At 40.4% G+C, this 121,896-nt stretch overlaps 1 protein-coding gene across 6 annotated transcripts; it reads left to right on the top strand.

Annotated features, from left to right (window-relative positions):
* Positions 1-1,268: 1,268 nt before the first annotated feature.
* Positions 1,269-42,511, top strand: spg21 (SPG21 abhydrolase domain containing, maspardin). Of its 6 annotated transcripts, none has more exons than XM_054770626.1 (10): positions 1,269-1,389; positions 16,486-16,548; positions 26,805-26,966; positions 27,224-27,304; positions 35,256-35,401; positions 35,489-35,597; positions 37,689-37,796; positions 37,883-38,023; positions 41,002-41,134; positions 42,040-42,511. In XM_054770626.1, exons 2-9 carry the CDS (start codon positions 16,486-16,488, stop codon positions 41,122-41,124), a joined length of 933 nt encoding a protein of 310 aa, XP_054626601.1. In that variant the 5' UTR covers positions 1,269-1,389; the 3' UTR covers positions 41,125-41,134; positions 42,040-42,511. The 6 variants fall into 6 exon arrangements, with proteins under 6 accessions (XP_054626601.1, XP_054626600.1, XP_054626605.1 ...); XM_054770627.1 differs by adding an exon at positions 6,368-6,421 and having other exon boundaries at positions 1,326-1,389; positions 41,002-42,510; XM_054770629.1 differs by adding an exon at positions 6,686-6,765 and having other exon boundaries at positions 1,331-1,389; positions 41,002-42,510.
* The last annotated feature ends 79,385 nt before the right edge of the window (positions 42,512-121,896 follow it).

Here is a 121,896-nt window from a genome sequence, read left to right as displayed (position 1 = left end):
TTGGAAATGTGAATATACCCGTAAACTGTGGCAAGATGCTTGTAGGTTTATTTTAGATCATATCTGCTGTGATTTTGAGCTCCTTCTGCAAAATGTCCTTTTTGGCTTTGTAAAGAATGATGTTCCAGCTGACAAAGAATATTTTTAAATTAATCTCATTTTAATTCTTGCAAAATTCTACATCCATAAATGTAAATTTGCCAAATTGAAACCCCTCTTTTATGTCTTCATGAAAGAACTGAAGCTGTACCTCAAATCAATATCCTCTGTTAATAACAAGAAAGCTTTCAAGACTATAAATCTGTGCTCCCACTTCAATATCCTTAATTCAATTTAATTTTCATTGCTCATGTCCCCTGGTGTATCTTTAATTACTATTATCTTTTTTTTCTTCTAAATTTATCACTTTTCTGTTTTTAATTTCCTTAATCGCTATATGACTTATTGTATGTTGTTGTTATCCAATTATTTGTTAATGCCCATGGTTTGACACTGTTATTGTAAATTGTAAGGCATTAATAAAGTTGAATGGAAAAAAAAGTAGGCTGCAGACCACTGATCTGTATAATATATCTGGATAGCTCATACATCGCACCCGCCCGTGCAAGCCGCTGAAGCCAAAGAGACATCTTACCACTCACATCTCGACTACATTCGCATAGTGTACACAGCAGATGAAGAGGCTCAGAGAACATCTATATTTTAAATTAAAAAGCGGGGAGATTTTCCCCATTCCTTCAAGTAACGCAACCTTCGTCAATTAAAAAATACATATATCCTGATATAACAAAAAAGTACGTAAATTTCCTCTTAGCTATTATAAAGCTATATAAACGTATCGACTCTGGACATACATTTAATCAGAGGAATTTTACACGATCGAAAATATCTGAGAGATCGACAGTGCAAAACCCTTAAATTATCAATCATAAATCTACATTTCAATCCTACTTCCAGGTGAAATGTTCGTCCACAGCCTGTGAACTGGCGATTTGTGCAGTTAATAGCTGCACATGCAGGCATCTTAAGGCAAAATTTGTGTCCAATCCGAATTAATAAAAGAAGTTCACCACGAATGCAAAAGCTTTTCCGAGAAGTGTTTCTTTCGAGTAGCAATATGGCGGCCGTATGGCACAAGTCATCGCCAATGAGCTATCCAGATATATAATACAGATCAGTGCTGCAGAACCCGGATTTAGACACAGCCTCAGTAAATGGTACAGTAGATGGCAGTATGCACCAAAGACGTTGGATGCCACCCGTCATTAGACGACGACGAAGAAGAAGAATCTCCCCTCTCCTCATTGCGAATACGGAACTTAGCAAATCGATCATGTGACAAGGGAGCGAGAAAGTCTGTAAAAACAGAGACGACAAAGCATACCAACGGTAAATATTCATATTCAATATGCTATATGTCACAGTTTGTCTTGCGTTCTACTGTACTGCTAAATACACAAGTCGTAGCATCAAATAGCTCACATTGGGCATGTTTATTTTCAGCCACCAATACTGTATGCTAGCAAATAAGGCGGCCTAGAAGATATTTTGTCGGTTTTCTGTGTGGTTTACTACTAAGCAAAAAATAGTGGCTGCGAAGCAGCAATAGTATTGCTTATTCTATCTTTATTTTAAACATATCAGAAATATTTTTATTTTCGTGTGAACCATTTATACAAATAACCTTTCTGAGCTTTCGTAATTTTTTGTACAATTTATTTATCGTTCTCTAGCATCGTCATTTCTAAAAAAAAATAAAATAAAAATAACTAACGTTTGGTGCGGAACCAGTGTTTTGTAAATTACTTGCCAAACTTAATATGTATTACTACTTTAATTTGAAAGCAATTAGGTTATATGGCTTTTAACACAATGTTGTAGTTATCTTCCAAAATGGTGAGATGTGTAATATCATGCCAGTAATCAGATAAAGCATCAAAAGACCTTTAATTTGGTACCTTGCTCACTTCCCTAACTTCAGTATTTAGGAGGTTTAAGTATTAGTATTAAGTCCAAGCAGAAACTGTAGTAAACATTTGATTAGTTACTTGGACACAATCCTTTCTTGTCTGGCAGCACCTTGCCTTCCTGGAACATGCATGGGTGTCCAAAGTGTGGCGGAGGGGCCATCATTGGAATGTGGCTCATTACATAAATAACATGAAAAAAACCCAGCAAAAGTGGATAAATAGAGCATAAAGCCATAATGTAACTAGAAAAAGCTAAAATGTTGATACTAATCACTAGGAGTATAACGATTGATTCACTACATCCATGCATTGATTTATATTCCTACGATTCAGCTAATTCGATCTGGGTTCTCAAGTTTCCATTCAGGGCAACATATATATCGATCTAACATCGTTTAAAAGGTAATCAATCAATTGAATCAACACTAGGAATTGTAGCATTGGATTTTAACACGGCAGGTTTTATATGGATGTGCTTTTTTTTTTAAACACTTCACGATAAAGACGTTAAATTTTACAGTCTGCCTGTCAGTGACATCATTGTCTTCCGGTATGTGGTGGTCATGGGAGTTGTAGTGGACCTGTGAAATACAGTTGATTTGCTTTTTCTTCTTCTGGTCAGGTCAGTTGATTCACTTCATTCAGTATTTATATTTAACTCATCTGTCCTTATTTGAAACTCATTTTAAGTGACATTTATGGGGACAGTATGCAAAGTAAGGACGTTTTGTATGCCTGTAGTCGGTAGTTTACGGTAGTTTACGAAGGTCATCATCCAGCGCGGTCTGTCCGTGTCAAAACGTATGCTTACGTACGCGGAAGCAATAAATGGCGCACACTTGCTTGTACCGGGAGGAAGGAGGAGAGAGGAAAGGCTGGGAAGCCGTAATTTTTGTTGACCGTTTATTCCCTTTAGGGCTGGGCGATATGACCTCAAACACGATAAATTGGGCAGCTTTACCATGATAACAGTAAATGCACGGTAAATCCCCGACCACTACTGTATATATCTTTGCCATCTGATAATAATTGAAATGATGAAATGCAAATTAACTGCTTTTCGTTGAATTTATTGACCAACTGGCACACATTGCTTTTAATTAAATATAATGCACATAATGGTACACACCTATTCCGCCTATAAAGCCTTCTGAAAAAAACTCCAAAAAGCGCCAAAAACGCTCTATTTACATAATGTTTTTTGGGTGGTTACGACAGTTTTCATACTCTCTTTGCATTTTGTGTTCTTTTGCTCAACATCATCTTTGGAACCCCAAAAAAATCTACCTGGGACGGCGGTCCCCAAATATAAATGTATCATACATACCCTGGCATACGACATCCTGTACTAATATATGTGTGCCATGTTGGCTTTAGAAACCGGATAGGTATCATCAAAATTATCATCTACACAATGAAAAGATAATTTCACATGTTCTTGTAGCCATGTGACCATCTATTCGTGACATCAGCTAAAGCATGGAATCCTTAACTGGTACCAACAGCAAAGTAATCATGGTTTCCTATAGAGACGCTTTTACAATGTTTTTATTTTCTTGTTCTTAATTTGTGAATAATTTTTGCATAATTGGCCATGGTGTACATGTTTATTGTTTTTTTTAAAGGCTTTAAAAAAAGGCTTTTATTTCAGGAGCAAAATGCGAATGAAAAGGTTGAAAAACGCAATCGCACGTGTGCTCCCTTTTTATGTTTTTCTACTCACACCGTCTATTTCTAGGCGCATATGCGAGTGAAATGCTGGCACTGTACAGCCGCATCTTCATTTGAACCATCAGCCGTTCCCTCATCGTCTGTTTCCCTTCTTGTTCAGGCTGGATGGGTGGAGTCACGTGACTACACACGCTGTACCTCATCTGAAAGGGGAATGAACATAGCATACCAGCACACACATTCAAAACACTTTACTTTCTTGTTTAGTAAAACACCGAAGTTACTGAGTTGGGCAAAATGATGTTGGTTATCGTGGTAAATTTCAGTAATGTTTAATTTTTGGTTTACCGCACAGGCCTAATTCAATTTGACACACATTTACACTCGAATTTCTTATATATTCTTCTTTTGCATTACCACTTTTCCTTAGACTGCTGCACGCCACCTGCCATTACTTCACATGCAAAAAGTATCTGTTTGGTTTCATCATTATCAAATGTTATTATCGTAAACCCACCACACCACGGTATCCTGCTCAATGTCTCTTAGGGCGAGTCATCATGACGGAGGACCCATCCCGATCCTCTTAGCGGCAAAAGGTACAAGGAGGCCATATTACTTGCTAGTTGCGGCACCGTTCTTTCAAATGGCTGCTCCGATCAGGAGGATTATCAGCACAAAAAAAAACCCTGCTTCCATTGGCCCATATAGGTGAGAAAGTTTTGACACTTAATGAAAGATACCATACCACATTTATTTACTGAGAAATAATGTACTTCACCTTAGGGTGCCAAGTGCAGGTTGGATTGCACTATTTAAAGTAAATAATTAATCATGGCAAGCTATACCTACCTCTGTTCATCCTGATTTTGTATTGCATGTTTAACTCATTTTTTGTACTCATTGATAATGTATTTTTAAGTATGTCAGCATTATTAATCATTTATACCTGATTCCCTTACAAAAAACAACGGGAATCTTGGAAACTTCACCTGTCCATTATACAGGTATTTATTTCACACTGGTTGAATTTTTGGCTAAAAACTTACTGAATCGATTTAAATTTACTGAATCGTTTAGGATCATATAGTTCTAAATCAACCACTATTGTACTTGAATCACATGAATGGTGATACGAATCAAATCGTTATTAAAACGAATCGTTACACCCCTGCTAATCACTAATAAAACACAAGGATTTGTCTTTAAATATACAGTATATACAGTATAATGTTAAATATCAAAGCATAGCTGGGCAGTTCTGACGTAAATAGACAAAGACAAGTAGACAAGACAAAAACAGTGAGCTGGCATTGTTCAACTACAAGCTTAATGGTGACACCCCTATTGAAAAGCCAGCCTTTCCAGAATGTTTGACAGGCAGTACAAATTGCCTTTGAGGAAATACAAGTGACAAATGCAAATTCTGGAACTTTACAGAGTAAAAAATGACATATTAGAGGAAATATTGCATTAATATTATGTATTTATTATTATTGTTGCTATTATTATTATTATTATTACATATTCTAACAAGGGTTTATTTGGTCTCAAAAATGTTGACAATAATATAGTTAAGCGTCAATTTGTGGGACAATAAATGTTTCAAAACCATCTGCATTGTTTTGTGACTTGGTTAAATAAAATGTTTGTTAGTCCAGTCATATTTTTTCATTGTACTTTTCTTAAAATTGATGTTAAAATATCGTGCATCATCTCTAAATTATAAGTCATGCTGTTTTGTGGTTGAATACGGCCTATTAGTACGTAGTCAAAACATGTACACATTTAAGTAAATGTTTTGTGTTTTATGCTTAAATTAAGGATTAAGAATAAAAATGGCTAAATGAACTAACTATAAGGCTTTCAAAAGACCCATTCAAAGATGTTGACGTAGTATTCTACTAGGGGTGTAACGATTAGTTTTAATAACTGTTTGATTCGTGTCACGATTTGTGGGTTCCGATACGATTCAAGGACGAAACAAGTCGGTAACTTTAAATCGATTCAGTAACTTTTTAGCCAAAAATTCAACCAGTGTGATTGAAATAAATACCTCGATACTGGACAGTACAGGTGAAGTTTCCTAGCTTCCTGTTGTTTTTTTTGTTGTAAAGGAATCAGGTATAAATGATTAATAATGCTAACATACTTAAGAGTAAATTATCAGTGAGTACAAAAAATTTGTGAAAAATGCAATACAAAATCTGGATAAACAGAGGGTGGTAGAGCTCGCCATGACTATTTACTTTATAAATAGTGCAATCCAAACTTGCACTTTGCACCCAAAGGTGAGAGACATTATGCAAAATCCTCAGCAAATGAATGTGGTATGGTATCTTTTTAGGTGTTGAAACATTCTCACCTGTATGGGCCGATGGAAGCAGGGGCTTTTTCTTTTGTGCTGATAATCCTCCTGATCAGAGCAGCCATTTTAAAGAACAGTGCATAACTAGCAAGAATGCACAAATGACAGAAGTTTTGCAGCGCACATATGTTGTTTTGACCTGGACACACTGCGCTGGATGATGATGTCACTAAGCGTCACTGCTACTGGACCGTAAACAACCGTCAATAGGTGTACAAAACATCCTCACTTTGCATATAGTCCCCAAAATGTCACTTAAAAGGAGTTTCAAATAAAGATAGATGAGTTAAATATGAATACTGAATGAAGTGAATTAACTGACCAAAAGAAGACGATGCAAATCAACTGTATTTCACAGGTTCACTACAACTCCCATGACCACCACATACCCGGAAGAGGACGCAGACTGAAGGTCTTTATTGTCTTCATCATTATAAGTGCTAACACACACACACACCATTCATATCAAGCCTGCTGTGCTTAAATCCAATGCTTTATTTCCTAGTATCGATACAATCTTTCAAACGATTATCTTTTAATGTTAGATCAACAAATGCCGTCCGGAATGGAAAACTAGCTAAACACAGATTGATGTAGTTGAATCATAGGAATATAAATCGATGCATCGATGTTGTGAATGAATCTTTACACCACTATATTCTACACTGGTCACTAGGTTTCAGTAATGTTACTGGAATTTCTGTGAGACACACAAGCAACTGACCTAATCACCGGAAAAGCAGACATCTATTGCAGGTTTGTATTATCTGACAACAGGCACAATAATAATAAAAAAATCCCTCAAAATAAGAGCTACTGACATGTAGGGATGTAAATCTCTTTGTGATGGATGATTCGATACGCATTGAGATACACGATATGTCTATATATGATTCAAAAGCGATATACTGTATTTTGAAAACATAACGATTTGATAGTGTATAAACGATACAATTCGATTTGATATGATTCAACGGTTACATTTGTTGGTGTAGACAATAATCTTCCGTTATAAAATAAAGACATGGTTTCCCCTAGGACTTTTTGAAGGTGTGGTGGTGGGCTGCATGGGAGGCGGACTACTGCCACTGTGTCGTGCCGTTGCTGCGTCGCTGTGGAATGATTTTTTTTCTTTTATATCTAAATGTACTGTCTGTAATAATGTCAACATTTGGGTCATTTCCACAGGCTTGAACAACAAATGCAATAACTTTAAATTCCTTTCTCTCTGCCTTTTGTTACACTCCTTATCTGTCAAGTGCCAACAGGGCAGACAGGTGATTCCGGTGCATGTTTTTCAAAATAAAGTGTAGTGAAATGTTTTTATGATATTTGATAGATTTTTTTGTTTGTTTGGTTTAATTATATTTTAACATACAGCAGGTTACAATGGAATACAGCTCATGTATTCCATTGTATTTTTTTGTATTTGTGAATCATTTCCACATGTCCAAAAGGAGTAGGAAGAAGCAAAGCTTATTTATTGAACAGTTTTTGTCCCAATATTGACCCCTGAGGTACTCCGCACGTGATATTTAAACTCGCAGATGTGTATTCTCCTAGCTTTACAAATTGCTTCCTGTTTGCTAGGTAGATTTTAATCCAATTCAAAACTAATCGTCTGATTCCGTACCTTTCTAATTTTGTTGTTAAAATATTGTGGTTAATTGTATTGAAGGCTTTTGTAAGATCCATGTAATTTCCTCTGTGATTTCAATCAGTGCCATAGAAGTTGAAATGTTAGCTCTGTAGCCGTATTGACTACTGCTAGTAATTCATTGTTCTTAATAAATTTGTCCAACCTGTTATTAAATAGCTTCTCGATAATTTTAGAAAATTAGGGTAATAAGGAGACTGGTCGGTAATTTGTAAATTGATGTTTATCTCCATTTTTGAACCACTTCAGCTATTTTCACTTTGTTAGGACATTTTCCATTTTATTTAAAATTAATTGTGGTCATCATGTAAGTAATACTCTATGCATGTATCTGTGTAGCACAGGGGTGCTCACACTTTTTCAGCCTGTGGACCTTCTACGTCCTGCTATAAACATAGAGATTATATTTATTTATTTAGTTATTGTATTTATAAATATGAGTATTTATTTACATTGTACATGTATATCAGCGGTTCACACAATCAAAACGATCTATCTCTTACAATAAAACATACAGCAGATATAAAATCTAACCGGTGAACTTTGCAACAGCTATAGTAAATACTAACACTAATACTAATAGTATTTCTCATTCACAATTTCAAAGTTTACAGGTCATCAAAATAATTGATATCGTTCAGTAATTCACAATTCAAACCAATATCGCAATAAAGATAATTACACATAATTCATCAATAGTTTTTTGTATATAAAATGAGTAATATGTCAGTGAAAATAGCTGTGTGTAACGTTCATCATGTATTACGTCCAGTTAGCATTTGCTATACATCCTTACAGATACTTCTTCTTCTTCTCCTTTTGGCTTTTCCCTTCAGGGGTCGCCACAGCGAATCATTTGCCTCCATCTAACCCTGTCTTCTGCATCCTCTTCTCTCACACCATCTACCTTCATGTCCTCTTTCACTACATCCATAAACCTCCTCTTTGGTCTTCCTCTAGGCCTCCTGCCCGGCAGTTCCAAACTCAGAATCCTTCTACCTATATATTCCCTATCTCTCCTCTGGACATGTCCAAACCATCTCAGTCTGGCCTCTCTGACTTTATCTTCAAAACCTCTAACATGTGCTGTCCCTCTGATGTACTCATTCCGAATCTTATCCTTCCTGGTCACTCCCAGAGAGAACCTCAGCATCTTCATCTCTGCTACCTCCAGCTCTGTCTCCTGTCTTTTCCTCATTGACACTTTGTCTCTAGACCAAACAACATCGCTGGTCTCACCACAGTTTTGTACACCTTTTCTATTACACATCACACCTGACACTTTTCTCCACCCGTACCATCCTGCCTGTACACGCTTCTTCACCTCTTTTCCACACTCTCCATTGCTCTGGACTGTTGACCCTAAGTACTTAAAATCCTCCACCTTCTTGATCTCTTCTCCCTGTAACCTCACTCTTCCACTTGGGTCCCTCTCATTCACACACATGTACTCTGTCTTACTGCAGCTAACCTTCATTCCTCTCCTTTCCAGGGCAAACCTCCACCTCTCTAGCTTCTCCTCCACCTGTTCCCTGCTCTCACTGCAGATCATAATGTCATCTGCAAACATCATAGTCCTTGGAGATTCCTGTCTAACCTCGTCTGTCAGTCTGTCCATCACCATAGCGAACAAGAAGGGGCTCAGAGCTGATCCCTGATGGAGTCCCACCTCCACCTTGAACTCCTCTGTCACACCTACAGCACACTTCATCACTGTCTTACAGTCCTCATACATGTCCTGCACCGCTCTAACATACTTCTCCGCCACTCCAGACTTCCTCATACAATACCACAGTTCCTCTCTGGGCACCCTGTCATGAGCTTTCTCCAGAACTACAAAACCACAATGCAGCTCCGTCTGGCCTTCTCTGTACTTCTCTATCAACATCCTCAAAGCAAATACTGCTTCTGTAGTATACAGATACTGTATACGCAAAATTAAAAGGATATGCAAAAGACAATGCAGCTGTAGTCAAGGCAACATGTTAAAAAGCTTTCAGCATTGTGTACATTTTACAATTCATCGTGAAATAGTAGTTTAACAAACTAACTTGGAGAAAACACATTTCTATACTAGTCGAGTCCATGACGCGAAGCCATGAAACGGTACTTTTTTTTTTTCTACATAAGTAGCCCCTACAAGTGAACAGATAACTTCTGTAATTGATATAGGCATCTTAATGCTGAGTTAGTTTCTAACTTGGCTTGGCTTCTAGTTAATCGGAATAATAAAGAGGAAAGTTGCATTATCGATGTGTGCCTGCCGACATCTGTTCTCCACTTTTTTTTTATGCCGCTCGCGCGGGACAGGAGCGAATCAGGAGGAGGCTTAATGTCAGCTGACTGATGTCACATGACATCTATGAACCGATAGTAATGATGCAGGTGACAAGCGACCAACACTACCTGTGTGATCGCCATAATGGACACCCCTGATATAGCATATACACTATGTCCATCCATAGACTGTATTACTTAACATTGTAACACCTAATTTCCAAGGTGTGGCGAAATTCACTGAGCCATGGCGCCCTGGCACGATCCATTATATGTAGTGGAAACCCTGAAAGAAGACTATCCTATGAAAGTGGGATTGATACTGTACTTTCAAATGCATAAAAGAGCACATGCTGTAAGCAGGGGTCCACAGCCACGGGGCCATGGGAAACGTTCAGGTGCAATGATAAAAATAAAAATAAATTTAAAAAAAGAAAATAATTAGTAAATTACTACATCAAATTTTATGAAATGGATATATCAATTTTTGAAATATGGACTCTGATTTTTATTTTTTTTTTAAATTTGTTCGACGGTCCTTGAACGCACCATATAACTTTCTCCCACGCTGCACAGATAGATAACTACAGTAGACGCCCCTACAACGTAAATAATCCGTTCCAAGAACCTTTATGTTATAGGGATTTTATGTTATACGAAGCATAAAATACATGTAAATAGCCTAATCCGTTCCAAGATCTTCCCAAACTCTCACCTTTGGGCCTTCAAAATATTTAAAGTCCAACAAATATGGTGGGAAATATAACAAAACAGAATAAACATAGTAGAGTAACATTCCAATATAAAATAAGGTAAATAAGGTATAATGGTCGATGGGGAACGGCCGTATAGTCTAACAACATCACTTAATTTCATACCACCGTCATGCTTCTGGATCATTTCCTGCTTTGTTTCGATCAACAACTTTTCCCTTTTTTTCTTCTCACTTACACTTGGTTTAGGGCCCATGACTCTGGTGGATTAGTCAGCCAATGAGATGAGAGCGTAGGCGGTGCTCCGATAATCAGCCAATGAGAGCATGAAGCGTCAGCATTTCTGCATAACTTCCTGTTTCGTTTCGATCGACAACTTTTCCCTTTTTTCTTACCACTTACACTTGGTTTAGGGCCCATGACTACGGTAATTTTAACACAAATAAAAGTAAACAAATTAAGAAGAGATTTCAATGCGTGCAAACTAGTTTAAGGGCGACTAAGACGAGGAAGGGAGCGCTCACAAACATGGACGCACTGGATAAGTCAGCCAATGAGATAAGAGCGTAGACGGTGCCCCGATCATCAGCCAGTAAGATGAGAGCGTAGACGGTGCCCCGATAATCAGCCAATGAGAGCAAGAAGCGTCAGAATTTGTGGATAACTTCCTGCTTCCTTTCGATCGACAACTTTTCCCTATTTTCTTATCCCTTACACTTCGTTTAGGGCCCATGATTGCGGTAATTTTAACACAAAGAAAAGTAATTAAATTAAGAAGAGATTTCAATGCGTGCAAACTAGTTTAAGGGCGACTATGATGCCCCGATAATCAGCTAATGAGAGCGTGAAGCCAGAAGGCATCACCAAGTATACTCTGTTACTCTCTCTGTCGCTTTACTTGACGCTTTACGTTATGTGGAATTCACGAAAAATTTACATAAATTCTTTACGTTCAGTGGAATTTACGTAAAAGGAGGTTTACGTTATGCAAGGTACTACTGTATATTGTATTTTTGCCATTTTTCTTTCACCTTATATTTAGTTCCAAATGCTGATTCTATGTGGGAATGCATAAAGGTAAGATTTGATTATGTTATTGAGAACTAATGTGCATATATGTTCGGTGCCCGACTCTGAAAAGGCTTGTACTGGTGAATGGTGGGTCTGTATTCCTTTAGTGCGTTTAATTTGATGTTCTTCCTGTCTTAGTTTTACACTATACATAATAAATAAGATAAAATAGATCGCTATAATGTACGTATATTTTGCCATTTGTTGAAAATCTTTCCTGGTGACTAGCTAGCGTGCTGCTTATGCTAGCGCTGCCAATGCTATTTACTATAGATCTATTCTCATATTCAGGAATGCTAAGCTACTCCGTTAGTGTTTAAGAGACGGACTGACGTTGCTATTTTAGCGATACCCGGTGCATGACGATTAATCTAAGGATTTATGACTGCTATCGATCCAGGAGGCTGCTACCGATGCAGCCTAATCTCTCGCTTGTCAAACTGGATATCCAGTCGCATCGGTTTATCGTTCACCACCCTACTGCCATAGCCCACGGCAAGCTGAAATTGAACCCCGACATCACTTCCTGACTGCCACCTGCGCTGTTCTCCTATAGGGAATACATTTTATACATTTTTTAAATGGCTAAAGTGTCCTTCCCAGGTTAAACGGACTGGAGACATGTGTGAGTTGGAGTTGCATACAGTACACTAAGTCCCCAACCAACGAACACAATTGGTTCCAGATGACCGTTCTTAAGTTGAATTGTTCTTATGTCGAAAAAAAATTTAATATTACCAATTACAGTCAAACTTGTCTATAGCGGCCACTAGAGGGAGTCTGCAAAAGTGGCCACTATAGACAGGTGGCCTCTATAAACAGGTTGGTGTCCAGTTTGAATGTTGACCAGTAGAGAAAAAAAAAGGGAAAAAAAAAAATAATAATAATAATGTTGACCAGTAGAGAGCACTGCGGATAAAAGTTGTACAGCACTACTAGGCTTGTTATTATCATGGTTCATGGTTTTAATTCATCCTGAACATGCATGAGTCAAACAGTAGCACATCACATAGTACAATTCACAATTTTGCATGTCCAAAAAGGAGTAGGAAGAAGCAAAGCTTATTTAATCCTACCCTTCATCAGTTTCACATCAGCGGCAATACATTTATTCACCTCTTGTTCTTCCAAGTGTACTTTGTAGGTCTACATGACAATGTAGTGCAATCATAGCCAAGGTTTTTACTTACTAAAAGGAAGCTAGAGGCTTAATAATAACTGATAGAATATATCCACGGCCCACAGAACAAAGCTGTGCTAGTAATGTCTTACACTTGTTTTTAATATTTTACTTTTTATACGGCAGAGTGTCATTAGTTCATCAGGAAGTGACGGGAAGTGATGGTGGGCGTCCCGAGCAGGAGAGCTAGGCTCAGTTCTAGCTGTGAGTTTCGAGAGAGTTGGGAAGTGTGTTTATGTTGGCGTGGATGTAAAGTCCTGCAGTGTTCTCCGCTGTTAATAAAGCCATTAAAGTGCATCGGCGACGTGAGTCTCTCCTTCCCCACAACAAGTGGCATTACAGTATTGACCAGTGCACACCAGGAAATAAACGGTGCCACTTGTTACAGGCATTGGCTGGACAGCTATGTAGTGGGGCTTGTTTAACCTTTGCTTTGTGGGCAAGCAGGAAGGAGAGACGAGGCTGAGAGATGTGTGTGTGTTCTGAGCTGCTGTCTGGTGGCCGCGTTCAATAAATAAAGTTGGCAGAAGCAACAGGAGAAGTTTCCTTCTTTGCTTCGGAGCTGAATAACACTGGCAAGTTAACAGACTAGTAGCGAACGGAAAAGAAGACGGCTTTGTTTGTGTCGAATACAGAAGATGAGGACTTTGATGGATTTGTGGATGAGGATTGATGAAAAAAAAAAACGTGAGTACATTCTAAAATACTTCAATTAAGTACAACCGAACTCAGTTTTGCTCCCGCTGCCGCATGCATTATTTGTCAAAAAACAGTTAGGAGGTGTGGCAACACAACAAACCTCGTTAAACACCTCAGGTTGAACCACAGCACTGAATATGGCATTTGAGGGGTGAACAGAAGAGGAGAGCAGTCAAAGCACAGTGCCAAGTGCTGCTACAGCAAGACAGACATTCTGGCGTCCTTCGCTGCTGCCATCTGGCACGATCCAGGTACACAGCAGGGTTTCCGCTACATGTAATTGATCGTAGCACACCGCCACGCCAAAATAAAAGCCGCTACACCTTAAAAATTTGGATTTTTTTAAGACTTGAAAACAATGTTAAGTAATATATTGTGTGAATTGATATACACTCCTGATCAAAATCTTAAGACCAGTTGAAAAATTGCTAGAATTAGCATTTTGCACATTTGGACCTTAATGAGGTTTTAAGTAGAGCTGCAATATGCAAAAGCGAGAAGGGGGAGTGAGACAAAAAACATTTGGAACTTGTAATTTAAACAACAACAAAAAAAACCTGAAAGGTTGTTTATCACCTCATCAAAAGTTTAAGACCACAGGCTATAAAAGCCTAAATCTGATCCAAATGTTCGTTTTCTGTCAGTTCACAATGCTCACTTGACCAAGGACTTTTTCAGGGAGAATAACATCACTCTTGGACCATCCTGCATGTTCCCCTCATTTAAATCCCATAGAGAACATTTGGGGATGGATGCCAGGGGAAGTTTATAAAAATGGCCATCAGTTTCAGACAATTGATGCCCTTCGTGAAGCCATCTTCACCACTTGGAGCAATGTTCCCACTAGCCTCCTGGAAACGCTCGCATCAAGCATGCCAAAACCAATTTTTTAAGTGATTAACAAGAACGGTGGAGCTACTCATTACTGAGTCCTGAGAACATTTTTGTTCTGGTTTGGAGAGTTTTTTGTTATTTTTTGAGCGATGGTCTTAAACTTTTGATCAGCTGATAAACAGCCTATTTCAGTTTAATTGTTGTTTTCAATAAATTACTTTTTCAAAGTGCTTTTTGTCTCACTCCCCCTTCTCGCTTTTGCATATTGTAGCTTTACTTAAAACCTCATTAAGATCCAAATGTGCAAAATGCAGATTCTAGCAATTTGGCGGGGTCCGGGACTTAGAGCAGCCCAAAAATAGTGTGTGAAATAGGGCTAAAATGGCGAGTTGACAACATCACCCTGGAAGCCCAGGCACCTGGCTATGGAGCTCACACTTTGCCAAACAGCGCAGCGAACGAAAAGGACACATACGTGAATGTATTCATTAAGTCATTGTTGATATAGTCCACTGCTGATGGGGATGTCATACAACTTAATGTACAAAAATCTGAACTATACCTTTATATCCTGTACAGCACAATTATCATCATAGTTGATTGCAAAAATGCAAAATTCTATCAGATAGCATTAACATTAACAGTACTGTATCCAGAGCTGATCAATCATTAATTCACTGTATTCACATTCATTTCTATGGTAATGGTAATGGTTAAATTTATTTGAACATACAAGTTACATTGAAATACATCACATATTACAATTCACAGTTCCACATGTCCAAAAGGAGTAGGAAGAAGCAAGGCTTATTTAATCCTACCGTTTTACATCAATTGCAATACATTTGTTCACATCCTGTATTCCATATGCACTCTCTTCTATTTGAATACATTGAAAATTAATGAGATAATGTGATAAATAGTAGAAAAAATAATAATGTTTCAAACTTAGTCAGATTTCTTGTCACGGTAACTACTTGATATGACAATCCTCATAAATAGTATGAAACAGACATAAGAAAAACATACTTTGATAATAGGTGAGTAATGACAATGAACTCAAAAAGGAAGAGTAAGTAATAAGTGTGGTAGTGATTAGCATTGACAAATTGACAGATAGCATTAACATTAACGGTACTGTATGCAGAGCTGAAATTGACAAATAGCATTGACAAATGAAATAGAACAGAATATAGCTGGATAATGGGCAAAAGAATAAAGAGTAATAAGTGACAAGAAGGAAGAGTTAGTAGTGAATGTAGTAGTGTTTAGACATAGCCTTGTATGTACACACTGTTTCAAGACTCTTCTTCCTTGAACTTTGCAAGCATCAAATGCTTGTATTGTTTCTTGAAATTGCTCAGCTTAGTGCATTGTTTGAGTGGCTTGCTCAATCCATTCCATAATTTGATTCCACATACTGAGATGCTGAAGGTTTTTACTGTTTTTCTCGCATATAAATGTTTTAAGTTACATTTTTCGCTGAGGTCATATTTCTCCTATCGTCGAGAAGAATTGTATGACATTTTTAGGGAGAAGATTACTGTTTGCTTTATACATAATTTTAGTTTGAAAATCAACTCGATCATAAAATTTTAATAATTGTGATTTTAGAGAGGATTTGTATGGCCTCTAAACGTGGCATTATCTTTAGCAAGTGAAGTGTACTTTTATAGTTATTTCCCCATATCGCCACATAGCAAGTTGGATATGGTAATACCAGGGAGCAATAGAGAGTATGGAGTGCTTTTTGATCAAGGATGAATTTTGCTTTATTCAATATTGATGTTGTATATTTTTGATGTAAGATTTCCAGCTCATCTTTTCATCTAATAACCTCCAGAAATTTGTTTTCATTCACCCTTTCGATGTCCACTCCCATCAATTTGTATTTGCGTATAAGTATCCTTTCTACTATTACCAAATAGCATTATCTTAGTTTTACTTAGGTTCAGGGATAGTCTGTTTTTATGAAACCATCTTTTTTAGTATAAATGAGTTAGTTTTTAAGTTTTCTATTTTGCTCTTCTGAATGTGGTTTACAGATGGAGATGATCAGAGATTCACCAGACTATAACTGGTTTCGAAGCACAGTGCCCCTGAAAAGAGTAAGTACATATTTCCATTTAAAAGGGGTTGGGGTTGCAGACACAACATGTGAGCCAGAGAGAGAAAGAATGAGAAAGAAGAGATATATAGAGATATTTCTCGCCACCTTTTGTTGTATATATTTAATATGAGATTTCCAACTAATTTTTTCATCTATTACAACCCCAAGGAATTTATATTCTTCCACTTTTTCAATATCCACTCCATTAATTTGTATTTGGTCGTACGTGTCCTTTCTGCTATTACCGAATAGCATTATTTTAGTTTTACTTAAATTCAGGGATAATCTGTTCCTGTCAAACCATGATTTTAATATGACCATTTCATCCTTGACCTTTTTACTGAGTTCTTGTGTGCTTTCACCAGAACAGAAAGCGGTGGTATCATCCGCGAATAAGACCAATTTTAAGTCGTTTGTTACTTTACAAATGTCGTTAATGTACAAATTAAACAGCTTTGGTCCTAGTATGGACCCCTGGGGTACTCCACACGTGGTGTATAAACTCCCAGATGTATATTCTCCTAGCTTTACAAATTGTTTCCTCTTTGCTAGTTAGCTTTTTGCTAGGTAGCTTTTAACCCAATTCAAAACTAATCCTCTAATTCCGCACCTTTCTAATTTTGAAATTAAGATAGTGTGATTAATTGTATCGAAGGCTTTTGTCAGATCCATGAATACTGCTGCTGCGCATCCTCTATTGTCTATAGCAGTAGTGATTTCCTCCGTGATTTCGATCCGTGCCATAGAAGTTGAAATGTTGGCTCTGTAACCATATTGACTGCTAGCAAATAATTCATTCTTATTAATAAATTTGTCCAACCTATTATTAAATAGCTTCTCCACAATTTTAGAGAATTGTGGTAACAAGGAAACTGGCCGATAATTTGTAAATTGGTGTTTGTCTCCTTTTTTGAAAATTGGAACCACCTTGGCTGTTCTCATTTTGCCTGAAAATATTCCAGTCTGAAATGATAAGTTACTAATATATGTTAACGGGTCTGCGATCTCATTGATGACCCTTTTAACTGTTTCAATTTCGATTCCATGACAATCAGTTGGTGTTTTTGCCTTAAAATGTTTAACAATGTCAGTGATCTCCTTTTTGGTTACAGCAGTGAGAAACATAGAATTAAGATTCCTATCAATGATATCATTCCCTTCATCAATTGTGTCTTGTTTTGGAATTTCTTCTTCCAGTTTTTGTCCAATATTTACAAAATAATCATTAAACATTTCAACTACCTCCTTCATGTCATTCCTGTAAGTGTTTCACCTGTCTTTTCTGATAATGTTCATTGTAAATTGTGAACACTGGAAGATGATCCTTGATGTCACTAATTAGCAGGCCACTGATGGTGTTGTTATCAAAGTCAGTGGTGAATATATTATCGATAAGGGTGGCACAGTGGTCTGTTATTCTGCTTGGTCTAATGATTTTAGGATATAAACTCAAACTATACATTGTATCTGTGAAGTCGTCTATTTCCTTGCACTTGTGTGAGTTCAAAAGGTCAATATTGAAGTCTCCACATATGAAAATAGTTTTTTGACCTATGTCTGTAAACGTTGTTTTAATCCAATCCTCAAACATTCCTCAAACATTGGAGTTCTATACACACAACTTATTAACACATTTTTGCTTTTTTATTTACAGATTTCAATTGTTATACATTCTAAAATGTTATCAGTGACAAATGACATATTCTTTAATATAAATAAAATCGAGGGTTTATGTAGAACTGATCCCAGAGGAAAATCTTACTGCTCAAAGCTTGCTGTTCTACAGCTCTGGAGACAAATTTGAGATTCTCAACTCAGCCTTATTTTAGTTTCGAGTTTTTCTAAAATGTGTCTCGTATGTTTTCGCAAAAATTTGCCAGGAGAAATATGTGAGACGTCCCATAGGAAAATTTTACTGCGAAAAACTTGCTCTTCCACAGCTCGGGAGATTCTCATCTCAGCCTCATTTTAGTTTCTATTTTGTCTAAAAATGTTTCTCCTAAAATTTACTAGGAGAAATTGTTGAGACAGAATAATTAGAGGAAGTCATACTTGAGACATATGGGCTATACCGTGCTAATCTCAATTCACTGTTTTTAATGGCTCCATTCTTTCCCCTTTGGAAAAGAAAATGAGCAGTATGTGACACACACACACACACACACACACACACACACCTTATGTTACAGTCCACTTGGCAGTTGACTAGTGAAAGAGGTACACGTAACATAAAAGGACGGACGTGATGGATGATTTCTTTAGAATTTAGTAGCACACCGGGTGATCAACGCCATCTGCATCGTGTTGCAGCCACCACAACAGGACCAGATGCCAGGCCCGACTCAAGCTCGATACTGTGCATGGCCAGATTGACATATTTTGGTCAAAACCACACACAGGGTCTTTATATTTTAAGGAGGTTTTGTTTGAAAGCAACAACACATCGCAACGAATAATTGACCTTGACGCAGCGGTTTTGCGCAACACTGTTAGTGGGTCCCTTATCCCTCTGTCAGGCAATCATACGGCACCCTTCATTATGAAAGCGGAATAAATGCTCAGGTCTGCATTTTCCTTCTCAAACACGCGTGGCTTTGCAGGTGTTTTCACCAGTTCAACTGGCTTCAACTTGTTTTGACAGTTGCTAATTTGGTGGCCAAGATTTTGACAGTAGGCACACATCGAATGCTCTTTAGTTGTGCCAAGCATAGGAGAAGCCACCTGTTGATGCAGTCAACAGGTGTGCACCCCCTATCTGTGAGCATGCTCGACCGGATTGCGCTACGACGACGAGGGCCTGTCAAAGCTCCCCTTGTGAATCCAAACGTATTCATCTGCTAACACGGAAGCAGTAGCAACATTAGTAGCTTTTTGCTCATTTATATATGTCGTTATTTTGTCTTGTAGACAATTTTTTAAGTCTTTAGTAATATTAAATTGCATAATTGGTCAAAGTCGCTCACATCCTGTGCATAGCACTAGCGATTAAAGAGTGCAATTTTTTCACGACCACCCTCTAACGTAGCTCTGGCTGTCAGGCTTTCGAACTCGACAACATTTTTGTCTGTATGCCGCTGGGACAAGTTCATATGACCATAAGACTGCAGTTTTCATCTCGTCATAGTTTAGACTTAAGTAGAGTGAGAGGGAAGCATGTGCTTCCTGGGCTTTACCCGTAAAGATACACTGCAGTGGCCAAATTTCTTTAGTCCACTTTAAGGTCGTCACCACCCGCTCAAATAATATAAAGTATTTGTCCACAGCACTCTCCGAAAAAGGCGGGATAAGGCGTATGCACTTATTTACATAAAAATCCGTCTCAGACTCGCTACTTGGCCGTCTTATGCTATGACAAGCAGATTGGCGTCTAATAGCTTCCTCCATTTTAAACCGACGTAACACATACTCATGCTTCTTTTAACTCCAACCACTGCATTTCAGTTTACGCAGCTCAGGTCCAGATCTACAGTAGCACAATGAGAGAGCTACGGGAGGGAGAATATTTTTTTCTCTAGTGCATTGAGAACAGATTAGCTTTAGTGCATTTATAAAATTTTTCTAGGTTTGGATCAGCCATAAAGTACTTCATTTTAAATTGATAGGGATTTGGGTGCAATTGACAATGAAGATGAACATGGACTATGATAGCGCGAGGCCAGCAGCTCAACAGGTAAGAGGATTACCAAGCTCTAAACGTTTTCAATTTTTTGGATAAGGGAAGACAAAATCCGTTCCCGGACAAGCCCCCAATTACATCACGGTCCCCGTGGCAGTTGTCTAGGGAGAGAGGGACACGCAACATAAAATGACGGACATGATGGATGATTTAGCGTGATTTTTTTTTTTACAAACTAAATATGAGGTTTAGCGCCAGTCCGTAATTGTTCAGAAATTCAACAGGCCAACTTAGCCCGAGTCCACAAATGAAAGAAGGGCACTTGGAAATGGTTCAGCTGGTGCTGTGTGGCGAGGATGCAGTGGTCGGAGCTGTGGTGAGCGGCATGTGTCATGTGAGAGAGAGCGACGTCACCTCCTCTGCTTTATCTTCTTGACTGGCCAGTCCGGACCTGCACACAATTAAAGGATGCAAACAAGAGAGCGGTGCACACAGCTCGTAACACCTTACAAATGCTGCAGCTAATAAGAAGTTCCATGTGAAGTTCTCCATGAAATCGTTGCCAGGATAAGTACTAAATAATAATACTTAAAGATTTTTTAAAAACATCAAATTATCATTTATTAGCATCTTACTTTAGCTCATACAACTTAAATAAAACATTTTAGTTATTTTTTATTTAGAATGCGTTTGCAAATTATTGACATTTTTTCAAGTAATCCCTAGTGGCTTATTAAACACTTCATATAAAAATGTCTTCATACATACTTGTATATTGCCTTACCTCACACAAGTTTGCTCTTAGCTTGAGATATTTAAAAAAAAATTATATTATTATTACTATTCTATTTGTACTTGCTTTTCTTATACATTACATTATATACAATAAATACCTATTTGTTAATGTCAATTTGTATTTTCTTCTACTGGTACTGGTCATAAGTATTGTGATATGCACTTTAAAATACAAGAATTTAATTTAAAATACGAATGTTAAAAACACAAAACAGCTAATGCTTTTGATACAGCATCTTTATTCTGTCATTTCAAAAAACACTGACCATATTCGATGTACAGTGGTGTGAAAAAGTGTTTCACACCACTGATTTGTTACTTTTTTGTATGTTTGTCACACATAAATGTTTCAAAAATCATCAAACAAATTTTAAGTGTTAGTCCATGACAACACAACTGAATACAAAATGCACTTTTTAAATGAAATTTGAACTTCTAAATGAAAAAATTAAAAAAAAAAAAATCCCTGTGTGAAAAAGTGAGTTCAAGTGGAAAAGGGTAGAAATCCATTTCTAAAGCTTTGGAACTCCAGCAGTGAGAGCCATTATCCACAAACGGCGAAAACATGGAACAGTGGTGAAACTTCCCAGGAGTGGCCGGCCAACCAAAATTACCCCAACAGCATAGCGACGACTCATCCAAGAGGTCACAAAAGGCTGTTTTGCTGCTTCAGACTTACTGTGATAAATGGAACCATGAATTCTGCTGTCTAACAAAAAATCCTGAAGGAAAATGTCCGGCCTTCTGTTTGTGACCTCAAGCTCAGACAAACTCGGGTTCTGCAGCAGGACAATGATCCAGAACACACCAGTAAGTCCACCTCTGAATGAAAGGCTGAAGAAAAACAAAATGAAGACTTAGGAGTGGCCTAGTCAAAGTCCTGATCTGAATCCTTTTGAGATCTTGTGGCATGACCTTAAAAAGGCGGTTCATGCTGGAAACCCCTCCAATGTGGCTAAATGACAACAATTCTGCAAAGATGAGTAGGCCAAAATTCCTCCACAGCGCTGTAAGAGACTCACTGCAAGTTATCGCAAACGCTTGATTGCAGTTGCTGCTACGGGTGGCCCAACTAGTTATTAGGTTTAGGGGAGAAACACAGGACTATGTGGGTTTGGATTTTTTTCTCTCTTAATAATAAAAAAAAACACTTAAAAATTGCATTTTGTGTTCAGTTGTGTTGTCATTGACCAATATTATTAGTCAATTAATAATTATCTGAAACATTGAAGTGTGACACACATGCAAAAAAAACCAACACATTTTCAGACCACTGTACATTTGAAAACAAAGCATTACTACTGATGGTAAATACTACAGTAGAACCTTGGTTAGCATCATTAATCTGTTCCAGGTGGTCTGACTCTAATCGAAACAGACTCTAAACCAAATAAAATTTTCCCATAAGTAATAATGTGAATACAATTACTCTGTTCCAAAAAGCCAAATGTTTTTATAGTTTTGACATGCAGAAACAATTGGAAATACAAATAAGTACATATAAATGATGAATGAAAGGGATAAAGGATAATTTAAGGTTGCTTTTACCATCAATGAAGACATGATTGTTTCCAAAGACACACAATGTGGTCTTGAGATCAACATGGACACCACCTTTGTGTTGTGCTGTGAGTTTAAGTGTTCCTCACCTCAAGTCTCTGCCTTCCTTTGCTTTTCACTGCAATATAAATAAGCCAAAATGAAGCCAAAGAAAGTTGCAAGTGCCAGAATTTTCCCAGTATCAGAACCAACATGAACACTTGCCATCTACATTTTACAAAGTTTTACCCAAATTAGGTTTGACAAAGATAGCTTACCTTAAGTAGCTTACCTTCTTTTTCATCGTGTGACGGTTCCGTCTTCCTCTATCCTTCATGTCCACAACTCCATACGTTAACTCAGGGGTCTCAAACTCAATTTCATTGGGGGCCACTGGAGGTAGAGTCTAGGTGAGGCTGGGCCGCATGAAGTATTGGGTACTCCCAATACTGTGGCATGTGCACACGTTACACTGGTGTCAGAAGTGAAAGTGCCGGAGAGTCAAGTAGGAGTTTTGAGTTGAGTTTTGTAATGCCTCATTTTGGTTTTCATTTTGATTTCAGTTGACTGAAATAATTTTTTACACATTGATTATTTTGATATTGGACCAGACACAACAAGGTAATGCTCACTATACATTATAATTGAGATTAAGTCAGGTAAATAACGTACTCTGATGATGGCTCTGTGTAAAGGCTGGTTCAGAACGTAACTATCCTATCAATGCGGTGACTAGATATTATGTTTTCCCAATTCAGCTAAGTTTGCTTAAGAAAACAAAAGTGCTGCCTGAAAAGCCTGAATTGAATTCATGCCATTATGTTTGTCCCACACACATGTGCTTTCCGCATCCATGCTTTTCCAGACAGTGAGTAGTGTCAGCAGGTTTAGGGCATCCTTTCATAGATTGAAAGGATCTGCATTAGGTAGTTATTATCCTATTATCTAAGTATATTATTTGCGCAAAAATCTCTGACGACATGCACCCTCTAATGGAGGATCAGGGCTGACAGAAGATGTAAAATAAAAATGCAGCATGCATAATATATCTCATTAGATTATTAGCAATAATCGATAGAATACTCAATACTAAAAGAATCGATAGCTGCGACCCTAATTATGATTATGATTATGATTTAGTCATCTTTATTTTGTTTGTTGTTTTGATACTTATTTTCCTAACTATATTCACCAATGTGTCTGCTATTCAAGATTCAAGACTTTTATTGTCATGTGCATAGTAAAACAGACAGTTATACTAAGCAATGAAATTCTTATTGTGTTCATTCTCCCAAGAAAAGAAAGAAAAACACAAGAAAAAGAATAAGAACATAAGAAACATATGTACCAATAAATTAAGCAACAACAGAAGAGACATTAATACAGATAAATAATACAAATAAATAAATAAAGTGCTATGAGTGTGTGCGTGTGTTGCGTGCGGCGTGTGTGAGTGCTTCGTTGAGAAGTCTGATGGCCTGTGGGTAAAAGCTGTTCGCCAGCCTTGTGGTCCTGGACTTCAAACTCCTGTAGCGTCTGCCTGACGGTAGGAGTGTGAATAATGAGTGTTGTGGATGTGTGCTGTCCTTGATGAGGTTGTGTGTTCTGCGTAGGACTCTAGATTTCTAAATGTCTTGCAGTGAGGGGAGGGCTGCCCCAACAATGTTCTGTGAGGTCCTGATCACCCGCTGGAGTGCCTTCCTATCACGTGTTGTACAGTTACCGTACCAAACAGTGATGGCGGCTGTAATGACACTTTCGATAGTGCATCTGTAGAAGCAACTAAGGATTTTGGTGGACATGCCAAATTTCCTCAGTCTTCTCAGGAAGTACAGTCTCCTTTGGGACTTCTTCAGAATTTGTTGGGTGTTGTGAGACCAGGTGAGGTCCTCGCTGATGTGTGCCAAGGAACTTGAAGGTTTTCACCCTCTCCACCTCAGTCTCATCAATAAACAGGGGTCTATGCGGCTCCTTTTCCCTTGTTCTTGGGTCGATGATCATCTCTTTAGTCTTATCTGTATTGAGAAGGAGACTGTTATCACGACACCAAGCTATGAGGTCCGCCACCTCTCTTCTGTATGATGTTTCAACACCACCAGTGATCAGGCCGATGACTGTAGTGTCATCGGCAAATTTAATGATGCTGGTGTTGTTCTGGGAGGCCACGCAATCGTAGGTGAAGAGCGTGTAGAGGAGCTGACTCAGCACACACACCTGTGGGGTCCCAGTGCTCACAATTCTTGAGCCGGATGTGCGATTGTGGACTCTAACTTTCTAACAGGCAGGCCCCAATCTGCCTGTTAGAAAGTTAAACACCCAGTTACATAGTGTGGGTGACAGGCCAAGTGTGAGGAGTTTATCTGAGAGTTTGTGGGGGCTGACTGTATTAAAAGCAGAGCTATAGTCTATAAATAGCATTCTGACGTATGTGTCCTGGCCTTTGGATGGCAGTGTTGACTGCATCATCCGTGGACCGGTTCTGGCGATATGCAAACTGTAGAGGGTCCACAGTGGCCGGGATGCTCTTTTTGATGTGCGTCATGACTATTCTTTCAAAGCACTTCATTACAATAGGAGTGAGTGCTATAGGGCGATAGTCATTCAAGCAGGTCACGTTGCTCTTCTTGGGTACGGGCACTATGGTGGTGGACTTAAAGCAGGTTGGTACAGATGCTTGTGCAAGCGACAGGTTACTAACTAACTAACTAATACTGTAATGCTGCTTGTTGTGGGGAAGGAGAGACTCACGTCGCCGATGCACTTTAATGGCTTTATTAACAGCGAAGAACACTGCAGGACTTTACATCCACGCCAACATAAACACACTTTCCAACTCTCTCGAAACTCACAGCTAGCACTGAGCCTAGCTCTCCTGCTCGGGACGCCCACCATCACTTCCTGATGAACTAAAGCTGTAATGACAACTCTGCCGTATAAAAAGTAAAATATTAAAAACAAGCGTAAGACATTACTAGCACAGCTTTGTTCTGTGGGTCGTGGATATATTCAGTTCATATGATGTTTTCATAATTCATATCAGTTATTATTAAGCCTCTAGCTTCCTTTTAGTAAGTAAAAACCTTGGCTATGATTGCACTACATTGTCTTGTAGACCTACAAAGTACACTTGAAAGAACAAGAGGTGAATAAATGTATTGCAACTGATGTGAAACTGATGAGGGGTAGGATTAAATAAGCTTTGCTTCTTCCTACTCCTTTTTGGACATGCAAAATTGTGAATTCTACTATGTGATGTGCTACTGTTTGACTCATATGCATGTTCAGGATGAATTAAAACCATGAACCATGAACCATGATAATAACAAGCCTAGTAGTGCTGTACAACTTTTATCCGCAGTCCGCAGTGCCCTCTACTGGTCAACATTATTATTATTTTTTCCCCTTTTTTTTTCTTTTTTTTTCCTCTACCGGTCAACATTCAAACTGGACGCCAACCTGTCTATAGAGGCCACCTGTCTATAGCGGCCACTTTCGCAGACTCCCTCTAGTGGCCGCTATAGACAAGTTTGACTGTATTTTTAAGTCACAAATTATTCTTATTAATTATTTATTCTGATATTGCACTTTGTTGAAATTGTAACTTTATTGCTCTCAAGTTACCAATAAATTGCTGTTATTGTTTTTTTTACAATGTGTTTTATGTGGTTCATAAAAAAAAGAGAATTACGTGTAGTGAAATGCTTGAAATTATTAATAGAATATGTAATTAATATAGAAGCAGGAGGTCTTTGCAGCCTACAAGCATAACATTTTCAATCAGTTCATTCTGTGTACGGTAATGCAGTACATCATTTTTTTAAAAATCACGTGGATTACAAGTAAAGTCAACATGAGAGATGATTAAATACAACCAAAACGTTGATCTAAGTCTAAGAATTCAGTGAGTGATTGTGGAGAGTTCTTCATTTGTTCTGTCTGAGCTTAGTATGAGATACATGAAATGAAACTGGGATTAGAAAAGATTGAGTTCATAGACAGAGGGCTCTGACTTCTCTGCCTCATAAAGAGACACAAAAGTTGAGAAACTCAGAGAATTATATTAGAGCGAGCTGAGATCTTTTCTGAAACTTTAAAGGAGACTGCTCTGGAGAAAAAATGAGACAGAGGAGAAATAAACCTTAGTCTAAGTTTGTTGTCACACAGATCTCAAAGTTGTCTAGGAGAAGTAAATGAAACATTTGTTTGCTCGCTTTTCAAATTTTCTTTTCTGGGACTTCAACTGCACTTTCAGAATGTTTTTTATTTATTCAAATTTAATATACTCTTCTCATTTTCCCCTCTAGATTATTGTTGATGATGATGACAGCAAAGTGTGGTCCTTGTATGATGCAGGCCCAAAGAGCATCAGGTGCCCCATCATTTTTTTTCCCCCCGTCAGTGGAACTGCTGAGGTGTTCTTCCAACAAATGTTGACTCTGACAGGCTGGGGCTACAGAGTCATATCTGTGAGTTGAACTGAAAGTGGTGTATAAGAAAAGTGTGCAGTTTCTCTCTGGCTTCACTCTGAAAGTAATTGGCATGCATATAACGCAGTGGGATGCAATAAGTATTAAATACATGCACTTTTACAGGATTAACAGTTCCTGCTCAGCAATGTAAATAAGTGTGATACTGTGTTTGATTGCTCAGTTATCTATTCACTTAATTTACTGTTTCCTTTTGAGTTGTTACAAAGATACAATTAATATTTTGTTGCTTTCAGCTTCAGTATCCCGTGTACTGGGGTCTCATGGAGTTCTGTGATGGATTCAGGAAGCTTCTTGATCACCTGCAGTTGGATAAAGTGAGTTTTCTAACAACTTGTTATTGGGTACTCACTGTAAAGTACAGTGGGACCTTGGTTAATGTCAGAAATATGTTCCAGAACATACTCTAACCCAATCAGTTTTTCCAATAAGAAATCATGTAAATTCAATCCATTCCAGAAAGCCAAAAATGTTAACACAAAACATGCAAATGAATACATATAGAAGATTAATGAAAGGGATATAAGTGAACAATTAAGATTACTTTTACCTTCATTGAAGACATGATTGTTGCCAAAGACACAATGTGGCAGCAAGATTAACATGGATACCACCTTGGTGTTTTTGGAGTTATTTCATATATTTCAGTTATATAATGAGTTATTTTATATTCAGTCAAACTTGTCTATGGCGGCCACTAGAGGGAGTCTGCAAAAGTGGCCGCTATAGACAGGTGGCCTTTATAGACAGGTTGGCGTCCAGTTTGAATGTTGACCAGTAGAGGGAAAAAACCCAACAAAAAGGGAGGGGGGAGAAATAATAATAATAATGTTGACCAGTAGAGGGCACTGTGGGACTGCGGATAAAAGTTGTACAGCACTACTAGGCTTGTTATTATCCACGACCCACAGAACAAAGCTGTGCTAGTAATGTCTTACGCTTGTTTTTAATATTTTACTTTTTATACGGCAGAGTGTCATTACAGCTTTACAACGTTGGAGCAGTGTTTTTGTAGTTCTGGAGAAAGCTCATGACAGGGTGCCCAGAGAGGAACTGTGGTATTTTATGAGGAAGTCTGGAGTGGCAGAGAAGTATGTTAGAGCGGTGCAGGACATGTATGAGGACTGTAAGACAGTGGTGAGGTGTGCTGTAGGTGTGACAGAGGAGTTCAAGGTGGAGGTGGGACTGCATCAGGGATCAGCTCTGAGCCCCTTCTTGTTCGCTATAGTGATGGACAGACTGACAGACGAGGTTAGACAGGAATCTCCATGGACTATGATGTTTGCAGATGACATTGTGATCTGCAGTGAGAGCAGGGAACAGGTGGAGGAGAAGCTAGAGAGGTGGAGGTTTGCCCTGGAAAGGAGAGGAATGAAGGTTAGCTGCAGTAAGACAGAGTACATGTGTGTGAATGAGAGGGACCCAAGTGGAAGAGTGAGGTTACAGGGAGAAGAGATCAAGAAGGTGGAGGATTTTAAGTACTTAGGGTCAACAGTCCAGAGCAATGGAGAGTGTGGAAAAGAGGTGAAGAAGTGTGTACAGGCAGGATGGTACGGGTGGAGAAAAGTGTCAGGTGTGATGTGTGATAGAAGAGTTTCAGCTAAAATGAAAGGAAAGGTGTACAAAACTGTGGTGAGACCAGCGATGTTGTTTGGTCTAGAGACAGTGTCAATGAGGAAAAGACAGGAGAAAGAGCTGGAGTTAGCAGAGATGAAGATGCTGAGGTTCTCTCTGGGAGTGACCAGGAAGGATAGGATCAGGAATGAGTATATCAGAGGGACAGCACATGTTAGAGGTTTTGGAGATAAAGTCAGAGAGGCCAGACTGAGATGGTTTGGACATGTCCAGAGGAGAGATAGGGAATATATAGGTAGAAGGATGCTGAGTTTTGAACTGCCAGGCAGGGGGCCTATAGGAAGACCAAAGAGGAGGTTTATGGGTGTAGTGAAAGAGGACATGAAAGTAGATGGTGTGAGAGAAGAGGATGCAGAAGACAGGGTTAGATGGAGGCAATTGATTCGCTGTGGCGACCCTTGAAGGAAAAAGCCGAAAGGAAAAGAAGAAGATTTACATGTGGACAACTTAGAAGAACTTTTGTTTGAATCCACCCATTTTTCATGTGAGCAACAGTGGAACATGTGACTTGACAGGTGTGTTTTGTTACGCACGTTTGTCCACTTACATTACTTATTCAATCAATAAATAGCACTGAATTTCTATGCTCAGTTTCAGATTGGGTAGGATATGCTTTGCATGTAGACCGCATGTAGAGGTGAAACATGAAAGACAGAGAGCTGACTATGGGTTGTTGTGGAAAAAAGTATTTCTTTCGAAAAGAGAATGCCTGAAATAAAGACAGGGAGTTTGTGCAGTTTATCTCTTTTGCAAAAGAAGGTCAGACATACAGAAACATACATGTATGGCAGTCTGCAGATGTCTGATGTCTGCCAAGAGTTGCCTCTTGGCTAAATCTCTTATACCCCATAGAATGCAAAGATTTACATTGTAAAAGAAAAGAGACATTCTTGTCACTCCCCTGATGCCACCCTTGTATTAGCTTACGTCGGGTTAGCTTAAATCGCATTCCAATGGCACGGTTTGTACACCCATGCTAGATAACCTCCTGACTGAGAGGTCAACTGTGTTTGAAGGGACTTCCTGATGGCGCCTGGTCCTGGGGGAACTAGTAATCAAGAGTGACTTTCTCTGGCACTGTTTGTTACCCCCAGGCTACAGATAACCAACCTCCTGCTGGGCCGACTGCAGCATGCACTCAGATACAAGAATTGAAGTGCTACAAAAGGCTATAAAAAGTAGTTAGTAGTAGATAATGTGTTACTGAAGTTATGCCTGTAAACTATACATTTTCCCATCACAGGGTGAAAAACAAGCAATTGTACATCTGAGGGAAGATGGAAAATCAATCAGAACCCACTCATCAAGTCCCAGTTTACCATGTTCTTATTCCTAAAAAGTGCCCGCTTAAGCAGGCATTGAAGTACGTGGTCGACCGCTTTTGTCGACATAAAATGTGGGCCCAAAAAGGATAATTTCTTAAAAAAAATAGATCCGTTTATGTAGACTACTGTCAACGACGGTCTAGTCAAAATGTTAAAACGTGCACACAGTGACTTCCTATTCAGTGAAAAGTAAGCTTCATAATAAAAGCATGTAACAACATATACATACATATACCGTATTTTCACGACCATAAAGCACACCGTATTAAAAGGCGCAGTCTCGGCTACAGGTGGTATTTTTGTATTTAACACATACACAAGGCGCACCGTGCTATTGGGCGGAGGTATGCACGGTAACACCTACCGACTTAACAAGCCCACTTGAAATCAGGATGGTCATCACTCAACACAACAGTCTAAGTCATGGTGCACAACTAAAAACATCACACAGCAACGCAAACACAGACAAGACATTACCTCTATTTCTGCAGAACAATAACTAACAACTATGTAGCTCAAACATGTAACTTTAAGAGCATTTGCACCAAAACACTACCGCAAAGCACGCTGGGGAACTACAATTGATTGTACTTTATTGAAGTATTTAACAATGCACTCATGTTATTTTTGATCAATCCTCATGCACAAATCCATCGAAGTCCTCATCTTTTATATCCCAAATGAAGAGCGGGGCAAGTTCTCCATCAAACACGCCAGGTTCCCTGTCATCGTTGTCAGTCAGTCTCGTTGCCGTGCGGCGCCTCAGAAATGATGCTGGCTTTTGTGAAAGCTCAAACTGTGCATCAGACACATTAGCCCAAGCATCCACAATCCATTAGTGAAGCTGTGTTCGCAAGCTGTCATCCATCGCTCCCACGCCGCTCGCAACTTAACTTTAAACGCCGTGTTTACATCCATTCACAAATTGTAGCAAAACAACACGGCGATGCCTTCCAGTGTTAGTGAAGCTGTGTTCGCTAGCTGTCATCTATCGCTCCCACGGCGCTCGCAACGTAACTTGAAACGCTGTGTTTACACTGATGTCCAGCGGTTGGAATTCCCTCGTCAAGCCTCCCGGAATGATGTTAAGCTCCAAGTTCATTTGCTTAATTTGTGGTGACGTGTGTGGGGAAAAAAAACATCCGGTCTCTTTCCGTACACATCACTCAGCCATTTTCTCGTCGTCCTTCCAGCCCCTTTGGTCCGGCTGGAAACTTTTCTTTAGTCAGCGTCAGCGTCTACCACAGGTAGCAGTTTCTGTCCATTACCATGGCAACCAAGCACAACAGTAAAAGTCGACTTCTTGTGTCCCGTTGTGTGTATCGCTACCGTGCTGGCCTTCTCTACAGTGTGGTTTACCAGGATGTGGAAAGTGAGCGGCACGTCGTCCATGTTGGTGATGTAGTTGGATGGATGGATGGCGCCATTTCATAAAATATACTTATATAACTACTGGGGCGTGCCTTTAGCGTCCTCAGTCACGTCCACCTTTCCTTTCCTCTATACAAGCAGCATGTCCCAGTCAGTCGAGCGGAGCGCTCATAAAAGTCACCCAGCAACACTTACAGATTTTGGAACTCGGTACACACATACGGCGCTCCGCATTAAAAGGCGCCCCGCCCATTTTGGACAAAATTTAAGACTTTTAAGTCCGCCTTATGGTCGTGAAAATACAGTATATAATATATGGCAATATTAACTGCAGTAAATAACAAAATATACCGTTTTTATTTTAGATTGTTAGCCACCAGAAGATTTGCCCATGTACAAAAGTCAAGAGATAAAGCTGCAGCAGCTATATTACTGTACATAAGAGTATAAAATATATGAAACAAAAGAATCAAAATAAAAATGTGCACTCTTGAAGGAACACAATGTTAAGACACTGGCCTAGGTTAAAAAAATACTTTATCATCCCCTTTTTCTTATGTCTCTGGTGAAAGTCACAAGTATGCAAGCAATGGCTAGTTTCAGTTTTGTCAACAACCGCTTATCGACGTTCCACATTCCACTGTACATGTGAATGTTTTGCCCATTTCCAAAACTATTTGTGAACTTTGTCATTTTCTATTTTTATTAAAGCATCTGTACATAGTTTTGTTTTTGCTCCCACTTGTTGAGAAATGAAGTACAGTGCAACAATACGTACGTGCAAACAACTGACCTAACTCTCTCAATTGGTGTGTTTATTAATTTATGAAAATATATATTGCTGAGCACTTCACATATGCAAGTCAACGTTCCAAGTAGGAGTGTCACGTTTTGATCTCTGAGATTTGGTGAAAAGCTGTATCGCGAGAACAGGGCAGCAAGAAGCCAACCAAGGCTGTGAACTATGGCGTGGCTACTATGAATGATAATACAGTCCTATGGAAGTGGCAGTGTACAAGTCATTGTTGGACGTGTACTGTACATTAAGTGCATTAGGCATTTCCATTAAGTGCTTTTAGGCACCTTGCAATCCAACCTGCCTCGGTGTTCATAGTGTCAGCGTCAACCAATGGATGTGTGGCTGTTTTTTTCAATCGGAGTTAAACAGCTGTTGCTACTTGTTGTCCAAGCAGAAGTTGTAGTAATTCTACATTTGATCAACTTTACTTAAAAAAAAAATCAACTTAACGAAAAATCAACCCATGTAGATGTTTGGACTTGTCTGCACCCTTAATCACTGAGCAGTTCTGTTAACACTTATTGCATTTGGCTCAGTGCCAACTTTGGGTTCCTTTTCATAACACACCTCATACGTACAAGAGATCCGTGTTGACAATTTAGCGGCACGCTATGTTTAGCAAGTAAAGGTGCGCATATAAGTGTTTCTTGCATCATACATTTATTCGTTAATGAAATACAAGCAATCAACAAAGGTGAAGAATCCACCGAGCGCGCGAGTGGGAGTGAGCTCTATCTCCATAATGCCATGTAATGCACGTCTGAAACCTGTAAAAAAAAAAAAAACTCCACAATGTAACTCAGCCCCTGACCAACAGAGCCAAGAAAGTAGAGTTTGGACACAGTCCTTGGTCACCTTGCTGCGTCACGCCTTCCTGGCAAAACATGCATAGGTGTCCAAAGTGTGGCGCAGGGGCCATCTGTGGAACTTGGCTCATTGCAGAAAAAAAATAAACAAAAACCCAGCAAAAGTGGAAAAATAGAGAAAAAAGGCTTAATGTAACTAGAAAAAGCTAAAATGTTGATACTAATTAACAAAAACACAAGGATTTGTCTTTAGATGCATATACTGTATGTATGTGTGTATATGTACAGTTTGTATATGTACAGTATACTTGTATGTTTTTTTTATATATTTTTTAATTACAAATATCAAAGGACAGCTGGACAGCCTTGATGTAAATAGACAAAGACAAGTAGATAAGAGAAAAACATTGAGCTGTATTATAATTATTTATTACTATTATAATAATTATCATTATTATTATTATTATCCATCCATCCATCCATTTATTATTATTATACATGATGATCATAACAGTGGTTTATTTGGTCTCAAAACATGTTGACTAATAATATCTTGAGCGTCAATTTGTGGGACAATAAACATTTCAAAACAACAGCATTGTTTTGTGACTCGGTTAAATAAAAAAGTCTGTTTGTCCAGTCATTTTTTCATTGTACTTTTGTTAAAATCAATATCAAAATCTTGTCTTGTTTTGTTCTTGTGGACCCAATCTCGTGCCTTGTCTTGTGAGTTGGGTGTCTCGTGACAACCCTAGTTCAGAGTATAAAATTTAACCCCTTTAAATCTCTCAGCTATTTACAACTTAAAAACTGGGGTTTTACAGAATACAATTACAACTGCAGGCTCCGTGAACTAAATTTTAGACTAGTCGCAAACCGTCATTGATGACACTCACCTTCAAAGCCTCACTAACAGCAGATAAAAGTCTGACAATTAACCTGTAAATGTACTGTAGTAAAAGAGACACCACGCCTTACCTCCATAAAGACACAATGACGGATGCTGCACACTTTTTGTCACATGTGCACATTTTACACATATTATTGATCATAAATTTTGTTAGCATGGATGCATTAGCCATACTGTGCTACATAAACAGCTCTGAACATTTGGAGGATTGAGCACAGTATTTAAACAATTCGTAGTAGTTCTGAAGTAAAAGGAGATGTGACAAGATTAGAATATAGCCACAGATTAGCTGCACCGCCGTATAAGACGTAGGATTCAAAGTTTAAGAAAAAAAGTAGCCGCTTATACACCAGAATTTACGGTACTGTAGGGTTTTTTTTGTTGTTTTTTTTACAGCAAATGCATTCAAGATATTTTTATGCTCTGCTGAATGAATGAATGAATATGACTGCCAAAACACAATTATTGTCTTAAAGAGTCAGTGCCTCACCAGCCATGAACCTCACCGCATGTCACTGCTGTTAGGATACCATTGCTCACAACCTCAGTCTGATTGGCTTCATAGGCTATCCACAACTTAAGTTCAATGCACTTCACAACCCAGACACAACAAACACCTTCCTCAAGTAGACACCTTCCTACAATACACGCCTGATACCCCCAGCAATAAGTAAACAGTGGATATAATGGATTTGGGTCCCAGTGACTTTGGCAGCACCCTCTACCGATTTTGAGGTGCTGGTGAGCTTTCATTTTTATTTTCTTCTGTTCATGTTTTGTGCTCATAGGTTTGTAATTTAAAATAAAAAAGAAACATGACTTAAAGGAAAACTATGCTTTTTTTTCCCAAAATACTGCCCATCATCCACAATCCTTATGTGAAACATCTAGCTGTGTATAAACAAAACATGGAATGTTGGCCAATACTTCAAAGATAATTTGCTTTTCTATTGGTAGTTGTTCTTGTTTCCTTGTCAGTACAGAATTAGTGTCCTGTCACATTGTTTTGGAGTGGACCCGTTACTTCTCGATAGGGGCGTGAGACGCTGCGTCACTACGGCAGAAAAGCTGCTACAATAACAATGTCGCTGTAGCTTGAGTTATATACAGGTCATTTATCCAAATGAACATTGTTGCAGTTTTTTTTTTTTAGGGCTTTATTGTCAAAATAGGTGTCCTGTTACATTGTTAGCTCCCACAATTTTTGCTGTTTTTCTCTCTTTAGAACGTGCAGAACAGAGAAAGACATTGGTCATGTTTCACATAAGGATTGTGGATGATGGGCAAAATTCCTAAAAAGTGCAGTTTTCAAACTTGTTCACAAATAGAAAGTGACGAAAAATGCTATTTTGTGGATGCCGTTTCTATTTTTTTACCCAGTTTGTGCCTGTCTTATTGATGATTTTCTTTGACTTTTTCAAGGTACATGTTTTCGGTGCATCCTTGGGTGGCTTCCTGGCCCAGAAGTTTGCAGAGTTCACATGCAAGTCCCCCAGGGTGCACTCTTTGATACTGTGTAATTCGTTCAGTGATACCGCCATCTTTAACCAGACGTGGACAGCAAACAGGTTGTTTTTTTTTGTTTTTTTTAAATCTTGTTGCAACTGTAATATTAGTTCAAATAATTAAGATTTATTTTTCCTATGTTTGTGTAGTTTTTGGTTGATGCCAGCTTTCATGTTGAAGAAGATTGTTCTGGGGAACTTCGCTAAAGGACCTGTGGACCCAAAAATGGCCAGTGCAATTGATTTCATGGTTGATAGGGTAAGGCCTTTTGTGTTCATTTTATTACTCAATGAAACTCTGTGTAAAGGGATTTGCTTGATACTGTACTCAACTGGGTTTATAGTCTCTCTGATTCCCTGGCTCCTCAATGGTGTGAGGGCATACAATTTTTGTAAATGTTATATCCATATATTTTGTTGTATATGTGATTTGTTTTAAATAACAAATCACTTTGCTGGATTGCACGTGACGTCATACATGGTTGCATTTGTCACTGGCTCAAACACTTTAGATTAAGCAAGCGTATTTGTAGCTAGATGTCAAGTGAAATCAAGGTGAAAATGCCACATATATGCGGTGTTTGAAATCGTTCAAAAAGGGGTTTCAGAAAAAAAAGAGACAGTTCAGCATAAACGGAAAAAAGTTCAAGAAACCAACAAAACACGCCAAGATACATGGCTGCTGAACCTGTCTTGTGTCATCGAGTGGCGCAGAGTATGAACACGCTTGACTTTGCAGTGACCAACAGCAAGCAAAATGAACACTAAAATTAAAGTTCAAAGATTACTGGAACTCGAAAATGTGAAATGCAGAAAGAATTGTCACAGAAAACTATAGATTTATCATTTCTTCATACTGCTTAATCTAAATGCACCAACTGTGCCCAATTATTCAAAACATACAATAAATATTCTGGCAAGATTACAAAGCCTGGTCTGTTGCAAGAAAAACAAATGGAAAAATAACATATAAAACAGGAAAAAAGTCTGCACCCTCCGTATCCGTGATGCGACCACTTTCGTTTACACCAAATTAATGTTCATATGTCCCCCGTGGAAAAACAGTGCTCAATGATCTGATGTCTGTGAATGCACTCACGTTCTTGTCTGTGTTATTTGCTTGCTATGCCATCATGGGGTGCATGCCATATTTATGGGTAACTTTTTCAAGCTTGAGTGGGAAGCGAAAAACATGGAGTGGGTCCGTCCGACACACAGCTGCATATATCTGCTGGAAAGGAGGGCACCATAAAGAGAGGACAGCATCTCACCACTGCATCTCATATGGGGTTGCAAGAAGTCCCTATAGTTGAGAAGTTTGAGTTGAAAAAATGCCGCAATTTGGGTCGCCGCTTGCCATTGAGTGGTGATGGTAGGTCCCGCCGCTATACCAGTTGAGAACCATTGAACAAGATGATGTCTACATACAATGGATCTAGTTCAGTTCTAGAGCGACAAGATTGCTAACAATTCAGCAGGATGACACAAAAACTTACCTCAAAAACTGTATAGTCTGCCCACTTCCTGCTGCCAACGCTGCAAGGCATGCTTATGTAACACACACGCACATGCATTAGTTATTGTTAACTAATGATAGCAATGTGGCAAAGTTTAGCTACTAACATTAGGTATCATTGAATGTGTAGCCTGTCAGAGCCACATGACTTCAAATTGTCACTAGCTTCTCTGTATGTGTATATGTGTATGTGTACATGCAATGGACATGCAAGTGAATACCAGACAGCGACGAGTAAAAGCCATGAATGCCAATCCTATTATTCAGATGGAACAACATTTGTGACAAATATAGGCATGGCATATGTTAAGTTTGTTCTTTTAAACCACTACTGGTAACATATGCGAGCCGGTGGTGGACAGCAGTCTAAAGCCACCTTGATACGTTCACGAATGTTGTCCCCACAGTGGTATGCAATATTTGCGTGCCAATGAGTACATTTGTCGTAAACTGCCGTGAAGTATGTGTAAACTGTGCGCGGCTACGTGCCGGTGTGCAAGAAAATTAGGAAAGGTTCATTTCTGGCATGCGTAATCTTTGTGCCACTTGAGTGACCAACTCTTAAACATAGTGCTAAAAACAGTTTTATATCAATATAACAATTTATTTACAAATATAACACCATGAACTATTCATAATTTTCACATTTGGAACTGAACTGTGTTTGCACGTGCGTGCGTACGCGTGTGTGTGCATGTACATGCGTTAAAATGTCCCCACAATGCGTAACCTTCTCCACGTTGTCTCACTTCATCCTCAGTTTTGAAATTGTGTTACTATGGTATAAGATTTACAAAATTGCTTCTTTCACTCTTAATATTTTATGTGCTGTAGCTGGAGAGCCTCAGCCAGAGTGAGCTAGCATCAAGACTAACACTGAACTGTCAGAACTCGTATGTGGAACCACACAGGATACACGATGTTGCTGTGACTATTATAGATGTAAGTCATCATGCATGAAAATGTTCATCATTATACGTACTGTAACTGATAAGCAAACTGAAGTGTTTGTCTTTTACACTCTGCAGGTTTTTGATCAAAGCGCACTGTCTTTAGAAGCAAAGGAGGAGATGTATAAATTGTTTCCAAATGCCAGACGAGCTCATCTGAAAACTGGGGGAAACTTCCCTTATCTTTGCAGAAGTGCAGATGTCAATCTTTACATCCAGGTATGGTCTTGTGAATCATTTTCATTTCTATCAAATTATGTGGCATCATTTTGTTACTAAAACATCACCCACTTATTATCAGGAAAGATATTCAAGATCATTTTCCCCCCAGTTTAGATCTGAGGTGTTTTCGAAGTGTTCCTTTAATTTTTTTTAATATATATATATATATATATATATATATATATATATATATATATATATATATATATATATATATATATATATTATACAGTCATGGAAAAAATTATTAGACCACCCTTGTTGTAGGAGCCATTTATGCTGCTTTTGGGTTTAGTTGACTTGGTTTGTTGTGGGATAATTGTGGAATGCTGTGATTGGTTGACCACTGGTGGCGATATGGAGGTGTTGGTGTTGCATATAGAGGTGCGGAAGTAATAGTGCATGGAATTAAGGTGACGGGAGGTCACACGGTTTTTACCGCTCACACTTATGCACACCATTGCACCCACACCCTCAATTTATTCAACATGCCATAACATTTGCCATCTTGGACATAGAATTCATTTTTTTGCATTCGTATACAATAATCACAATATTAATTCCATTGTCATCCTCTGTCTGGACATTGCATTATTAGAGCGCATTATTACCTGGATTGCCTGCACCCACAAGCAACTAAAACGAGACGTAACTGTCGCTACACTTGTTTCTTTGTTTGTTTCTTTGTTTGTTCTTGTTTGTTTGGACAAATATAACAATTACAACAAAAATAGCTCATAAGAGTTAAATGTTTTGTCTATAGCTATTCATGTAAGAACTTAAGTGATTTTGGTTATTATAAAGAAAACCATGGAAGTTTCTAGATATCAGCTCTTAAATGAAACTCTTTTGAGCTATATTTGTTATCATTATTATCCATCCATCCATCAATTTTCTTTATATTTATCCATGCACCTTTAGTTCTACCAGGCATTAAAATGGATCAATAAACTGAAGAAACAAGGGTGGTCTAACCATTTTTTCCATGACATGTATCCAGTCATCCCTCGCCACATTGCGGTTGGAATTTTGCGGCTTCATTCTATCACGCTTTTTACACATTAATTATTAAAAACCATGCTGTTTTGTGGCTGAATATGGCCCATTATTAGTATAAAAAAGTGCATATTTAAGCATATTTGATGTATTTTGCTGCCATTTTCAAGCATAAAAATTGTTAAATGAAGTAAAATACAAATATATGTCATTCAGAAGGCACATTCAAACACACAGTGAATGATATGTAATATTCTACTGGTCATTTGGTGTCAGTAATGTTACTATAATGTTCGGTGAGACACACAAGCACCAGACTTGATTGCCGGAACAACAGGCGTTTATTGCGAGTTTGAATGATGGCATAACAGGCGCAATAATTCCTAATAAAAATCTTTAATAAAAATTGGGCTACTGTTGCGGCCATAACCCCGCCCGCAAAAATTCAACTGTCAAGCTCAGACATCACTGCCTGTCAGCCTGTTTTACTGGCATTACTGTACTGTCCTTTCTTTCTTTAAAATATGTAATCACTGACCACAATAGTTCATGCAATACGCAGGGCAACTTGTTGTATTTTACTACTGATACTCGCCACACGAGATCTCGCAAGATTAAAACATGACGAGAACAGGGCAGCCAGAAGCCAATCAGACTGTGAACTATGGCGTTGCTACTATGAATGATAATACAGGAATATAGAAGTGGCAGTGTGCAAGGCATTATTGGAAGCTTATATTAAGTGCTTTATGCAATCTAACCTACCTCGGTGTTCACGGCATCAGCAAGTGACGTGTGGCTGTTTTTTTTCCATTGTGGGTGAACAGCCACTTGCTATTTGTTGATGTCCAAGCATAAGCTGTAGTAATTATACATTTGGTCATTTTTACTTAAGATTTGTCAAATCAAGCCAGGTAGATGGTCAGACTTGTCTGCACCCTTAATCACCAAGTGGTTTTATTGACACTCATTGCATTTGGCTCAGCACCAACTTTCAAGTACCGGCGTTCACCGTTTCCGTTTCAAAACACACCTCATACATAGAAGAGAGCCGTGTTAAACAATGTAGCGACATTGTTGCTATATTTAGAGAGTAAAGGTGCGCATATAAGTGTTTCTTGCGTCGGTAATACAAGCGATCAACAAAGGTGAAGAATCCACCGAGCAAGCGTGCGGGAGTGAGCTTCACCTCTCTAATGGGGGGCAAAGCACGTCTGAAAGCTGTAAAAATCCTTCCACACTGCAACTCAGCCCCTGAACAACAAAGCCAAGAAGGTAGAGTTTGGACACAATCCTCCGTCACCTTGCTGTACCACGCATTCCTGGCAAAACATGCATGGGCATCCAAAGTGTGGATAATTACAGAAATAAAATAAAACAAAAACACAGCAGAAATGGAAAATAAAGCAAGTAGGCATAATGTAAGTAGAAAAAGCTAAAATGTTGATACTTATAACTAATAAAAACACACAGAATTGTCTTTAAATATGTATACTGTATGTGTATGTTGTTTTTATTATATATATATATATTGTTTATGATTTTTTTATTTAATAATTAAAATTTAAAATAATTTAAATGTTTTTTTTGTATCAAAAGACAGCTGGCCAATGCTGATGTAAATAGACAAACACAGGTAGATGCCAAAAATAGTGAGTTGTATTATTATTTTATATATTTTATTATTATTATTATTAATGTCACTGTGGTTTACTTGGTCTCAAAATGTTTGAGCATCTTTGAGCATCAATTTGTGGGACAAACATTTCAAAACACACCTGCATTGTTTTGTCACTCGGTTAAATTTAAAAAAGGGTTTGTCCAGTTATATTTTTTCATTGTACTTTTCTTAAAATTAATGTTAAAATCTCATCTCGTCCCGTACTCGTGAGTTGACACCCCTAATTGATAACTATCTGGAAGGTTGTTTTTGTTCTGAATGCATTTTCACAGGCATCCACATATTCTTTGATCGATAGGTTCATTTGCGTCAGTTCCATGGGACACGTTATGCTGCCATCAACCCAGCGATGGTGATTGCTGAGGAACTGAAGGTCCAGGAATGCCACCTAAAAACTTGCCAAGAATCTGATGAGCAATGACCAACATTTGGTAGCGCTGCACACATTTCACTTTTTGATGGAAAAAATGAAATCGAGGACATTTGCTACAATGTGGTTTTATTTTGGGAGCAGGTAAAGTTAATTCTGGAGTGGCTTTGTATGTGTACACACACACACACACACATATACACTACCGGTCAAAAGTTTTAGAACACTCCAACTGTTCCAATTATTTATTGAAGTTCAAATCATTCAAGTCCAATGACTAGCTTGAAATGGTACAAAGGTAAGTGATGAAGTGCCAGAGGTTTAAAAAAAAGATTACACAAAACTGCAAAATAATGTGTATTTCAGAATTACTGTACACTATACAAAAAGGCATGTTTCACAGACCGTAAAATTGGTCAACAATTTAAAGCTGTTCTTCAGAAATGGAGGTGATCAACCCTTGGCAACTAATTCCTACAGGTGTTCCAAGTACTAGAGTTCTTACTACCTCCTCTGTCTGCATAGAAACAGTGTTCGGAACACACTGTGGTACTTACCCTCTTGAACATCAGTTAAACAGCATTGGACTGGAGAAAGTAATTTGTCGCTACAAAAATGGCAAGAAAAATGGGAATTAACAATGGAAGAGAGAGAGACCATCTTAACACTTAAAAATTGTAGGTTTTTCCTCCAGAGAAATTGGAGTGTTATAAAACTTTGGACCTGTGTGTGTGTGTGTGTGTGTGTGTGTGTGTGTGTGTGTGTGTATGCGTATTTATGTGTGTATATGTACTGTATATACTGTCTATATATTCAGGGTGTCCCAAAAAAATGTATACGCTCTTGAAATAATTGTGAACTAAGTCTTTGTTATAATTTGTTCAATTTTCAAAGTGTAATAGAATTTACAAACATAATTTTGTTTTGTCACCTCCTATTCTCCAACTGACATCCGTTTTGTTCCAGACAATGCTGACAACGCAAAGCAATGGAATTGCACACATCACAAAGCAATTTCCTTGGTATTTTCTTGCATTCACGTTCAGTGGCTATTCTCAATTCAGCGACTGTTGCAGCTCTCATAGCGTGGACTTTGTCTTTTAGGTGTCCCAATAAAGAAAAGGTCTGGTGGTGTGAGATCTGGTGAACGCGGGGAGTATTCAACGAAACCCCTCCTTCCAATCCACGTGTTTGGCAAGATCTCACATCTCTCAAGATCTCAGATCTCACATGTAACAATGTGATGGCAGCCCCATTTTGCTGAAAATAAAAGTCCTCATCTTCAAAGTCTTCTCTAATACAGTATTTGGCATGACACACTGTTGCAGCAGGTGCATACATTTTTTGGGACACCCTGTCTATATACACTTCTGATCAAAATCTTAAGACCAGTTGAAAAATTGCTAGAATTTGCATTTTGCACATTTGGATCTTAATGAGGTTTTAAGTAGAGCTACAATATGCAAAAACAAGAAGGGGGAGTGAGACAAAAAGCATTTTGAAAAAGTAATTAATTGAAAACAACAATTAAACTGAAATAGGCTGTTTATCAGCTGATCAGAAGTTTAAGACCACAGGATATAAAAGCCAAAAGCTGCTCAAAATTGTCATTTTCTGTCAGGCATTCACACTGTCATGCCCTCCTGATGGCTAAAGATAAGCGTTCTCTGTTTGAATGTGGTCGGATTGTCGAGCTGCATAAGCAAGGCCTCTCGCAGCGTGCCATTGCTGCTGAGGTTGGGTGCAGTAAATCAGGCATTCTAATTTTTATAAATAAAAATCACACCACAAAACTGCTCGTTTAGACTTTGCCAGGGAGCATCAAACATGGGACATTGAAGGGTGGAAAAAAGTTTTATTCTCTGATGAGAAAAATTTTTACCTCACGGTCCAGATGGCTTCCAACGTTACTGGCTTGACAAGAAGATTCCACCTGAGATGTTTTCTACCCGGCACAGTGGAGGGGGGTCCATCATGGTCTTGGGTGCTTTTTCATTCAGTGGAACACTGGAGCTTCAGGTGGTGCAGGGTCATCAAACGGCGGTTGCTTACGTGCAGATGTTGCAGCGGGCATCCCTCATGACTGAGGGCCCTCGTCTGTGTTTTTCAACAGGACAACGCTGCAGTTCACAATGCTCTTGACCAAGAACTTCTTCAGGGAGAATAACATCACTCTTTTGGACCATCCTGCATGTTCCACTCATTTAAATCCCATAGAGAACATTTGGGGATGGATGGCAAGGGAAGTTTATAAAAATGGCCATCAGTTCCAGACAGTTGATGCCCTTCATGAAGCCATCTTCACCACTTGGAGCAATGTTCCCACTAGCCTCCTGGAAACACTCACATCAAGCATGCCCAAGCAAATTTTTTAAGTGATTAACAAGAACGGTGGAGCTACTCATTAATGAGTCCTACTGAGAACATTTGTTGTTCTGGTTTGGAGAGTTTTTTTGTCATTTTTTTGAGCGAAGGTCTTCAACTTTTGATCAGCTGACAACAGCCTATTTCAGTTTAATTGTTGTTTTCAATAAATTACTTTTTCAAAGTGCTTTTTGTCTCACTCCCCCTTCTTGTTTTTGCATATTGTAGCTCTACTTAAAACCTCATTAAGATCCAAATGTGCAAAATGCAAATCCTAGCAATTTTTCAACTGGTCTTAAGATTTTGATTAGGAGTGTGTGTGTGTGTGTGTGCGTGTGTGTGCGCGTAGATATACAGTAGATATACTTTTTGATACATGTACATTGATTTACTAAATAATTTTTATGAAATCAAGTAAATCAGTAAAATCAATAAATTTAATCCCAATTAACCAACAAATGTGGGTTAGTTTATTCGCAGGATCTCAGCCCAACAGTGAAACATAATGAAATTAAAGTTCATTTGATGTTCTGTTTCGAATAATGCTGCATTGTATATATCCATCCATCCATTTTCTATACCGCTTCATCCTCATTAGGGTCGCGGGGGCATGCTGGAGCCTATCCCAGCTGACTTCGGGCGACAGGCGGGGTACACCCTGGACTGGTCGCCAGCCAATTGCAGGGCACATATAGACAAACAACCATTCACACTCACATTCATACCTACGGACAATTTAGAGTCGCCAATTAACCTCACCTGCATGTTTTTGGGAATATGGGAGGAGTGCCCGGAGAAAACCCACGCGCACACGGAGAGAACGTGCAAACTCCACACAGAAATGCCCAGGGGAGAATCGTCTTCCCGATCTCCAGGCTGTTCCTGTATTGGCCAACGTGCTAACCACTAGACTACCGTTACCCATTGTGTGTATGTGTATGTGTGTATATAGATATATATAGATATATATATAGATCGATAGATAGATAGATATAGATATAGATAATCAGATCCAGAAGTACTGCAAATATATGGAAATAAAAGCTGGGTTATAAATGTCTTGTCTCATCCTTTGATGTCAAACCGAAAAAATTTTAGTCTACAGCAGTGATCAAAGAATTGGCTTCGCCGTTCCAATACTTTTGGAGGGGAGTATAAATGTCAACAAAAAATAAGGGCATTTACTTTTAAAATATTTTTCTCAATTAAGTGACAATATAAACAATGGTTAACTTTTTTTTTACACTAGAATGACAGTTAAACATGCTAAAATGTGACTTAAAACACTGCCTGTAATAAAACTTTTAGAATGGCCACAGTTTGACCCTGAAACCGATTATTTCCATTTAGTTATTTTTACACTTGTATGACAGGTAAGAATGTTGAAATGTGACTTAAAACCTGTACACTTAATAAAGCTTTTATGATTCCCACAGATTGACCCTGAAACTGATTATTTCCATTTCGATTATTATTAACTGTTGGTTAACTTCTTTTTACACTTGTGTGGTAGTTAATGTTAAACTGTCATTTAAAATAATGCCTGTACATTTAATAAAGTATTGAGAATGGCCACAGTTTGACCCATTCATCCGTCCATTTTCTTCCGCTTACCTGGATCGTGGGGGAAGCATAGTCTCAGTAGGGAAGTCCAGACCTCCCAGTCTCTGGCCACCTCTTCCAGTAACTCAACAGACTCCATGGTAACTTATGACAGCACTTATCCCACTTTTGTGCAACCGGATCACTGATAAATTGAGTCAGGATAAAGGCCCTGTCACACCTTGACGATTTAACCAGCTTACACCAACGTATGAAAAAATTGGCCAATACGCTGGCGTACGTCCAATAAGTTATGGGTAAGTTTTGTATAAGTTAAGAGCACGCTGAGAGCTTGCTTCTGTAGCCGAGGATCAGACCGCCAAGGTCCCCGACTTCGGCTGCCACGCAGCTCACTCTGCACCCGACCCCTTTGGTCCCTCCCATGAGTGGTGAGCTCTTTTTATGGGGAGGGTCGTCCTGGTTGTGGAACTGTGGACCAGCTGTACACTGGTCCACTCGGTCAATCCACCGGGAGGAGCTGAACGAAGTGACCGGGGAGAAGGAAATGTGGGCATCCCTGCTTAGGCTGCTGTCCCCGCGACCCAACCTCAGATAAGTGGTAGAAGATGGATAGATGGATGGATGGTGTTTTTTGGACTAACCCAAATTCAGAGTTAATTTATACAGTGCCCAAGTTGTTCCGAGCAAGTTTTAATTTCAAGTGGCTTTTTTGTTATTACATTTTATGGCATCTACTTCTTGTCTTTCTTTTTTTTTTTAAATACTGCTTTTTGTGTCCACTCAGGCTTATAGTTTTATGCCAGGCATTCGTTAGAAGTTGTACAATGCGTTCCAGAGGGATAAAGTACAAGTATAAACCACAGCTGCTTTGTTGTTAAATTATTTGTTTATCGCTTACATTATAGGTTTTTCCCTCCAAAAACCTTTGAGATGATTTTTGCATTTGTAACTTTGATGTACAAGTTTTTTTTGTTGTTCTGGACGAAATTCAGCCACATGTCAGGACTGATTGTTGTAACTGGTATTTGTAACTGGTTCAAATACAAAAGGTTTGCTATTACAAGTTGTGAAATCAGTTAAGTTCTTGCACATTGTTCTTAAATATTTAATCCTTGTTAAATTCTAAATACTGCATTTGATATATGCAATGTTCCATACAGCTGATTTTATAGAAGGAACTGTTTTATGCAATTTGCTAAGTGTACAAGTGTAGTACACTAAAACTGCAAAGCGAGTTGAGTGGGTTAGTGAGCTGTTTTGATTGGAAGTTTTGATTCGAGTGTTCAGCAAAGTTAGCGCACTTTTAAAGCAGCTGTATCGCCATGGTAACTTAGGCTACTTAGCTACTTAGCCTGGTCGGGACCAAGTTATCTCAAGGCTTTCAGCTTAAAATCAGCTAAGAATGTGCTACTGTTTTATTCTACATTTATTTAGAACCTACAAGGTTCCTGATGAGACATGGAAAAAAATAAAGAGCATTCTTTGATGATATTATCCATCTATAAGTGAGATAGATTTTCAGCTGAGGCAATCCAGCAATCAAGCACCAGAAATAAAATGCAATATGAAATATTAATAAATGTAGCAGATACAGACCTGATCAAAATCTTAAGACCAGTTGAAAAACTGCTAGAATTTGCATTTTGCACATTGAGGTTTTAAGTAGAGCTATAATATGCAAAAACAAGAAGGGGGAGTGAGACAAAAAGCCAAATTAATTGAATGAAAACAATTAAACTGAAATTGTCTGTTTATCAGCAAAGGTTTAAGACCATCGCTCAAAAAATTAAAAATTCTTCAAACCAGAACAAAACATTTTCTCAGTAGGACTCAGTAATGAGTAGCTCCACCATTCTTGTTCATCACTTCAAAAATTGGTCTGGGCATGCTTGATGCGAGTGTTTCCATAGTGGGACCATTGCTCCAAGTAGTGAAGATGGCTTCACGAAGAGCATCAACTGTCTGGAACTGGTGGCCATTTTTATAAACTTCCCCTTGCCATCCATCCCCAAATGTTCTCTATGAGATTTAAATGAGGGGAACATGCAGGATGGTCCAAAAGAGTGATGTAATTCTCCCTGACAAAGTCCTTGGTCAAGTGAGCATTGTGAACTGCAGCGTTGTCCTGTTGAAAAACCCAGCTGTTACCACACAGACGAGGGCCCTCAGTCATGAGGGATGCCCACTGTAACATCTGCATTCATTTGACCACCCTGCTCCAGTGTTCCACTGAATGAAAAAGCACACCAGATCATGATGGACCCCCCTCCACTGTGCCGGGTAGAAAAAAAATCTCAGGTGGGATCTCCTACATTTTTTCTCATCAGAGAATAAAACCTTTTTTATTCTCTGGGACATATTATTCAAAGTCCCATGTTTGATGCTCCCTGGCAAAGTCTAAACGGGCAGTTTTGTGGCGTTGAAGGAGACGAGGTCTTTGAATTACTTTTTTGTTTTTTAAACCCTTTTCCCGCAGATGCCATCTGAAGGTTATGGCACTACAGGCCGACTGCGTATAGCACCTTCTGCTGGCTTGCACTGACTAAAGCTAACAGTTATTGCTTAAAAACATGTATGAGACCGAATACAGTGCATTTATGAACATAGGCCAAAACTGCCCAAAAATGAAACACATATGCACCAAACCACCTAAAAAGTGTTAACTTGCTCAGGCCGAATGAGTTACTTTTTCTCATTTTGCCTGTAACTGCCTAACAATACATTCTAGGTGCACCAAACCACATTCCCCATGCAGCTACACAAGATACATGAGATTTGTGGTTATAGCACCTACTGCTAGCTTGCAGTGACTAAATCTAACACTTATTGCTTATAAACTCGTTTCAGACCGAACAGAGTGCATTTATTAACAAAGGCCAAAACTGCCCAACAATGAACCACATATGCATCAAACCAAGCTATACTTCACACAGAAGATTTGAGGTTATAGCATCTTCATCTTGCTTTCAGTGACTAAATCTAACACGTATTGCTTAAAAAGTCATTTCAGACCGAATACAGTGCATTTATGAACATATACCAAAACTGCCCAACAATGAACCACATATGCCCCAAACCACCTAAAAGGTGCTTGAAACACCTGCTGAGGCCAAATGAATTACTTTTTTCATTTTGCCTGTAACTGCCCAACAATACATCTCAGCAGCACCAAACCACATTCTCCATGCAGGGGGTAAGAAACTACACCACATATGTGAGATTTGAGGGTATAGCACCTTCTGCTTGCTTGCAGTGACTAAACCTAACACGTATTGCTTTAAAAACTCATTTCAGACCGAATACAGTGCATTTATGAACATATGCCAAAACTGCCCAACAATGAACCACATATGCACCAAACCAGCTAAAAAGTGCTTGAAACACCTACTGAGGCCGACTGAATTACTTTTTAAATTTTGCTTGTAACTGCCCAACAATACATTATAGGTGCGCCAAATCACATTCCCCATGCAGGGGGTAAGAAGCTACACCACATACATGAGATTTGATGGTATAGCACCTTCTGCTTGCTTGCAGTGACTCAACGTATTGCTTAAAAACTCATTTCAGACCGAATACAGTGCATTTATGAACAAATGCCAAAACTGCCCAACAATGAACCACATATGCACCAAACCAGCTAAAAAGTGCTTGAAACACCTACTGAGGCCGACTGAATTACTTTAAATTTTGCTTGTAACTGCCCAACAATACATTATAGGTGCACCAAATCACATTCCCCATGCAGGGGGTAAGAAGCTATACTTCACACAGGAGATTTGCGGTTATAGCACCTTTTGCTGGCTTGCAGTGACTAAATCTAACACGTATTACTTAAAAACTCGTTTCAGACCGAATACAGTGCATTTATGAACATATGCCAAAACTGCCAAACAATGAACCACATATGCACCAAACCAAGCTATACTTCACACAGAAGATTTGAGGTTATAGCATCTTCTGCTTGCTTTCAGTGACTAAATCTAACACGTATTGCTTAAAAACTCATTTCAGACCGAATACAGTGCATTTATGAACATATGCCAAAACTGCCAAACAATGAACCACATATGCACCAAACCAAGCAATACTTCACACAGAAGATTTGAGGTTATAGCATCTTCTGCTTGCTTTCAGTGACTAAATCTAACACGTATTGCTTAAAAACTCATTTCAGACCGAATACAGTGCATTTATGAACAAATGCCAAAACTGCCCAACAATGAACCACATATGCACCAAACCAGCTAAAAAGTGCTTGAAACACCTACTGAGGCCGACTGAATTACTTTTTAAATTTTGCTTGTAACTGCCCAACAATACATTATAGGTGCACCAAATCACATTCCCCATGCAGGGGGTAAGAAGCTATACTTCACACAGGAGATTTGCGGTTATAGCACCTTTTGCTGGCTTGCAGTGACTAAATCTAACAGTGATTGCTTAAAAACTCCTTTCAGACACAATAGAGTGCATTTATGAACATAGGCCAGAACTGCCCAACAATGAACCACATATGCACCAACCCACCTAAAAAGTGCTTTAAACACCCGCTGAGGCCGAATGAATTACTTTTTTCATTTTGCCTGTAACTACCCAACAATACATCTCAGCAGCACCAAACCACATTGCCCATGCAGGGGGTAAGAAGCTACACCACATACATGAGATTTGAGGGTATAGCCCTTTCTGCTGGCTTGCAGTGACTAAATCTAACAGTGATTGCTTAAAAACTCCTTTCAGACACAATAGAGTACATTTATGAACATAGGCCAGAACTGCCCAACAGTGAACGATATATGCACCAACCCACCTAAAAAGTGCTTTAAACACCCGCTGAGGCCGAATGAATTACTTTTTTCATTTTGCCTGTAACTACCCAACAATACATCCCAGCAGCACCAAACAGCATTGCCCATGCAGGGGTTAAGAAGCTACACCACATACATTAGATTTGAGGGTATAGCACTTTCTGCTGGCTTGCAGTGACTAAATCTAACAGTGATTGCTTAAAAACTCCTTTCAGACACAATAGAGTGCATTTATGAACATAGGCCAGAACTGCCCAACAATGAACCATATATGCACCAACCCACCTAAAAAGTGCTTTAAACACCCGCTGAGGCCGAATGAATTACTTTTTTCATTTTGCCTGTAACTACCCAACAATACATCCCAGCAGCACCAAACAGCATTGCCCATGCAGGGGTTAAGAAGCTACACCACATACATTAGATTTGAGGGTATAGCACTTTCTGCTGGCTTGCAGTGACTAAATCTAACAGTGATTGCTTAAAAACTCCTTTCAGACACAATAGAGTGCATTTATGAACATAGGCCAGAACTGCCCAACAAAGAACCACATATGCACCAACCCACCTAAAAAGTGTTTTTACGCCTGCTGAGGCCGAATGAATTACTTTTTTCATTTTGCCTGTAACTACCCAACAATACATCCCAGCAGCACCAAACAACATTGCCCATGCAGGGGGTAAGAAGCTACACCACATACATGAGATGTGAGGGTATAGCACTTTCTGCTGGCTTGCAGTGACTAAATCTAACAGTGATTGCTTAAAAACTCCTTTCAGAAACAATAGAGTGCATTTATGAACATAGGCCAGAACTGCCCAACAATGAACGATATAAGCACCAAACCACCTAAAAAGTGCTTAAACACCTGCTGAGGCCGAATGAATTACTTTTTTCATTTTGCTTGTAACTGCCCCAGCAGCACCAAACCACATTGCCCATGCAGGGGGTAAGAAGCTACACCACATACATGAGATTTGAGGGTATAGCCCTTTCTGCTGGCTTGCAGTGACTAAATCTAACAGTGATTGCTTAAAAACTCCTTTCAGACACAATAGAGTACATTTATGAACATAGGCCAGAACTGCCCAACAATGAACCACATATGCACCAACCCACCTAAAAAGTGCTTTAAACACCTGCTGAGGCCGAATGAATTATTTTTTCATTTTGCCTGTAACTGCCCAACAATACATCTCAGCAGCACCAAACCACATTCCCCATGCAGGGGGTAAGAAACTACACCACATATGTGATATTTGAGGTTATAGCACCTTCTGTTGGCTTGCAGTGACTAAATCTAACAGTTGTTGCTTAAAAACGCATTTCAGACCGAATAGAGTGTATTTATGAACATAGGCCAATACTGCCCAACAATGAACCACATATGCACCAAACCACCTAAAAAGTGCTTGAAACACCTGCTGAGGCCAAATGAATTACTTTTTTCATTTTGCCTGTAACTGCCCAACAATACATCTCAGCAGCACCAAACCACATTCCCCATGCAGGGGGTAAGACGCTACACCACATACATGAGATTTGAGGTTATAGCACCTTCTGTTGGCTTGCAGTGACTAAATCTAACAGTTGTTGCTTAAAAACGCGTTTCAGACCGAATAGAGTGTATTTATGAACATAGGCCAATACTGCCCAACAATGAACCACATATGCACCAAACCACCTAAAAAGTGCTTGAAACACCTGCTGAGGCCAAATGAATTACTTTTTTCATTTTGCCTGTAACTGCCCAACAATACATCTCAGAAGCACCAAACCACATTCCCCATGCAGGGGGTAAGAAACTACACCACATATGTGATATTTGAGGTTATAGCACCTTCTGTTGGCTTGCAGTGACTAAATCTAACAGTTGTTGCTTAAAAACGCATTTCAGACCGAATAGAGTGTATTTATGAACATAGGCCAATACTGCCCAACAATGAACCACATATGCACCAAACCACCTAAAAAGTGCTTGAAACACCTGCTGAGGCCAAATGAATTACTTTTTTCATTTTGCCTGTAACTGCCCAACAATACATCTCAGCAGCACCAAACCACATTCTCCATGCAGGGGGTAAGAAACTACACCACATATGTGAGATTTGAGGTTATAGCACCTTCTGTTGGCTTGCAGTGACTAAATCTAACAGTTGTTGCGTAAAAACTCATTTCAGACCGAATAGAGTGTATTTATGAACATAGTCCAATACTGCCCAACAATGAACCACATATGCACCAAACCACCTAAAAAGTGCTTGAAACACCTGCTGAGGCCAAATGAATTACTTTTTTCATTTTGCCTGTAACTGCCCAACAATACATCTCAGCAGCACCAAACCACATTCTCCATGCAGGGGGTAAGAAACTACACCACATATGTGAGATTTGAGGTTATAGCACCTTCTGTTGGCTTGCAGTGACTAAATCTAACAGTTGTTGCTTAAAAACGCGTTTCAGACCGAATAGAGTGTATTTATGAACATAGGCCAATACTGCCCAACAATGAACCACATATGCATCAAACCACCTAAAAAGTGCTTGAAACACCTGCTGAGGCCAAATGAATTACTTTTTTCATTTTGCCTGTAACTGCCCAACAATACATCTCAGCAGCACCAAACCACATTCCCCATGTAGGGGGTAAGAAACTACACCACATATGTGAGATTTGAGGTTATAGCACCTTCTGTTGGCTTGCAGTGACTAAATCTAACAGTTGTTGCTTAAAAACGCATTTCAGACCGAATAGAGTGTATTTATGAACATAGGCCAATACTGCCCAACAATGAACCACATATGCACCAAACCACCTAAAAAGTGCTTGAAACACCTGCTGAGGCCAAATGAATTACTTTTTTCATTTTGCCTGTAACTGCCCAACAATACATCTCAGCAGCACCAAACCACATTCCCCATGCAGGGGGTAAGAAACTACACCACATATGTGAGATTTGAGGTTATAGCACCTTCTGTTGGCTTGCAGTGACTAAATCTAACAGTTGTTGCTTAAAAACGCGTTTCAGACCGAATAGAGTGCATTTATGAACATAGGCCAAAACTGCCCAACAATGAACCACATATGCACCAAACCACCTAAAAAGTGCTTGAAACACCTGCTGAGGCCAAATGAATTACTTTTTTCATTTTGCCTGTAACTGCCCAACAATACATCTCAGCAGCACCAAACCACATTGCCCATGCAGGGGGTAAGAAGCTACACCACATACATGAGATTTGAGGGTATAGCACTTTCTGCTGGCTTGCAGTGACTAAATCTAACAGTGATTGCTTAAAAACTCCTTTCAGAAACAATAGAGTGCATTTATGAACATAGGCCAGAACTGCCCAACAGTGAACGATATAAGCACCAAACCACCTAAAAAGTGCTTAAACACCTGCTGAGGCCGAATGAATTACTTTTTTCATTTTGCTTGTAACTGCCCCAGCAGCACCAAACCACATTGCCCATGCAGGGGGTAAGAAGCTACACCACATACATGAGATTTGAGGGTATAGCCCTTTCTGCTGGCTTGCAGTGACTAAATCTAACAGTGATTGCTTAAAAACTCCTTTCAGACACAATAGAGTACATTTATGAACATAGGCCAGAACTGCCCAACAATGAACCACATATGCACCAACCCACCTAAAAAGTGCTTTAAACACCTGCTGAGGCCGAATGAATTATTTTTTCATTTTGCCTGTAACTGCCCAACAATACATCTCAGCAGCACCAAACCACATTCCCCATGCAGGGGGTAAGAAACTACACCACATATGTGAGATTTGAGGTTATAGCACCTTCTGTTGGCTTGCAGTGACTAAATCTAACAGTTGTTGCTTAAAAACGTGTTTCAGACCGAATAGAGTGCATTTATGAACATAGGCCAATACTGCCCAACAATGAACCACATATGCACCAAACCACCTAAAAAGTGCTTGAAACACCTGCTGAGGCCAAATGAATTACTTTTTTCATTTTGCCTGTAACTGCCCAACAATACATCACAGCAGCACCAAACCACATTCTCCATGCAGGGGGAAGAAACTACACCACATATGTGAGATTTGAGGTTATAGCAGCTTCTGTTGGCTTGCAGTGACTAAATCTAACAGTTGTTGCTTAAAAACGCGTTTCAGACCGAATAGAGTGTATTTATGAACATAGGCCAATACTGCCCAAAAATGAACCACATATGCACCAAACCACCTAAAAAGTGCTTGAAACACCTGCTGAGGCCAAATGAATTACTTTTTTCATTTTGCCTGTAACTGCCCAACAATACATCTCAGAAGCACCAAACCACATTCCCCATGCAGGGGGTAAGAAACTACACCACATATGTGATATTTGAGGTTATAGCACCTTCTGTTGGCTTGCAGTGACTAAATCTAACAGTTGTTGCTTAAAAACGCATTTCAGACCGAATAGAGTGTATTTATGAACATAGGCCAATACTGCCCAACAATGAACCACATATGCACCAAACCACCTAAAAAGTGCTTGAAACACCTGCTGAGGCCAAATGAATTACTTTTTTCATTTTGCCTGTAACTGCCCAACAATACATCTCAGCAGCACCAAACCACATTCTCCATGCAGGGGGTAAGAAACTACACCACATATGTGAGATTTGAGGTTATAGCACCTTCTGTTGGCTTGCAGTGACTAAATCTAACAGTTGTTGCGTAAAAACTCATTTCAGACCGAATAGAGTGTATTTATGAACATAGTCCAATACTGCCCAACAATGAACCACATATGCACCAAACCACCTAAAAAGTGCTTGAAACACCTGCTGAGGCCAAATGAATTACTTTTTTCATTTTGCCTGTAACTGCCCAACAATACATCTCAGCAGCACCAAACCACATTCTCCATGCAGGGGGTAAGAAACTACACCACATATGTGAGATTTGAGGTTATAGCACCTTCTGTTGGCTTGCAGTGACTAAATCTAACAGTTGTTGCTTAAAAACGCGTTTCAGACCGAATAGAGTGTATTTATGAACATAGGCCAATACTGCCCAACAATGAACCACATATGCATCAAACCACCTAAAAAGTGCTTGAAACACCTGCTGAGGCCAAATGAATTACTTTTTTCATTTTGCCTGTAACTGCCCAACAATACATCTCAGCAGCACCAAACCACATTCTCCATGCAGGGGGTAAGAAACTACACCACATATGTGAGATTTGAGGTTATAGCACCTTCTGTTGGCTTGCAGTGACTAAATCTAACAGTTGTTGCTTAAAAACGTGTTTCAGACCGAATAGAGTGCATTTATGAACATAGGCCAATACTGCCCAACAATGAACCACATATGCACCAAACCACCTAAAAAGTGCTTGAAACACCTGCTGAGGCCAAATGAATTACTTTTTTCATTTTGCCTGTAACTGCCCAACAATACATCTCAGCAGCACCAAACCACATTCTCCATGCAGGGGGTAAGAAACTACACCACATATGTGAGATTTGAGGTTATAGCACCTTCTGTTGGCTTGCAGTGACTAAATCTAACAGTTGTTGCTTAAAAACGCGTTTCAGACCGAATAGAGTGTATTTATGAACATAGGCCAATACTGCCCAACAATGAACCACATATGCACCAAACCACCTAAAAAGTGCTTGAAAGACCTGCTGAGGCCAAATGAATTACTTTTTTCATTTTGCCTGTAACTGCCCAACAATACATCTCAGCAGCACCAAACCACATTCTCCATGCAGGGGGTAAGAAACTACACCACATATGTGAGATTTGAGGTTATAGCACCTTCTGTTGGCTTGCAGTGACTAAATCTAACAGTTGTTGCTTAAAAACGCGTTTCAGACCGAATAGAGTGCATTTATGAACATAGGCCAATACTGCCCAACAATGAACCACATATGCACCAAACCACCTAAAAAGTGCTTGAAACACCTGCTGAGGCCAAATGAATTACTTTTTTCATTTTGCCTGTAACTGCCCAACAATACATCTTAGCAGCACCAAACCACATTCCCCATGCAGGGGGTAAGAAACTACACCACATATGTGAGATTTGAGGTTATAGCACCTTCTGTTGGCTTGCAGTGACTAAATCTAACAGTTGTTGCTTAAAAACGCGTTTCAGACCGAATAGAGTGCATTTATGAACATAGGCCAATACTGCCCAACAATGAACCACATATGCACCAAACCACCTAAAAAGTGCTTGAAACACCTGCTGAGGCCAAATGAATTACTTTTTTCATTTTGCCTGTAACTGCCCAACAATACATCTCAGCAGTACCAAACCACATTCCCCATGCAGGGGGTAAGAATCTACACCACATATGTGAGATTTGAGGTTATAGCACCTTCTGTTGGCTTGCAGTGACTAAATCTAACAGTTGTTGCTTAAAAACGTGTTTCAGACCGAATAGAGTGCATTTATGAACATAGGCCAATACTGCCCAACAATGAACCACATATGCACCAAACCACCTAAAAAGTGCTTGAAAGACCTGCTGAGGCCAAATGAATTACTTTTTTCATTTTGCCTGTAACTGCCCAACAATACATCTCAGCAGCACCAAACCACATTCCCCATGCAGGGGGTAAGAAACTACACCACATATGTGAGATTTGAGGTTATAGCACCTTCTGTTGGCTTGCAGTGACTAAATCTAACAGTTGTTGCTTAAAAACGTGTTTCAGACCGAATAGAGTGCATTTATGAACATAGGCCAATACTGCCCAACAATGAACCACATATGCACCAAACCACCTAAAAAGTGCTTGAAAGACCTGCTGATGCCAAATGAATTACTTTTTTCATTTTGCCTGTAACTGCCCAACAATACATCTCAGCAGCACCAAACCACATTCCCCATGCAGGGGGTAAGAAACTACACCACATATGTGAGATTTGAGGTTATAGCACCTTCTGTTGGCTTGCAGTGACTAAATCTAACAGTTGTTGCTTAAAAACGTGTTTCAGACCGAATAGAGTGCATTTATGAACATAGGCCAATACTGCCCAACAATGAACCACATATGCACCAAACCACCTAAAAAGTGCTTGAAAGACCTGCTGAGGCCAAATGAATTACTTTTTTCATTTTGCCTGTAACTGCCCAACAATACATCTCAGCAGCACCAAACCACATTCTCCATGCAGGGGGTAAGAAACTACACCACATATGTGAGATTTGAGGTTATAGCACCTTCTGTTGGCTTGCAGTGACTAAATCTAACAGTTGTTGCTTAAAAACGTGTTTCAGACCGAATAGAGTGCATTTATGAACATAGGCCAATACTGCCCAACAATGAACCACATATGCACCAAACCACCTAAAAAGTGCTTGAAACACTTGCTGAGGCCAAATGAATTACTTTTTTCATTTTGCCTGTAACTGCCCAACAATACATCTCAGCAGCACCAAACCACATTCTCCATGCAGGGGGTAAGAAACTACACCACATATGTGAGATTTGAGGTTATAGCACCTTCTGTTGGCTTGCAGTGACTAAATCTAACAGTTGTTGCTTAAAAACGCGTTTCAGACCGAATAGAGTGTATTTATGAACATAGGCCAATACTGCCCAACAATGAACCACATATGCACCAAACCACCTAAAAAGTGCTTGAAACACCTGCTGAGGCCAAATGAATTACTTTTTTCATTTTGCCTGTAACTGCCCAACAATACATTTTAGCAGCACCAAACCACATTCTCCATGCAGGGGGTAAGAAACTACACCACATATGTGAGATTTGAGGTTATAGCACCTTCTGTTGGCTTGCAGTGACTAAATCTAACAGTTGTTGCTTAAAAACGCGTTTCAGACCGAATAGAGTGTATTTAAGAACATAGGCCAATACTGCCCAACAATGAACCACATATGCACCAAACCACCTAAAAAGTGCTTGAAACACTTGCTGAGGCCAAATGAATTACTTTTTTCATTTTGCCTGTAACTGCCCAACAATACATCTCAGCAGCACCAAACCACATTCCCCATGCAGGGGGTAAGAAACTACACCACATATGTGAGATTTGAGGTTATAGCACCTTCTGTTGGCTTGCAGTGACTAAATCTAACAGTTGTTGCTTAAAAACGTGTTTCAGACCGAATAGAGTGCATTTATGAACATAGGCCAATACTGCCCAACAATGAACCACATATGCACCAAACCACCTAAAAAGTGCTTGAAAGACCTGCTGAGGCCAAATGAATTACTTTTTTCATTTTGCCTGTAACTGCCCAACAATACATCTCAGCAGCACCAAACCACATTCTCCATGCAGGGGGTAAGAAACTACACCACATATGTGAGATTTGAGGTTATAGCACCTTCTGTTGGCTTGCAGTGACTAAATCTAACAGTTGTTGCTTAAAAACGCGTTTCAGACCGAATAGAGTGCATTTATGAACATAGGCCAATACTGCCCAACAATGAACCACATATGCACCAAACCACCTAAAAAGTGCTTGAAACACCTGCTGAGGCCAAATGAATTACTTTTTTCATTTTGCCTGTAACTGCCCAACAATACATCTTAGCAGCACCAAACCGCATTCCCCATGCAGGGGGTAAGAAACTACACCACATATGTGAGATTTGAGGTTATAGCACCTTCTGTTGGCTTGCAGTGACTAAATCTAACAGTTGTTGCTTAAAAACGCGTTTCAGACCGAATAGAGTGCATTTATGAACATAGGCCAATACTGCCCAACAATGAACCACATATGCACCAAACCACCTAAAAAGTGCTTGAAACACCTGCTGAGGCCAAATGAATTACTTTTTTCATTTTGCCTGTAACTGCCCAACAATACATCTCAGCAGCACCAAACCACTTTCTCCATGCAGGGGGTAAGAAACTACACCACATATGTGAGATTTGAGGTTATAGCACCTTCTGTTGGCTTGCAGTGACTAAATCTAACAGTTGTTGCTTAAAAACGCGTTTCAGACCGAATAGAGTGTATTTATGAACATAGGCCAATACTGCCCAACAATGAACCACATATGCACCAAACCACCTAAAAAGTGCTTGAAAGACCTGCTGAGGCCAAATGAATTACTTTTTTCATTTTGCCTATAACTGCCCAACAATACATCTCAGCAGTACCAAACCACATTCCCCATGCAGGGGGTAAGAAACTACACCACATATGTGAGATTTGAGGTTATAGCACCTTCTGTTGGCTTGCAGTGACTAAATCTAACAGTTGTTGCTTAAAAACGTGTTTCAGACCGAATAGAGTGCATTTATGAACATAGGCCAATACTGCCCAACAATGAACCACATATGCACCAAACCACCTAAAAAGTGCTTGAAAGACCTGCTGAGGCCAAATGAATTACTTTTTTCATTTTGCCTGTAACTGCCCAACAATACATCTCAGCAGCACCAAACCACATTCTCCATGCAGGGGGTAAGAAACTACACCACATATGTGAGATTTGAGGTTATAGCACCTTCTGTTGGCTTGCAGTGACTAAAGCTAACAGTTGTTGCTTAAAAACGCGTTTCAGACCGAATAGAGTGCATTTATGAACATAGGCCAATACTGCCCAACAATGAACCACAAATGCACCAAACCACCTAAAAAGTGCTTGAAACACCTGCTGAGGCCAAATGAATTACTTTTTTCATTTTGCCTGTAACTGCCCAACAATACATCTTAGCAGCACCAAACCACATTCCCCATGCAGGGGGTAAGAAACTACACCACATATGTGAGATTTGAGGTTATAGCACCTTCTGTTGGCTTGCAGTGACTAAATCTAACAGTTGTTGCTTAAAAACGCGTTTCAGACCGAATAGAGTGCATTTATGAACATAGGCCAATACTGCCCAACAATGAACCACATATGCACCAAACCACCTAAAAAGTGCTTGAAACACCTGCTGAGGCCAAATGAATTACTTTTTTCATTTTGCCTGTAACTGCCCAACAATACATCTCAGCAGCACCAAACCACATTCTCCATGCAGGGGGTAAGAAACTACACCACATATGTGAGATTTGAGGTTATAGCACCTTCTGTTGGCTTGCAGTGACTAAATCTAACAGTTGTTGCTTAAAAACGCGTTTCAGACCGAATAGAGTGTATTTATGAACATAGGCCAATACTGCCCAACAATGAACCACATATGCACCAAACCACCTAAAAAGTGCTTGAAACACTTGCTGAGGCCAAATGAATTACTTTTTTCATTTTGCCTGTAACTGCCCAACAATACATCTCAGCAGCACCAAACCACATTCCCCATGCAGGGGGTAAGAAACTACACCACATATGTGAGATTTGAGGTTATAGCACCTTCTGTTGGCTTGCAGTGACTAAATCTAACAGTTGTTGCTTAAAAACGTGTTTCAGACCGAATAGAGTGCATTTATGAACATAGGCCAATACTGCCCAACAATGAACCACATATGCACCAAACCACCTAAAAAGTGCTTGAAAGACCTGCTGAGGCCAAATGAATTACTTTTTTCATTTTGCCTGTAACTGCCCAACAATACATCTCAGCAGCACCAAACCACATTCTCCATGCAGGGGGTAAGAAACTACACCACATATGTGAGATTTGAGGTTATAGCACCTTCTGTTGGCTTGCAGTGACTAAATCTAACAGTTGTTGCTTAAAAACGCGTTTCAGACCGAATAGAGTGCATTTATGAACATAGGCCAATACTGCCCAACAATGAACCACATATGCACCAAACCACCTAAAAAGTGCTTGAAACACCTGCTGAGGCCAAATGAATTACTTTTTTCATTTTGCCTGTAACTGCCCAACAATACATCTTAGCAGCACCAAACCGCATTCCCCATGCAGGGGGTAAGAAACTACACCACATATGTGAGATTTGAGGTTATAGCACCTTCTGTTGGCTTGCAGTGACTAAATCTAACAGTTGTTGCTTAAAAACGCGTTTCAGACCGAATAGAGTGCATTTATGAACATAGGCCAATACTGCCCAACAATGAACCACATATGCACCAAACCACCTAAAAAGTGCTTGAAACACCTGCTGAGGCCAAATGAATTACTTTTTTCATTTTGCCTGTAACTGCCCAACAATACATCTTAGCAGCACCAAACCGCATTCCCCATGCAGGGGGTAAGAAACTACACCACATATGTGAGATTTGAGGTTATAGCACCTTCTGTTGGCTTGCAGTGACTAAATCTAACAGTTGTTGCTTAAAAACGCGTTTCAGACCGAATAGAGTGCATTTATGAACATAGGCCAATACTGCCCAACAATGAACCACATATGCACCAAACCACCTAAAAAGTGCTTGAAACACCTGCTGAGGCCAAATGAATTACTTTTTTCATTTTGCCTGTAACTGCCCAACAATACATCTCAGCAGCACCAAACCACATTCTCCATGCAGGGGGTAAGAAACTACACCACATATGTGAGATTTGAGGTTATAGCACCTTCTGTTGGCTTGCAGTGACTAAATCTAACAGTTGTTGCTTAAAAACGCGTTTCAGACCGAATGAGTGTATTTATGAACATAGGCCAATACTGCCCAACAATGAACCACATATGCACCAAACCACCTAAAAAGTGCTTGAAAGACCTGCTGAGGCCAAATGAATTACTTTTTTCATTTTGCCTGTAACTGCCCAACAATACATCTCAGCAGCACCAAACCACATTCTCCATGCAGGGGGTAAGAAACTACACCACATATGTGAGATTTGAGGTTATAGCACCTTCTGTTGGCTTGCAGTGACTAAATCTAACAGTTGTTGCTTAAAAACGCGTTTCAGACCGAATAGAGTGCATTTATGAACATAGGCCAATACTGCCCAACAATGAACCACATATGCACCAAACCACCTAAAAAGTGCTTGAAACACCTGCTGAGGCCAAATGAATTACTTTTTTCATTTTGCCTGTAACTGCCCAACAATACATCTTAGCAGCACCAAACCGCATTCCCCATGCAGGGGGTAAGAAACTACACCACATATGTGAGATTTGAGGTTATAGCACCTTCTGTTGGCTTGCAGTGACTAAATCTAACAGTTGTTGCTTAAAAACGCGTTTCAGACCGAATAGAGTGCATTTATGAACATAGGCCAATACTGCCCAACAATGAACCACATATGCACCAAACCACCTAAAAAGTGCTTGAAACACCTGCTGAGGCCAAATGAATTACTTTTTTCATTTTGCCTGTAACTGCCCAACAATACATCTCAGCAGCACCAAACCACATTCTCCATGCAGGGGGTAAGAAACTACACCACATATGTGAGATTTGAGGTTATAGCACCTTCTGTTGGCTTGCAGTGACTAAATCTAACAGTTGTTGCTTAAAAACGCGTTTCAGACCGAATAGAGTGTATTTATGAACATAGGCCAATACTGCCCAACAATGAACCACATATGCACCAAACCACCTAAAAAGTGCTTGAAAGACCTGCTGAGGCCAAATGAATTACTTTTTTCATTTTGCCTGTAACTGCCCAACAATACATCTCAGCAGCACCAAACCACATTCTCCATGCAGGGGGTAAGAAACTACACCACATATGTGAGATTTGAGGTTATAGCACCTTCTGTTGGCTTGCAGTGACTAAATCTAACAGTTGTTGCTTAAAAACGCGTTTCAGACCGAATAGAGTGCATTTATGAACATAGGCCAATACTGCCCAACAATGAACCACATATGCACCAAACCACCTAAAAAGTGCTTGAAACACCTGCTGAGGCCAAATGAATTACTTTTTTCATTTTGCCTGTAACTGCCCAACAATACATCTTAGCAGCACCAAACCACATTCCCCATGCAGGGGGTAAGAAACTACACCACATATGTGAGATTTGAGGTTATAGCACCTTCTGTTGGCTTGCAGTGACTAAATCTAACAGTTGTTGCTTAAAAACGCGTTTCAGACCGAATAGAGTGCATTTATGAACATAGGCCAATACTGCCCAACAATGAACCACATATGCACCAAACCACCTAAAAAGTGCTTGAAACACCTGCTGAGGCCAAATGAATTACTTTTTTCATTTTGCCTGTAACTGCCCAACAATACATCTCAGCAGTACCAAACCACATTCCCCATGCAGGGGGTAAGAATCTACACCACATATGTGAGATTTGAGGTTATAGCACCTTCTGTTGGCTTGCAGTGACTAAATCTAACAGTTGTTGCTTAAAAACGTGTTTCAGACCGAATAGAGTGCATTTATGAACATAGGCCAATACTGCCCAACAATGAACCACATATGCACCAAACCACCTAAAAAGTGCTTGAAAGACCTGCTGAGGCCAAATGAATTACTTTTTTCATTTTGCCTGTAACTGCCCAACAATACATCTCAGCAGCACCAAACCACATTCCCCATGCAGGGGGTAAGAAACTACACCACATATGTGAGATTTGAGGTTATAGCACCTTCTGTTGGCTTGCAGTGACTAAATCTAACAGTTGTTGCTTAAAAACGTGTTTCAGACCGAATAGAGTGCATTTATGAACATAGGCCAATACTGCCCAACAATGAACCACATATGCACCAAACCACCTAAAAAGTGCTTGAAAGACCTGCTGATGCCAAATGAATTACTTTTTTCATTTTGCCTGTAACTGCCCAACAATACATCTCAGCAGCACCAAACCACATTCCCCATGCAGGGGGTAAGAAACTACACCACATATGTGAGATTTGAGGTTATAGCACCTTCTGTTGGCTTGCAGTGACTAAATCTAACAGTTGTTGCTTAAAAACGTGTTTCAGACCGAATAGAGTGCATTTATGAACATAGGCCAATACTGCCCAACAATGAACCACATATGCACCAAACCACCTAAAAAGTGCTTGAAAGACCTGCTGAGGCCAAATGAATTACTTTTTTCATTTTGCCTGTAACTGCCCAACAATACATCTCAGCAGCACCAAACCACATTCTCCATGCAGGGGGTAAGAAACTACACCACATATGTGAGATTTGAGGTTATAGCACCTTCTGTTGGCTTGCAGTGACTAAAGCTAACAGTTGTTGCTTAAAAACGCGTTTCAGACCGAATAGAGTGCATTTATGAACATAGGCCAATACTGCCCAACAATGAACCACATATGCACCAAACCACCTAAAAAGTGCTTGAAAGACCTGCTGAGGCCAAATGAATTACTTTTTTCATTTTGCCTGTAACTGCCCAACAATACATCTCAGCAGCACCAAACCACATTCCCCATGCAGGGGGTAAGAAACTACACCACATATGTGAGATTTGAGGTTATAGCACCTTCTGTTGGCTTGCAGTGACTAAATCTAACAGTTGTTGCTTAAAAACGCGTTTCAGACCGAATAGAGTGCATTTATGAACATAGGCCAATACTGCCCAACAATGAACCACATATGCACCAAACCACCTAAAAAGTGCTTGAAACACCTGCTGAGGCCAAATGAATTACTTTTTTCATTTTGCCTGTAACTGCCCAACAATACATCTCAGCAGTACCAAACCACATTCCCCATGCAGGGGGTAAGAATCTACACCACATATGTGAGATTTGAGGTTATAGCACCTTCTGTTGGCTTGCAGTGACTAAATCTAACAGTTGTTGCTTAAAAACGTGTTTCAGACCGAATAGAGTGCATTTATGAACATAGGCCAATACTGCCCAACAATGAACCACATATGCACCAAACCACCTAAAAAGTGCTTGAAAGACCTGCTGAGGCCAAATGAATTACTTTTTTCATTTTGCCTGTAACTGCCCAACAATACATCTCAGCAGCACCAAACCACATTCCCCATGCAGGGGGTAAGAAACTACACCACATATGTGAGATTTGAGGTTATAGCACCTTCTGTTGGCTTGCAGTGACTAAATCTAACAGTTGTTGCTTAAAAACGTGTTTCAGACCGAATAGAGTGCATTTATGAACATAGGCCAATACTGCCCAACAATGAACCACATATGCACCAAACCACCTAAAAAGTGCTTGAAAGACCTGCTGATGCCAAATGAATTACTTTTTTCATTTTGCCTGTAACTGCCCAACAATACATCTCAGCAGCACCAAACCACATTCCCCATGCAGGGGGTAAGAAACTACACCACATATGTGAGATTTGAGGTTATAGCACCTTCTGTTGGCTTGCAGTGACTAAATCTAACAGTTGTTGCTTAAAAACGTGTTTCAGACCGAATAGAGTGCATTTATGAACATAGGCCAATACTGCCCAACAATGAACCACATATGCACCAAACCACCTAAAAAGTGCTTGAAAGACCTGCTGAGGCCAAATGAATTACTTTTTTCATTTTGCCTGTAACTGCCCAACAATACATCTCAGCAGCACCAAACCACATTCCCCATGCAGGGGGTAAGAAACTACACCACATATGTGAGATTTGAGGTTATAGCACCTTCTGTTGGCTTGCAGTGACTAAATCTAACAGTTGTTGCTTAAAAACGCGTTTCAGACCGAATAGAGTGCATTTATGAACATAGGCCAATACTGCCCAACAATGAACCACATATGCACCAAACCACCTAAAAAGTGCTTGAAAGACCTGCTGAGGCCAAATGAATTACTTTTTTCATTTTGCCTGTAACTGCCCAACAATACATCTCAGCAGCACCAAACCACATTCTCCATGCAGGGGGTAAGAAACTACACCACATATGTGAGATTTGAGGTTATAGCACCTTTTGTTGGCTTGCAGTGACTAAATCTAACAGTTGTTGCTTAAAAACGCGTTTCAGACCGAATAGAGTGCATTTATGAACATAGGCCAATACTGCCCAACAATGAACCACATATGCACCAAACCACCTAAAAAGTGCTTGAAACACCTGCTGAGGCCAAATGAATTACTTTTTTCATTTTGCCTGTAACTGCCCAACAATACATCTTAGCAGCACCAAACCACATTCCCCATGCAGGGGGTAAGAAACTACACCACATATGTGAGATTTGAGGTTATAGCACCTTCTGTTGGCTTGCAGTGACTAAATCTAACAGTTGTTGCTTAAAAACGCGTTTCAGACCGAATAGAGTGCATTTATGAACATAGGCCAATACTGCCCAACAATGAACCACATATGCACCAAACCACCTAAAAAGTGCTTGAAACACCTGCTGAGGCCAAATGAATTACTTTTTTCATTTTGCCTGTAACTGCCCAACAATACATCTCAGCAGCACCAAACCACATTCTCCATGCAGGGGGTAAGAAACTACACCACATATGTGAGATTTGAGGTTATAGCACCTTCTGTTGGCTTGCAGTGACTAAATCTAACAGTTGTTGCTTAAAAACGCGTTTCAGACCGAATAGAGTGCATTTATGAACATAGGCCAATACTGCCCAACAATGAACCACATATGCACCAAACCACCTAAAAAGTGCTTGAAACACCTGCTGAGGCCAAATGAATTACTTTTTTCATTTTGCCTGTAACTGCCCAACAATACATCTTAGCAGCACCAAACCGCATTCCCCATGCAGGGGGTAAGAAACTACACCACATATGTGAGATTTGAGGTTATAGCACCTTCTGTTGGCTTGCAGTGACTAAATCTAACAGTTGTTGCTTAAAAACGCGTTTCAGACCGAATAGAGTGCATTTATGAACATAGGCCAATACTGCCCAACAATGAACCACATATGCACCAAACCACCTAAAAAGTGCTTGAAACACCTGCTGAGGCCAAATGAATTACTTTTTTCATTTTGCCTGTAACTGCCCAACAATACATCTCAGCAGCACCAAACCACATTCTCCATGCAGGGGGTAAGAAACTACACCACATATGTGAGATTTGAGGTTATAGCACCTTCTGTTGGCTTGCAGTGACTAAATCTAACAGTTGTTGCTTAAAAACGCGTTTCAGACCGAATAGAGTGTATTTATGAACATAGGCCAATACTGCCCAACAATGAACCACATATGCACCAAACCACCTAAAAAGTGCTTGAAAGACCTGCTGAGGCCAAATGAATTACTTTTTTCATTTTGCCTGTAACTGCCCAACAATACATCTCAGCAGCACCAAACCACATTCTCCATGCAGGGGGTAAGAAACTACACCACATATGTGAGATTTGAGGTTATAGCACCTTCTGTTGGCTTGCAGTGACTAAATCTCACAGTTGTTGCTTAAAAACGCGTTTCAGACCGAATAGAGTGCATTTATGAACATAGGCCAATACTGCCCAACAATGAACCACATATGCACCAAACCACCTAAAAAGTGCTTGAAACACCTGCTGAGGCCAAATGAATTACTTTTTTCATTTTGCCTGTAACTGCCCAACAATACATCTTAGCAGCACCAAACCACATTCCCCATGCAGGGGGTAAGAAACTACACCACATATGTGAGATTTGAGGTTATAGCACCTTCTGTTGGCTTGCAGTGACTAAATCTAACAGTTGTTGCTTAAAAACGTGTTTCAGACCGAATAGAGTGCATTTATGAACATAGGCCAATACTGCCCAACAATGAACCACATATGCACCAAACCACCTAAAAAGTGCTTGAAAGACCTGCTGAGGCCAAATGAATTACTTTTTTCATTTTGCCTGTAACTGCCCAACAATACATCTCAGCAGCACCAAACCACATTCCCCATGCAGGGGGTAAGAAACTACACCACATATGTGAGATTTGAGGTTATAGCACCTTCTGTTGGCTTGCAGTGACTAAATCTAACAGTTGTTGCTTAAAAACGTGTTTCAGACCGAATAGAGTGCATTTATGAACATAGGCCAATACTGCCCAACAATGAACCACATATGCACCAAACCACCTAAAAAGTGCTTGAAAGACCTGCTGATGCCAAATGAATTACTTTTTTCATTTTGCCTGTAACTGCCCAACAATACATCTCAGCAGCACCAAACCACATTCCCCATGCAGGGGGTAAGAAACTACACCACATATGTGAGATTTGAGGTTATAGCACCTTCTGTTGGCTTGCAGTGACTAAATCTAACAGTTGTTGCTTAAAAACGTGTTTCAGACCGAATAGAGTGCATTTATGAACATAGGCCAATACTGCCCAACAATGAACCACATATGCACCAAACCACCTAAAAAGTGCTTGAAAGACCTGCTGAGGCCAAATGAATTACTTTTTTCATTTTGCCTGTAACTGCCCAACAATACATCTCAGCAGCACCAAACCACATTCTCCATGCAGGGGGTAAGAAACTACACCACATATGTGAGATTTGAGGTTATAGCACCTTCTGTTGGCTTGCAGTGACTAAAGCTAACAGTTGTTGCTTAAAAACGCGTTTCAGACCGAATAGAGTGCATTTATGAACATAGGCCAATACTGCCCAACAATGAACCACATATGCACCAAACCACCTAAAAAGTGCTTGAAACACCTGCTGAGGCCAAATGAATTACTTTTTTCATTTTGCCTGTAACTGCCCAACAATACATCTCAGCAGCACCAAACCACATTCCCCATGCAGGGGGTAAGAAACTACACCACATATGTGAGATTTGAGGTTATAGCACCTTCTGTTGGCTTGCAGTGACTAAATCTAACAGTTGTTGCTTAAAAACGCGTTTCAGACCGAATAGAGTGCATTTATGAACATAGGCCAATACTGCCCAACAATGAACCACATATGCACCAAACCACCTAAAAAGTGCTTGAAACACCTGCTGAGGCCAAATGAATTACTTTTTTCATTTTGCCTGTAACTGCCCAACAATACATCTTAGCAGCACCAAACCGCATTCCCCATGCAGGGGGTAAGAAACTACACCACATATGTGAGATTTGAGGTTATAGCACCTTCTGTTGGCTTGCAGTGACTAAATCTAACAGTTGTTGCTTAAAAACGCGTTTCAGACCGAATAGAGTGCATTTATGAACATAGGCCAATACTGCCCAACAATGAACCACATATGCACCAAACCACCTAAAAAGTGCTTGAAACACCTGCTGAGGCCAAATGAATTACTTTTTTCATTTTGCCTGTAACTGCCCAACAATACATCTTAGCAGCACCAAACCACATTCCCCATGCAGGGGGTAAGAAACTACACCACATATGTGAGATTTGAGGTTATAGCACCTTCTGTTGGCTTGCAGTGACTAAATCTAACAGTTGTTGCTTAAAAACGCGTTTCAGACCGAATAGAGTGCATTTATGAACATAGGCCAATACTGCCCAACAATGAACCACATATGCACCAAACCACCTAAAAAGTGCTTGAAACACCTGCTGAGGCCAAATGAATTACTTTTTTCATTTTGCCTGTAACTGCCCAACAATACATCTCAGCAGCACCAAACCACATTCTCCATGCAGGGGGTAAGAAACTACACCACATATGTGAGATTTGAGGTTATAGCACCTTCTGTTGGCTTGCAGTGACTAAATCTAACAGTTGTTGCTTAAAAACGCGTTTCAGACCGAATAGAGTGCATTTATGAACATAGGCCAATACTGCCCAACAATGAACCACATATGCACCAAACCACCTAAAAAGTGCTTGAAACACCTGCTGAGGCCAAATGAATTACTTTTTTCATTTTGCCTGTAACTGCCCAACAATACATCTCAGCAGCACCAAACCACATTCTCCATGCAGGGGGTAAGAAACTACACCACATATGTGAGATTTGAGGTTATAGCACCTTCTGTTGGCTTGCAGTGACTAAATCTAACAGTTGTTGCTTAAAAACGCGTTTCAGACCGAATAGAGTGCATTTATGAACATAGGCCAATACTGCCCAACAATGAACCACATATGCACCAAACCACCTAAAAAGTGCTTGAAACACCTGCTGAGGCCAAATGAATTACTTTTTTCATTTTGCCTGTAACTGCCCAACAATACATCTCAGCAGCACCAAACCACATTCTCCATGCAGGGGGTAAGAAACTACACCACATATGTGAGATTTGAGGTTATAGCACCTTCTGTTGGCTTGCAGTGACTAAATCTAACAGTTGTTGCTTAAAAACGCGTTTCAGACCGAATAGAGTGCATTTATGAACATAGGCCAATACTGCCCAACAATGAACCACATATGCACCAAACCACCTAAAAAGTGCTTGAAACACCTGCTGAGGCCAAATGAATTACTTTTTTCATTTTGCCTGTAACTGCCCAACAATACATCTTAGCAGCACCAAACCACATTCCCCATGCAGGGGGTAAGAAACTACACCACATATGTGAGATTTGAGGTTATAGCACCTTCTGTTGGCTTGCAGTGACTAAATCTAACAGTTGTTGCTTAAAAACGCGTTTCAGACCGAATAGAGTGCATTTATGAACATAGGCCAATACTGCCCAACAATGAACCACATATGCACCAAACCACCTAAAAAGTGCTTGAAACACCTGCTGAGGCCAAATGAATTACTTTTTTCATTTTGCCTGTAACTGCCCAACAATACATCTCAGCAGCACCAAACCACATTCTCCATGCAGGGGGTAAGAAACTACACCACATATGTGAGATTTGAGGTTATAGCACCTTCTGTTGGCTTGCAGTGACTAAATCTAACAGTTGTTGCTTAAAAACGCGTTTCAGACCGAATAGAGTGCATTTATGAACATAGGCCAATACTGCCCAACAATGAACCACATATGCACCAAACCACCTAAAAAGTGCTTGAAACACCTGCTGAGGCCAAATGAATTACTTTTTTCATTTTGCCTGTAACTGCCCAACAATACATCTTAGCAGCACCAAACCACATTCCCCATGCAGGGGGTAAGAAACTACACCACATATGTGAGATTTGAGGTTATAGCACCTTCTGTTGGCTTGCAGTGACTAAATCTAACAGTTGTTGCTTAAAAACGCGTTTCAGACCGAATAGAGTGCATTTATGAACATAGGCCAATACTGCCCAACAATGAACCACATATGCACCAAACCACCTAAAAAGTGCTTGAAACACCTGCTGAGGCCAAATGAATTACTTTTTTCATTTTGCCTGTAACTGCCCAACAATACATCTCAGCAGCACCAAACCACATTCTCCATGCAGGGGGTAAGAAACTACACCACATATGTGAGATTTGAGGTTATAGCACCTTCTGTTGGCTTGCAGTGACTAAATCTAACAGTTGTTGCTTAAAAACGCGTTTCAGACCGAATAGAGTGTATTTATGAACATAGGCCAATACTGCCCAACAATGAACCACATATGCACCAAACCACCTAAAAAGTGCTTGAAACACTTGCTGAGGCCAAATGAATTACTTTTTTCATTTTGCCTGTAACTGCCCAACAATACATCTCAGCAGCACCAAACCACATTCCCCATGCAGGGGGTAAGAAACTACACCACATATGTGAGATTTGAGGTTATAGCACCTTCTGTTGGCTTGCAGTGACTAAATCTAACAGTTGTTGCTTAAAAACGTGTTTCAGACCGAATAGAGTGCATTTATGAACATAGGCCAATACTGCCCAACAATGAACCACATATGCACCAAACCACCTAAAAAGTGCTTGAAAGACCTGCTGAGGCCAAATGAATTACTTTTTTCATTTTGCCTGTAACTGCCCAACAATACATCTCAGCAGCACCAAACCACATTCTCCATGCAGGGGGTAAGAAACTACACCACATATGTGAGATTTGAGGTTATAGCACCTTCTGTTGGCTTGCAGTGACTAAATCTAACAGTTGTTGCTTAAAAACGCGTTTCAGACCGAATAGAGTGCATTTATGAACATAGGCCAATACTGCCCAACAATGAACCACATATGCACCAAACCACCTAAAAAGTGCTTGAAACACCTGCTGAGGCCAAATGAATTACTTTTTTCATTTTGCCTGTAACTGCCCAACAATACATCTTAGCAGCACCAAACCGCATTCCCCATGCAGGGGGTAAGAAACTACACCACATATGTGAGATTTGAGGTTATAGCACCTTCTGTTGGCTTGCAGTGACTAAATCTAACAGTTGTTGCTTAAAAACGCGTTTCAGACCGAATAGAGTGCATTTATGAACATAGGCCAATACTGCCCAACAATGAACCACATATGCACCAAACCACCTAAAAAGTGCTTGAAACACCTGCTGAGGCCAAATGAATTACTTTTTTCATTTTGCCTGTAACTGCCCAACAATACATCTCAGCAGCACCAAACCACATTCTCCATGCAGGGGGTAAGAAACTACACCACATATGTGAGATTTGAGGTTATAGCACCTTCTGTTGGCTTGCAGTGACTAAATCTAACAGTTGTTGCTTAAAAACGCGTTTCAGACCGAATAGAGTGTATTTATGAACATAGGCCAATACTGCCCAACAATGAACCACATATGCACCAAACCACCTAAAAAGTGCTTGAAAGACCTGCTGAGGCCAAATGAATTACTTTTTTCATTTTGCCTGTAACTGCCCAACAATACATCTCAGCAGCACCAAACCACATTCTCCATGCAGGGGGTAAGAAACTACACCACATATGTGAGATTTGAGGTTATAGCACCTTCTGTTGGCTTGCAGTGACTAAATCTCACAGTTGTTGCTTAAAAACGCGTTTCAGACCGAATAGAGTGCATTTATGAACATAGGCCAATACTGCCCAACAATGAACCACATATGCACCAAACCACCTAAAAAGTGCTTGAAACACCTGCTGAGGCCAAATGAATTACTTTTTTCATTTTGCCTGTAACTGCCCAACAATACATCTTAGCAGCACCAAACCACATTCCCCATGCAGGGGGTAAGAAACTACACCACATATGTGAGATTTGAGGTTATAGCACCTTCTGTTGGCTTGCAGTGACTAAATCTAACAGTTGTTGCTTAAAAACGCGTTTCAGACCGAATAGAGTGCATTTATGAACAAAGGCCAATACTGCCCAACAATGAACCACATATGCACCAAACCACCTAAAAAGTGCTTGAAACACCTGCTGAGGCCAAATGAATTACTTTTTTCATTTTGCCTGTAACTGCCCAACAATACATCTCAGCAGTACCAAACCACATTCCCCATGCAGGGGGTAAGAATCTACACCACATATGTGAGATTTGAGGTTATAGCACCTTCTGTTGGCTTGCAGTGACTAAATCTAACAGTTGTTGCTTAAAAACGCGTTTCAGACCGAATAGAGTGCATTTATGAACAAAGGCCAATACTGCCCAACAATGAACCACATATGCACCAAACCACCTAAAAAGTGCTTGAAACACCTGCTGAGGCCAAATGAATTACTTTTTTCATTTTGCCTGTAACTGCCCAACAATACATCTCAGCAGTACCAAACCACATTCCCCATGCAGGGGGTAAGAATCTACACCACATATGTGAGATTTGAGGTTATAGCACCTTCTGTTGGCTTGCAGTGACTAAATCTAACAGTTGTTGCTTAAAAACGTGTTTCAGACCGAATAGAGTGCATTTATGAACATAGGCCAATACTGCCCAACAATGAACCACATATGCACCAAACCACCTAAAAAGTGCTTGAAAGACCTGCTGATGCCAAATGAATTACTTTTTTCATTTTGCCTGTAACTGCCCAACAATACATCTCAGCAGCACCAAACCACATTCCCCATGCAGGGGGTAAGAAACTACACCACATATGTGAGATTTGAGGTTATAGCACCTTCTGTTGGCTTGCAGTGACTAAATCTAACAGTTGTTGCTTAAAAACGTGTTTCAGACCGAATAGAGTGCATTTATGAACATAGGCCAATACTGCCCAACAATGAACCACATATGCACCAAACCACCTAAAAAGTGCTTGAAAGACCTGCTGAGGCCAAATGAATTACTTTATTCATTTTGCCTGTAACTGCCCAACAATACATCTCAGCAGCACCAAACCACATTCTCCATGCAGGGGGTAAGAAACTACACCACATATGTGAGATTTGAGGTTATAGCACCTTCTGTTGGCTTGCAGTGACTAAAGCTAACAGTTGTTGCTTAAAAACGCGTTTCAGACCGAATAGAGTGCATTTATGAACATAGGCCAATACTGCCCAACAATGAACCACATATGCACCAAACCACCTAAAAAGTGCTTGAAACACCTGCTGAGGCCAAATGAATTACTTTTTTCATTTTGCCTGTAACTGCCCAACAATACATCTCAGCAGCACCAAACCACATTCCCCATGCAGGGGGTAAGAAACTACACCACATATGTGAGATTTGAGGTTATAGCACCTTCTGTTGGCTTGCAGTGACTAAATCTAACAGTTGTTGCTTAAAAACGCGTTTCAGACCGAATAGAGTGCATTTATGAACATAGGCCAATACTGCCCAACAATGAACCACATATGCACCAAACCACCTAAAAAGTGCTTGAAACACCTGCTGAGGCCAAATGAATTACTTTTTTCATTTTGCCTGTAACTGCCCAACAATACATCTTAGCAGCACCAAACCGCATTCCCCATGCAGGGGGTAAGAAACTACACCACATATGTGAGATTTGAGGTTATAGCACCTTCTGTTGGCTTGCAGTGACTAAATCTAACAGTTGTTGCTTAAAAACGCGTTTCAGACCGAATAGAGTGCATTTATGAACATAGGCCAATACTGCCCAACAATGAACCACATATGCACCAAACCACCTAAAAAGTGCTTGAAAGACCTGCTGAGGCCAAATGAATTACTTTTTTCATTTTGCCTGTAACTGCCCAACAATACATCTCAGCAGCACCAAACCACATTCCCCATGCAGGGGGTAAGAAACTACACCACATATGTGAGATTTGAGGTTATAGCACCTTCTGTTGGCTTGCAGTGACTAAATCTAACAGTTGTTGCTTAAAAACGCGTTTCAGACCGAATAGAGTGCATTTATGAACATAGGCCAATACTGCCCAACAATGAACCACATATGCACCAAACCACCTAAAAAGTGCTTGAAAGACCTGCTGATGCCAAATGAATTACTTTTTTCATTTTGCCTGTAACTGCCCAACAATACATCTCAGCAGCACCAAACCACATTCCCCATGCAGGGGGTAAGAAACTACACCACATATGTGAGATTTGAGGTTATAGCACCTTCTGTTGGCTTGCAGTGACTAAATCTAACAGTTGTTGCTTAAAAACGCGTTTCAGACCGAATAGAGTGCATTTATGAACATAGGCCAATACTGCCCAACAATGAACCACATATGCACCAAACCACCTAAAAAGTGCTTGAAACACCTGCTGAGGCCAAATGAATTACTTTTTTCATTTTGCCTGTAACTGCCCAACAATACATCTCAGCAGCACCAAACCACATTCTCCATGCAGGGGGTAAGAAACTACACCACATATGTGAGATTTGAGGTTATAGCACCTTCTGTTGGCTTGCAGTGACTAAATCTAACAGTTGTTGCTTAAAAACGCGTTTCAGACCGAATAGAGTGTATTTATGAACATAGGCCAATACTGCCCAACAATGAACCACATATGCACCAAACCACCTAAAAAGTGCTTGAAACACTTGCTGAGGCCAAATGAATTACTTTTTTCATTTTGCCTGTAACTGCCCAACAATACATCTTAGCAGCACCAAACCGCATTCCCCATGCAGGGGGTAAGAAACTACACCACATATGTGAGATTTGAGGTTATAGCACCTTCTGTTGGCTTGCAGTGACTAAATCTAACAGTTGTTGCTTAAAAACGCGTTTCAGACCGAATAGAGTGCATTTATGAACATAGGCCAATACTGCCCAACAATGAACCACATATGCACCAAACCACCTAAAAAGTGCTTGAAACACCTGCTGAGGCCAAATGAATTACTTTTTTCATTTTGCCTGTAACTGCCCAACAATACATCTCAGCAGCACCAAACCACATTCTCCATGCAGGGGGTAAGAAACTACACCACATATGTGAGATTTGAGGTTATAGCACCTTCTGTTGGCTTGCAGTGACTAAATCTAACAGTTGTTGCTTAAAAACGCGTTTCAGACCGAATAGAGTGTATTTATGAACATAGGCCAATACTGCCCAACAATGAACCACATATGCACCAAACCACCTAAAAAGTGCTTGAAAGACCTGCTGAGGCCAAATGAATTACTTTTTTCATTTTGCCTATAACTGCCCAACAATACATCTCAGCAGTACCAAACCACATTCCCCATGCAGGGGGTAAGAAACTACACCACATATGTGAGATTTGAGGTTATAGCACCTTCTGTTGGCTTGCAGTGACTAAATCTAACAGTTGTTGCTTAAAAACGTGTTTCAGACCGAATAGAGTGCATTTATGAACATAGGCCAATACTGCCCAACAATGAACCACATATGCACCAAACCACCTAAAAAGTGCTTGAAAGACCTGCTGAGGCCAAATGAATTACTTTTTTCATTTTGCCTGTAACTGCCCAACAATACATCTCAGCAGCACCAAACCACATTCTCCATGCAGGGGGTAAGAAACTACACCACATATGTGAGATTTGAGGTTATAGCACCTTCTGTTGGCTTGCAGTGACTAAAGCTAACAGTTGTTGCTTAAAAACGCGTTTCAGACCGAATAGAGTGCATTTATGAACATAGGCCAATACTGCCCAACAATGAACCACATATGCACCAAACCACCTAAAAAGTGCTTGAAAGACCTGCTGAGGCCAAATGAATTACTTTTTTCATTTTGCCTATAACTGCCCAACAATACATCTCAGCAGTACCAAACCACATTCCCCATGCAGGGGGTAAGAAACTACACCACATATGTGAGATTTGAGGTTATAGCACCTTCTGTTGGCTTGCAGTGACTAAATCTAACAGTTGTTGCTTAAAAACGTGTTTCAGACCGAATAGAGTGCATTTATGAACATAGGCCAATACTGCCCAACAATGAACCACATATGCACCAAACCACCTAAAAAGTGCTTGAAAGACCTGCTGAGGCCAAATGAATTACTTTTTTCATTTTGCCTGTAACTGCCCAACAATACATCTCAGCAGCACCAAACCACATTCTCCATGCAGGGGGTAAGAAACTACACCACATATGTGAGATTTGAGGTTATAGCACCTTCTGTTGGCTTGCAGTGACTAAAGCTAACAGTTGTTGCTTAAAAACGCGTTTCAGACCGAATAGAGTGCATTTATGAACATAGGCCAATACTGCCCAACAATGAACCACATATGCACCAAACCACCTAAAAAGTGCTTGAAACACCTGCTGAGGCCAAATGAATTACTTTTTTCATTTTGCCTGTAACTGCCCAACAATACATCTTAGCAGCACCAAACCACATTCCCCATGCAGGGGGTAAGAAACTACACCACATATGTGAGATTTGAGGTTATAGCACCTTCTGTTGGCTTGCAGTGACTAAATCTAACAGTTTTTGCTTAAAAACGTGTTTCAGACCGAATAGAGTGCATTTATGAACATAGGCCAATACTGCCCAACAATGAACCACATATGCACCAAACCACCTAAAAAGTGCTTGAAAGACCTGCTGAGGCCAAATGAATTACTTTTTTCATTTTGCCTGTAACTGCCCAACAATACATCTCAGCAGCACCAAACCACATTCCCCATGCAGGGGGTAAGAAACTACACCACATATGTGAGATTTGAGGTTATAGCACCTTCTGTTGGCTTGCAGTGACTAAATCTAACAGTTGTTGCTTAAAAACGCGTTTCAGACCGAATAGAGTGCATTTATGAACATAGGCCAATACTGCCCAACAATGAACCACATATGCACCAAACCACCTAAAAAGTGCTTGAAAGACCTGCTGATGCCAAATGAATTACTTTTTTCATTTTGCCTGTAACTGCCCAACAATACATCTCAGCAGCACCAAACCACATTCCCCATGCAGGGGGTAAGAAACTACACCACATATGTGAGATTTGAGGTTATAGCACCTTCTGTTGGCTTGCAGTGACTAAATCTAACAGTTGTTGCTTAAAAACGCGTTTCAGACCGAATAGAGTGCATTTATGAACATAGGCCAATACTGCCCAACAATGAACCACATATGCACCAAACCACCTAAAAAGTGCTTGAAACACCTGCTGAGGCCAAATGAATTACTTTTTTCATTTTGCCTGTAACTGCCCAACAATACATCTCAGCAGCACCAAACCACATTCTCCATGCAGGGGGTAAGAAACTACACCACATATGTGAGATTTGAGGTTATAGCACCTTCTGTTGGCTTGCAGTGACTAAATCTAACAGTTGTTGCTTAAAAACGCGTTTCAGACCGAATAGAGTGTATTTATGAACATAGGCCAATACTGCCCAACAATGAACCACATATGCACCAAACCACCTAAAAAGTGCTTGAAACACTTGCTGAGGCCAAATGAATTACTTTTTTCATTTTGCCTGTAACTGCCCAACAATACATCTTAGCAGCACCAAACCGCATTCCCCATGCAGGGGGTAAGAAACTACACCACATATGTGAGATTTGAGGTTATAGCACCTTCTGTTGGCTTGCAGTGACTAAATCTAACAGTTGTTGCTTAAAAACGCGTTTCAGACCGAATAGAGTGCATTTATGAACATAGGCCAATACTGCCCAACAATGAACCACATATGCACCAAACCACCTAAAAAGTGCTTGAAACACCTGCTGAGGCCAAATGAATTACTTTTTTCATTTTGCCTGTAACTGCCCAACAATACATCTCAGCAGCACCAAACCACATTCTCCATGCAGGGGGTAAGAAACTACACCACATATGTGAGATTTGAGGTTATAGCACCTTCTGTTGGCTTGCAGTGACTAAATCTAACAGTTGTTGCTTAAAAACGCGTTTCAGACCGAATAGAGTGTATTTATGAACATAGGCCAATACTGCCCAACAATGAACCACATATGCACCAAACCACCTAAAAAGTGCTTGAAAGACCTGCTGAGGCCAAATGAATTACTTTTTTCATTTTGCCTATAACTGCCCAACAATACATCTCAGCAGTACCAAACCACATTCCCCATGCAGGGGGTAAGAAACTACACCACATATGTGAGATTTGAGGTTATAGCACCTTCTGTTGGCTTGCAGTGACTAAATCTAACAGTTGTTGCTTAAAAACGTGTTTCAGACCGAATAGAGTGCATTTATGAACATAGGCCAATACTGCCCAACAATGAACCACATATGCACCAAACCACCTAAAAAGTGCTTGAAAGACCTGCTGAGGCCAAATGAATTACTTTTTTCATTTTGCCTGTAACTGCCCAACAATACATCTCAGCAGCACCAAACCACATTCTCCATGCAGGGGGTAAGAAACTACACCACATATGTGAGATTTGAGGTTATAGCACCTTCTGTTGGCTTGCAGTGACTAAAGCTAACAGTTGTTGCTTAAAAACGCGTTTCAGACCGAATAGAGTGCATTTATGAACATAGGCCAATACTGCCCAACAATGAACCACATATGCACCAAACCACCTAAAAAGTGCTTGAAAGACCTGCTGAGGCCAAATGAATTACTTTTTTCATTTTGCCTATAACTGCCCAACAATACATCTCAGCAGTACCAAACCACATTCCCCATGCAGGGGGTAAGAAACTACACCACATATGTGAGATTTGAGGTTATAGCACCTTCTGTTGGCTTGCAGTGACTAAATCTAACAGTTGTTGCTTAAAAACGTGTTTCAGACCGAATAGAGTGCATTTATGAACATAGGCCAATACTGCCCAACAATGAACCACATATGCACCAAACCACCTAAAAAGTGCTTGAAAGACCTGCTGAGGCCAAATGAATTACTTTTTTCATTTTGCCTGTAACTGCCCAACAATACATCTCAGCAGCACCAAACCACATTCTCCATGCAGGGGGTAAGAAACTACACCACATATGTGAGATTTGAGGTTATAGCACCTTCTGTTGGCTTGCAGTGACTAAAGCTAACAGTTGTTGCTTAAAAACGCGTTTCAGACCGAATAGAGTGCATTTATGAACATAGGCCAATACTGCCCAACAATGAACCACATATGCACCAAACCACCTAAAAAGTGCTTGAAACACCTGCTGAGGCCAAATGAATTACTTTTTTCATTTTGCCTGTAACTGCCCAACAATACATCTTAGCAGCACCAAACCACATTCCCCATGCAGGGGTGAAGAAACTACACCACATATGTGAGATTTGAGGTTATAGCACCTTCTGTTGGCTTGCAGTGACTAAATCTAACAGTTTTTGCTTAAAAACGCGTTTCAGACCGAATAGAGTGCATTTATGAACATAGGCCAATACTGCCCAACAATGAACCACATATGCACCAAACCACCTAAAAAGTGCTTGAAACACCTGCTGAGGCCAAATGAATTACTTTTTTCATTTTGCCTGTAACTGCCCAACAATACATCTTAGCAGCACCAAACCACATTCCCCATGCAGGGGGTAAGAAACTACACCACATATGTGAGATTTGAGGTTATAGCACCTTCTGTTGGCTTGCAGTGACTAAATCTAACAGTTGTTGCTTAAAAACGCGTTTCAGACCGAATAGAGTGCATTTATGAACATAGGCCAATACTGCCCAACAATGAACCACATATGCACCAAACCACCTAAAAAGTGCTTGAAACACCTGCTGAGGCCAAATGAATTACTTTTTTCATTTTGCCTGTAACTGCCCAACAATACATCTCAGCAGCACCAAACCACATTCTCCATGCAGGGGGTAAGAAACTACACCACATATGTGAGATTTGAGGTTATAGCACCTTCTGTTGGCTTGCAGTGACTAAATCTAACAGTTGTTGCTTAAAAACGCGTTTCAGACCGAATAGAGTGCATTTATGAACATAGGCCAATACTGCCCAACAATGAACCACATATGCACCAAACCACCTAAAAAGTGCTTGAAACACCTGCTGAGGCCAAATGAATTACTTTTTTCATTTTGCCTGTAACTGCCCAACAATACATCTCAGCAGCACCAAACCACATTCTCCATGCAGGGGGTAAGAAACTACACCACATATGTGAGATTTGAGGTTATAGCACCTTCTGTTGGCTTGCAGTGACTAAATCTAACAGTTGTTGCTTAAAAACGCGTTTCAGACCGAATAGAGTGCATTTATGAACATAGGCCAATACTGCCCAACAATGAACCACATATGCACCAAACCACCTAAAAAGTGCTTGAAACACCTGCTGAGGCCAAATGAATTACTTTTTTCATTTTGCCTGTAACTGCCCAACAATACATCTCAGCAGCACCAAACCACATTCTCCATGCAGGGGGTAAGAAACTACACCACATATGTGAGATTTGAGGTTATAGCACCTTCTGTTGGCTTGCAGTGACTAAATCTAACAGTTGTTGCTTAAAAACGCGTTTCAGACCGAATAGAGTGCATTTATGAACATAGGCCAATACTGCCCAACAATGAACCACATATGCACCAAACCACCTAAAAAGTGCTTGAAACACCTGCTGAGGCCAAATGAATTACTTTTTTCATTTTGCCTGTAACTGCCCAACAATACATCTTAGCAGCACCAAACCACATTCCCCATGCAGGGGGTAAGAAACTACACCACATATGTGAGATTTGAGGTTATAGCACCTTCTGTTGGCTTGCAGTGACTAAATCTAACAGTTGTTGCTTAAAAACGCGTTTCAGACCGAATAGAGTGCATTTATGAACATAGGCCAATACTGCCCAACAATGAACCACATATGCACCAAACCACCTAAAAAGTGCTTGAAACACCTGCTGAGGCCAAATGAATTACTTTTTTCATTTTGCCTGTAACTGCCCAACAATACATCTCAGCAGCACCAAACCACATTCTCCATGCAGGGGGTAAGAAACTACACCACATATGTGAGATTTGAGGTTATAGCACCTTCTGTTGGCTTGCAGTGACTAAATCTAACAGTTGTTGCTTAAAAACGCGTTTCAGACCGAATAGAGTGCATTTATGAACATAGGCCAATACTGCCCAACAATGAACCACATATGCACCAAACCACCTAAAAAGTGCTTGAAACACCTGCTGAGGCCAAATGAATTACTTTTTTCATTTTGCCTGTAACTGCCCAACAATACATCTTAGCAGCACCAAACCACATTCCCCATGCAGGGGGTAAGAAACTACACCACATATGTGAGATTTGAGGTTATAGCACCTTCTGTTGGCTTGCAGTGACTAAATCTAACAGTTGTTGCTTAAAAACGCGTTTCAGACCGAATAGAGTGCATTTATGAACATAGGCCAATACTGCCCAACAATGAACCACATATGCACCAAACCACCTAAAAAGTGCTTGAAACACCTGCTGAGGCCAAATGAATTACTTTTTTCATTTTGCCTGTAACTGCCCAACAATACATCTCAGCAGCACCAAACCACATTCTCCATGCAGGGGGTAAGAAACTACACCACATATGTGAGATTTGAGGTTATAGCACCTTCTGTTGGCTTGCAGTGACTAAATCTAACAGTTGTTGCTTAAAAACGCGTTTCAGACCGAATAGAGTGTATTTATGAACATAGGCCAATACTGCCCAACAATGAACCACATATGCACCAAACCACCTAAAAAGTGCTTGAAACACTTGCTGAGGCCAAATGAATTACTTTTTTCATTTTGCCTGTAACTGCCCAACAATACATCTCAGCAGCACCAAACCACATTCCCCATGCAGGGGGTAAGAAACTACACCACATATGTGAGATTTGAGGTTATAGCACCTTCTGTTGGCTTGCAGTGACTAAATCTAACAGTTGTTGCTTAAAAACGTGTTTCAGACCGAATAGAGTGCATTTATGAACATAGGCCAATACTGCCCAACAATGAACCACATATGCACCAAACCACCTAAAAAGTGCTTGAAACACCTGCTGAGGCCAAATGAATTACTTTTTTCATTTTGCCTGTAACTGCCCAACAATACATCTTAGCAGCACCAAACCGCATTCCCCATGCAGGGGGTAAGAAACTACACCACATATGTGAGATTTGAGGTTATAGCACCTTCTGTTGGCTTGCAGTGACTAAATCTAACAGTTGTTGCTTAAAAACGCGTTTCAGACCGAATAGAGTGCATTTATGAACATAGGCCAATACTGCCCAACAATGAACCACATATGCACCAAACCACCTAAAAAGTGCTTGAAACACCTGCTGAGGCCAAATGAATTACTTTTTTCATTTTGCCTGTAACTGCCCAACAATACATCTCAGCAGCACCAAACCACATTCTCCATGCAGGGGGTAAGAAACTACACCACATATGTGAGATTTGAGGTTATAGCACCTTCTGTTGGCTTGCAGTGACTAAATCTAACAGTTGTTGCTTAAAAACGCGTTTCAGACCGAATAGAGTGTATTTATGAACATAGGCCAATACTGCCCAACAATGAACCACATATGCACCAAACCACCTAAAAAGTGCTTGAAAGACCTGCTGAGGCCAAATGAATTACTTTTTTCATTTTGCCTGTAACTGCCCAACAATACATCTCAGCAGCACCAAACCACATTCTCCATGCAGGGGGTAAGAAACTACACCACATATGTGAGATTTGAGGTTATAGCACCTTCTGTTGGCTTGCAGTGACTAAATCTCACAGTTGTTGCTTAAAAACGCGTTTCAGACCGAATAGAGTGCATTTATGAACATAGGCCAATACTGCCCAACAATGAACCACATATGCACCAAACCACCTAAAAAGTGCTTGAAACACCTGCTGAGGCCAAATGAATTACTTTTTTCATTTTGCCTGTAACTGCCCAACAATACATCTTAGCAGCACCAAACCACATTCCCCATGCAGGGGGTAAGAAACTACACCACATATGTGAGATTTGAGGTTATAGCACCTTCTGTTGGCTTGCAGTGACTAAATCTAACAGTTGTTGCTTAAAAACGCGTTTCAGACCGAATAGAGTGCATTTATGAACAAAGGCCAATACTGCCCAACAATGAACCACATATGCACCAAACCACCTAAAAAGTGCTTGAAACACCTGCTGAGGCCAAATGAATTACTTTTTTCATTTTGCCTGTAACTGCCCAACAATACATCTCAGCAGTACCAAACCACATTCCCCATGCAGGGGGTAAGAATCTACACCACATATGTGAGATTTGAGGTTATAGCACCTTCTGTTGGCTTGCAGTGACTAAATCTAACAGTTGTTGCTTAAAAACGCGTTTCAGACCGAATAGAGTGCATTTATGAACAAAGGCCAATACTGCCCAACAATGAACCACATATGCACCAAACCACCTAAAAAGTGCTTGAAACACCTGCTGAGGCCAAATGAATTACTTTTTTCATTTTGCCTGTAACTGCCCAACAATACATCTCAGCAGTACCAAACCACATTCCCCATGCAGGGGGTAAGAATCTACACCACATATGTGAGATTTGAGGTTATAGCACCTTCTGTTGGCTTGCAGTGACTAAATCTAACAGTTGTTGCTTAAAAACGTGTTTCAGACCGAATAGAGTGCATTTATGAACATAGGCCAATACTGCCCAACAATGAACCACATATGCACCAAACCACCTAAAAAGTGCTTGAAAGACCTGCTGATGCCAAATGAATTACTTTTTTCATTTTGCCTGTAACTGCCCAACAATACATCTCAGCAGCACCAAACCACATTCCCCATGCAGGGGGTAAGAAACTACACCACATATGTGAGATTTGAGGTTATAGCACCTTCTGTTGGCTTGCAGTGACTAAATCTAACAGTTGTTGCTTAAAAACGTGTTTCAGACCGAATAGAGTGCATTTATGAACATAGGCCAATACTGCCCAACAATGAACCACATATGCACCAAACCACCTAAAAAGTGCTTGAAAGACCTGCTGAGGCCAAATGAATTACTTTATTCATTTTGCCTGTAACTGCCCAACAATACATCTCAGCAGCACCAAACCACATTCTCCATGCAGGGGGTAAGAAACTACACCACATATGTGAGATTTGAGGTTATAGCACCTTCTGTTGGCTTGCAGTGACTAAAGCTAACAGTTGTTGCTTAAAAACGCGTTTCAGACCGAATAGAGTGCATTTATGAACATAGGCCAATACTGCCCAACAATGAACCACATATGCACCAAACCACCTAAAAAGTGCTTGAAACACCTGCTGAGGCCAAATGAATTACTTTTTTCATTTTGCCTGTAACTGCCCAACAATACATCTCAGCAGCACCAAACCACATTCCCCATGCAGGGGGTAAGAAACTACACCACATATGTGAGATTTGAGGTTATAGCACCTTCTGTTGGCTTGCAGTGACTAAATCTAACAGTTGTTGCTTAAAAACGCGTTTCAGACCGAATAGAGTGCATTTATGAACATAGGCCAATACTGCCCAACAATGAACCACATATGCACCAAACCACCTAAAAAGTGCTTGAAACACCTGCTGAGGCCAAATGAATTACTTTTTTCATTTTGCCTGTAACTGCCCAACAATACATCTTAGCAGCACCAAACCGCATTCCCCATGCAGGGGGTAAGAAACTACACCACATATGTGAGATTTGAGGTTATAGCACCTTCTGTTGGCTTGCAGTGACTAAATCTAACAGTTGTTGCTTAAAAACGCGTTTCAGACCGAATAGAGTGCATTTATGAACATAGGCCAATACTGCCCAACAATGAACCACATATGCACCAAACCACCTAAAAAGTGCTTGAAAGACCTGCTGAGGCCAAATGAATTACTTTTTTCATTTTGCCTGTAACTGCCCAACAATACATCTCAGCAGCACCAAACCACATTCCCCATGCAGGGGGTAAGAAACTACACCACATATGTGAGATTTGAGGTTATAGCACCTTCTGTTGGCTTGCAGTGACTAAATCTAACAGTTGTTGCTTAAAAACGCGTTTCAGACCGAATAGAGTGCATTTATGAACATAGGCCAATACTGCCCAACAATGAACCACATATGCACCAAACCACCTAAAAAGTGCTTGAAAGACCTGCTGATGCCAAATGAATTACTTTTTTCATTTTGCCTGTAACTGCCCAACAATACATCTCAGCAGCACCAAACCACATTCCCCATGCAGGGGGTAAGAAACTACACCACATATGTGAGATTTGAGGTTATAGCACCTTCTGTTGGCTTGCAGTGACTAAATCTAACAGTTGTTGCTTAAAAACGCGTTTCAGACCGAATAGAGTGCATTTATGAACATAGGCCAATACTGCCCAACAATGAACCACATATGCACCAAACCACCTAAAAAGTGCTTGAAACACCTGCTGAGGCCAAATGAATTACTTTTTTCATTTTGCCTGTAACTGCCCAACAATACATCTCAGCAGCACCAAACCACATTCTCCATGCAGGGGGTAAGAAACTACACCACATATGTGAGATTTGAGGTTATAGCACCTTCTGTTGGCTTGCAGTGACTAAATCTAACAGTTGTTGCTTAAAAACGCGTTTCAGACCGAATAGAGTGTATTTATGAACATAGGCCAATACTGCCCAACAATGAACCACATATGCACCAAACCACCTAAAAAGTGCTTGAAACACTTGCTGAGGCCAAATGAATTACTTTTTTCATTTTGCCTGTAACTGCCCAACAATACATCTTAGCAGCACCAAACCGCATTCCCCATGCAGGGGGTAAGAAACTACACCACATATGTGAGATTTGAGGTTATAGCACCTTCTGTTGGCTTGCAGTGACTAAATCTAACAGTTGTTGCTTAAAAACGCGTTTCAGACCGAATAGAGTGCATTTATGAACATAGGCCAATACTGCCCAACAATGAACCACATATGCACCAAACCACCTAAAAAGTGCTTGAAACACCTGCTGAGGCCAAATGAATTACTTTTTTCATTTTGCCTGTAACTGCCCAACAATACATCTCAGCAGCACCAAACCACATTCTCCATGCAGGGGGTAAGAAACTACACCACATATGTGAGATTTGAGGTTATAGCACCTTCTGTTGGCTTGCAGTGACTAAATCTAACAGTTGTTGCTTAAAAACGCGTTTCAGACCGAATAGAGTGTATTTATGAACATAGGCCAATACTGCCCAACAATGAACCACATATGCACCAAACCACCTAAAAAGTGCTTGAAAGACCTGCTGAGGCCAAATGAATTACTTTTTTCATTTTGCCTATAACTGCCCAACAATACATCTCAGCAGTACCAAACCACATTCCCCATGCAGGGGGTAAGAAACTACACCACATATGTGAGATTTGAGGTTATAGCACCTTCTGTTGGCTTGCAGTGACTAAATCTAACAGTTGTTGCTTAAAAACGTGTTTCAGACCGAATAGAGTGCATTTATGAACATAGGCCAATACTGCCCAACAATGAACCACATATGCACCAAACCACCTAAAAAGTGCTTGAAAGACCTGCTGAGGCCAAATGAATTACTTTTTTCATTTTGCCTGTAACTGCCCAACAATACATCTCAGCAGCACCAAACCACATTCTCCATGCAGGGGGTAAGAAACTACACCACATATGTGAGATTTGAGGTTATAGCACCTTCTGTTGGCTTGCAGTGACTAAAGCTAACAGTTGTTGCTTAAAAACGCGTTTCAGACCGAATAGAGTGCATTTATGAACATAGGCCAATACTGCCCAACAATGAACCACATATGCACCAAACCACCTAAAAAGTGCTTGAAAGACCTGCTGAGGCCAAATGAATTACTTTTTTCATTTTGCCTATAACTGCCCAACAATACATCTCAGCAGTACCAAACCACATTCCCCATGCAGGGGGTAAGAAACTACACCACATATGTGAGATTTGAGGTTATAGCACCTTCTGTTGGCTTGCAGTGACTAAATCTAACAGTTGTTGCTTAAAAACGTGTTTCAGACCGAATAGAGTGCATTTATGAACATAGGCCAATACTGCCCAACAATGAACCACATATGCACCAAACCACCTAAAAAGTGCTTGAAAGACCTGCTGAGGCCAAATGAATTACTTTTTTCATTTTGCCTGTAACTGCCCAACAATACATCTTAGCAGCACCAAACCGCATTCCCCATGCAGGGGGTAAGAAACTACACCACATATGTGAGATTTGAGGTTATAGCACCTTCTGTTGGCTTGCAGTGACTAAATCTAACAGTTGTTGCTTAAAAACGCGTTTCAGACCGAATAGAGTGCATTTATGAACATAGGCCAATACTGCCCAACAATGAACCACATATGCACCAAACCACCTAAAAAGTGCTTGAAACACCTGCTGAGGCCAAATGAATTACTTTTTTCATTTTGCCTGTAACTGCCCAACAATACATCTCAGCAGCACCAAACCACATTCTCCATGCAGGGGGTAAGAAACTACACCACATATGTGAGATTTGAGGTTATAGCACCTTCTGTTGGCTTGCAGTGACTAAATCTAACAGTTGTTGCTTAAAAACGCGTTTCAGACCGAATAGAGTGTATTTATGAACATAGGCCAATACTGCCCAACAATGAACCACATATGCACCAAACCACCTAAAAAGTGCTTGAAAGACCTGCTGAGGCCAAATGAATTACTTTTTTCATTTTGCCTGTAACTGCCCAACAATACATCTCAGCAGCACCAAACCACATTCTCCATGCAGGGGGTAAGAAACTACACCACATATGTGAGATTTGAGGTTATAGCACCTTCTGTTGGCTTGCAGTGACTAAATCTCACAGTTGTTGCTTAAAAACGCGTTTCAGACCGAATAGAGTGCATTTATGAACATAGGCCAATACTGCCCAACAATGAACCACATATGCACCAAACCACCTAAAAAGTGCTTGAAACACCTGCTGAGGCCAAATGAATTACTTTTTTCATTTTGCCTGTAACTGCCCAACAATACATCTTAGCAGCACCAAACCACATTCCCCATGCAGGGGGTAAGAAACTACACCACATATGTGAGATTTGAGGTTATAGCACCTTCTGTTGGCTTGCAGTGACTAAATCTAACAGTTGTTGCTTAAAAACGCGTTTCAGACCGAATAGAGTGCATTTATGAACAAAGGCCAATACTGCCCAACAATGAACCACATATGCACCAAACCACCTAAAAAGTGCTTGAAACACCTGCTGAGGCCAAATGAATTACTTTTTTCATTTTGCCTGTAACTGCCCAACAATACATCTCAGCAGTACCAAACCACATTCCCCATGCAGGGGGTAAGAATCTACACCACATATGTGAGATTTGAGGTTATAGCACCTTCTGTTGGCTTGCAGTGACTAAATCTAACAGTTGTTGCTTAAAAACGCGTTTCAGACCGAATAGAGTGCATTTATGAACAAAGGCCAATACTGCCCAACAATGAACCACATATGCACCAAACCACCTAAAAAGTGCTTGAAACACCTGCTGAGGCCAAATGAATTACTTTTTTCATTTTGCCTGTAACTGCCCAACAATACATCTCAGCAGTACCAAACCACATTCCCCATGCAGGGGGTAAGAATCTACACCACATATGTGAGATTTGAGGTTATAGCACCTTCTGTTGGCTTGCAGTGACTAAATCTAACAGTTGTTGCTTAAAAACGTGTTTCAGACCGAATAGAGTGCATTTATGAACATAGGCCAATACTGCCCAACAATGAACCACATATGCACCAAACCACCTAAAAAGTGCTTGAAAGACCTGCTGATGCCAAATGAATTACTTTTTTCATTTTGCCTGTAACTGCCCAACAATACATCTCAGCAGCACCAAACCACATTCCCCATGCAGGGGGTAAGAAACTACACCACATATGTGAGATTTGAGGTTATAGCACCTTCTGTTGGCTTGCAGTGACTAAATCTAACAGTTGTTGCTTAAAAACGTGTTTCAGACCGAATAGAGTGCATTTATGAACATAGGCCAATACTGCCCAACAATGAACCACATATGCACCAAACCACCTAAAAAGTGCTTGAAAGACCTGCTGAGGCCAAATGAATTACTTTATTCATTTTGCCTGTAACTGCCCAACAATACATCTCAGCAGCACCAAACCACATTCTCCATGCAGGGGGTAAGAAACTACACCACATATGTGAGATTTGAGGTTATAGCACCTTCTGTTGGCTTGCAGTGACTAAAGCTAACAGTTGTTGCTTAAAAACGCGTTTCAGACCGAATAGAGTGCATTTATGAACATAGGCCAATACTGCCCAACAATGAACCACATATGCACCAAACCACCTAAAAAGTGCTTGAAACACCTGCTGAGGCCAAATGAATTACTTTTTTCATTTTGCCTGTAACTGCCCAACAATACATCTCAGCAGCACCAAACCACATTCCCCATGCAGGGGGTAAGAAACTACACCACATATGTGAGATTTGAGGTTATAGCACCTTCTGTTGGCTTGCAGTGACTAAATCTAACAGTTGTTGCTTAAAAACGCGTTTCAGACCGAATAGAGTGCATTTATGAACATAGGCCAATACTGCCCAACAATGAACCACATATGCACCAAACCACCTAAAAAGTGCTTGAAAGACCTGCTGAGGCCAAATGAATTACTTTTTTCATTTTGCCTGTAACTGCCCAACAATACATCTCAGCAGCACCAAACCACATTCCCCATGCAGGGGGTAAGAAACTACACCACATATGTGAGATTTGAGGTTATAGCACCTTCTGTTGGCTTGCAGTGACTAAATCTAACAGTTGTTGCTTAAAAACGCGTTTCAGACCGAATAGAGTGCATTTATGAACATAGGCCAATACTGCCCAACAATGAACCACATATGCACCAAACCACCTAAAAAGTGCTTGAAAGACCTGCTGATGCCAAATGAATTACTTTTTTCATTTTGCCTGTAACTGCCCAACAATACATCTCAGCAGCACCAAACCACATTCCCCATGCAGGGGGTAAGAAACTACACCACATATGTGAGATTTGAGGTTATAGCACCTTCTGTTGGCTTGCAGTGACTAAATCTAACAGTTGTTGCTTAAAAACGCGTTTCAGACCGAATAGAGTGCATTTATGAACATAGGCCAATACTGCCCAACAATGAACCACATATGCACCAAACCACCTAAAAAGTGCTTGAAACACCTGCTGAGGCCAAATGAATTACTTTTTTCATTTTGCCTGTAACTGCCCAACAATACATCTCAGCAGCACCAAACCACATTCTCCATGCAGGGGGTAAGAAACTACACCACATATGTGAGATTTGAGGTTATAGCACCTTCTGTTGGCTTGCAGTGACTAAATCTAACAGTTGTTGCTTAAAAACGCGTTTCAGACCGAATAGAGTGTATTTATGAACATAGGCCAATACTGCCCAACAATGAACCACATATGCACCAAACCACCTAAAAAGTGCTTGAAACACTTGCTGAGGCCAAATGAATTACTTTTTTCATTTTGCCTGTAACTGCCCAACAATACATCTTAGCAGCACCAAACCGCATTCCCCATGCAGGGGGTAAGAAACTACACCACATATGTGAGATTTGAGGTTATAGCACCTTCTGTTGGCTTGCAGTGACTAAATCTAACAGTTGTTGCTTAAAAACGCGTTTCAGACCGAATAGAGTGCATTTATGAACATAGGCCAATACTGCCCAACAATGAACCACATATGCACCAAACCACCTAAAAAGTGCTTGAAACACCTGCTGAGGCCAAATGAATTACTTTTTTCATTTTGCCTGTAACTGCCCAACAATACATCTCAGCAGCACCAAACCACATTCTCCATGCAGGGGGTAAGAAACTACACCACATATGTGAGATTTGAGGTTATAGCACCTTCTGTTGGCTTGCAGTGACTAAATCTAACAGTTGTTGCTTAAAAACGCGTTTCAGACCGAATAGAGTGTATTTATGAACATAGGCCAATACTGCCCAACAATGAACCACATATGCACCAAACCACCTAAAAAGTGCTTGAAAGACCTGCTGAGGCCAAATGAATTACTTTTTTCATTTTGCCTATAACTGCCCAACAATACATCTCAGCAGTACCAAACCACATTCCCCATGCAGGGGGTAAGAAACTACACCACATATGTGAGATTTGAGGTTATAGCACCTTCTGTTGGCTTGCAGTGACTAAATCTAACAGTTGTTGCTTAAAAACGTGTTTCAGACCGAATAGAGTGCATTTATGAACATAGGCCAATACTGCCCAACAATGAACCACATATGCACCAAACCACCTAAAAAGTGCTTGAAAGACCTGCTGAGGCCAAATGAATTACTTTTTTCATTTTGCCTGTAACTGCCCAACAATACATCTCAGCAGCACCAAACCACATTCTCCATGCAGGGGGTAAGAAACTACACCACATATGTGAGATTTGAGGTTATAGCACCTTCTGTTGGCTTGCAGTGACTAAAGCTAACAGTTGTTGCTTAAAAACGCGTTTCAGACCGAATAGAGTGCATTTATGAACATAGGCCAATACTGCCCAACAATGAACCACATATGCACCAAACCACCTAAAAAGTGCTTGAAAGACCTGCTGAGGCCAAATGAATTACTTTTTTCATTTTGCCTATAACTGCCCAACAATACATCTCAGCAGTACCAAACCACATTCCCCATGCAGGGGGTAAGAAACTACACCACATATGTGAGATTTGAGGTTATAGCACCTTCTGTTGGCTTGCAGTGACTAAATCTAACAGTTGTTGCTTAAAAACGTGTTTCAGACCGAATAGAGTGCATTTATGAACATAGGCCAATACTGCCCAACAATGAACCACATATGCACCAAACCACCTAAAAAGTGCTTGAAAGACCTGCTGAGGCCAAATGAATTACTTTTTTCATTTTGCCTGTAACTGCCCAACAATACATCTTAGCAGCACCAAACCGCATTCCCCATGCAGGGGGTAAGAAACTACACCACATATGTGAGATTTGAGGTTATAGCACCTTCTGTTGGCTTGCAGTGACTAAATCTAACAGTTGTTGCTTAAAAACGCGTTTCAGACCGAATAGAGTGCATTTATGAACATAGGCCAATACTGCCCAACAATGAACCACATATGCACCAAACCACCTAAAAAGTGCTTGAAACACCTGCTGAGGCCAAATGAATTACTTTTTTCATTTTGCCTGTAACTGCCCAACAATACATCTCAGCAGCACCAAACCACATTCTCCATGCAGGGGGTAAGAAACTACACCACATATGTGAGATTTGAGGTTATAGCACCTTCTGTTGGCTTGCAGTGACTAAATCTAACAGTTGTTGCTTAAAAACGCGTTTCAGACCGAATAGAGTGTATTTATGAACATAGGCCAATACTGCCCAACAATGAACCACATATGCACCAAACCACCTAAAAAGTGCTTGAAAGACCTGCTGAGGCCAAATGAATTACTTTTTTCATTTTGCCTGTAACTGCCCAACAATACATCTCAGCAGCACCAAACCACATTCTCCATGCAGGGGGTAAGAAACTACACCACATATGTGAGATTTGAGGTTATAGCACCTTCTGTTGGCTTGCAGTGACTAAATCTCACAGTTGTTGCTTAAAAACGCGTTTCAGACCGAATAGAGTGCATTTATGAACATAGGCCAATACTGCCCAACAATGAACCACATATGCACCAAACCACCTAAAAAGTGCTTGAAACACCTGCTGAGGCCAAATGAATTACTTTTTTCATTTTGCCTGTAACTGCCCAACAATACATCTTAGCAGCACCAAACCACATTCCCCATGCAGGGGGTAAGAAACTACACCACATATGTGAGATTTGAGGTTATAGCACCTTCTGTTGGCTTGCAGTGACTAAATCTAACAGTTGTTGCTTAAAAACGCGTTTCAGACCGAATAGAGTGCATTTATGAACAAAGGCCAATACTGCCCAACAATGAACCACATATGCACCAAACCACCTAAAAAGTGCTTGAAACACCTGCTGAGGCCAAATGAATTACTTTTTTCATTTTGCCTGTAACTGCCCAACAATACATCTCAGCAGTACCAAACCACATTCCCCATGCAGGGGGTAAGAATCTACACCACATATGTGAGATTTGAGGTTATAGCACCTTCTGTTGGCTTGCAGTGACTAAATCTAACAGTTGTTGCTTAAAAACGCGTTTCAGACCGAATAGAGTGCATTTATGAACAAAGGCCAATACTGCCCAACAATGAACCACATATGCACCAAACCACCTAAAAAGTGCTTGAAACACCTGCTGAGGCCAAATGAATTACTTTTTTCATTTTGCCTGTAACTGCCCAACAATACATCTCAGCAGTACCAAACCACATTCCCCATGCAGGGGGTAAGAATCTACACCACATATGTGAGATTTGAGGTTATAGCACCTTCTGTTGGCTTGCAGTGACTAAATCTAACAGTTGTTGCTTAAAAACGTGTTTCAGACCGAATAGAGTGCATTTATGAACATAGGCCAATACTGCCCAACAATGAACCACATATGCACCAAACCACCTAAAAAGTGCTTGAAAGACCTGCTGATGCCAAATGAATTACTTTTTTCATTTTGCCTGTAACTGCCCAACAATACATCTCAGCAGCACCAAACCACATTCCCCATGCAGGGGGTAAGAAACTACACCACATATGTGAGATTTGAGGTTATAGCACCTTCTGTTGGCTTGCAGTGACTAAATCTAACAGTTGTTGCTTAAAAACGTGTTTCAGACCGAATAGAGTGCATTTATGAACATAGGCCAATACTGCCCAACAATGAACCACATATGCACCAAACCACCTAAAAAGTGCTTGAAAGACCTGCTGAGGCCAAATGAATTACTTTATTCATTTTGCCTGTAACTGCCCAACAATACATCTCAGCAGCACCAAACCACATTCTCCATGCAGGGGGTAAGAAACTACACCACATATGTGAGATTTGAGGTTATAGCACCTTCTGTTGGCTTGCAGTGACTAAAGCTAACAGTTGTTGCTTAAAAACGCGTTTCAGACCGAATAGAGTGCATTTATGAACATAGGCCAATACTGCCCAACAATGAACCACATATGCACCAAACCACCTAAAAAGTGCTTGAAACACCTGCTGAGGCCAAATGAATTACTTTTTTCATTTTGCCTGTAACTGCCCAACAATACATCTCAGCAGCACCAAACCACATTCCCCATGCAGGGGGTAAGAAACTACACCACATATGTGAGATTTGAGGTTATAGCACCTTCTGTTGGCTTGCAGTGACTAAATCTAACAGTTGTTGCTTAAAAACGCGTTTCAGACCGAATAGAGTGCATTTATGAACATAGGCCAATACTGCCCAACAATGAACCACATATGCACCAAACCACCTAAAAAGTGCTTGAAACACCTGCTGAGGCCAAATGAATTACTTTTTTCATTTTGCCTGTAACTGCCCAACAATACATCTTAGCAGCACCAAACCGCATTCCCCATGCAGGGGGTAAGAAACTACACCACATATGTGAGATTTGAGGTTATAGCACCTTCTGTTGGCTTGCAGTGACTAAATCTAACAGTTGTTGCTTAAAAACGCGTTTCAGACCGAATAGAGTGCATTTATGAACATAGGCCAATACTGCCCAACAATGAACCACATATGCACCAAACCACCTAAAAAGTGCTTGAAAGACCTGCTGAGGCCAAATGAATTACTTTTTTCATTTTGCCTGTAACTGCCCAACAATACATCTCAGCAGCACCAAACCACATTCCCCATGCAGGGGGTAAGAAACTACACCACATATGTGAGATTTGAGGTTATAGCACCTTCTGTTGGCTTGCAGTGACTAAATCTAACAGTTGTTGCTTAAAAACGCGTTTCAGACCGAATAGAGTGCATTTATGAACATAGGCCAATACTGCCCAACAATGAACCACATATGCACCAAACCACCTAAAAAGTGCTTGAAAGACCTGCTGATGCCAAATGAATTACTTTTTTCATTTTGCCTGTAACTGCCCAACAATACATCTCAGCAGCACCAAACCACATTCCCCATGCAGGGGGTAAGAAACTACACCACATATGTGAGATTTGAGGTTATAGCACCTTCTGTTGGCTTGCAGTGACTAAATCTAACAGTTGTTGCTTAAAAACGCGTTTCAGACCGAATAGAGTGCATTTATGAACATAGGCCAATACTGCCCAACAATGAACCACATATGCACCAAACCACCTAAAAAGTGCTTGAAACACCTGCTGAGGCCAAATGAATTACTTTTTTCATTTTGCCTGTAACTGCCCAACAATACATCTCAGCAGCACCAAACCACATTCTCCATGCAGGGGGTAAGAAACTACACCACATATGTGAGATTTGAGGTTATAGCACCTTCTGTTGGCTTGCAGTGACTAAATCTAACAGTTGTTGCTTAAAAACGCGTTTCAGACCGAATAGAGTGTATTTATGAACATAGGCCAATACTGCCCAACAATGAACCACATATGCACCAAACCACCTAAAAAGTGCTTGAAACACTTGCTGAGGCCAAATGAATTACTTTTTTCATTTTGCCTGTAACTGCCCAACAATACATCTTAGCAGCACCAAACCGCATTCCCCATGCAGGGGGTAAGAAACTACACCACATATGTGAGATTTGAGGTTATAGCACCTTCTGTTGGCTTGCAGTGACTAAATCTAACAGTTGTTGCTTAAAAACGCGTTTCAGACCGAATAGAGTGCATTTATGAACATAGGCCAATACTGCCCAACAATGAACCACATATGCACCAAACCACCTAAAAAGTGCTTGAAACACCTGCTGAGGCCAAATGAATTACTTTTTTCATTTTGCCTGTAACTGCCCAACAATACATCTCAGCAGCACCAAACCACATTCTCCATGCAGGGGGTAAGAAACTACACCACATATGTGAGATTTGAGGTTATAGCACCTTCTGTTGGCTTGCAGTGACTAAATCTAACAGTTGTTGCTTAAAAACGCGTTTCAGACCGAATAGAGTGTATTTATGAACATAGGCCAATACTGCCCAACAATGAACCACATATGCACCAAACCACCTAAAAAGTGCTTGAAAGACCTGCTGAGGCCAAATGAATTACTTTTTTCATTTTGCCTATAACTGCCCAACAATACATCTCAGCAGTACCAAACCACATTCCCCATGCAGGGGGTAAGAAACTACACCACATATGTGAGATTTGAGGTTATAGCACCTTCTGTTGGCTTGCAGTGACTAAATCTAACAGTTGTTGCTTAAAAACGTGTTTCAGACCGAATAGAGTGCATTTATGAACATAGGCCAATACTGCCCAACAATGAACCACATATGCACCAAACCACCTAAAAAGTGCTTGAAAGACCTGCTGAGGCCAAATGAATTACTTTTTTCATTTTGCCTGTAACTGCCCAACAATACATCTCAGCAGCACCAAACCACATTCTCCATGCAGGGGGTAAGAAACTACACCACATATGTGAGATTTGAGGTTATAGCACCTTCTGTTGGCTTGCAGTGACTAAAGCTAACAGTTGTTGCTTAAAAACGCGTTTCAGACCGAATAGAGTGCATTTATGAACATAGGCCAATACTGCCCAACAATGAACCACATATGCACCAAACCACCTAAAAAGTGCTTGAAAGACCTGCTGAGGCCAAATGAATTACTTTTTTCATTTTGCCTATAACTGCCCAACAATACATCTCAGCAGTACCAAACCACATTCCCCATGCAGGGGGTAAGAAACTACACCACATATGTGAGATTTGAGGTTATAGCACCTTCTGTTGGCTTGCAGTGACTAAATCTAACAGTTGTTGCTTAAAAACGTGTTTCAGACCGAATAGAGTGCATTTATGAACATAGGCCAATACTGCCCAACAATGAACCACATATGCACCAAACCACCTAAAAAGTGCTTGAAAGACCTGCTGAGGCCAAATGAATTACTTTTTTCATTTTGCCTGTAACTGCCCAACAATACATCTCAGCAGCACCAAACCACATTCTCCATGCAGGGGGTAAGAAACTACACCACATATGTGAGATTTGAGGTTATAGCACCTTCTGTTGGCTTGCAGTGACTAAAGCTAACAGTTGTTGCTTAAAAACGCGTTTCAGACCGAATAGAGTGCATTTATGAACATAGGCCAATACTGCCCAACAATGAACCACATATGCACCAAACCACCTAAAAAGTGCTTGAAACACCTGCTGAGGCCAAATGAATTACTTTTTTCATTTTGCCTGTAACTGCCCAACAATACATCTTAGCAGCACCAAACCACATTCCCCATGCAGGGGGTAAGAAACTACACCACATATGTGAGATTTGAGGTTATAGCACCTTCTGTTGGCTTGCAGTGACTAAATCTAACAGTTTTTGCTTAAAAACGTGTTTCAGACCGAATAGAGTGCATTTATGAACATAGGCCAATACTGCCCAACAATGAACCACATATGCACCAAACCACCTAAAAAGTGCTTGAAAGACCTGCTGAGGCCAAATGAATTACTTTTTTCATTTTGCCTGTAACTGCCCAACAATACATCTCAGCAGCACCAAACCACATTCCCCATGCAGGGGGTAAGAAACTACACCACATATGTGAGATTTGAGGTTATAGCACCTTCTGTTGGCTTGCAGTGACTAAATCTAACAGTTGTTGCTTAAAAACGCGTTTCAGACCGAATAGAGTGCATTTATGAACATAGGCCAATACTGCCCAACAATGAACCACATATGCACCAAACCACCTAAAAAGTGCTTGAAACACCTGCTGAGGCCAAATGAATTACTTTTTTCATTTTGCCTGTAACTGCCCAACAATACATCTTAGCAGCACCAAACCACATTCCCCATGCAGGGGGTAAGAAACTACACCACATATGTGAGATTTGAGGTTATAGCACCTTCTGTTGGCTTGCAGTGACTAAATCTAACAGTTGTTGCTTAAAAACGCGTTTCAGACCGAATAGAGTGCATTTATGAACATAGGCCAATACTGCCCAACAATGAACCACATATGCACCAAACCACCTAAAAAGTGCTTGAAACACCTGCTGAGGCCAAATGAATTACTTTTTTCATTTTGCCTGTAACTGCCCAACAATACATCTCAGCAGCACCAAACCACATTCTCCATGCAGGGGGTAAGAAACTACACCACATATGTGAGATTTGAGGTTATAGCACCTTCTGTTGGCTTGCAGTGACTAAATCTAACAGTTGTTGCTTAAAAACGCGTTTCAGACCGAATAGAGTGCATTTATGAACATAGGCCAATACTGCCCAACAATGAACCACATATGCACCAAACCACCTAAAAAGTGCTTGAAACACCTGCTGAGGCCAAATGAATTACTTTTTTCATTTTGCCTGTAACTGCCCAACAATACATCTTAGCAGCACCAAACCACATTCCCCATGCAGGGGGTAAGAAACTACACCACATATGTGAGATTTGAGGTTATAGCACCTTCTGTTGGCTTGCAGTGACTAAATCTAACAGTTGTTGCTTAAAAACGCGTTTCAGACCGAATAGAGTGCATTTATGAACATAGGCCAATACTGCCCAACAATGAACCACATATGCACCAAACCACCTAAAAAGTGCTTGAAACACCTGCTGAGGCCAAATGAATTACTTTTTTCATTTTGCCTGTAACTGCCCAACAATACATCTCAGCAGCACCAAACCACATTCTCCATGCAGGGGGTAAGAAACTACACCACATATGTGAGATTTGAGGTTATAGCACCTTCTGTTGGCTTGCAGTGACTAAATCTAACAGTTGTTGCTTAAAAACGCGTTTCAGACCGAATAGAGTGTATTTATGAACATAGGCCAATACTGCCCAACAATGAACCACATATGCACCAAACCACCTAAAAAGTGCTTGAAACACTTGCTGAGGCCAAATGAATTACTTTTTTCATTTTGCCTGTAACTGCCCAACAATACATCTCAGCAGCACCAAACCACATTCCCCATGCAGGGGGTAAGAAACTACACCACATATGTGAGATTTGAGGTTATAGCACCTTCTGTTGGCTTGCAGTGACTAAATCTAACAGTTGTTGCTTAAAAACGTGTTTCAGACCGAATAGAGTGCATTTATGAACATAGGCCAATACTGCCCAACAATGAACCACATATGCACCAAACCACCTAAAAAGTGCTTGAAACACCTGCTGAGGCCAAATGAATTACTTTTTTCATTTTGCCTGTAACTGCCCAACAATACATCTTAGCAGCACCAAACCGCATTCCCCATGCAGGGGGTAAGAAACTACACCACATATGTGAGATTTGAGGTTATAGCACCTTCTGTTGGCTTGCAGTGACTAAATCTAACAGTTGTTGCTTAAAAACGCGTTTCAGACCGAATAGAGTGCATTTATGAACATAGGCCAATACTGCCCAACAATGAACCACATATGCACCAAACCACCTAAAAAGTGCTTGAAACACCTGCTGAGGCCAAATGAATTACTTTTTTCATTTTGCCTGTAACTGCCCAACAATACATCTCAGCAGCACCAAACCACATTCTCCATGCAGGGGGTAAGAAACTACACCACATATGTGAGATTTGAGGTTATAGCACCTTCTGTTGGCTTGCAGTGACTAAATCTAACAGTTGTTGCTTAAAAACGCGTTTCAGACCGAATAGAGTGTATTTATGAACATAGGCCAATACTGCCCAACAATGAACCACATATGCACCAAACCACCTAAAAAGTGCTTGAAAGACCTGCTGAGGCCAAATGAATTACTTTTTTCATTTTGCCTGTAACTGCCCAACAATACATCTCAGCAGCACCAAACCACATTCTCCATGCAGGGGGTAAGAAACTACACCACATATGTGAGATTTGAGGTTATAGCACCTTCTGTTGGCTTGCAGTGACTAAATCTCACAGTTGTTGCTTAAAAACGCGTTTCAGACCGAATAGAGTGCATTTATGAACATAGGCCAATACTGCCCAACAATGAACCACATATGCACCAAACCACCTAAAAAGTGCTTGAAACACCTGCTGAGGCCAAATGAATTACTTTTTTCATTTTGCCTGTAACTGCCCAACAATACATCTTAGCAGCACCAAACCACATTCCCCATGCAGGGGGTAAGAAACTACACCACATATGTGAGATTTGAGGTTATAGCACCTTCTGTTGGCTTGCAGTGACTAAATCTAACAGTTGTTGCTTAAAAACGCGTTTCAGACCGAATAGAGTGCATTTATGAACAAAGGCCAATACTGCCCAACAATGAACCACATATGCACCAAACCACCTAAAAAGTGCTTGAAACACCTGCTGAGGCCAAATGAATTACTTTTTTCATTTTGCCTGTAACTGCCCAACAATACATCTCAGCAGTACCAAACCACATTCCCCATGCAGGGGGTAAGAATCTACACCACATATGTGAGATTTGAGGTTATAGCACCTTCTGTTGGCTTGCAGTGACTAAATCTAACAGTTGTTGCTTAAAAACGCGTTTCAGACCGAATAGAGTGCATTTATGAACAAAGGCCAATACTGCCCAACAATGAACCACATATGCACCAAACCACCTAAAAAGTGCTTGAAACACCTGCTGAGGCCAAATGAATTACTTTTTTCATTTTGCCTGTAACTGCCCAACAATACATCTCAGCAGTACCAAACCACATTCCCCATGCAGGGGGTAAGAATCTACACCACATATGTGAGATTTGAGGTTATAGCACCTTCTGTTGGCTTGCAGTGACTAAATCTAACAGTTGTTGCTTAAAAACGTGTTTCAGACCGAATAGAGTGCATTTATGAACATAGGCCAATACTGCCCAACAATGAACCACATATGCACCAAACCACCTAAAAAGTGCTTGAAAGACCTGCTGATGCCAAATGAATTACTTTTTTCATTTTGCCTGTAACTGCCCAACAATACATCTCAGCAGCACCAAACCACATTCCCCATGCAGGGGGTAAGAAACTACACCACATATGTGAGATTTGAGGTTATAGCACCTTCTGTTGGCTTGCAGTGACTAAATCTAACAGTTGTTGCTTAAAAACGTGTTTCAGACCGAATAGAGTGCATTTATGAACATAGGCCAATACTGCCCAACAATGAACCACATATGCACCAAACCACCTAAAAAGTGCTTGAAAGACCTGCTGAGGCCAAATGAATTACTTTTTTCATTTTGCCTATAACTGCCCAACAATACATCTCAGCAGTACCAAACCACATTCCCCATGCAGGGGGTAAGAAACTACACCACATATGTGAGATTTGAGGTTATAGCACCTTCTGTTGGCTTGCAGTGACTAAATCTAACAGTTGTTGCTTAAAAACGTGTTTCAGACCGAATAGAGTGCATTTATGAACATAGGCCAATACTGCCCAACAATGAACCACATATGCACCAAACCACCTAAAAAGTGCTTGAAAGACCTGCTGAGGCCAAATGAATTACTTTTTTCATTTTGCCTGTAACTGCCCAACAATACATCTCAGCAGCACCAAACCACATTCTCCATGCAGGGGGTAAGAAACTACACCACATATGTGAGATTTGAGGTTATAGCACCTTCTGTTGGCTTGCAGTGACTAAAGCTAACAGTTGTTGCTTAAAAACGCGTTTCAGACCGAATAGAGTGCATTTATGAACATAGGCCAATACTGCCCAACAATGAACCACATATGCACCAAACCACCTAAAAAGTGCTTGAAAGACCTGCTGAGGCCAAATGAATTACTTTTTTCATTTTGCCTATAACTGCCCAACAATACATCTCAGCAGTACCAAACCACATTCCCCATGCAGGGGGTAAGAAACTACACCACATATGTGAGATTTGAGGTTATAGCACCTTCTGTTGGCTTGCAGTGACTAAATCTAACAGTTGTTGCTTAAAAACGTGTTTCAGACCGAATAGAGTGCATTTATGAACATAGGCCAATACTGCCCAACAATGAACCACATATGCACCAAACCACCTAAAAAGTGCTTGAAAGACCTGCTGAGGCCAAATGAATTACTTTTTTCATTTTGCCTGTAACTGCCCAACAATACATCTTAGCAGCACCAAACCGCATTCCCCATGCAGGGGGTAAGAAACTACACCACATATGTGAGATTTGAGGTTATAGCACCTTCTGTTGGCTTGCAGTGACTAAATCTAACAGTTGTTGCTTAAAAACGCGTTTCAGACCGAATAGAGTGCATTTATGAACATAGGCCAATACTGCCCAACAATGAACCACATATGCACCAAACCACCTAAAAAGTGCTTGAAACACCTGCTGAGGCCAAATGAATTACTTTTTTCATTTTGCCTGTAACTGCCCAACAATACATCTCAGCAGCACCAAACCACATTCTCCATGCAGGGGGTAAGAAACTACACCACATATGTGAGATTTGAGGTTATAGCACCTTCTGTTGGCTTGCAGTGACTAAATCTAACAGTTGTTGCTTAAAAACGCGTTTCAGACCGAATAGAGTGTATTTATGAACATAGGCCAATACTGCCCAACAATGAACCACATATGCACCAAACCACCTAAAAAGTGCTTGAAAGACCTGCTGAGGCCAAATGAATTACTTTTTTCATTTTGCCTGTAACTGCCCAACAATACATCTCAGCAGCACCAAACCACATTCTCCATGCAGGGGGTAAGAAACTACACCACATATGTGAGATTTGAGGTTATAGCACCTTCTGTTGGCTTGCAGTGACTAAATCTCACAGTTGTTGCTTAAAAACGCGTTTCAGACCGAATAGAGTGCATTTATGAACATAGGCCAATACTGCCCAACAATGAACCACATATGCACCAAACCACCTAAAAAGTGCTTGAAACACCTGCTGAGGCCAAATGAATTACTTTTTTCATTTTGCCTGTAACTGCCCAACAATACATCTTAGCAGCACCAAACCACATTCCCCATGCAGGGGGTAAGAAACTACACCACATATGTGAGATTTGAGGTTATAGCACCTTCTGTTGGCTTGCAGTGACTAAATCTAACAGTTGTTGCTTAAAAACGCGTTTCAGACCGAATAGAGTGCATTTATGAACAAAGGCCAATACTGCCCAACAATGAACCACATATGCACCAAACCACCTAAAAAGTGCTTGAAACACCTGCTGAGGCCAAATGAATTACTTTTTTCATTTTGCCTGTAACTGCCCAACAATACATCTCAGCAGTACCAAACCACATTCCCCATGCAGGGGGTAAGAATCTACACCACATATGTGAGATTTGAGGTTATAGCACCTTCTGTTGGCTTGCAGTGACTAAATCTAACAGTTGTTGCTTAAAAACGCGTTTCAGACCGAATAGAGTGCATTTATGAACAAAGGCCAATACTGCCCAACAATGAACCACATATGCACCAAACCACCTAAAAAGTGCTTGAAACACCTGCTGAGGCCAAATGAATTACTTTTTTCATTTTGCCTGTAACTGCCCAACAATACATCTCAGCAGTACCAAACCACATTCCCCATGCAGGGGGTAAGAATCTACACCACATATGTGAGATTTGAGGTTATAGCACCTTCTGTTGGCTTGCAGTGACTAAATCTAACAGTTGTTGCTTAAAAACGTGTTTCAGACCGAATAGAGTGCATTTATGAACATAGGCCAATACTGCCCAACAATGAACCACATATGCACCAAACCACCTAAAAAGTGCTTGAAAGACCTGCTGATGCCAAATGAATTACTTTTTTCATTTTGCCTGTAACTGCCCAACAATACATCTCAGCAGCACCAAACCACATTCCCCATGCAGGGGGTAAGAAACTACACCACATATGTGAGATTTGAGGTTATAGCACCTTCTGTTGGCTTGCAGTGACTAAATCTAACAGTTGTTGCTTAAAAACGTGTTTCAGACCGAATAGAGTGCATTTATGAACATAGGCCAATACTGCCCAACAATGAACCACATATGCACCAAACCACCTAAAAAGTGCTTGAAAGACCTGCTGAGGCCAAATGAATTACTTTATTCATTTTGCCTGTAACTGCCCAACAATACATCTCAGCAGCACCAAACCACATTCTCCATGCAGGGGGTAAGAAACTACACCACATATGTGAGATTTGAGGTTATAGCACCTTCTGTTGGCTTGCAGTGACTAAAGCTAACAGTTGTTGCTTAAAAACGCGTTTCAGACCGAATAGAGTGCATTTATGAACATAGGCCAATACTGCCCAACAATGAACCACATATGCACCAAACCACCTAAAAAGTGCTTGAAACACCTGCTGAGGCCAAATGAATTACTTTTTTCATTTTGCCTGTAACTGCCCAACAATACATCTCAGCAGCACCAAACCACATTCCCCATGCAGGGGGTAAGAAACTACACCACATATGTGAGATTTGAGGTTATAGCACCTTCTGTTGGCTTGCAGTGACTAAATCTAACAGTTGTTGCTTAAAAACGCGTTTCAGACCGAATAGAGTGCATTTATGAACATAGGCCAATACTGCCCAACAATGAACCACATATGCACCAAACCACCTAAAAAGTGCTTGAAACACCTGCTGAGGCCAAATGAATTACTTTTTTCATTTTGCCTGTAACTGCCCAACAATACATCTTAGCAGCACCAAACCGCATTCCCCATGCAGGGGGTAAGAAACTACACCACATATGTGAGATTTGAGGTTATAGCACCTTCTGTTGGCTTGCAGTGACTAAATCTAACAGTTGTTGCTTAAAAACGCGTTTCAGACCGAATAGAGTGCATTTATGAACATAGGCCAATACTGCCCAACAATGAACCACATATGCACCAAACCACCTAAAAAGTGCTTGAAAGACCTGCTGAGGCCAAATGAATTACTTTTTTCATTTTGCCTGTAACTGCCCAACAATACATCTCAGCAGCACCAAACCACATTCCCCATGCAGGGGGTAAGAAACTACACCACATATGTGAGATTTGAGGTTATAGCACCTTCTGTTGGCTTGCAGTGACTAAATCTAACAGTTGTTGCTTAAAAACGCGTTTCAGACCGAATAGAGTGCATTTATGAACATAGGCCAATACTGCCCAACAATGAACCACATATGCACCAAACCACCTAAAAAGTGCTTGAAAGACCTGCTGATGCCAAATGAATTACTTTTTTCATTTTGCCTGTAACTGCCCAACAATACATCTCAGCAGCACCAAACCACATTCCCCATGCAGGGGGTAAGAAACTACACCACATATGTGAGATTTGAGGTTATAGCACCTTCTGTTGGCTTGCAGTGACTAAATCTAACAGTTGTTGCTTAAAAACGCGTTTCAGACCGAATAGAGTGCATTTATGAACATAGGCCAATACTGCCCAACAATGAACCACATATGCACCAAACCACCTAAAAAGTGCTTGAAACACCTGCTGAGGCCAAATGAATTACTTTTTTCATTTTGCCTGTAACTGCCCAACAATACATCTCAGCAGCACCAAACCACATTCTCCATGCAGGGGGTAAGAAACTACACCACATATGTGAGATTTGAGGTTATAGCACCTTCTGTTGGCTTGCAGTGACTAAATCTAACAGTTGTTGCTTAAAAACGCGTTTCAGACCGAATAGAGTGTATTTATGAACATAGGCCAATACTGCCCAACAATGAACCACATATGCACCAAACCACCTAAAAAGTGCTTGAAACACTTGCTGAGGCCAAATGAATTACTTTTTTCATTTTGCCTGTAACTGCCCAACAATACATCTTAGCAGCACCAAACCGCATTCCCCATGCAGGGGGTAAGAAACTACACCACATATGTGAGATTTGAGGTTATAGCACCTTCTGTTGGCTTGCAGTGACTAAATCTAACAGTTGTTGCTTAAAAACGCGTTTCAGACCGAATAGAGTGCATTTATGAACATAGGCCAATACTGCCCAACAATGAACCACATATGCACCAAACCACCTAAAAAGTGCTTGAAACACCTGCTGAGGCCAAATGAATTACTTTTTTCATTTTGCCTGTAACTGCCCAACAATACATCTCAGCAGCACCAAACCACATTCTCCATGCAGGGGGTAAGAAACTACACCACATATGTGAGATTTGAGGTTATAGCACCTTCTGTTGGCTTGCAGTGACTAAATCTAACAGTTGTTGCTTAAAAACGCGTTTCAGACCGAATAGAGTGTATTTATGAACATAGGCCAATACTGCCCAACAATGAACCACATATGCACCAAACCACCTAAAAAGTGCTTGAAAGACCTGCTGAGGCCAAATGAATTACTTTTTTCATTTTGCCTATAACTGCCCAACAATACATCTCAGCAGTACCAAACCACATTCCCCATGCAGGGGGTAAGAAACTACACCACATATGTGAGATTTGAGGTTATAGCACCTTCTGTTGGCTTGCAGTGACTAAATCTAACAGTTGTTGCTTAAAAACGTGTTTCAGACCGAATAGAGTGCATTTATGAACATAGGCCAATACTGCCCAACAATGAACCACATATGCACCAAACCACCTAAAAAGTGCTTGAAAGACCTGCTGAGGCCAAATGAATTACTTTTTTCATTTTGCCTGTAACTGCCCAACAATACATCTCAGCAGCACCAAACCACATTCTCCATGCAGGGGGTAAGAAACTACACCACATATGTGAGATTTGAGGTTATAGCACCTTCTGTTGGCTTGCAGTGACTAAAGCTAACAGTTGTTGCTTAAAAACGCGTTTCAGACCGAATAGAGTGCATTTATGAACATAGGCCAATACTGCCCAACAATGAACCACATATGCACCAAACCACCTAAAAAGTGCTTGAAAGACCTGCTGAGGCCAAATGAATTACTTTTTTCATTTTGCCTATAACTGCCCAACAATACATCTCAGCAGTACCAAACCACATTCCCCATGCAGGGGGTAAGAAACTACACCACATATGTGAGATTTGAGGTTATAGCACCTTCTGTTGGCTTGCAGTGACTAAATCTAACAGTTGTTGCTTAAAAACGTGTTTCAGACCGAATAGAGTGCATTTATGAACATAGGCCAATACTGCCCAACAATGAACCACATATGCACCAAACCACCTAAAAAGTGCTTGAAAGACCTGCTGAGGCCAAATGAATTACTTTTTTCATTTTGCCTGTAACTGCCCAACAATACATCTCAGCAGCACCAAACCACATTCTCCATGCAGGGGGTAAGAAACTACACCACATATGTGAGATTTGAGGTTATAGCACCTTCTGTTGGCTTGCAGTGACTAAAGCTAACAGTTGTTGCTTAAAAACGCGTTTCAGACCGAATAGAGTGCATTTATGAACATAGGCCAATACTGCCCAACAATGAACCACATATGCACCAAACCACCTAAAAAGTGCTTGAAACACCTGCTGAGGCCAAATGAATTACTTTTTTCATTTTGCCTGTAACTGCCCAACAATACATCTTAGCAGCACCAAACCACATTCCCCATGCAGGGGGTAAGAAACTACACCACATATGTGAGATTTGAGGTTATAGCACCTTCTGTTGGCTTGCAGTGACTAAATCTAACAGTTTTTGCTTAAAAACGTGTTTCAGACCGAATAGAGTGCATTTATGAACATAGGCCAATACTGCCCAACAATGAACCACATATGCACCAAACCACCTAAAAAGTGCTTGAAAGACCTGCTGAGGCCAAATGAATTACTTTTTTCATTTTGCCTGTAACTGCCCAACAATACATCTCAGCAGCACCAAACCACATTCCCCATGCAGGGGGTAAGAAACTACACCACATATGTGAGATTTGAGGTTATAGCACCTTCTGTTGGCTTGCAGTGACTAAATCTAACAGTTGTTGCTTAAAAACGCGTTTCAGACCGAATAGAGTGCATTTATGAACATAGGCCAATACTGCCCAACAATGAACCACATATGCACCAAACCACCTAAAAAGTGCTTGAAAGACCTGCTGATGCCAAATGAATTACTTTTTTCATTTTGCCTGTAACTGCCCAACAATACATCTCAGCAGCACCAAACCACATTCCCCATGCAGGGGGTAAGAAACTACACCACATATGTGAGATTTGAGGTTATAGCACCTTCTGTTGGCTTGCAGTGACTAAATCTAACAGTTGTTGCTTAAAAACGCGTTTCAGACCGAATAGAGTGCATTTATGAACATAGGCCAATACTGCCCAACAATGAACCACATATGCACCAAACCACCTAAAAAGTGCTTGAAACACCTGCTGAGGCCAAATGAATTACTTTTTTCATTTTGCCTGTAACTGCCCAACAATACATCTCAGCAGCACCAAACCACATTCTCCATGCAGGGGGTAAGAAACTACACCACATATGTGAGATTTGAGGTTATAGCACCTTCTGTTGGCTTGCAGTGACTAAATCTAACAGTTGTTGCTTAAAAACGCGTTTCAGACCGAATAGAGTGTATTTATGAACATAGGCCAATACTGCCCAACAATGAACCACATATGCACCAAACCACCTAAAAAGTGCTTGAAACACTTGCTGAGGCCAAATGAATTACTTTTTTCATTTTGCCTGTAACTGCCCAACAATACATCTTAGCAGCACCAAACCGCATTCCCCATGCAGGGGGTAAGAAACTACACCACATATGTGAGATTTGAGGTTATAGCACCTTCTGTTGGCTTGCAGTGACTAAATCTAACAGTTGTTGCTTAAAAACGCGTTTCAGACCGAATAGAGTGCATTTATGAACATAGGCCAATACTGCCCAACAATGAACCACATATGCACCAAACCACCTAAAAAGTGCTTGAAACACCTGCTGAGGCCAAATGAATTACTTTTTTCATTTTGCCTGTAACTGCCCAACAATACATCTCAGCAGCACCAAACCACATTCTCCATGCAGGGGGTAAGAAACTACACCACATATGTGAGATTTGAGGTTATAGCACCTTCTGTTGGCTTGCAGTGACTAAATCTAACAGTTGTTGCTTAAAAACGCGTTTCAGACCGAATAGAGTGTATTTATGAACATAGGCCAATACTGCCCAACAATGAACCACATATGCACCAAACCACCTAAAAAGTGCTTGAAAGACCTGCTGAGGCCAAATGAATTACTTTTTTCATTTTGCCTATAACTGCCCAACAATACATCTCAGCAGTACCAAACCACATTCCCCATGCAGGGGGTAAGAAACTACACCACATATGTGAGATTTGAGGTTATAGCACCTTCTGTTGGCTTGCAGTGACTAAATCTAACAGTTGTTGCTTAAAAACGTGTTTCAGACCGAATAGAGTGCATTTATGAACATAGGCCAATACTGCCCAACAATGAACCACATATGCACCAAACCACCTAAAAAGTGCTTGAAAGACCTGCTGAGGCCAAATGAATTACTTTTTTCATTTTGCCTGTAACTGCCCAACAATACATCTCAGCAGCACCAAACCACATTCTCCATGCAGGGGGTAAGAAACTACACCACATATGTGAGATTTGAGGTTATAGCACCTTCTGTTGGCTTGCAGTGACTAAAGCTAACAGTTGTTGCTTAAAAACGCGTTTCAGACCGAATAGAGTGCATTTATGAACATAGGCCAATACTGCCCAACAATGAACCACATATGCACCAAACCACCTAAAAAGTGCTTGAAAGACCTGCTGAGGCCAAATGAATTACTTTTTTCATTTTGCCTATAACTGCCCAACAATACATCTCAGCAGTACCAAACCACATTCCCCATGCAGGGGGTAAGAAACTACACCACATATGTGAGATTTGAGGTTATAGCACCTTCTGTTGGCTTGCAGTGACTAAATCTAACAGTTGTTGCTTAAAAACGTGTTTCAGACCGAATAGAGTGCATTTATGAACATAGGCCAATACTGCCCAACAATGAACCACATATGCACCAAACCACCTAAAAAGTGCTTGAAAGACCTGCTGAGGCCAAATGAATTACTTTTTTCATTTTGCCTGTAACTGCCCAACAATACATCTCAGCAGCACCAAACCACATTCTCCATGCAGGGGGTAAGAAACTACACCACATATGTGAGATTTGAGGTTATAGCACCTTCTGTTGGCTTGCAGTGACTAAAGCTAACAGTTGTTGCTTAAAAACGCGTTTCAGACCGAATAGAGTGCATTTATGAACATAGGCCAATACTGCCCAACAATGAACCACATATGCACCAAACCACCTAAAAAGTGCTTGAAACACCTGCTGAGGCCAAATGAATTACTTTTTTCATTTTGCCTGTAACTGCCCAACAATACATCTTAGCAGCACCAAACCACATTCCCCATGCAGGGGTGAAGAAACTACACCACATATGTGAGATTTGAGGTTATAGCACCTTCTGTTGGCTTGCAGTGACTAAATCTAACAGTTTTTGCTTAAAAACGTGTTTCAGACCGAATAGAGTGCATTTATGAACATAGGCCAATACTGCCCAACAATGAACCACATATGCACCAAACCACCTAAAAAGTGCTTGAAAGACCTGCTGAGGCCAAATGAATTACTTTTTTCATTTTGCCTGTAACTGCCCAACAATACATCTCAGCAGCACCAAACCACATTCCCCATGCAGGGGGTAAGAAACTACACCACATATGTGAGATTTGAGGTTATAGCACCTTCTGTTGGCTTGCAGTGACTAAATCTAACAGTTGTTGCTTAAAAACGCGTTTCAGACCGAATAGAGTGCATTTATGAACATAGGCCAATACTGCCCAACAATGAACCACATATGCACCAAACCACCTAAAAAGTGCTTGAAACACCTGCTGAGGCCAAATGAATTACTTTTTTCATTTTGCCTGTAACTGCCCAACAATACATCTCAGCAGCACCAAACCACATTCTCCATGCAGGGGGTAAGAAACTACACCACATATGTGAGATTTGAGGTTATAGCACCTTCTGTTGGCTTGCAGTGACTAAATCTAACAGTTGTTGCTTAAAAACGCGTTTCAGACCGAATAGAGTGTATTTATGAACATAGGCCAATACTGCCCAACAATGAACCACATATGCACCAAACCACCTAAAAAGTGCTTGAAACACTTGCTGAGGCCAAATGAATTACTTTTTTCATTTTGCCTGTAACTGCCCAACAATACATCTTAGCAGCACCAAACCGCATTCCCCATGCAGGGGGTAAGAAACTACACCACATATGTGAGATTTGAGGTTATAGCACCTTCTGTTGGCTTGCAGTGACTAAATCTAACAGTTGTTGCTTAAAAACGCGTTTCAGACCGAATAGAGTGCATTTATGAACATAGGCCAATACTGCCCAACAATGAACCACATATGCACCAAACCACCTAAAAAGTGCTTGAAACACCTGCTGAGGCCAAATGAATTACTTTTTTCATTTTGCCTGTAACTGCCCAACAATACATCTCAGCAGCACCAAACCACATTCTCCATGCAGGGGGTAAGAAACTACACCACATATGTGAGATTTGAGGTTATAGCACCTTCTGTTGGCTTGCAGTGACTAAAGCTAACAGTTGTTGCTTAAAAACGCGTTTCAGACCGAATAGAGTGCATTTATGAACATAGGCCAATACTGCCCAACAATGAACCACATATGCACCAAACCACCTAAAAAGTGCTTGAAAGACCTGCTGAGGCCAAATGAATTACTTTTTTCATTTTGCCTATAACTGCCCAACAATACATCTCAGCAGTACCAAACCACATTCCCCATGCAGGGGGTAAGAAACTACACCACATATGTGAGATTTGAGGTTATAGCACCTTCTGTTGGCTTGCAGTGACTAAATCTAACAGTTGTTGCTTAAAAACGTGTTTCAGACCGAATAGAGTGCATTTATGAACATAGGCCAATACTGCCCAACAATGAACCACATATGCACCAAACCACCTAAAAAGTGCTTGAAAGACCTGCTGAGGCCAAATGAATTACTTTTTTCATTTTGCCTGTAACTGCCCAACAATACATCTCAGCAGCACCAAACCACATTCTCCATGCAGGGGGTAAGAAACTACACCACATATGTGAGATTTGAGGTTATAGCACCTTCTGTTGGCTTGCAGTGACTAAAGCTAACAGTTGTTGCTTAAAAACGCGTTTCAGACCGAATAGAGTGCATTTATGAACATAGGCCAATACTGCCCAACAATGAACCACATATGCACCAAACCACCTAAAAAGTGCTTGAAACACCTGCTGAGGCCAAATGAATTACTTTTTTCATTTTGCCTGTAACTGCCCAACAATACATCTTAGCAGCACCAAACCACATTCCCCATGCAGGGGGTAAGAAACTACACCACATATGTGAGATTTGAGGTTATAGCACCTTCTGTTGGCTTGCAGTGACTAAATCTAACAGTTTTTGCTTAAAAACGTGTTTCAGACCGAATAGAGTGCATTTATGAACATAGGCCAATACTGCCCAACAATGAACCACATATGCACCAAACCACCTAAAAAGTGCTTGAAAGACCTGCTGAGGCCAAATGAATTACTTTTTTCATTTTGCCTGTAACTGCCCAACAATACATCTCAGCAGCACCAAACCACATTCCCCATGCAGGGGGTAAGAAACTACACCACATATGTGAGATTTGAGGTTATAGCACCTTCTGTTGGCTTGCAGTGACTAAATCTAACAGTTGTTGCTTAAAAACGCGTTTCAGACCGAATAGAGTGCATTTATGAACATAGGCCAATACTGCCCAACAATGAACCACATATGCACCAAACCACCTAAAAAGTGCTTGAAAGACCTGCTGATGCCAAATGAATTACTTTTTTCATTTTGCCTGTAACTGCCCAACAATACATCTCAGCAGCACCAAACCACATTCCCCATGCAGGGGGTAAGAAACTACACCACATATGTGAGATTTGAGGTTATAGCACCTTCTGTTGGCTTGCAGTGACTAAATCTAACAGTTGTTGCTTAAAAACGCGTTTCAGACCGAATAGAGTGCATTTATGAACATAGGCCAATACTGCCCAACAATGAACCACATATGCACCAAACCACCTAAAAAGTGCTTGAAACACCTGCTGAGGCCAAATGAATTACTTTTTTCATTTTGCCTGTAACTGCCCAACAATACATCTCAGCAGCACCAAACCACATTCTCCATGCAGGGGGTAAGAAACTACACCACATATGTGAGATTTGAGGTTATAGCACCTTCTGTTGGCTTGCAGTGACTAAATCTAACAGTTGTTGCTTAAAAACGCGTTTCAGACCGAATAGAGTGTATTTATGAACATAGGCCAATACTGCCCAACAATGAACCACATATGCACCAAACCACCTAAAAAGTGCTTGAAACACTTGCTGAGGCCAAATGAATTACTTTTTTCATTTTGCCTGTAACTGCCCAACAATACATCTTAGCAGCACCAAACCGCATTCCCCATGCAGGGGGTAAGAAACTACACCACATATGTGAGATTTGAGGTTATAGCACCTTCTGTTGGCTTGCAGTGACTAAATCTAACAGTTGTTGCTTAAAAACGCGTTTCAGACCGAATAGAGTGCATTTATGAACATAGGCCAATACTGCCCAACAATGAACCACATATGCACCAAACCACCTAAAAAGTGCTTGAAACACCTGCTGAGGCCAAATGAATTACTTTTTTCATTTTGCCTGTAACTGCCCAACAATACATCTCAGCAGCACCAAACCACATTCTCCATGCAGGGGGTAAGAAACTACACCACATATGTGAGATTTGAGGTTATAGCACCTTCTGTTGGCTTGCAGTGACTAAATCTAACAGTTGTTGCTTAAAAACGCGTTTCAGACGGAATAGAGTGTATTTATGAACATAGGCCAATACTGCCCAACAATGAACCACATATGCACCAAACCACCTAAAAAGTGCTTGAAAGACCTGCTGAGGCCAAATGAATTACTTTTTTCATTTTGCCTATAACTGCCCAACAATACATCTCAGCAGTACCAAACCACATTCCCCATGCAGGGGGTAAGAAACTACACCACATATGTGAGATTTGAGGTTATAGCACCTTCTGTTGGCTTGCAGTGACTAAATCTAACAGTTGTTGCTTAAAAACGTGTTTCAGACCGAATAGAGTGCATTTATGAACATAGGCCAATACTGCCCAACAATGAACCACATATGCACCAAACCACCTAAAAAGTGCTTGAAAGACCTGCTGAGGCCAAATGAATTACTTTTTTCATTTTGCCTGTAACTGCCCAACAATACATCTCAGCAGCACCAAACCACATTCTCCATGCAGGGGGTAAGAAACTACACCACATATGTGAGATTTGAGGTTATAGCACCTTCTGTTGGCTTGCAGTGACTAAAGCTAACAGTTGTTGCTTAAAAACGCGTTTCAGACCGAATAGAGTGCATTTATGAACATAGGCCAATACTGCCCAACAATGAACCACATATGCACCAAACCACCTAAAAAGTGCTTGAAAGACCTGCTGAGGCCAAATGAATTACTTTTTTCATTTTGCCTATAACTGCCCAACAATACATCTCAGCAGTACCAAACCACATTCCCCATGCAGGGGGTAAGAAACTACACCACATATGTGAGATTTGAGGTTATAGCACCTTCTGTTGGCTTGCAGTGACTAAATCTAACAGTTGTTGCTTAAAAACGTGTTTCAGACCGAATAGAGTGCATTTATGAACATAGGCCAATACTGCCCAACAATGAACCACATATGCACCAAACCACCTAAAAAGTGCTTGAAAGACCTGCTGAGGCCAAATGAATTACTTTTTTCATTTTGCCTGTAACTGCCCAACAATACATCTCAGCAGCACCAAACCACATTCTCCATGCAGGGGGTAAGAAACTACACCACATATGTGAGATTTGAGGTTATAGCACCTTCTGTTGGCTTGCAGTGACTAAAGCTAACAGTTGTTGCTTAAAAACGCGTTTCAGACCGAATAGAGTGCATTTATGAACATAGGCCAATACTGCCCAACAATGAACCACATATGCACCAAACCACCTAAAAAGTGCTTGAAAGACCTGCTGAGGCCAAATGAATTACTTTTTTCATTTTGCCTGTAACTGCCCAACAATACATCTCAGCAGCACCAAACCACATTCTCCATGCAGGGGGTAAGAAACTACACCACATATGTGAGATTTGAGGTTATAGCACCTTCTGTTGGCTTGCAGTGACTAAAGCTAACAGTTGTTGCTTAAAAACGCGTTTCAGACCGAATAGAGTGCATTTATGAACATAGGCCAATACTGCCCAACAATGAACCACATATGCACCAAACCACCTAAAAAGTGCTTGAAACACCTGCTGAGGCCAAATGAATTACTTTTTTCATTTTGCCTGTAACTGCCCAACAATACATCTTAGCAGCACCAAACCACATTCCCCATGCAGGGGGTAAGAAACTACACCACATATGTGAGATTTGAGGTTATAGCACCTTCTGTTGGCTTGCAGTGACTAAATCTAACAGTTTTTGCTTAAAAACGTGTTTCAGACCGAATAGAGTGCATTTATGAACATAGGCCAATACTGCCCAACAATGAACCACATATGCACCAAACCACCTAAAAAGTGCTTGAAAGACCTGCTGAGGCCAAATGAATTACTTTTTTCATTTTGCCTGTAACTGCCCAACAATACATCTCAGCAGCACCAAACCACATTCCCCATGCAGGGGGTAAGAAACTACACCACATATGTGAGATTTGAGGTTATAGCACCTTCTGTTGGCTTGCAGTGACTAAATCTAACAGTTGTTGCTTAAAAACGCGTTTCAGACCGAATAGAGTGCATTTATGAACATAGGCCAATACTGCCCAACAATGAACCACATATGCACCAAACCACCTAAAAAGTGCTTGAAAGACCTGCTGATGCCAAATGAATTACTTTTTTCATTTTGCCTGTAACTGCCCAACAATACATCTCAGCAGCACCAAACCACATTCCCCATGCAGGGGGTAAGAAACTACACCACATATGTGAGATTTGAGGTTATAGCACCTTCTGTTGGCTTGCAGTGACTAAATCTAACAGTTGTTGCTTAAAAACGCGTTTCAGACCGAATAGAAAGCATTTATGAACATAGGCCAATACTGCCCAACAATGAACCACATATGCACCAAACCACCTAAAAAGTGCTTGAAACACCTGCTGAGGCCAAATGAATTACTTTTTTCATTTTGCCTGTAACTGCCCAACAATACATCTCAGCAGCACCAAACCACATTCTCCATGCAGGGGGTAAGAAACTACACCACATATGTGAGATTTGAGGTTATAGCACCTTCTGTTGGCTTGCAGTGACTAAATCTAACAGTTGTTGCTTAAAAACGCGTTTCAGACCGAATAGAGTGTATTTATGAACATAGGCCAATACTGCCCAACAATGAACCACATATGCACCAAACCACCTAAAAAGTGCTTGAAACACTTGCTGAGGCCAAATGAATTACTTTTTTCATTTTGCCTGTAACTGCCCAACAATACATCTTAGCAGCACCAAACCGCATTCCCCATGCAGGGGGTAAGAAACTACACCACATATGTGAGATTTGAGGTTATAGCACCTTCTGTTGGCTTGCAGTGACTAAATCTAACAGTTGTTGCTTAAAAACGCGTTTCAGACCGAATAGAGTGCATTTATGAACATAGGCCAATACTGCCCAACAATGAACCACATATGCACCAAACCACCTAAAAAGTGCTTGAAACACCTGCTGAGGCCAAATGAATTACTTTTTTCATTTTGCCTGTAACTGCCCAACAATACATCTCAGCAGCACCAAACCACATTCTCCATGCAGGGGGTAAGAAACTACACCACATATGTGAGATTTGAGGTTATAGCACCTTCTGTTGGCTTGCAGTGACTAAATCTAACAGTTGTTGCTTAAAAACGCGTTTCAGACCGAATAGAGTGTATTTATGAACATAGGCCAATACTGCCCAACAATGAACCACATATGCACCAAACCACCTAAAAAGTGCTTGAAAGACCTGCTGAGGCCAAATGAATTACTTTTTTCATTTTGCCTATAACTGCCCAACAATACATCTCAGCAGTACCAAACCACATTCCCCATGCAGGGGGTAAGAAACTACACCACATATGTGAGATTTGAGGTTATAGCACCTTCTGTTGGCTTGCAGTGACTAAATCTAACAGTTGTTGCTTAAAAACGTGTTTCAGACCGAATAGAGTGCATTTATGAACATAGGCCAATACTGCCCAACAATGAACCACATATGCACCAAACCACCTAAAAAGTGCTTGAAAGACCTGCTGAGGCCAAATGAATTACTTTTTTCATTTTGCCTGTAACTGCCCAACAATACATCTCAGCAGCACCAAACCACATTCTCCATGCAGGGGGTAAGAAACTACACCACATATGTGAGATTTGAGGTTATAGCACCTTCTGTTGGCTTGCAGTGACTAAAGCTAACAGTTGTTGCTTAAAAACGCGTTTCAGACCGAATAGAGTGCATTTATGAACATAGGCCAATACTGCCCAACAATGAACCACATATGCACCAAACCACCTAAAAAGTGCTTGAAAGACCTGCTGAGGCCAAATGAATTACTTTTTTCATTTTGCCTATAACTGCCCAACAATACATCTCAGCAGTACCAAACCACATTCCCCATGCAGGGGGTAAGAAACTACACCACATATGTGAGATTTGAGGTTATAGCACCTTCTGTTGGCTTGCAGTGACTAAATCTAACAGTTGTTGCTTAAAAACGTGTTTCAGACCGAATAGAGTGCATTTATGAACATAGGCCAATACTGCCCAACAATGAACCACATATGCACCAAACCACCTAAAAAGTGCTTGAAAGACCTGCTGAGGCCAAATGAATTACTTTTTTCATTTTGCCTGTAACTGCCCAACAATACATCTCAGCAGCACCAAACCACATTCTCCATGCAGGGGGTAAGAAACTACACCACATATGTGAGATTTGAGGTTATAGCACCTTCTGTTGGCTTGCAGTGACTAAAGCTAACAGTTGTTGCTTAAAAACGCGTTTCAGACCGAATAGAGTGCATTTATGAACATAGGCCAATACTGCCCAACAATGAACCACATATGCACCAAACCACCTAAAAAGTGCTTGAAAGACCTGCTGAGGCCAAATGAATTACTTTTTTCATTTTGCCTGTAACTGCCCAACAATACATCTCAGCAGCACCAAACCACATTCTCCATGCAGGGGGTAAGAAACTACACCACATATGTGAGATTTGAGGTTATAGCACCTTCTGTTGGCTTGCAGTGACTAAAGCTAACAGTTGTTGCTTAAAAACGCGTTTCAGACCGAATAGAGTGCATTTATGAACATAGGCCAATACTGCCCAACAATGAACCACATATGCACCAAACCACCTAAAAAGTGCTTGAAACACCTGCTGAGGCCAAATGAATTACTTTTTTCATTTTGCCTGTAACTGCCCAACAATACATCTTAGCAGCACCAAACCACATTCCCCATGCAGGGGGTAAGAAACTACACCACATATGTGAGATTTGAGGTTATAGCACCTTCTGTTGGCTTGCAGTGACTAAATCTAACAGTTTTTGCTTAAAAACGTGTTTCAGACCGAATAGAGTGCATTTATGAACATAGGCCAATACTGCCCAACAATGAACCACATATGCACCAAACCACCTAAAAAGTGCTTGAAAGACCTGCTGAGGCCAAATGAATTACTTTTTTCATTTTGCCTGTAACTGCCCAACAATACATCTCAGCAGCACCAAACCACATTCCCCATGCAGGGGGTAAGAAACTACACCACATATGTGAGATTTGAGGTTATAGCACCTTCTGTTGGCTTGCAGTGACTAAATCTAACAGTTGTTGCTTAAAAACGTGTTTCAGACCGAATAGAGTGCATTTATGAACATAGGCCAATACTGCCCAACAATGAACCACATATGCACCAAACCACCTAAAAAGTGCTTGAAAGACCTGCTGATGCCAAATGAATTACTTTTTTCATTTTGCCTGTAACTGCCCAACAATACATCTCAGCAGCACCAAACCACATTCCCCATGCAGGGGGTAAGAAACTACACCACATATGTGAGATTTGAGGTTATAGCACCTTCTGTTGGCTTGCAGTGACTAAATCTAACAGTTGTTGCTTAAAAACGCGTTTCAGACCGAATAGAGTGCATTTATGAACATAGGCCAATACTGCCCAACAATGAACCACATATGCACCAAACCACCTAAAAAGTGCTTGAAACACCTGCTGAGGCCAAATGAATTACTTTTTTCATTTTGCCTGTAACTGCCCAACAATACATCTCAGCAGCACCAAACCACATTCTCCATGCAGGGGGTAAGAAACTACACCACATATGTGAGATTTGAGGTTATAGCACCTTCTGTTGGCTTGCAGTGACTAAATCTAACAGTTGTTGCTTAAAAACGCGTTTCAGACCGAATAGAGTGCATTTATGAACATAGGCCAATACTGCCCAACAATGAACCACATATGCACCAAACCACCTAAAAAGTGCTTGAAACACTTGCTGAGGCCAAATGAATTACTTTTTTCATTTTGCCTGTAACTGCCCAACAATACATCTTAGCAGCACCAAACCGCATTCCCCATGCAGGGGGTAAGAAACTACACCACATATGTGAGATTTGAGGTTATAGCACCTTCTGTTGGCTTGCAGTGACTAAATCTAACAGTTGTTGCTTAAAAACGCGTTTCAGACCGAATAGAGTGTATTTATGAACATAGGCCAATACTGCCCAACAATGAACCACATATGCACCAAACCACCTAAAAAGTGCTTGAAACACTTGCTGAGGCCAAATGAATTACTTTTTTCATTTTGCCTGTAACTGCCCAACAATACATCTTAGCAGCACCAAACCGCATTCCCCATGCAGGGGGTAAGAAACTACACCACATATGTGAGATTTGAGGTTATAGCACCTTCTGTTGGCTTGCAGTGACTAAATCTAACAGTTGTTGCTTAAAAACGCGTTTCAGACCGAATAGAGTGCATTTATGAACATAGGCCAATACTGCCCAACAATGAACCACATATGCACCAAACCACCTAAAAAGTGCTTGAAACACCTGCTGAGGCCAAATGAATTACTTTTTTCATTTTGCCTATAACTGCCCAACAATACATCTCAGCAGCACCAAACCACATTCTCCATGCAGGGGGTAAGAAACTACACCACATATGTGAGATTTGAGGTTATAGCACCTTCTGTTGGCTTGCAGTGACTAAATCTAACAGTTGTTGCTTAAAAACGTGTTTCAGACCGAATAGAGTGCATTTATGAACATAGGCCAATACTGCCCAACAATGAACCACATATGCACCAAACCACCTAAAAAGTGCTTGAAAGACCTGCTGAGGCCAAATGAATTACTTTTTTCATTTTGCCTGTAACTGCCCAACAATACATCTCAGCAGCACCAAACCACATTCTCCATGCAGGGGGTAAGAAACTACACCACATATGTGAGATTTGAGGTTATAGCACCTTCTGTTGGCTTGCAGTGACTAAAGCTAACAGTTGTTGCTTAAAAACGCGTTTCAGACCGAATAGAGTGCATTTATGAACATAGGCCAATACTGCCCAACAATGAACCACATATGCACCAAACCACCTAAAAAGTGCTTGAAAGACCTGCTGAGGCCAAATGAATTACTTTTTTCATTTTGCCTATAACTGCCCAACAATACATCTCAGCAGTACCAAACCACATTCCCCATGCAGGGGGTAAGAAACTACACCACATATGTGAGATTTGAGGTTATAGCACCTTCTGTTGGCTTGCAGTGACTAAATCTAACAGTTGTTGCTTAAAAACGTGTTTCAGACCGAATAGAGTGCATTTATGAACATAGGCCAATACTGCCCAACAATGAACCACATATGCACCAAACCACCTAAAAAGTGCTTGAAAGACCTGCTGAGGCCAAATGAATTACTTTTTTCATTTTGCCTGTAACTGCCCAACAATACATCTCAGCAGCACCAAACCACATTCTCCATGCAGGGGGTAAGAAACTACACCACATATGTGAGATTTGAGGTTATAGCACCTTCTGTTGGCTTGCAGTGACTAAAGCTAACAGTTGTTGCTTAAAAACGCGTTTCAGACCGAATAGAGTGCATTTA

The sequence above is a fragment of the Dunckerocampus dactyliophorus genome, chromosome 3, assembly GCF_027744805.1.
Source record: "Dunckerocampus dactyliophorus isolate RoL2022-P2 chromosome 3, RoL_Ddac_1.1, whole genome shotgun sequence".
In the NCBI taxonomy this organism is placed as follows: Eukaryota; Metazoa; Chordata; class Actinopteri; order Syngnathiformes; family Syngnathidae; genus Dunckerocampus; species Dunckerocampus dactyliophorus.
Note: the sequence above shows the minus strand (reverse complement) of the source record. Positions and strands in the feature narration are given on the sequence as shown.

Coding starts and splice junctions, on each gene's coding strand:
- spg21 (XM_054770626.1), top strand. CDS start 16,486: ATGGAGATGATCAGAGATTCACCAGACTATAACTGGTTTCGAAGCACA. Junction 27,305..35,255: donor ATCACCTGCAGTTGGATAAA/GTGAGTTTTCTA, acceptor GACTTTTTCAAG/GTACATGTTTTCGGTGCATC. Junction 35,598..37,688: donor TTGATTTCATGGTTGATAGG/GTAAGGCCTTTT, acceptor TATGTGCTGTAG/CTGGAGAGCCTCAGCCAGAG.